The sequence below is a fragment of the Manduca sexta genome, chromosome 28, assembly GCF_014839805.1.
Source record: "Manduca sexta isolate Smith_Timp_Sample1 chromosome 28, JHU_Msex_v1.0, whole genome shotgun sequence".
In the NCBI taxonomy this organism is placed as follows: domain Eukaryota; kingdom Metazoa; phylum Arthropoda; class Insecta; order Lepidoptera; family Sphingidae; genus Manduca; species Manduca sexta.
Window position 1 is genome coordinate 9172831 of NC_051142.1, and position 125173 is coordinate 9298003.

The 125173-nt window shown below is 36.1% G+C and overlaps 4 protein-coding genes, 1 long non-coding RNA gene and 1 other non-coding gene across 11 annotated transcripts; 4 read left to right on the plus strand and 2 right to left on the minus strand.

Annotated features, from left to right (window-relative positions):
- Positions 1-14530: 14530 nt before the first annotated feature.
- On the minus strand, positions 14531-22520 carry LOC115451421 (flap endonuclease GEN). Of its 4 annotated transcripts, none has more exons than XM_030179728.2 (11): positions 22317-22519; positions 21993-22087; positions 21196-21332; positions 20758-20847; positions 19979-20150; positions 17466-17598; positions 16543-16704; positions 16013-16181; positions 15789-15933; positions 15537-15614; positions 14531-15457 (listed from the first exon to the last, which is right to left on the minus strand). In XM_030179728.2, exons 2-11 carry the CDS (start codon positions 22015-22017, stop codon positions 14568-14570), a joined length of 2001 nt encoding a protein of 666 aa, XP_030035588.2. In that variant the 5' UTR covers positions 22018-22087; positions 22317-22519; the 3' UTR covers positions 14531-14567. The 4 variants fall into 4 exon arrangements, with proteins under 4 accessions (XP_030035588.2, XP_030035586.2, XP_030035587.2 ...); XM_030179726.2 differs by having other exon boundaries at positions 21196-21397; positions 22317-22518; XM_030179727.2 differs by having other exon boundaries at positions 19979-20132; positions 21196-21397; positions 22317-22517.
- Positions 22521-28178: 5658 nt separating this feature from the next.
- LOC115451416 (methylcrotonoyl-CoA carboxylase subunit alpha, mitochondrial) lies at positions 28179-37026 on the plus strand. The gene is made up of 14 exons (XM_037444496.1): positions 28179-28661; positions 29424-29628; positions 29752-29969; positions 30246-30393; positions 30876-31013; positions 31237-31332; positions 31639-31822; positions 32129-32319; positions 33679-33810; positions 34056-34226; positions 34418-34541; positions 34698-34891; positions 35396-35533; positions 35796-37026. Exons 1-14 carry the CDS (start codon positions 28630-28632, stop codon positions 35952-35954), a joined length of 2130 nt encoding a protein of 709 aa, XP_037300393.1. The 5' UTR covers positions 28179-28629; the 3' UTR covers positions 35955-37026.
- Positions 37027-38517: 1491 nt separating this feature from the next.
- Trnaa-agc lies at positions 38518-38590 on the plus strand. Its single transcript has one exon. It is a non-coding gene; the product is annotated as a tRNA-Ala (tRNA).
- An 8653-nt stretch (positions 38591-47243) lies between these two features.
- LOC115451422 (zinc finger protein 395) lies at positions 47244-101233 on the plus strand. The gene is made up of 8 exons (XM_030179732.2): positions 47244-48007; positions 61860-62026; positions 69099-69226; positions 72419-72576; positions 92214-92311; positions 94121-94279; positions 94367-94454; positions 94572-101233. Exons 1-8 carry the CDS (start codon positions 47633-47635, stop codon positions 94731-94733), a joined length of 1335 nt encoding a protein of 444 aa, XP_030035592.2. The 5' UTR covers positions 47244-47632; the 3' UTR covers positions 94734-101233.
- Positions 72309-75860, minus strand: LOC119190922. The gene is made up of 2 exons (XR_005113274.1): positions 75551-75860; positions 72309-72545 (listed from the first exon to the last, which is right to left on the minus strand). It is a non-coding gene; the product is annotated as an uncharacterized LOC119190922 (long non-coding RNA).
- A 3743-nt stretch (positions 101234-104976) lies between the features above and the next one.
- LOC115451415 (probable serine incorporator) lies at positions 104977-115307 on the plus strand. 3 transcript variants are annotated; one of them, XM_030179715.2, is made up of 11 exons: positions 104977-105195; positions 106774-106938; positions 107085-107173; positions 107696-107791; positions 107947-108125; positions 108648-108763; positions 109548-109766; positions 111096-111231; positions 111544-111570; positions 113269-113419; positions 114386-115307. In XM_030179715.2, exons 1-11 carry the CDS (start codon positions 105160-105162, stop codon positions 114516-114518), a joined length of 1347 nt encoding a protein of 448 aa, XP_030035575.1. In that variant the 5' UTR covers positions 104977-105159; the 3' UTR covers positions 114519-115307. The 3 variants fall into 3 exon arrangements, with proteins under 3 accessions (XP_030035575.1, XP_030035578.1, XP_030035579.1); XM_030179718.2 differs by lacking the exon at positions 111544-111570 and having other exon boundaries at positions 113254-113419; XM_030179719.2 differs by lacking the exon at positions 111544-111570.
- The last annotated feature ends 9866 nt before the right edge of the window (positions 115308-125173 follow it).

The window sequence follows — 125173 nt, forward strand, 5'->3', positions numbered from 1 at the left end:
CTCTTTCTGTCACTAAGCACTAGTTTGCAAGCATTGTTAAAATTTGAAGGACAATATAACCAATGCAAATGAGCATTTTTTAACCTAAGCCATTATGCGCCATGCCATTGCGGCAGCCGCAGCGTATACGATCTGCCGCAGAATATATTATCGTAACAATATATCAAAATTCCTTTTCGCGAGAGTGCGTAGAGGGAATGAGGCAAGGTGCAACATTCAATCATAGTAGTATAGGGCTAGGAGCAAGACAGTGCGTTGATATTTAGCAGTTTCATATAAAAATGGGTGTAGGGTCAGCCGCAACGGCGCACCGCGTTACGTCCAGCCTCTAATGCGTGGTAGATCTTACAATCTTACACTTGATGTTACAAGGAGACAAGCGCATTGCGGTGTCATGCAGCATTTTACTATTCAGTCCTAGGTGTCGATATTATTTATTGGTTGTATTCAATCAAGCAAGCGACCTGCTTGTAATTCAATCGAGTAAAAAAAAGATACGTGCATAATCAAGGCTAGGCTATGTCCACTTTACGAGTGGGAATGAACCCTACAGTGGCGGTGGTCGTAAACATGCTTAATTTACGAGTGGTGTGTCGACGGGTGTACAAGCACATGAACCCTTCTTATATAATCAAATCTCTGGTACGCGCACACCTTCAAATAATTCTTCATTTATAAGACCCAGCACGAAAGTTAAGTGTTTCGACGTAAAGCTGCAAAACAAACATCATCCCCGAAGACAAACGATCATGAATTTTTTCGTCTCTTTTCCAATGTTTTCTGTAGAAATGTGAAAACCAAATACAACCGTGTTTACTTACAATTCAAACAAATCGAATATCAAAAATACAAACATAATATTGGCCACGTACCAGCGCTATAACAACAAAACTACTTAATGTGATCGAGAGCATTGTATTTTTCCATTTCAGCGGTTGCAGTATTGAAACGGAGTTCCTGTTATTTATCTAACAGTGTAAGTCAATTCCACGGTATTTTCATAGATAACTAAAGAAATACGAATGTCCGATATTATACATCTCGTGGATCCATCTAGTGAAAATAAATTGATGCCACATTGTATTTCGACGTTGTATAAACTGTTAGACGATTAAATAAGTAAATAGAAAAGATACCTCGGCACAACATGCCTTTTGAGTAAACATACGTCACAAAGCCGTACTGCTGTTCACTAAACTGCCGGCAAATCACATATTTTCGCCTGCAAACGCCTTTACTTATTCATGCATGCATAGGACCAAGTTCACAAACAACGTACATATTGCTGGAGTTTTAAACGCTCAACTAAAAATCCGAGGTTTGTTTGTTGTAGTGAGTTTGTATGATGACTTTTTGTCAATATGCCGTGATGATTTTTGTTCTACTTACTGAATTAAACAGATAAAAAGGCATTAAAAATAGGTATTACTAATTCATGATTAGTTCTACAGTATAACAGTGTGCGTCCGTATCGTCTAATACATGTTTCATGTTTTTAAATACAATTTTTATAAATCATGTTAAAATGTTGACTAGAAGGACCGTTAGCATGTGAAGAAACTCCTTACCCCTTGACGGAAGAGTCTCAACTCTCAAGCTAATCGTGACACGGTCGCCAGGTTAGTTTTATTGTTGCAATAATCGTAATATTGCCATTTGTGCGTTTTATTAAATACCCACATATATTTTCTATTAATATTTTCCTATAAAAATCAGTTATGCTAAAATTATAAACGGAAAGGAACTGTGGGGCAACCAACAAAGCGGAATAATTTATGGACATCACATATTTTAATGTTTCAGGATAATTGAGTAACTTTTTGTATTACGCGCCTGTTTAAAGTTGGGTCTACACAGCTACCCGTCAAGAGAGCGTTCTAAACTTTTCAGTAAAGGCAGTTTTGAGGGCCGGTCGAATCCGTGCTTAATTACGCCCAGGACCGTTTCATTAGGAAAATTAATAAGCACTGCGTCCGCACCGGCGATAGACATTAATGAGAAGCGAGTCGAATAAGAAAGAAAAACTCGGCCAAACAACGTGACAAATAAGCGCCGCGATAACAAATGACCTGCCCGCCAACTTGTAACTGGCTATTGTAATTATTTTTCCGTGGCTCGAAATCAACTCGATTTTATGTTTATCAGGCAGCTTCTAAATATTTTGAATTAAACAATTTATTTAAAGAGATCTAATAGCTTGACCCATCACTACATGTTATAAAAAGTGGTTGCGTCTATCTGTCTGTCTGAACGCGATAAACACAAAATCTATAGAACGGTCTTCGACAAAATTTTGGGTAAAGAAAAGCTCTTTTACGCGAGCTAAGCTGCGATTAAATGTCAATAGTGGATAATTCACAATTCAGAAGCAGAATACACATACATGTGTAGTCCTAACTCCTGATCCCACTTTACTACAAATATAAGTGTAAGTAAACAAGACAATTTCGGCATCCACAACCGAAGAACTTCACTGCAGCAAGTCTTCCAAATGCATGCTACTTTTGAACCCGGCTAAGCAGTTACAGTAGTATAAGAGCGGGCCAGTTCACAATAAAATCCGCCTGCATCATGCTCCTTAGTTTCAGTTAGTAATTATTAGCGTTACAAAGACCGTCAAACGCGAAGGCGAATAGATTTTGATTATAAATTTATTTTGACATAGTACGAGGTTGAAATAATAACTGTACAAAACCGTATCTTTATAATTAAAATGCCCATAATTCTTGTGCAAAATTCCCTCACGTGGATTTACGGGACACAAAAGCAATAAATTTTAAATAAAATATGGCATGTCACTCATGGACAGTGTAGTCCTAGATTAGTTAAATAAATGTTGGTTACAGTTTAGCTTTTTTAGACATAGCTCGCAAACCTTTATAATTAACCTGTTACTTACTACGTATTATACCTAAATTAATATTGCAGCAATTGTTATAAAAATTCTACTGAACCTCGAGTTGAGTTAAGGAAAATTTTGTTATAGGTGAATTTTACAATTTAATCAATTAAGTGAACAATATTATCAGTACACTATATAGAGTATTTGCAAGACACGTAAACATACACTGTACGTGCAATTAAACTGTTCTAACGCCATAGAAACTATTTTACAATCAAGAACTTATTACTTATGCAGAGAGTTGGGACCACAATAATTTGTCGCATCGTGAATGAGAAATAAATTATTGAAACAACGAAGTCACTGCTGCTTTATAACAATTCAAATCTATACTATTATATAAAGCTGAAGAGTTTGTTTGTTTGTTTGTTTGTTTGTTTGTTTGTTTGTTTGTTTGTTTGTTTGAACGCGCTAATCTCAGGAACTACCCGTCCAAACTGAAAAATTCTTTTTGCGTTGGATAGCCCTATGTTCGTGGAGTGCTATAGGCTATATATCATCACGCTATACCCAATAGGAGCGGAGCAGTAATGCCTAATCTCAGGAACTACCAGTCCGAACTGAAAAATTCTTTTTGCGTTGGATAGACCTTTGTTCGTGAAGTGCTATAGGCTATATATCATCACGCTATACCCAATAGGAGCGGAGCAGTAATGGCTAATCTCAGGAACTACCGATCCAAACTGAAAAATTCTTTTTGCGTTGAATAGCCTTTTGTTCGTGGAGTACTATAGGCTATATATCATCACGCTATACCCAATAGGAGCGGAGCAGTAATGGCTAATCTCAGGAACTACCGGTCCAAACTGAAAAATTATTTTTGCGTTGGATAGCCCTTTATTCGTGGATTGCTATAGGCTATATATCATCACGCTATACCCAATAGGAGCAGAGCAGTAATGGCTAATCTCAGGAACTACCGGTTCGAACTAAAAAAATAATTTTGTATTGGATAGCCCTTTGTTCGTGAAGTGCTATAGGCTATATATCATCACGCTATGACCAATAGGAGCAGAGCAGTAATGGCTAATCTCAGAAACTAAGAGTTTGAACTGAATAATTATTTTTGTGTTGGATAGCCCTTTGTTCCTGGAATGCTATAGGCTATATATATCATCACGCTATGCCCAATAGGAGCGGAGCAGTAATCGCTAATCTCAGGAACTACCGGTTCGAACTGAAAAAAATATTTTTGTGTTGGATAGCCCTTTGTTCCTGGAGTGCTATAGGTTATATATCGTCACGCTATGACCAATAGGAGCGGAGCAGTAATGAAAGATGATGCAAAAACGGGGACAATTTATTAGTTTTGAGAGCTTCTGTTGCGAGCGCTGCGTAAACGGTTAAAGTTATGCAACAATAATGTATGACGGGATTGTTCCTCTTAAAAAGTTCTACAAAAATATATCATAAAACAAAGTCCCCCGCTGCATCGGTCTGCCCGAACGTGTTAAACTCAAAAACTACCCAACGTATTAGGATAAAATTTGGTATGGAGACAGTTTGAGACCCTGGGAAGAACATAGGCTCCCGGTAAAATATATAGCGTGACTTTAATAACGGAAAACTTTATCCCGAAAAACTTTATAACGCGGGCGGAGCCGCGGGCAAAAGCTATAAATTATATTACATCACTTTATGATTACCATTACAGAATGCTTATTCAGAAAGACATTTTTTCTCCAGTTTTTAACTAAATAAAACTAAGACGTATAAGACAGGTACTATATATAAATGCTTGTATTAAAATAACAATAAAAATATCGACATGTATACTAGGAAATCAGAGGAGATATCGAAAAACCATCACTTGGGCTTTCTTCACCTCTTTGAGGTTCACTTCAGAAAGACAGCAAATATTGACAGAACAAACGAGGTCAATTCGCAAGCGTTCCGTTGATTCAGCCACGCACGCTCCCGATTGTAAGAATAGTACGTCACTTATACAAGATTCGTTTACGTACGAATACCTACAACAATCGAATTCACGGTTAACGATATATTAGAAAATGTTTTGTGTCGACAATAAGACTCACCCATGCTTAACTGGAGCAAGACACGACTTTCGGAAATCATACTTAAAAGTATTATTAAATTATGTTACTATGAAACTTTTATACCATTAATACTACCCAAACACATCCCATGCGACGGAATCGTTGCTTCCATATAAAAGATGATAAAGGAACAACACCTTAGTTTTCCACAACCTACACATCAACACTACATTGTTACTGAAATGATTTTCAATAGAACACAGTATGTGAAAAGAATCGATTGAGACTACACGTGTGCATGTCGATAAAGGCATGAACCTGCTGACACAAATGATCAACAAGATTTCCCCGGGGCAGAGGCGAGACCGAGCCTCTCCGGCTCTTAAATAAGATTGCCACATACCAAATGACTGTTTCCTAGTCTTATGTGCAAAGAGCAGATAGGAGTATTATTATAATCCATGTCCTTGAATAAAAGTGAATGGGTAAATATCTATTTCACGAAAAGTATACGATTACGATACCTATAAGCAAAACGTTGTTCAAAGAAATTGACCTTTAACGCTTACGTACTTCTATGTTTTTTAATTCAAAAAACAAGTGTACATAACTATTATGTCATATTATCTAATAAATAGAAATAGCATTTCAATTTCACACCTACAGTCTACGGAGATAAAAAAAATTACGTACGGTTAATTTTTTTTTATCTATGTAGACTATATTAAACCATAAGGTTTTAATTTATCGTGAGGATCATGGTTGTATAAATCAAGTTAAATTCAGATAAAGAGCCCGGGTCGACCCACATTTAACCTTAAGTTTTGTGGATATAATTCGATATCGGCGACCTTTATAATCAAGTTTGCGAATTAGAGCAATATGTCGTATGTCAAAAGCAACAGCTGTAGTTTCCTATCTTAAATATTGGTTTGACTTCATAAATATAACTATAGTAGTGGTCGGGATATAAACATCCATATTCTATCTAAATGTTAAAGGAAACCTTAGGCCTTCAGTAGCAGTATATCATCATTAAGCATCAAGTAGTTTGAATTACAAAGCACCGCATAGGACTGTAGTGCAGTTATGGGTCAAATATATTTATTGTTTTATCTCATAAATCTCATCAGGTACCAAACAAAACTAATACAAACCAATAATTTTATACGCTTAGATACTTTGCTATATAAAAAAAAAATTCGGACAAGTGCGAATTGAACTCGCGCACCGAGGATACCGCACAAACTTATAGGTTAAATAAATTTCCCCTTCGATTTCCCTAAACACAGTTCTTTCAACAACCAAAAATAATAAGTTCGTAAGAGTAACATCGCTTTTTTGTGATTAAAGTACATATTCATGGTTTTCACATTTTTTCCTTGCTGTAAGACATTGTTTCTTGCTAAATTTCATAGATACGTATTGATTCCCTTGTGAAATCGAAAATTTGCGACATAAACGGTCATAGTTTTTAATCGCGATGACTTACGAGATTGATTTTTTCACTGTTGAAAAAGACTGTAGACTCGAGTATTTAATACAAAAAATCGACTTGATACCTTTACGCGTAACTGAAAATAAAATTCGCAGTAGACAAATAGACGAACAACACTATAAACAAAATATTTTATGTAATTCTCTTTTTGTAAGTGCGGAGAGTATACGACATACGTCACGCCCTACGTTTGCTGGCAAATGGAAGACGGAATGGACGACAATGGCCAAACGAGATGTCTTTACTGACGTCAAACCGCTTGACTAATACTCTATAAATCTCCGCACTAAAATAATTTGAATAAAAGCTGATTGAACAGCCTAACTTAGCGTTTTGTCGCTATGATGTGATCTTTGCAGATTAGGTACATTATTTTCATTCAATGAATTAAAACATCGTTGGCCGCAAACAACAGTAGCTAAACGTCCCTTATTCTCTATCTTTCGGACCTTTGTAATAAATATTTTACTTTAAGGCTGACGAGCTATGATCTCTGTTTTTTTAGATTAACACTTAAGTCATTGGATAGATAATTCAATACTAGAAAACTACACAAATTAGCGGTAAGGGTCTCAGAGCGTCTATAGAAACTTTTCAGTCATGTTTAATTTTTAAACCCAAAATCAACTGTTTGTAAATACCAAACTATGCATTTTACTAAGTACACCACTATATTAGTTATAAAATAAATATAATTACCCGTGAATGTGGCGCTCGTGGTGAAATCGGCTAGGTCGGGGCGGGCCGGCGCGCCGCCGCCCGCATGCTATCAGCTCGCTGGCGCAGCCATCTCCGCCGCGCTCGCTCCCGCTCACCGCCCTTCGCCTGCATATTATACAGAAACGCTTCATTATCACCACCACTATCATCATCATTACGACTTAGTCCTATGCTAAACGCAAAAGCGCTTAAAATCTCACAAATAGCATTACACGTTTTAAGTCAGAGTGTTTAGCCTAGTAAGAAGTTGCGATGAGGATAAATATTAAATACGGTGTTGAAATAAAACTACTAGTCAGTTTAAAATCTATCACTTCTTTACTTTAAAGTACTTACCACGAATTAAACTAAAAATATATATATACTGTAAAATTTTGTTTCGTGCTTAATAAATAATTTATCTACAAGAAATACCCGATAGTTTATTGAGTACAATACTAACAATATCTTATTAATTTGTTATTAGTTGGAGTAAAGCACAACAATAACTACACAAAATAGTGTGGTAAACCGGCGACACTTGATGAAGTGGATCTCGTGAGTAAAGTAACTTTAGACGGAAATGGTCAAAGTTCACATTGTCGAGATGGCGCAGGCGGAATCAGAAACTTGCCCCGTGGATAACTCCTGCAGATACACACCATTTATTACGGAATCCTCTTTAATGTATTTCGAATTTCAGATATCCATAGATTAACTGTTTTTTTTATTTTACTTTATTCATAAAGGTTAACCGGCATTTGCTTACATTTATACAACTAATAACTATCAGGATAAACTGTTAGGTACATATTTCAAACCATTTTACCACTTTTCGTGACAATAACTACATAGACTAGATAATATACACATAAGGCCGCCGTTAAATACCAACAAAACAGAAATTAAAATACCTACGTTGAAAATAAGTACGTAGGTAATTTTGTCAGAGCCTTTACATAAAATGAAATTGTCCAAATGAAGTCGTAGTTTACGATCAGGTTAACAATGCACGGAACAAGATAAAATTCAATAAGACGAAATCTCATGCAGCTTTATTATTTCGAAAAGCAATTCGCATGACGGCTGTCGTAATGCTAACTTCTTAATTGCGAGGATAAAGCGTGAGGAGGATGAGGCGATGTTATTGAAAAATTCTTGAATAATCAAACACCTAAAGAGGAAATAATTCATAACCAACTTTTAAAATAGCTGCATCGGCATATAACCCATGGTTTAGGTATATGCCGAATACACCTCCTAACTTTTATTGAGGTCTTTCTGGAGCTTACTGTTTATGTCCTCTATTTATGTCCGTTTATAACCAAGAAGAGATATTTTTTATGGTCCTTTTGCAAGTAAACTTCTATAAAAGTCTATTTATTTATTACGTATTGAGTACTTAGATAACATTATACATTTTCATTTCGCAGCAGTGGCGCTAAACATGCGCACCTGGAGACTAAACGAGAGGGGATCGCGAACGACATCAAATGGTTCCCGGAAGTAAACTAATATCCGCTTGTACCAGTCGGTACATAGCTACGTGCGTGGGACTTAACTTTAATATGCGATGTTAAAACCTTGCCAGATTATGAGCGAAAAAATTTATTGTTTTATTTGAAAAAGATAGGAGTAATCAAGTGGAATGGTTTGACAAAACCGCCAGTGCAGACGACTAAGGCACTCGTGACGCGGCACGACTCGCGAGGCACGCTACATGCGCCATTTATTTGCAGTCGGCCTACTGCCTGTTCCTGACACACTCATTCTCGAAAATGTTTTCGTTGTTCGAGCAGGGCAGCACGAGAAATGTTCTGATATATGTCACAGTCCGCTGCCAACTCTACTAACTCAACAATTCACGGCACTTTTTCAGCTGTGGGTACTCGCTATGCGCGCCCCAAAAACCTCGTTACACGCTATCAGGCGAGCATTCTCATATTGTGTAATTTTCTTTGAATGTTCGCATAACGCACGCTATTACTTTTAATATGCGTTTACTTTACAAAAAAGTTTTTTTATAGATATCGTTATGGGTATGTTCATTATAAAATTAAATGTTACGTGGATATGCCGAAAATTTACATTAATAATAATATAGTCAAGACCGGTCGTAAAACAATTCATTAAACGTAGTCTGAAATTCCTGCGAGTAAGTACTAATAAATGCAGTTTGAGAAATTTTATTAATAACAGTGGGGTTTGCGCTTCCATTTATATGAACAGCTCATTGTAGTAGAGAAATCTAATACTCAGCGCCGTTCGCCTAAAAGCTTTTGTATAATCAACTGCATTAAATTAAATCTCAACTGTACTATGCAGGTGAACTTATTTGCACTAATTGACCGTTCATATCAGGACCCTAAATACATGAGAGATGATGATGGTCCTTAATTTTCGACACTTGCTATTGTTTGTAATGATTATATTTTAGTAACAATACTTTGTTTAATTTAGATTACCCAAATTAGCATATTATAATAACATAATAAAAACTTATAAATATGTAGCCTCTCCAGCTACCTAACATTTTTTTACATCTATTTATGCGATAATTTAAAAATATTTTTCATTTTATTTTTCATGTTACTGAATTCAACATTTAATAAAATTATTCTTTTTACTGTGGGGCGATAATATACTTACCTAATCTCGATTATAGGCTTAGTAATGTTTGGTAGACAACCATCCGTTGTATATAAACAGAATATATCCAAGATACCTTGATACTCGGAACATGTTCTAAGCCTTAGGTATTTAAAAAAGATCCGCTACATGTCAAAAAGTCTGATAATAACGTTGGCAGAGCATTCTACACCAGTACGGATACAAAAACATGTATAATATGAGTTAAGTAGGATATCTGTAAATACATAAGTTTGTATACACTACCTATTAACTGTTTAGTGTCATATAAAATTTGAATTACGACAAATAAATATCTTGAATTAAACCTACCTACGCAGTTGAATGATTAAAAGGTTTAAAAAACATTTAGTACTCACCTAAAAATGTATAGAAATGAAATGACAATCTTTAAGTCAATATAAAACATAATATTATCATATTCATTAAAATTACCATCGTATTCATTGATATATCATATATCTACAATGTTCAAATGTTTAATGGCAAAATTATTTTCACTATTTATATATTTTATAAAGATATTATGTAAAGGTATATTTTAACCTCATAATCTCATAAAATAAAGTGCACTTCACAAATTAATTATAGACTACGATAATTTATCAAGTAACTGATAGGTATATATAGATAAATAGTGAATATATTATTCGAATTTATCTTCCATAATTTTCTTGAAAAGTTCAAACAAAGGTTTACACTAGCCATTTGTATCTTTGCAAGTTACAGCTCCTTATCTAAATTGATAAAGAATGACTCAATCCTGCTTGAGGTGTAAATAAATACAATATTTCACTTTTTCCGTCAATAATTACTACGCCGTCGACACACACATAGTAAGACATAAATAAAGCACCTCACATAACTATAAAGAATCTTAGTAGCAAAAAAATCATTTAAAAAGTTAAAATAAAATGTTATATTGATTTTGAATAATGTGATTCAAACCTTTTTAATCTTGTATTCAACGACACCTGTTACATTTAAAATAGGTGATTGATAGGAAACTGCCTGAAAACAGCGCGATGGTAATATTAATGAATGTGTAATATTAATTGTCCCTTCAAACGAAGACATTGGCAGGTCGTATTCTTTTGATAAGAAATAAGAGCGCACGTGCGCTACTCTATCCCCGCCGGGTAGAGGTTAAAATACAACGGCTGCTCCCCCGGGGCGAACTGCTTCGTAATTCATTCATTTTTATTCCGAATACCACACGCCGTAGCCGTTAACTTGCGGAAAATCGTTATCGGCAGGCGTCAACCGCCTTACGGAGTAGTGATAACACAGAACGCACCCACTTACACATGGAATCACGGTCGCGGCTTCTTCACATCGCGCCACAATCGCCGGTCCCTGGGAGCGTGGTCACTGAGCTAAAACAAGGGGCACATGCACTGCGCGATACACCGGCCCGGGCCCACCGGCACGGTCGCGTCCGCCGGAGACGCAGCAACAGCACGCACCACGCACCACGGACCTGCGGTCGACGCGAGGGCGTGTTCACGCGGCGCGGCGCTCGGGCGCTCGCGGTACGCGGCTCAGGTGACACACGGTCGCAACGCGGTGCGGTGCGGTGCGGGACAAACGCTCGCACGGGCCAGCGCCGACACACAACAGCCTCCGTCGCAATGACGAAACGGCCGGGTACGCGCGCGCGCCCTGCGACGCAGCCTCCCGAATCTCCCCGACCACCCGCGAAATCTCACGATGCAGGGGTGAACAAACCCGCCACGCTTCTTCTTCTAACACTGTGATGAGGTTAAAAAGGATTTAAATCTCCACGTTACCTCTCATGAACTAAATGACATGAATCTCACGCATTTTTAAATATTTATGTCCCTACACATCACCGTAATGGTCTTAACACAAAGTGAGGTATTCCCGCGAGTGATTTGCCCGGTGCCTGTTTAGTGACAAGTCTGTCCTTCGACCTGAAGTACGTCTCTATCTACCCTAAGGCCGCTGCTCGATCATTGAATGTTAAGGTGGCTGTAATTTCGGGGATAAAGGATCGGTAAAAATAACACAGTCGAAAATTACATTAGTGTAAGTATGAATGCAAAACCATCCCCTTTAAAAAGCATATTCATTTCACTAATTAAAACAAAATATTTGGCAAGAATAAAACTCGATGTATTTAAATGCTGATTGAAAACGATTAAAACGACGCAAATTGATATCCATGAGAAAGCGGCAGCTGTTCCAAAATCATATAAAAACAATGAATTGCGCTAGTACGCGAATTCACCTTTCTTGCTTCCAGTTGTTTTCGTAATGAATAACATAATACGCAAACTTGTACCAACCTACTACTTCTTAAGATGCCATACATTATTTATTGAGGTAAAAGACCTACTTAGTCCAATTCGCTTATGAATGTTTCTTTTGGCTTATAACGTGATGAAATAAATCAGAATAACTTAGTCATGAAATTCAAAGTTAAGGTGCCGACTTGGCCATATCGTTACCGCGTTATTTTCTGGAATCTGTATAGGAATGACAATGGATCGTATTTCTAAGATTCCTAGGATTGTCTCCAGCTCTGTGTAAATTTAAGCACGACGCATATGTATCACCAACATCACCTAACCAAACACATGGAGTACCTATATTGAATGTAAAATCCATTTCTAATACAAATATACAATCAATATGCATAGGGACTTTGAATAATTAGAATCAATACCGTTAAAAGATCTTGTTTATGTTTCAATAAGGTTATTCAAGTTTGATTATAGTCATCATATTGATTAAAAGTCGCCGTGGTGATAGTATTTGGACACGACACACTAAGTTTAAAATAATAACAATACAAACTTCTAATTACATTAGAGAAAATTACGCGTTGTTAAAAACATATAATACTTGAATCTACTATAATATATGTATTTCTCATCTTTGATCCAGTCAACGAAAATATTCATTAATATGCTCATTTCTCCACACATGACTTGCAAACCAACGATCAGCTTCATATCCGTAAAAAATATATTAGGTAAGTACATATGTAATCTATCTTTTGTATATAATTCTACATTAAACATGCTTATCCCCATAAGAATAAAACGAATTAATTCGGGCTTCAACAGAGACGCACTGCCCTGGTTTTGGGTTTTCAGCAATCGGCGTTTCAAATGGATTTACGGCGAACAAAACCACAGTTAAAGGCAACAATAAATAGTAGTTTACATATAAACGACATACATAGAGGTTATTCTGTTAAATATTCAATAGAATTCATATAAGATCTGTCGTTTCCTCCACCAATGGATTTTCATAGTGATTGTTCTTGGACTAATAATTAAATAAGTATTGCATAACAAGAAATTTCTGCCTCCCTCCCTGTGGTTTTGAGGCCTTTGAATAATTCTACTGCGGTATAGCCAACCGCGATTGCGATTGCTAACCAAGCGTATTTCGCCTAAAGAACCCACCTTCATGTCACACGGCCACACGGACCTTAAAGGAGACCCTAAGACTATGTTATAGCTTCCTTCCTAGCCGAATTACGGTCACGGCGGCCAATCACAACGGAAATCAGGCAGTTTACGCAGGAGATATAGTAGTGCATAAGTGTGTGCGCATTACACATATTAAATTTTGCGACCTTCTTTACCAGAATTTGAGCACATATTTGTTTTTTGCTTCTTTCACATTACTAATCCAGGGTTGCAGAATGAAGGGAAAACGGATTACAGTTATAGGCCATATTCACACAAAATGACCGGTAACATAGTTCAAACCAGTCGCACAAGAGTACCCCACTTCGAGCCTTTTTACGAATGCCGTTTATTTAAATGCATTTCTCGACTAAAAATTCGTACTGGATAGCAGAGGTTGGCAAGCAAGCAAGTGGGTCATCTGATGTTAGTCCACGACCCCTTTACACCCACAATTCCTGAAGAATCATTGCCGCGGTGCGTGTCTTAAAGAAAAAGAATAAGAATTACAAAAGGGAGACGATTGTTTATGACTACGTCATGTTACGTAAATTTTTTGTAAAGCCGGCAATATACGTTACCAAGTGGAAGCCAACCAAAATGTAGAGAATACTAAGGTTTTAATACTCTTATAGCTTGGCTTGCTTTCGGTCGGATACGATTGTCTATTTTGTTAAGGTAAGACAAGCACCGAAGTATAACTCATTTGGCATAGTTAGTCACAACTCCCAATCGCTTGCGATCACTTGTCTTAAACAACAGAAACTGACAGCGCAGAACGTGTGAACAGATGCACAAATCTCATACATATTGGCTGTTTGCATTGATGAGATGGCAGCACTTGACTTTCTATCAATTTGCCTACACTCGTGTTAAACTTAGCTCGACCAACATGTACAGGCTTAAGGCGATACCTCAAGGTCCATTTTCATACATTTTGTTTCACCTTTAATCTGGGTAACTAAACAAGTATTGGCAAGTAAAGAATTTAAATTCACGTCTAGTTAGTGATTAGTTCTCGCAGTTGAAAGAAAAACGTAAAAATAATTAATAATCATGGATATTTCTGCCTTTAAAATTTCGTCACATTAAATTTTAAAGGCCGAAATTTACTTGCCAATACTTGTTTAGTTACCCAGATTAAAGGTGAAACAAAATGTATGAAAATGGACCTTGAGGTATCGCCTTAAGACAGCGCTACTACCTCAGTCAAACTCATCTATGTTCTATTCACATACTCCTATAAGAATAACATTAAAACAATCCTCACTTACCTCCAACTTTGTATTACTTAAATATAACGAAACCAATTCTTTGAAATAGGAAAAATAAAACTCATTGATGTGAGATACAGTATTTATTTTTTAACCTTCATATAATCATAATTGCACGTCAGGTAAACTTAAATCTGTCAAATTAGAATCTAAAATTACGGCACTTTTGTGTTTGTATTCAAGAGATATTTCAAAAGCATCTCGATCGTCTGTAATTTTTTCAAAGAAATAACTAGTGTTCACTTTCGAATTTAATGACTTATTGAAACTATTTGTACTGAATCGGAAACTATGCTTCCTAATGGGGCTATCTTTCGGAGTCGAACAATGATTGTTAACTTTATTCAACATCGATTTACGTAGGGTCGACTTTTTTGGTGTTGAATATTTATCGAATACTAACTTAACTAACTTGTTATCCACCTTTGCAGTCTTTGTTATCGGTTGTCTACTGACAATATCATCAATTATAGCGGATAAGTCACTTTCATTAACGTCTCCCCCAGTATCGTTGAGCATGCTCAGTAAGTGTTTATTAACATTATTGTTTTCTTTTTCATCTGTTTGTTGATCAACATCACTGCCTAAGCCCATATTTTTAAAACTACACCTTAAGGAACGTAAGTTACTGGTGGAATGTTTAGATTTTCTTTTCTTACGCGCTATGAAACTATCTATAGTTTTTTGATTACCTTTCTTTTTACTTTTAATTTTTCTTTTTAACTTATTTATGCTGACACTTGTATTAAGCACCGCCGAGTTGTTTCTTAACGATTTATGAGATTTATTTACATTCACAAGTTTACTCGGTTTTTTAGTTTTTCGTTTGGGTTTTCCTTTATTATCTTCATTGGTTTCCTTTTGTTTTCTGGGTCTCTTCTCTTTAACAGGTTTTTTTATAGATTCTTCATAAGCTTCTACTACATCTGGATAATATTGACGCATTAAATCTTGTCTTTCTGTTGTAAACCACGCCATGGATGGGTCTTCATTGTCTAAGAAATAAAACATACAAATACAAGATTTAATCTCCATAATAACGTTATATTTTCTCGTCGCAAAATAAAAACTTACCGTCAAATTGATCATCTGGAATAAGTGCATCGTAGGAACCGTCAATGTCACCCCATAACACCTCATAACTTGGCACTCCTGAAATATAAATACTTCAATACACGTGTGAGTGCCGTCAGTCCAACGGTATGTCAACAGTCAATACTGAAGACGTGGCAGTTGCATCCGTGTTGCTTACGTACGACTCCGCGCACTCACAAACACTAGAACTTACTACAACTATAGTTATGGACTACAATGTTAAAATCGTACCTCTCGGATTTCTCTTTTTCTTAATAGTAATTGGCTTGATTGTTCTAGACGGCACGTTTTCCTGGAGATGCCACTTGGTGAGCACAGGTAGAAACTTCTCCACGCAATATCTCTCCGACCAGTCCAATTTACCTTTCATAAGTTTCTGTAAGAACACATTTCAGACATGCATTCGTTCGCCTTAACACGTCGAATGCTTTAGATAGATTTCTTTTATCAATTACCGTAAATTGAATCAAGCTAGGAACTGGTCTTTTCAAACTATCGATGTCGATTTTTTCCTCGGTTGAATGCAAAAACTCTTTCATAACTTTAGGTTCGGGGAATGGGATGCCGCACGATAAGGCTCGACTGCGAAGCGACAGTTCCCGCTTTACTTCTGCTACTTTTGATCTACAAATGAAACATGCTTTAACGGCGTTTGTATCTTATTACTAATCGAATGCTAAGAATTTGTTATTAAATTGAATAAAACATTTTAGAGAATTATTAGTTTTTAATGATTCTCGGGAATTGGAAATCTTTAAATACGTCTTTTAAATTAACTGGTGCCAAATAAAAACGTGTAAGTACATAATATTCAATCATGAGTTATTATTACAAAAATTAATCGATGAACATTTAGCACTTTCGAATAACATTATGTGGGTTGCATACCACGAATTTCTTAAAACTGCATCCGTCAGACTGTTGGCATCAAGCTAACAGTGGGTGCAAATTAAATAAATAAACAACAATAACACATAATATTCACTTGTGACCGAGATCAGTACAGCCGCGATGTGTGGCGCAGACAGGACATCCGTTCCTGAGATGCGTGCGTCCCACGTGTCCGCAGCGGTCGCAGCGCCCCGGCGCGGACGCCCACCGCGACCGCTCCTCGAACTGCGCGGGATCGAGAACCCACGACAACAGTCTGACAACGTTACAAAGGATTGACGAATATAGGCCAAATTAATCGTTTTTACTCTACATTACACACAGTAGTCTCTAATAAAAGATACGATAATATAGTTAGGACTTCATATTTTCATTTATTAATTTTAAAAGTTTCGGTACAAACAACATTTCGTATTGCACTTTCAAGAATTAAAAGAAAAACAATGCCAAAAATAAAACCAAATTACATTTCAAAGGGAATCACAACGAGATATTACATATTCACAACGCAAACCGAATGTACAAAAATGTCGACCGTTAATCTTTTATGTCCCAAGGATTAGCGATTACTTTCGATATGCTGACCAACATTGCATACGTTTCTCGGGTTCCGTTTTCACAATCAGGTTATTATGTAAGAACCACGAAATCTGTGTATTAGTATTTAAAGACCTAAATCTGTCGAGAATCCATTTAATTATCTTATTATGCTAATCAAATAATTAAATAGAGGATGAACTAAGCAATACCTTCACAAATTTCACCACTCCGTAAAGACAGACGAAGATCAAATAGTAGTAATGTAGGGAACACGTAAATCCACTTGCACCTGATCTAAATTTTAGCATGCGAATTTAATTTTCGTACCAAATAAACTAACGCCTAATCCAACACGGAAAAAATAAAAATTCACGATTTATTATTGTACTTATGATTGGGATATAGGGCATAGAACTGGGTATCAAGTATATACCAGGATTAACGGGTGCCGCAGCTTCTTTATTCCATTATATTTACCTGGGTATTATATCGCTCTCAGGAACTGTGTGCAGGAACTGTACGGCGGTGTTTATAGACGAGCCACATGCCCCCACATTGTAGTCACTGCCGCAGAGCAGCGCCAGGGCTACCATCTTATTTCGACCAAAGCCTATGAAATAATTAGGAGCGTCAACAAATTTAAATCATTTAACATTCATTATACCCAAATTAATGCAAAAAATATAATTACGCAACTGAATTAATCAAGCGAATTGTGGACATAAATTTAGTATAAGAACTGAATCTATTTGATATTTAAGATCAGTAGAGCGAGCTTTCAGAATTTTGTCTTCAGTGTGAATACCACCACTGCTACCTGGCGCGGCTTGGCCGTGATGATGGAACCACATCTTCAACCACCCAAGCAAATCCCTATATTGCGCAAACGTGGATGATTGATGCATGAATATGGTAACTGTGGTATCCAATTCCTCTGCAAACGCGGGTGGTCAAATTAACTTGACATCACATGATTCCACCTACAAGTTTACTTAACTTACCCAAAGTATTAAATAAAAACATCGAGACACAATTACGCACTAAAGAATTCTAAAAATACTTTATTCTTAAGGTAGAATTTCGAATACAGCAGTCTACATGGACAGGCAATGGAGACAGGTGTCAACACTAGCATTTTCTAAAAGAGCTCGCATGCAGTTCGCGCCAAGTGTCGCGTCGGAAATTCTGTCTATACCATAATGCATATGTTGTATATGTTGGCTGCCGACTCGTAAGAAATGCTCTTAAAATTATATTGTTATCATGCTTGAAATGTGTTTTTGTATGACCCTTTTGTAGTGGTATAAGGGCAGGTGGAAGAGATATCCAGAGTAGACCGTGACATTGTGTAAACAAATATATTCACATACTTGTACCACCACCACCACTTTACCTTTCCTAGCATCGTGCCAAAATCCATCAATGAATAATGGAAATGTTCAACATTAATCCCGGTTTTAAGATTCGAATTTTTTAATTTATTTTTTTGACACTGCCGTAGTACCTACCCAGGTGGACTCTATGAGAAATCCACTACCATAAAATGGTTTAATGGGCATTTGGTGTGTGCATGAGTATTTTTGTGACTGTGATGTTGCTGCTAGGATGAATTTTCTGAGAAACCTTAAAATATCTTTTTATTGATATTTATTTTGTTCGAAACTTAATTGTTTTTATATTTTTACAAGCTTTTATTTAACTTGCAATATTTGTATTGCAGTAATGTATGTAATCAGTTATCCCCAATTAATTGAGATTACATTTTGTATATATATTTAGTTTGGATGACTATGGATGGTTAGCTAAGTGATGTCATTCTAAATCCAATATGGCGGACGATCGAAGATGGAAGACTAGCTTTTTTTACTACTTCCCGACTAGACGGTAAAGCTCTGGTTTCCTAGTACAGAGGTACCGTCATAAAGCGGCAGTAATACAGCGGTGAATGACGTCACTAGAACGTTGTTTATATAAACCAAATGTCGTGGTTTCCTAGAGAGCGGTATTTGAAACCGCAACGTCAAAAAGCGGTACCGCCATTTGCATGACGGCCGTCTTGTCGGTGTCGAATAGTTTCTTGAACGTTTTTCTCGATAGCAGTGAAGCCATTTTTGTATTGTTTTGACCGGACGACGAACTAAATAAGTTCCAACTCCAACTGGAGCAGTTAGGACGACAAAATTTTAATAGATTTCGTACATACCCATGAGTGCGAGATGCTTGCGAGTACTACTCTACTAGTGCTGATCCACAAATCGTAACTGTAATCTCATTTAATTACAATGGATGAGCATCCAGGTAGTCGTTTATAGGATGACGCTAATGTCATCATCTAAACGATTGCTTCTAAATGAGCAAGGACAAAATACCTATATAATTAAACTCGCGAACGTATCTTTGTATTATCTGTTAAAAATAAATAGCATACATTAAAATATTATTGTATTGATTTAGGAATCTACTTAATAAGTATACAAAGTTTTTTTTCTTAGCTTATTGGATTTTTGTGCCTGTCGTATGGTTTGTAACTCAAATCATCTTTTATGTGGTTAAGTACGTAATCAAATAATACTGGTATTAGGCGAAACTATTCTCTGAATTTCTCATCATTGCTTTGTAGACGGCGACGTACTAAAATCTCAAATACAACTTCTGTACCAGCTTTGATAAAATCATCTTTCTCCATACAACTATTTTCCTCTTCTGATGATAGCTCACACTCCAAGTAAATTATTAATGCTATATCAAGGTAGTCTTTTGCTCTCATGTATCAGATACGACTTGGTGGCCGTAACGGTGATGGAACTTTCCACATGTCGCCACCGTAAAAACGGCCGTCTTTTTGTGTCCAAATATTGCGTCCGTCACTATGACGTTAAAGCTCTGGTTTCCTAGAATAGCGGTAGCCTTTATTGTCTCAAATAGGTCTAATTTAAGTAGCCATTAGTGATTAGTGTAACAAAGAACGTATACAAAGGATATATTCATACCATTGGACTCGTACATGTAAGCAGCGTCGTAGCAGTCGACGGAGCCCTGCATGGCGCCGGCGCCGGCGGCGGTCGACACGCTGAAGTTGCGGTACACGCGCCGCGCCCCGTACGCGAAACAGTCCGAATCTTGAGATATCACCGCGTCTACCAGCTGCATACAGCACCGACACTATTTACTATTTCATTAAAGGATGAAGATAAAGACATGTATATATATTTACATAATATTAACTCCATTGTTCGCGCTCCCTGAACATGTGAAAGATCTTAAAATACCAGGCATAGTTTATGTTAGACTTAAAAAAAAAACAATTCAATATTTATACGATATACCTCTTCAACTACCGTCAGGCAAGCAGATGATTATATGTAAAGCAAATGAAATGCTTTCTGTAACATATTATTGATATATGCTCATCATGCGTACGCTCATGCTGTCGGATAGTTTAAATTTCAACCTGTGCGCTCAGTTGAACAGCTATGTGGTAGGTCCTTACTTATACTGAAAAATTATGAATCACCTAATTTTTCCATTTTTAACTCCCTACCGAAAAAGAAGTATCATAAGTTAAAGGCATGTATCTGCGTGTTTGTGTATCTGTGCCTGTATATCTGTGTGTGTCATTGTAGCTCCCAAACTAATAGACCGATTTCTATGTGTATATATCATACCTACTTTATCATTATAAAGTTAAAATAAGCATCAGTGTATATATCTTAGTATAATTTATATTATCATTATGAAACAATAAATAAAAATAATGATTAATACATACACCTTGTGAATTCAACATAGCACATGTTGCCTCTGCTTCACCACTGCCTTTGATACACTGAACACCCATAGACTTGAGCAGATTTTCACACTGGAACATACAATAAAAAAATTCAAAGTTGCATACAAAGTATGATGAAATCCATAACCCTTGCAGTTAATATGTAAAGAAATATGTACCTACTCATCAATTGTGTCTATTATATTTTATTTTAACTTATTCACTATTACAATATATTATATCATGATCTGAGATAATTAATTAGGATTGTTTATTGAAATACAGTGTCATTAGAGAAGAATTATCAAAATTGTAAAAAGGAATTGTTTGACTGCCTTGGTGAACCAGGTACTGTTAGAAGTCCTGGGTTCAAATCCCAGAGCAGGCAATATAATTCTAGTATTACATAGTGAATATTATCTCAAGTTAAATACATACTTCTCTAAGAACACCTTTGAACCGATTCCTAGTGACACTTGGTTTATTTGTCCCGCTGCCAGTTTTAGGTGCAGCACCACGGAACTGTATAGCATTCCGTGCCGCCATCACATCTCTTTTCAACTCTGGAGCATCTCCTTCAAGCACAAACACTGGATTTATATCAGCCAGTACCAAGTACACTGTTCGGAAGAATAGATTTCTGTGAAACAATAATTTATAATAATATTAAATTATATAATCATAAGTTGAATAAGGTTTTATATTTTGGTTCATGACACCAGAGATAATCAAATAAAATAAATTATGCAGACAAGCATAAGCCAAAGTTCCATTAAACTGTAAAAATATAATTTCTTCAAAGGAATATTATAATAATAAAATAAACACAATAATGCTACAAATCATACAATATTCACTTTTCTAGTAGTTATCATCATGGTTTCATTGAAAATAAAATATTTACTATTGTTAATCATATTGTGGTATGATTTGTAGGCTACACTCTCGTTCTTTACCAATACCTAATCATTTCCCTCAATACCGGCAGTGCATCATTCATGGTTATTTTGGTAATCTGATTGTTTATGCAAGGTGATATGGACTAAGGAAACCACAAGCTCATATTCCAGCTATTTCTAAAAATATCCAAAAATCAAATGATTTCATTTTAACTAAATAGGGATATAGATACTGCATTAAAAAATATTTCTCTGTTTATATTAAAGTTTTACCTAACACAGAATTGAATGAAAAATAATTAATCCATACAATTAAATATTTAAATCAATCCTTACCTGAGGTATAACTTTGGTTGGACATGATATTCTGTTACATTTTGACTGTCACAAACCCAACCAGACAAATCTATGGCAACAGTTTCTCCTCTAATCTGTGGATATATTATTAATTTATTACTTTTATATAAATCTAAATTTTGGATGTTTGTGATGGATAAAGTCAAAAACTACATACTGAACTGATTTAAAAAAAACTAATAGAAATCTACATTACCCCTAAGTGATATAAACTAATTTTATTCGGGTAATGTACATGAATGCGGACGGAAAGGCAAGCGAAACTAATCGTTTATAAGCCAAATGAAACATTGTAAAACATACTTCGTGTAATGATTTCTTCTCACTATATGGTGATAACACAGTCCATAAACCTTTTATACCCATGTTAAGAGTCCGAAATATTTCATTCGTACGTACTTTATAGATTTTAATACTTTAATTTACATTACATTTACAATATTTATATATAGAAATAATTTACGTTTCCCGGCAAAGAATGTCAACGAAAATTCAAATTTCAAAACGTCAATAATAGGTTTGGGAAATACCGACATAAGACAGAAATATTATCGATATTTAAATAAAATAATAGATGTACAATTTGTTCATGTTAATAGGAATTAATATTACCATACTATTACATTTTAACTATCAAACCAATCAATTGAGTAAAGTGATCAAAACAGACATTTCATAAAAATCTTATATGGTATATTTTAACATTTAAGCCAAAACATTTTAAACGGAGTCAAACACCTTAATTTTCCCAAAGGAGTCCTCGATGTCGCTATTATCTCCTTTACATTATGAATAAATAATTATGTTTACTATTTTTATTAGGAAAATACTTATATTCGTACTTGTACGAGTGTTAGTACACATCATACAGTCTCATCATGCATCGATAGACGAAACTATACAAATTTGACGTGTAGCTAACGAAAAACTTACGTGATTCTTTATTTTTGGATCAATACAAAATAAATTTAATCAAGTTTTTAAAATAATAAAAAGTTACTTTTACATAAACTAATAATACTTATTCCTTTTACATCTATTTTTCAAGCAAGGTTCATGGTTAAAATTAATTTATGCCTAGTAAGTAGGCATCAGCGTAATAGATGTTAACAATTTCGTAAATATATTAAAATCAAAATATTTGTTCAATCATTTTAAATATTTATGAGTATATTTCTATAATTATTACGATATTCTTTTACATATCGAAACTATATTGCATATCGATATATTATGTTTTCAACTGCCACGTCCCTGCTCAATATAATGTGTCATCTGAACGAGAAAGTAAAAAAAACAGTATAATAGGTATGTCAAAGTTTTTAAAAACCAACCACAATAGCGCTAGCGTTGCAAGAGAGTATGACATGAATAAGCAGTTGTAAATTAAGTGAAGTGTGCTGAGTTGAAGAATAAGGTGGTAGCTCAAGGTCCATTTTCATACATTTTGTTTCGGCTTTAATCTGGGTAACTAAACAAGTATTGGCAAGTAAAGAATTTAAATTCACGTCTAGTTAGTGATTAGTTCTCGCAGTTGAAAGAAAAATGTAAAAATAATTAATAATCATGGATATTTCTGCCTTCAAAATTTCGTCATATTAAATTTTAAAGGCCGAAATATCCATGATTAGATTTTAAACTGCGAAAAATGTATGAAAATGGACCTTGAGCTACCACCTTAAGTATACTTGATAACTAATTTAGTTGAGGTACGAAGGCTGATGAAAAGATATAAAACCTTAACTATAACAAAGGAGCCGTTTAAGTATTACGTAAGCACTAAAGGGGATGGGAAGGTCTATTTTCGATGTTATACTTAGGGGACGGGGAAGTCTGAACCAATAGCGTAGCTTGCCATAGAAGGGTCCTATATCTAAATTTGTTGGAGCCCTTCAGGGCAGTGCGAATTTTTGGACGCCTGCTTAGTTTAATATAGGTATGGGTCAAAGGAAGACAAAGCTCGGGGGCACCGAATCACGGAAGCGGCTAATACAGCGGTAGTTACGCCCCTGGTCTAAACAGTGATTACGTCAGCAATATTAACGGTTTTTGATGAAGAAAAATAAAACTAAAGAAATTTAAACAAATTTTATTAACATTACATTTTAACCTATGCTTACGTAAACATGGGAGAATGGGCAAGAAATATGCTTACTTTTGCAAACAAGGGGGATGGGAGGATTAAAAAATACAAAATTCTTCTCAAGTAATACCTGAACAGCCCCGAAGAAAAAGCCTTTTTTCTTGTTTAATTCAGTAAAGTACTTTTAATAACTTGAAGCTATCTTTATAATGTACCACTTGCTACTGTGGCGCTACCATAATTTGACCCTAGTCAACGGACACTTTTCCATGCACAAAATGGATATTGTTGCCTCTATAGTCTATATAAAATATCGATAGGAATACAGTATTTATTACTAGTTATGGTTCATTGATTCGATCCAGTTTCTAAAATAACAATTTTTGATAAATGCCTAAATTAAAAAATATGTTACCGAAGCAATGGCTGTCAGGTATCTATAGCCATGAGCCTAAGACAAAATAGAAAATATAATTAATTACAATCTACGGGTAGAAGTTTCATAGCCAATCGAAATCTAAGAAATACTTACATAATTATATAGATTCTATTCCAACTATTATGCCGGCGCCACACACAGCAAAAATATTTATTTGAACACTTGTTTGAACTCATGTGTGGCACGTGTATTTGCGTATTTGTGCAAAGTTTATTTAAATGTTTGCGTATTTGCCATTCGGTATCGGTTTTTCGACCACACATGAAAGCGTTCAAAGTTATAGAGTTGCTTGAAGGAGAACCGATTATATGGAAACCTAAAAGTAAAAGCCATAAAAAATTAAATTTGGTCAGTGTCTGTAATTGTATTCAAATGTGTGTCAAAGTCTTTGTTCAAATATTTGTCTGTGTGTGGCGCCGGCATTAAACGTGAATAAATACAGCATATAATATAACTTTTAGGTTCTCTATCGTCAATAATAAGTTTAGTACTATTACTTAGTTAAAACGAGTCTTTTCGTAGTCTAATGTGACTTTTATGAATATCGTGCGTAGCTACAAGATCACACATAATAGATATTAGCTAACGAGCTATACTTAATATATATATCTATACTATTATATAAAGCTGAAGAGTTTGTTTGTTTGTTTGAACGCGCTAATCTCAGGAACTACTGGTCCAAACTGAAAAATTCTTTTTGCGTTGGATAGCCCTTTGTTCGTGGAGTGCTCTAGGCTATATATCATCACGCTATACCCAATAGGAGCGGAGCAGTAATGGCCAATCTCAGGAAATACCGGTCCAAATTGAAAAAATATTTTTGCGTTGGATAGCCCTTTGTTTGTGGAGTGCTCTTAGTTATATATCATTACGCTATTACCAATAGGAGCGGAGCAGTAATGAAACATGTTGCAAAAACGGGGACAATTTATTAGTTTTGAGAGCGTCCGTTGCGTGCGCTGCGTAAACGGTTAAAGTTATGCAACAATGATGTATGACGGGATTGTTCCTCTTAAAAAGTTCTAAAAAATATATTATAAAACAACGTCCCCCGCTGCATCCGTCTGCCTAAACGTGTTAAACTCAAAAAGTACCCAACGTATTAAGATGAAATTTGGTATGGAGACAGTTTGAGACCCTGGGAAGAACATAGGCTCCCGGGAAACTACTACTTTTATAACGGAAAACTTTAGCCTGAAAAACTTTATAACGCGGGCGGAGCCGCGGGCAAAAGCTAGTTTTTTATATACGGCGCGTATACGTTAATATAGTCTGGCCAACGAGTCGTGACACAGAAATATGGCGTCAAATTAAAAAAAAAAAACTACGTTTTGTAATCCCCTGAAGATTAAAGAGATTAGTTTATCTTACAGTTATGTTTTTATTTAGAAAATATTTATTACATTAACGATCTCAAATAAAAACATTAGTCATTTCAAGTTTACCCGGGGTAAAAAGGTCTATTTTCTGAATTTACCGCCACAGTTTTTGTACCACAACTCGGCCAGATTCTACACTATATACATCTTGATACAAATATATTCTGAAAAAACGTATACCAATGAAATGGAGGGAAAGATATATTACATTACTTGCTATGTATGATACTTTATAATAATTTAAAGCAAACGTCCCGTAGCATAATATATGTTAATACATATTATAAATGGCACATGTGTCGCCTTTATAAGTATGAGATCATTAATGTAATAATTAATCTAACATTGAAAAAATTTGCATGCTCAAACCAAATGACAGTATTGATGAAATTTGGTCACACGGACAGACTAGTATTTCTTTAATACTTTACCTGTGACGATAAATCCTCAGACCTCGGCCTTCAACTTTCGAGTTATTTTGAATTATGAATGAATTTTTGAATTACGAATTACGATTTACTAATAGGGTAGTAGGTACCTAGCACAATATGGTAGTGGTTATAGATTCTTTGCTAGATAGAGCGTAGATAGTAGATACCAACCCAAAGTTTAAACCAGAGTTCCCCAAATTTTTTTGTGTCGTAGACCCCTTGCCATGTTTTTCCATGTTGGGTAGACCCCCTACTTACCTGATATTGATTTCCTGTAAATTTCTAACTGTATTGAAGTTTAGTGTTAAAAACTAAACTATAAATAAAATAACATAAGCAATAAGTCAATATTTTTAGTGAGAAGGATGAACCTGATGCTTTAATAATAAATTATCAACATTCGGCGTCAATTTTGTAAGGTTAATCTTAAATCTCCACGGCTAATTATGTCCAGTCTGTTTCTTTTTGTCGTTAGGAGATTGGTAACAGCGACGAATTGAACAAGTCAGTGCAAGTTAGCAAAGCTCTGAGACTGCGACTCTCAGGTTTTTACAAGTTCAAAATGTATTGCGACCACAAAGCGAATACCAACATCCTACAACTTAGTTTACACAATTTTATAATCATAAGTATATAATATTTTTTTTCCTTCATAGGTACTTTTATAAATAATATATATGCTTTGATATTATAAGATAGTATTATGTAAGTAAATAGGTACTATCAGTGTATGTGTTGAGATCCACTATCGTGGATCCCCATTTTCATTTAATGGACCCCCAAATTTTTTTTTCGCTGACGTAGACCCCTTGCAAGTTGTCATAGACCCCTAGGAGTCGATATAGACCACTTTGGGAATCACTGGTTTAAACGAACACTACTAACCATAGACTAATATATAATACTGGAAATAGACTGGCAACTCTGTTTGAAATTTCATAACGTTGAGCGACGCCATGCAGGGAAATAAAAGAAATATACCTATGCATGTATATGCATACATAGGTTTCTAACTTTCAAAATATATTAATTCTATTATTAACCCGATCTCGACCCATCGGTAGAAAAAGTCGTAATTGTAAAACACTGATTCATATAACAAATTAGAAATTTATTTTATTATGTGCCAGAATCGGTATTTTGCAGATAAACTTTGTTATACGTATAGGTCGAAATGTAATGGTTTGACCTAATTCAAAGATAAATAATACAATACTAAGTATATTTTGAACGAATTTATTTCTTTTACACATCTATTAATACATTGACTGGTGTTCCGGGACATTATGTAAAATGTCTTACAAACAACACTACACTGATATAAATAGTCCAAATTTCCTATGAAGGGCCTATCTAATGTATGTCACAAACACTTACACAAACACACTCAATAGGTATTTCTTAAATACGGAAGAACTGAAGCTCAATTCAACGTAAATATACAAAAATCACAAGAAAATGCGCACGAGTATACAAATATACCGACAGAAAAATATCTTGTGACGTTTACTAGAAGTTGCTATTGTTTGTTAGCAGTAAACTACTATAAGATACTAAAAATATTTCTATTTGTCCAAATTTATTTTAAAATTATAAGTATTGTAGATATTTTTTATACGAAGTAATAAAATTCATTTTTAAAGCATAACTGCTTGTTTAGTTCTAGCTTAAATAAAAAAAAACAGAATTATCAAAATCTATACGTACTAAAACTACTATATAATGAACTAGTCACACTGACAAAAGATATTAAGAAATTAGTGCCATGTATAGAGGAGAGATGGCGCTTATTCCAAAAAATTTAGTCTGAAGTTACCAGGGCATGACTACTAACAACCCCTAGGTACTGTACTGTTTTCCATGTTCCTTAACTTCCTGCGCTTTATTAAATTTAAAAGTGCATAGTTCAAATGGTTCAAAGAGCATTATAATACTACGGAAAACAGTTGTTTATAAGTAATGAAACTGAAATTTATATTTTATAATGTTCAAATTTACAGTAGGTATTGATCATGAAGTTGTTTGAAGTTTGAACTATGGTAATAATGATAATTTAATTCAGTGACAAAAGTTAATTCGTGTGCATTATGCTCTTTATCAGTTTTTTTTTTGATAACATCCAACGGAGACGCTTGGCAACTGTATCAAACGTAACATTTATGTAGTGATTACATTTTCATTAGCACGTAATCTTTGGATATTTTTAATGTATTAGACCGATAACAACTGAATTGATTTAGTTTACTCTATATCTATAATCAGTTAACACACAAACACCGCAACGATGTCTTATTTAACGCGATTGTATAGAAATAAGTGAGTATTTATTTGAATTATAAATACAAAACTTCTCATATTAACTAATTTTTGCATGTGTATTAGTGTTAATTTTGAATTGTATGTAAAGTACTTAACTTTACATCAAAATTTAATTCATTTCGGAAAAAACACTAATTACTGATGGCGAGATAATAACGACTGTAGGAACTTGACTTAATTTGGTGAACTTTATCGCTTAATGGGTGCTTACTGCTATTCGCATTTATGTTAATTACATTAATATTATTAACTTTTATGTATGGACTAGCATATTAAATACTTATACCATGCATTAAAAATGAAATGACATAACAGAACATAAAATTAACAATAAACTGAAATTTTATTTTCATGGTTACTTCGATTTAAAAAAATAACTATGCATATTTTAAATTGCATTTATGATATAAATACACATATAACGTGTGAAATATGTTCAATATTAAAATAGATTCATCCTAAAATAATTGATTTATGGTATTTAAAAACTGGATATTACTTCAAAAACTGAATTATAATTTCTACAAAACGCACCATCAAACCCATTATTATTTGTTACACCTTGACAAAAAAAATATCTGACATAATTAAACCTTAATGGTCATTTGTTAAGATTTATATTATTAATAATCAGTAAGTGTCAAAAGCTTTACTTTTTATCTATATCCACTTATGCAGAATCAAATAAATTATTGGATTACACACTCTATTAACTATGCAACAAGGATGTATCAAAATATTTGTACAATTTAATTACAGCTATCTAACATATCTCCAACAACAAGTAAGATTCAGCCATGCACGGCAAATCAAGGAGGATTTATTGCGAAGGCCAATCAGTAAGGTGCTCATTGCAAATCGTGGAGAGATAGCATGTCGTGTTATGAGGACAGCAAAGAAACTTGGCATCAGGACAGTGGCTGTTTACTCTGATGCTGATAAACATGCAATGCATGTTGAAATGGTTTGTTTACATCTAGGTCTATTTGTTTACAGTTTAACAAAGTGGGAGTTGTGGGGCAATGCTTTATTGTATCTCAAATATTGAAGAGTTAATATTTAACAAATTTAAAATCTTTAATTTTAGGCTGATGAAGCATACCATATTGGTCCCGCACCATCAACTCAGAGCTATCTCAATGCAGAAAAAATCCTTGAAGTTGCAAAGAAGTCCAACAGCCAAGCTATACACCCTGGTTATGGATTCCTATCAGAGAATGTAGAATTTTGTGAGAAGTGTGCCACTGAGAATGTGATTTTTATTGGACCGCCTCCGTCTGCTATCAGGGATATGGGTATTAAAAGGTAATTAAAATTGCATTCACCTTATCTCATTTTTTTAGTTTATTTGAATTTACAAGATAGAGGCAGAAACCGATAGTCCAAATTATTATGGCAAAAAAGTCATACAGTACATTTATACCTGCTTTCATTTTATTTCCCATAACAGAGTCTCACTACATAGCCACTGGCTTCGGGATCAATGCCTGTTCAAAATCTGGAATTTGACCTAAAATTACGACTGATGATGTAATAATGAAAGACCAAACTTAAATATAAGTGTGTCTTGAAAATTTACAGCACATCAAAAGCTATAATGTCAGCAGCAGGAGTGCCAATAGTTAAAGGCTATCATGGTGAAGATCAAAGCATTGAGAAACTCAAAGAGGAAGCACAGAGAATAGGATTCCCACTTATGATAAAAGCAGTCCGTGGTGGAGGTGGAAAGGTAATTCACAAAATTAAGAACATTTTATTATATTATTTACTTGAATATATTTAAATTTCATAGAAAAAATCTTTTGTTAAAACTAAGTAAAAAAACCTAATTGCTTGTTAGTTAAGAAGACTTGCTTGTTATTTTCATTATTAATATAAATTAATCATGATAAGATAAATGGAAAACACAACATTTTGCTATTTTGATGTGCAACTTAATGATACATAATGTAATGTCATAAGTTCATATGATTCATGAACATGTTTAAACTGCAGTTGAAATGTTTCATGTTAATATGCTATTTATTGTTTTAGGAAACATCCATATTTCAGTGAATAATATTATGTTCATTCAGATTTATAGCCATTATCATGACAGTTAATTTACTTCTACTCACCTATGTTGTACTTTATACGGAAATGTCAAGTAAATAATAATATAATTACATTATAACAGATTATTAAAACTCCATAAATTAATATAAATTTTAGGGTATGAGAATAGCAATGACAGAGGCAGATTTTCTTCCACAATTAGAGTCAGCTAAGAGAGAATCACTGAAGTCATTTGGCGATGACAACATGCTTTTAGAGCAGTACATTACTGACCCCAGACATGTTGAAGTACAGGTAAACTCACTATTTCTATGAACTGACTTTAGTGCAGGCTTTATTTGAAATATTTTCCGAAAAGAAAACACCTAGCATGTATTTTTGGGGTTAAAAGGAACCCGTATGTCACTTTAGGCCTTATAAGTTATTTCATGCATTATACTAAAATAAAAGTTGTTTAAATTTTACTATGATTAATATAAAACAGTTGCACAGAATGACGCAATTATATCTGTTTCAGGTATTTGCCGACATGCACGGCAATGCAGTTCATCTGTTCGAAAGAGACTGTTCAGTGCAGAGAAGGCATCAAAAAATTATAGAAGAAGCACCAGCAGTAAGTTGGAATACAGTTCACTGATTCATTATATCTAGTTTTTTATGTTTAAATGAAATACATGAAAAGAATAAAATAAACATGAAGAATGGTAACCATTCTATATAAAGGCTCATTTACTATCGAATTCTATAAACGATCCTAGATGGGCCGAATCTATAGAGAAATTAACCAATAAGAGAAACGTTTTTTTGATATGGCTACAGAATATGACATATTTTGATTGATTTATTTTTACCAATTATCCGAGGACGTTAATTAAACTCGACCGTAAGTGAGAAAATATTTGTAAAATCCGGCTGTTAGCCAGGACTGTCGGAGGAGACGCGGCAGTCGCTGGGCGCGGCCGCCGTGCGCGCCGCCAAGGCCGTGGGCTACGTCGGCGCCGGCACCGTCGAGTTCATCCTGCACCGCCGCACACACGAGTTCCACTTCATGGAGATGAACACCCGGCTGCAGGTCGAGCATCCCATCACAGAGATGATTACTGGTCGGTCTTGTAAATTTAAGTAGATGGCTTGCCTTATTCATTAGTTTTGCCCCCCGAAAAATAAAATTTATTAAGTGCATAATATAAACAGAAAAACTGTTGTATTACTAGAACATAAAAAAACTCAATTGGGTTTTCATGGACAGTAAAGAAATCCTGGGAAAAATCAGATCAATATCAACTAATTTCTGAATTCCTATAAACTTATATCCGAACTCCTTAGGCTGTGAACCAAATGATGAACTGAATGGATGAATTAATGAATATTAAATGTAAAATGAATGGTAATACTAATACAATTTTCAGGCACGGACCTGGTGGAATGGCAACTTCGCGTGGCGTCAGGAGAGCCGCTGCCGGTAACTCAGGAGGACATAGTCCGACGCGGGCACGCTGTGGAATGCCGCATATACGCAGAGGAGCCCGGCGCAGGGTTCCTGCCGCGCGCCGGCACGCTGCACAGACTTACACAACCCTTGCCTGAAGAGTTTGTTCGAGTCAGTATACAGAGCTATTTAACGATATGATATTTTTTTATTTCTTGCATGGTACATTTTCAGACAGAAATTCAAATATGGTCTAAATATTTTTGTACCATCTTGAATTTATCAGTCATACTCAGTTCATGGACTAAAGCCTCGTTTAGACAGAGTCATAGGGTGTTTGACTGGTGTAACCAAAAAATATTAAAGTGCTCCAGGAGAAATAATAGCGAGCGACAATATTTATCAAATAGATTTTTTGTTTTAAACGTATTGTAAATATTTTATATACGTCATTAAAATTTTGAATTTTTAATCTGTATGACAAATGATTTGAAATTTGATATGACATTTACGATTTAGACCATCGTCAAACCAGGGGTCGCCGAGGTTTAGCATTAGACCATCAAATAGTCCATGGTTTATCGTTAAACCACTTTTTGTTATACCATTTTTATATAAACCGTACTTTGCATAGGTTAAACCAGAGTTTTTAGTTAAACCTCGTTTTGTAATAAGACGGTATTTGTTTAGGTGACAACAACATTTATAACATAATATACAACTATAAACTTACATTGAAATGAACTTCACAAAAATAAATCGTCGATTTATCCGACGTATATTTTGGATCTCGTCATACTAAAGTCCACCACTTTCTTAAATCTTTTGATTTTGGCACATGAATGAACAATTTATCGGGATTATGTGGTGTTGAGTTTTTACGTAAACGCACTGAACACTATTTATATGCTGGCATATTCATTTTTGTGGGAAAAGTAACACATATAAATCGTAAACAATTTGCTTTCTTGTAAGGTGCAGGTTAGGTGTCACAACTGTCACGAATGTTTGTATATGAGCGATGACATCACACAGGAATAACGTCACGTGACAACGCGTTTTAGCGCGAAATTATAAATGACAAAAGAAAATCACGAATATTTAATAAATTTCATATTTTAACAATAAAAATATAATTCATGCTATAGGTGAATAGTCCTCTATCGTAGTACATACATTTAAAAAAATTGTCAAACACCCTATTCGCGTGCCTAACACATGCGATTCTTCAATGGTCATATAAAAGATGCCCTTTTCTGAACATGCCAAAAAGCGAGACAATTCTCGAATAATCGTATACGCGTCTAAGAGATATCCAGAAACGTTATTAGTTTTGCGCCTGCATGAACAATAATGCAATAGTCTCCTGACTATTATTGCTAGCAATAAATGCGAACTATTATTGCTATAATTAATTGCTCAGTGTAAATGTGGTATTGCTTATCATTGTGCTTGGAAATATTATAAAATAAAGACAAGATAATTATGTTATTGTAAAAAAAATCTTTGTTTGATTGTTTTTGTTTGTAGGTAGAAACAGGTGTACGTGAAGGACAAGATGTTTCCGTGCATTACGACCCAATGATCGCAAAGCTAGTGGTGTGGGGCGGCGACAGGACCGAAGCACTGGCTAAAACAAGGGCCAAACTAGCTGAATATCAGGTACACTAGCAAACCACAGTAGGCCCTGCCTGATATGGCACGCAACCACGTCGCCTATGAACACCTATAATGTCCGAAAGTATTATAGGCTACTAATGAATCCATGATTCTTGTGTTATGAATCTTTATGGGGGATGTGATTAATAGCATCACTTGACGCATTTACTTATTTACTGAACAATGCTAAAAAAATGTTTACAAAAAATATTCCTAATAAAAAAAGTCATTAAGCAGTTTTCCTCCAGGTGGCAGGTCTCGAAACGAATGTGAATTTCCTTCTGCGACTGAGTGGCGCGAGTGCGTTCGTGTCGGGCGACGTGCACACCGCCTTCATACCGCAACACGAACAGGAACTGTTCCCCAAGTCCGACTCCGAACTGAACGAAGAACGCGCCATCCAGGCTGCCTTGGGACGGGTGAGTTGTTGTATGATATCAAACACAATTAAATAGGGGGGAACGAGTTACGTATCAAATAGCGGACCCCAACCCCCCCCCCCCCCTCCCCGCCCATGGTAAGATATATTATTTGTACTCTATACAGAAGACAATTATTTAAGATAATTCTGTATATGGATCCACTTACATTTAAGTATTTTGCATTGTAGATTCTCGTAACCCAGCGCGAGAACATTGTCTATGACAATTGGAAGGGAATCTCAGTCCAGCCTACTTCATGGAGACCAAATTATCGACTAGAAAAAAACGTATCACTGAGGTTTGAAGAAAAAGGTAAATATAAATTAATAACTAATTAAATCATATACTAAAATTAATAACATTCTCTTTGAATAAATAATACAAGTCTAGAAGATACATAAATTGTAATTATTGTGGTCAAATTATAATATTACAAAGTCACTACACATACAATATGTACTTTTACAGATTTGACAGTCATTGTTCAATACGAAAACACGCCCAATAAGTTCAAAGTGAAAGTGAATAATGGAGAATGGAAGAGTGTTGAGGCTTCGCTTAGTAACACCGAAACAGGACTGCGTCTGAACGCGCTCATCGGCGACAAGAGAACCAACGTGGGGCTGTTGACACATGAACAGCAAGTGCATGTGTATAGCGAGGTAGGAATGATTTTAATGATATAACAGTAAGATACTATTTTCAATACGCTTAATCCTAAAAAGTTTGGCTGAGGGGCCAAAATTATGTCGAGACGTATAAAAAATTATGCCAACTGTAATTTCTGTAAGTTAAATTCATTTGACTCGCTAAAAAGCCTGCGGGAATTGAGTTTTGCCGATGGAGAGATAATATGATGAAATAAATAACATTAATACCTATTATTGAACCCGTAACATTTCATACATTATTTAGATTTTGGCTTTTGCTTTGTTAACTGTACTGGCAATTCAGAAAGGAATTTCCATGACGCATAAAACTCCAGTGTTAGCCTTTTTAAAAATAACAGTAAATTTACAGCACTTGAGCTGATCTAACGAGTCGTCATAGCACTACCACAGTCCTTCCCTTCTCTTCGCTTAGGATTATTTCTAATACAATTATTGCCAGGTATGTATGATACTTTCTTTTTCGTATAAAAAATGTCCTCGACTTGTTTGTAACAGAGCGGACAGACGGTGTTCGAGACGCCGCGGCCGAGGCACCAGGCGGCGGCGGGCGCGGACGCGGCGGCGGCCGCCAACAGCGCCTCCTCGCCCACACCTGGCGTGCTCGAGAAAATATTAGTCAGCAAGGGAGACAAGGTCTGTATTTATTCTCTAAAATTTTACTTGAATTATGAGTTTACAGTTTAAACTAAAAGATATATTTTCGGTTTTTGCAATGAAAATAAAGAGCAAACAATTATAAAAATTTAATGAATTGAGTCACTTAGTGTCTTTTTGAATGCAATAAAAAAAGATTGTCCAATAAGCATAGCGTGTATATTTTTGTTTGATTTCCATTTATAAAGAGATAAAAAAGAGTCACAAAGCTCTAAAACAAACAAAAAAAAACTTTCCTCAGGTGGTGAAGGGTCAGCCCTTATTCGTAGTGATAGCAATGAAAATGGAATATGTGGTGCGTTCCCCGAGAGACGCCGTTATATCGGCTGTGGCTGCTTTCAAACAGGGCGATGCTGTCGGCAAGGGTACGCAGGTCGTTCTACTCGAGGGCGAAAGCTGATCTACCATATCTAGGTACAAGTTATATAAAGTAAAACAGACTATTAACAAATTACAGCAAAAATGGCCGATCGTAGATAAACAACGAGTCGTTTGACGCCAATCTTATATTCGCATTCGCATACGCTAATACTGGAGTAAAAAATTTGCAATCACGGATATCAGAAATGAAACATTCGTTACATCGCTAGTGCATAATAATAAGTGTTCCTCCAGCTCACTCATAATATGAAGTGTCATATTGCAACAATACAATTTAATCTGTATCCATTTCTAGAGAAATTTTTAATCTCAGTGATAATATTAATAATAATCCTTTCTAATACAAGAGTTTTATGAGGCTTTTCGACTTACTGTGTGATGAATGGTTTAAATGGTCTGTTGTGGGTTTCACTGTTATTGTAGCTATTCAAACGCTTTATTTTATTGTAATGTCTTCTTATGAACCCAAAAATATGTTGTAAAAATATCTTAATTATATTATTATACATATTTGTTCGTTTACTTATCTAGAATTCGGTCCAACTTAATACATCGGCTCTTGTACTGAAATAAATATTTGCTAAAAACACATTCTATACCTATATATTTCGTTTAGTTAGCTGTTAGTTCCGCTAGATGTCGTTAAGTGTCTGGAGACAAAATTTTGCCACTTTCATTTTTAACCAATGCATAAGTTCCGATTTGAGTACAAACAATAAAAGTGAAATATATTACAGAAACCTCTACTACCATAAAACTAACAAAAAACTTAAACAATAACATTATTTTAGATTGTTTAAAAATAAGTAGTTATATACATGGATAATATACAGGGTATATAAATGGTCGTAAGTCGCTTTAATAATATCCATACAAATTCGTATTCATGGAAAAGATTTTTTTTTATGGAAAAGATATTAATTTTTTTACTTGAAAGATGGTAACTGGTATTTTTATATAAAGACGAATCAAGTCAAAAAGTGTTATAATTAGTCAAATTAAAATGTTATTGTTATAAAATTTTGTACTGCCGTTATACATTTACTATTACATTTTATAATTGTTTTACCCGAAATAAATGTTTGATTAAATTTTTGTATTTATTTATATTTAACCATAACCCTTTTATGGCATAATTTTTTTATTCACCTTAAACATCTGGTGGCTCATTCGTTATCTTTACCCTATCAATACTTGATAATGTCATAAATTATTAATAATAAAAGAAGCGAAAAAATTCAGATTTTTCGTAATGTATTGTTAAGTATCAAGATGCTCCAACACTCTAAAATAAACAAATCATGGTGTTAAATTCTATTACAAGAATAGTGTCTACTTGCATTCCATGGTGAAGTAAAAATCGACAAAAATTAATAAATAATAATAATAAACAATTAAAATAAACATGTATAACTATGAGTTCTAAAAGTATATTGAAATGTTTTGTAGGTAAGTAAATTGTGCAGATAACAATTAATACAAACATTTGTGTAAATACCGGATACTGCCACTCATCTAACAACATATTCTGAACACGCTGCCTATCAATAATGATAGTCTCAAACCTATATTTTATAATTTGGCGCATATATATAATATAAAATAACATCAGCCCTGTATTATATACTGTCCCACTGTTGGGCACGGGCCTCCTCTAGTACTGAGAGGGATTAGGCCTCAGTCGACCACGCTGGCCTAGTGCGGATTGGTAGACTTCAGATGTCCTCCAAATTATTATAGAGAACTTCTAAGATATGCAGGTATCCTCATGATCTTTAGCGATAATTATTCACAAAGAAAACACACATCATTTTAGAAAAGTCAGAGATGTATGCCCTTGGGTTTTAAAACTACGGACATTCGTCTCGAGAGTCTTTTCCACAACCAACTAAGCTATCGCCGTTTACCTGACATATATTAAAAATATACTTACAAATTGAAAAAGTTTCAATTTTTATCCACTCTGTGGCTCTTGCATCGGTTTTTTGCTGCCACCTATGCGGCCGTGCTAAACTCCAAAGCGGAATATCAAAAATAACAAAATCTTGATTTTTATGTTGTCGGATAGTTTAAAGAAATACCCATCTAATGAAATTACCGGTATCTTATTTAGAACTTGTTAAAAAAACCTTAAAAGAGTTTCTCTATCTCAGTTTTACATACAAAACTAGAAAACTATATTTACAAAACTTCGATTATCCCGAAATAAGGTTTCCCTGACATACCGCTTTTGTGCTTAGCATGGCAGTATAGTCCGTGCACGTTCCCCATAAGGAGGGCAGGGTATTGTTTATATCGACAGTAATATTATTATATTAGTGACTGACAAAAACCACGTGTTATAACGGGTTTCTGTAATAGTACCAATACAAGCCATCCCGTCGATGCGCACTGTAGACACAACTAGCCACAAAACTACGATATATAACACAGCTGCAGTTATCATAATGAACGAATAAGTAATCAATTCGTTTTATGTAATAGTATGCTCAATAAAATTTGCGTATTGTATACGTAAATGCATTGTTTATTGACGACATAGCTTTAAAAATACTATCTTTAATTTCACCCATTTAGTTACTGGGGGCGTAGCTCAGATGGTAGAGCGCTCGCTTAGCATGCGAGAGGTACCGGGATCGATACCCGGCGCCTCCAAATGTTTTTAAATTTACTATTTTTACTTATTTCTTTTATCAATCAACAATAATTATTATAATAGCATGGTAATAGATAAAACGAGTGCAAAATGTAAAACGGAAACTGATTAATCATTTTATCCGATATTTTCATAATGCATTTCCTTATCCTACACATTTATTTAAAAGTTATACAGTTCTACACCATCTATAATTTCTGTAGAATTCAAACATGTTATGACGCAATAAAATCACACACACATTACGTCATAGCTGCAGAGAAGAATGTTAATAATTACAGTTGAATTAGTTACCCACGTCAGTTGCTTGTCTTGGCAAAACATAAGTTGTCGCTATGACGATTTTGATTTCAGCCAATTTTTTTTAAACATCGTCAATACTTGATTCGCGTCATACTGTATTTAAAATTTACTGATAACTTTAAGTCATAGAAAAACATCGCCTAGAAAACTTGTATATGTGATATCGCACGACGTTCTCGCGATCATTTAAAGATTTATTGGTGAGTTTGTACGTAACCTTCCAAAAAATATAACAGCGAATCCAAGATGTAAACATAACGCGCCTGCAAGGGGTGCACGCTTGACAAATTGAACGAAGGCAATCTTGAGATAAACAGTTCGTGTTGAAAGTATAGTGAGCCCTCACGTCCTTTAGTTTGCTCTACCTACGTAATGTTGTTCCCCAAATGGCGTCCGACTTTGTCGATAGCATGGCCATCAGTAATATGGTTATTGATACTGGTGGCAAACTGACACAAAAAACAGAACAACACACTGAAAAAACACTACTTTTAAATTTCTCTACTTAAAATTGTGATAAAAATGTTAAGATGCCCTTATTATTATGATAAATTTATCTATCATAAGTTAAGTATATTTAAAACATAGCAATCATTGACTACATAACATTTTGATACATTAGGCATTGAAAATAATTATCAAGGAATTGGATACGCGTTTTATCTTTGCGGCAAAATACCAAATTGCGGTCTCAATGTTGAACACACGAAACATGTAAGTACTTGGGGCTTGGGCATTTCCTGTTTTATCAACTGGCGGTTTCCGAAGATACCGTGCGCTAACAGTTATGCTATTTCTATCAAGGCTATTTGTATTTATAATTGCCATTGCCGTTATTATTAAGACACGGATTCATTGTGGTGACACGCACAGCGTTCATTTTGAAATATATTATTCGTTGAATACAGAATTTATATATAAAACGAGATTAAGCGGCTAAAGTATTATTATCTGTTACAAAAGCAAGGAGGACTTGTCACACACCAATTGGTCCTAAATTGAAAATTATCACGAATTACGCTGAATAGCCGCTTATTTACGCATAATGTAGTCTTCTAGCGGGCCATGATTGATGATCACTTATACAGGGCAACTATTTAACCAATATTAATTTTCTGTGTTTATGCGAGCCCTAATTTTTTACTTAATGAGGTTATTATAGTAATGATTTCACTTATAATTATAATCGCATTAATGCTAATAAGCATATTCACGTTGTCGGTCTAATTATCTGTTTCATTGTATTGAGTTCACCTATAAAATACCATTTAATGTGAAGATACCATAAGAGTATTGTACTTACTACTTAAATCTTGGTTTGAAACACTGACCGCGACATGGAATAATTAATAACCAGATATTTTATTTAGTCGTAATAATGGTTTCTTAAGTTTACGCGAATGTTAGACATTTAAATTAAACTATTTTACGAATTTTATCGCGGTTTTAATATTATGCTTTTCTCCCGACGTTTGGAATACTTTGCAGCCTTCATGGTCACGGGGGGGGGGCTGAGGTGTTGTTCATCCGCAAAGTCAGAGTTACAATATCTACCTACATTTTATAAATATACAACTTTTTAATATTTTTTTAGCTGTTGGTGGTCCGATCTACGCAGAATGAGCTCACAGTGTCTTGAAGTCTGGCAGCCGGTCTTTTGGGTTCCGATTTAATTAAATGTAGAACTGGATCCCAAGTAAAATATTAAAATCGCAATAAAATTCGTAAAATAGATTAATTTAAATAATCGTAATAATTTAGGTAATTATAAAAACTTAAAAGATTAAAGAAACCATTATTTTAAAAGAACACTACTTAAAATATAGGTTCCTCATAAGGATTTCTTACAACGAAAGGATATATTTGAATGGTTTACGTCCCATTATAGCCTGTGGTTTATAGCTTTAACAACACATAACAAAGAAACTTTCTTACACTTGTTCAAACGTTCGCGGTAGAAAAAGTAAATTCTATTGAACTATTGTTATTATTACTTGCGATACCGCCGCCCTTTGTTACCTGACAAGAGACCGCTTGTGCCGAGCCTGTTCTTTGACGTTTTTTGTAAACATTCCCGCTCTGGGCTCAGCTGATCGCCACAACAGCCGGTGGAAGATCCAGAACGCTTATTGGCCCGAGTGGTTGCCTGTTTACATTCATAAAACTTATAACATTCACACAAAATATACAAAGGTTTTTTTTAATTATAAGCAATATTAATGCTTATTTCATGTTTGCTTTACTTATAAAAAATATCTACCCGGTGAACATAATTCTATAAACGCTTGCAATAAAATCCTTTCTCTCCCACTGACTAGTAAATCCTTCAGTACATCGGGCAGATGTTGCTATCCACTGAACTTTATCAAACGAATCCTCTCAGTTAAATTCAGATTGCGGAATGCACACATAATGTAAACACATGTAATATAGTATATTTTCTTTTGTAGTTATGATTTTACGATTTTTCCAACTTGAGTTTAATGGCAGGGACTTCATTTCATGAAATTGGTTGTTTTAGATTTCATGTGGACTACAGATTCCTTTTATAAATCAAGAACCACAGCTTATCTCCATAGTGCAGGTAAAGTGCATATAATAGGATTAAAAGCAATTCTTATCACATGAGCGACAGCAATAGCCAATGAAAAATGAAAGATCGTCTCTTTGAGACTCTACCTACTCCTTCGAAGATACAAGCGTGTCTATGTGCTTGTAGAAGAGAAAAGAAATAGATGATTCGATGTTCCGTTAGCGAATGATATATACTACGGATAATGAGTCTATAAACCCATCTACAATAGTGCGAGACTTTAACTTGCGAGCGAGACTTGAGTCGCGTCAAGGCGAGTTGATGGAGCGACGCAAGGGCTTAGGAAAATGGCTTTCTGTGTATGCTGTATTAGATACTTATACGCCAAAACTACTAACGATGTCAGAGAAGACGCATCCATCCAATATACAAGTAATTCGGCACTGTTCCTTTTATCCGACTAATATTACAAAACTAAATGGTTTTTTAACATGATTCGATGTTTGCAAGCACAACACGCATAAACATTCGAATGAATTCTGGCTTATTTAATGCAAAGTAGTGAATAATTACCTAATCTAGGCGTACCCAACATTTTGCAATGAACGTGTCATATAATGACGCAGTTTTGAAGTGCCAGCATATTGTATGAGTATTCCTGTTTACTAATAACTGAGTATTATGAGTCAACATCCTATGGCACGAAACTACTTAACAAATGGTGTTTGTGTGTACGTGTCTATCGATCTAATGTAAAAATTAGATGTTTGATCGTGCATCCTTTTTCGATATGCATTTCGTTTTATTTTGATTTTAAACTTTTTAATTTAATTATGTATCAGCCGCTAAAAACATTTATTAATCTTTAAAATTCGACATTGTTGATTCCATTATCTCCGTTCCCTTCAAATCGTGTTTTTGGTAATTTAAAATAAATTATCCCACTTAATAGTTCCACCTAAAGTACAAGTTTCCAAAAATAATGAACATTCAATGCAAGAATCATTGAACGCCATTTATATCATTGCTTAAATAATAACCTCATTTATGTAAAGAGAGTAAGAAGTGTCGAATAAAATATCGGTAGAAGTGTCGATAACTAAGGTACCTACCGCCTCTGTGTGCCTTCGGTATTTTAGCTCCTTTATTTTTGGGGAGGGGATATACATTTTTAAGAAAGCGCAAATAGGTGCGAACCCATTTTCATATCGAATACAAATCCGAATCTTAACAATTCCCCAAAAGACGAATATAAACTCTGATTTCTGAGTAACCTCCTTTATTATTTTAGTCGTTTTTAAACGTTATATCTAAATCGAAACCATGTCACGAAATCAATGTCTTAACGTGGCCTTAGTATTTACGGCTTATTACATCTCAATGTATGTAGTATAATATATTAGATTCATATTGAGAACACAAAAATTTCAATGCCATGTAAAACACAACTAGATTTTCAAATAATACTGTAACCAGAAGTAATTTTCTATTAAAATAAAAACGTAACGTGTTACGACACCCATATCCCTTTACAATTTAGAAGCATGAACGAAAAATTGTTTTAAATAGGTAAAATTGTTCATGTTATAAAAATAGTGTCACGTAGAGTGCGTTCGGCTAATTTCGGACGGTTTTTGGTGTGTTGCGAGGAGTCTCGAAAATGTTTTTTTTCTCATAAAATATTTAAGCGATACCAATATTTTATATATGAAACTGGTTATTATTAGTACTACTTTATGTGATAATTTAATCATCTTCCAATTCTCTCTGAGTAAGCTTAAAAATAGATAATAATATCTGTATAAAAATTTAAAACCCTTAGAAAAGATCGGACCTTCGCGGGGTAAGTTCGGACTCCGTTCTAATAACGCTTCTAATGCTAGTATGATAAGATCCAAAAAATCAAACAGAAGTCTCAAAAATGTTAAGAAGAGCGAAATCCACATTTTTTTGTTTCAATGCACATAGCGCACCCGTTCTTGGTCGTAGCATCAACTGTGGTATATAGGGTGGGGCAAAAAGAGACAGCGTAGCCGCCTACATAGCTTAAACTTAAAAAATTACCATAGATTCGTGGTATTTTTTCGTTAAACGATCTTACCCCGTATCCGATCTTACCCGAACGCACCTTACTTAGTATATTATTATGTACAATCCAAACATAATATTATTAAAACATAAAATATATAGGCACGTAGAGACTACCCAGTAAAACAACCCAATTATGCGATATATTAGAAGTCACAATTTTAGAACGAAGTTCCTTATCGCGACTTGCGGTAGGTGAAGTAAAGAAAGTATGCAAAATACATGTTTGGAAAGTATAATAATATGATCTATGCAGATTTAGTTTTAATTACAAAATGCGTGAGTAATTTCGTTCCTAACGGGGGTCCTTTGACCGTAACGGTTTTTTAATTTCTTTAGTGACCACTAAGTAAGTATATAGAGACAATAAGGTACGTACTGAATATAACAGTTTTAAAGGAATTAAATAATTATACCAATTTATTTATACAATTCCTTTTGGTAATGCGCTTATATTTGAATATTGGCGATTTTCGAGAAAGTGTCGCATATAACCATGGACCAGATATTTTTCCTGTAACAGAATTTAACTATTGTTTTAACTTGAACTACGACTTCTGTCAAACATTGTAGATCTCAATTGTGGAGTCAATTATAATATTAAGTTAATTTCTTCAATTATTTTTAGATGAATACCTAAAGTACATTTGAGTTGAAAATGTTGATAAAACTAAATTATTGCGTCATTGAATCAATATTAAGCGTTGAAACTTGGTCTGAACGTGATATTATTGCGTTTCACGTGGAAAACGTGACTTATTCCCGCACGTGCTTTCTTTCGACTATGCCAACAAATTACGAAACAATAATTAAATAGCTATCTCTTATCACAACATTACAATATTATCCTAATATGTTATATTATTAAAAGTGTATGATATTTAAAAAATATAATATTATGTAAGTACATACATTAAGTAATATTATTTATAGTGTATTTTCTGTGTACAATTTTCATCACAATACGTAAACAGTACAATAAAAAACAGATAATGATTTCTTATCGGTCACTTTACAGTTTTTTCTGATGTAACTATACATATGCTTACTAGGAATTAATAATTTAAAATTATTAGTTTCATTATATATATTGTTAGTTTTACTTACCTATTACTTAAAAGAAATTAATTTGGAAAAATATTGCGAACTTTCCTCCAAGGCTTGTATATAATGAGGTATTTTTAAGAATAATTACCAGTGGCGAAGGGTCCATATAACTCGATGCTTGCCGGGTTTCGTAACTTATATTAAATCTATTGATCATTAGAACAATTTGCAGACCGCATTCATGCATATTCGTAGTAACTATATGTAGTCACCGTTTCCCTTTCAAAAAATGTCACCCTACGGCACAGAAAAGTGCCGTCTGCCCATCTATTATGGGAGGGGAGCGGGCAAGAATCATAAACATTGAAGTATTCTAAATTCGATGTTACCATGTGCATAGCTTGTGTCCAATAGCAGTAGCTACTACTACTTGTGCTTTATTTTTAACATAACTCGGAAACTATTAGTCTAGCAAAAAAAAATTATTAGATTTTTTTTGTAGAAAATTTAATTCGCTATAAAATTGATCATAAGCTTTTTTTTCATATCTCTCATAGTTTGTGAGTTATTGACAATTAATCGAAAAAAATGTGTAATTTTTGATATAAATCGAAAACTATTGATCTAATTCAAAAATTGCGTGAGAGTTTTTTTTATAGGAAATACAATTTTCTATAAAATTGCTCATGACTATTTTATTCGCATCTCTAACAATTTATGAGTTATCAACGATTAATCATTGATTAAAAAGATCATAGAATCAATTTTTGTCATGATGAATACTGATCTACTTATCAGGAAGTTCTTGGCACGACTTTGCAGATTGATATAATTTCCTTACACAATTGTGCTGAATATGAACCTCAATCATAAGCGATATTTTTATTTTAACTACTTTTTTTATAGTAAGCAATATATGAAAAAATGGTAAAAAAAACATGACTTATTTTAATAGTCCTCTGAAAAATGCAAATTATTTTTTTTTTCAAATTGAGGTTTATATAGAAGACCCACATATAAAAGAAAGTAATTTTTCTGTGCCATTAATTTCGGATAAAAATTATGGCTTCCATTGTGTACACCAACTGCTAAGTCGGATGACAACCTACGATGTGTATCAGCTGATATCTCCGCTACTTTCTAAGTTATATTTTTGTAAAATATGAAAAAGACTCATGAATATATGTATAAAATAACCTAATAGTTTCCATAAATAATACTCATTTTTTATACCTTAAAAAAATAATGAAAATCGGCATGAAAACATCCTTTTACACGTATTTACCCCCTTAACTCAATTCATAGAAGTATGCAATTTTTTCATCAATGTTTTTTTATGACATTATTACGTAAAAATATCGTCCGTAAACCGACTTTCCAGACAACCATTTTTTAAATTCAAATTAACGCCTACAATAGGCGTTTTAGCGGGGTCTGGGGGCCCCTTGTAACCTCGGGGCCCTGGGCTGCAGCCCAAGCAGCCCTTAGGTAGATCCGGCCCTGTCTAAGTAGGTATCTATTTATTATTGATATTTCTGAACCAGTTTATTTCCGATTTTACATTCTTTGTACATCAGACATACACATTAATTATAATATTGTACCTATACATTTAGATTAGGTCAGCCCTTTCGAAAACTGTCCGAAACATTCATCAAAATCCGACTGAAGCCACGTAATTATGCATTCATGGCTTTATAATGAGTTTCACATAGAACAAGTAAATCATCAGTTTAATTGATATGTCCATTATTTCTATTGAAAGAGATTTTTATACAACGGAATGATGACACAATCACGTCGATCGCTTCATGTAAGTACCTAGTACTTCTGCACCTCAACTTTAGAATTCTGCTATTTACTATGTTTCGCCCTAACACTTTTAATCTTATTATGACTTAATATACACGAATACAGTGTCGGGTTAAATATAGTAAACAATATGACGGAAAACTAACAATGCACGAACATGTTTACATTTACTATTAAAGTAAACAGTGGCCATAAACTTGATAAATATACAATCACGGTGTTGATAATGGCTAAAATAATTATCACCTCGTATAAGAGTCGTAATGATTAGTTCTGTCACATGCACGATCTATGAAATCAAAACCAAAAACATTTTTGTACTATAACATCTATTATTAAAGGGTACAATGCTGATACTATCCAACTTTACTATACATATTTAAACTGATAAAACTTATTTTGCGTCTATATGCCTAATTGGGCCATTAAGAACGTTACATAAGTAGATGCATCTGGTTGACATTTGATCGACCCCGAATCCGAATAGAAACTGTGTCACGTATGAAGCAGCAAACGGACACTGATGGCAGCGTCCGTAGCAGTCGGAGAGGTGCGTTGTGCAATCCCGTTAGCGCTCGCCGCTCCACGTGCGAACCGGCCGGCGCGCCTCAATGTCGCCCGTGGGCGGCCGCCCTCGCCCGCCGCCCGCCGCCGCCCGCCGCCCGCCGCCGCCTCGTGCCGCCCGCCCGCTCAAAATAGCGAGTGTCACCGAAACAAGCTCGGGCTCCGAGGGCGCCCGATATTGCGTCCTTGCCGAACGCGCGGCCCTACCTCGCTGCATCCCACTCGCGCGAACAGCTGAGTATCAAAACAAAGAAGCGAGACAGCCGGTGCGCGGTCCCGCTCGCCGGCCGGCCGGTGTCGCCGGCGAACGCCGCATCGCACGCACGCACCGCAGTTCTCGTTCGAACCGCGCTCATTGAGGTCGTTCGCTGTGAATTCACTTGCGAAGTTTAGCCCCGCGAAAGGATTTTTCTTTGTCCCGATCGTCGAGGACCTGCCCTCGTATTATGTTTCCGCGCGAGAGCCGCGACCAGCCCCGGCCTGTTGAGGAGCCGGACCGCGCCCCGCGTGCTGAACAACATCGACTTGTTTTAAATTTCCCCAAATTCTGTGACGGTTATCCCGCGAAACGCGTGCGCCGGGCGATTTGAAATTTTTCCAGTGAACTTGTGTGAAATTAAAAGAAAGCGGACCGTCCGATATCGCGGGCCCCGCCAGTGCAGCATTAGATTCGTGCGCCAGAACTGAGAACACCATGTCAACCGGCAAACGGCTGGCGAAGCGTTCCATCATCGGGACCCGCGTAGCGGCCCTCGGTGACGAAGGACTATACTATTCGGGCATGATTCAGGCAGTGAAGACGCCGGCGCCTTTCCCGGAGAACAACAATTGTATCAACTTGACGCCTAATACGCGTTACACGGTGCGCTTTGACGGTGGAAAGCTCACCCGCGAGTACCGTGACGCGGAGCTCATCGGGCCCGGCTTTCGCGGCATGGCGGGCGTGCGCCTACGGCCAGGCCAAAGAGTCTTCCTCACGTACAACGGGCGCGAGGTACGCGCCGACGTGCTGCATCACGACCATGACACCGACGAGCTGCGCGTCCAGGTGCACGCGCCCGCCGCTGAGGTTTGTCTTGCACTTGCATTATAATTATTTTAAATACTTTATATTCGGTTTCTATGAGTCAAATAACCAACCATCATACTCCTTATTTTGTGCACATAACGTATCACCGGTAATTTCCTCTAGTAAAAGATATCAACGTTTATTAAGTAGAGACAACACTGGCTCTCAATGTAATATATTTTACAAGCGCTGGCTGTCGAAGACAATGCACAGATACAAGGAACTAATCGCAAAATTTGCACAGAATGAATACTTTTGTATAATGTAGATCGAGTGCATTAGGGACAAAAGGTTGTGCGTACGGCGATGAACGCGGGCAGAAGGCGGGAGAGGTGCGTGCACTGAGCTATTGACCCCGACTCCACGTGCAGCACCGATCAGCCACTATGTGACGCATCCGCTGCATATTTCACCGCCGCATTATTGCACCCCAAGTTATGCCACTCGTCTCTCCATAGCTGGGATTCTTTTATATCTGATCCTTAACATAATATGCCAGTTAGTGTGGCGTAGATTATTATTTTATCTCTGTCAGCTTTTTGTAATGTTTTATTATATTATTTTAACGACAGGAATGTCCTATTTTATTCAAATGGTTTTATATTATAATCAGAAGGATCTGACTGAACTAAAACCTCCCCACAAAATTAATCAGTCCAATTACTTAGCCTTCATTATGGGCATGCCTTTGTTATTGACAAATAACTGTATGTTGAAATGCTAAAGCAAATACGCACTTTAAGTAAAATGAAGGACAACGATGTCGTTATCAGTGGGCGTCACATTGGACTGAGATACGAACAATTCATAAAACAATGTCGTTATTATCGGGAGTCGAGGCATTAAAATGTGCATTGAAATCCGTGGTTCAATTCGTAGATTAGATTAAGCACAGCCAGTAATTATAGAAGATAAACAATATGTGACACGTGTTGCAGCTGCACGCCGCATGCAAACAGTAGCGGGCAGCGGCTACCGTGCGCGCTGAGCACAGCATAGTGTAGAGTCGATACTGCGCATGAATTCATTCTCGCCAGTCGCGCCATCAAGATTCACAGCAGATAATGCGCAGCACGTCTTTGGCGTGGCTTAGAACACGCGTGTTCTCGATTCTACAAATCCGGCCGCACCGTTAAACTGCGTACGAATACGCTTGACTAAACACGCATCCAAATATAAGCATCACTGGCGAGTGGCGGCTCTCGGTTGAATATTAGAAGTTATAGTGGAGTTTTCCTTAAGCAATGCGCGCGCGCCGTATTGGCCGAGTGCTGAGTGCCGGTAAAATGGCCGGGTGCCGGCCGACGCCGCGTGCCGGCCGGCTTCGACGCGTCGCAACTCGGCCGTCATGCGTCATCAAAACACATCATCGCTCATCGGTGCGGCGCACTGCGCGCTTTATCGCTGAGCATAATTATTGTAATATCGGGACGTTCCTAAAATTATTTATCGGATAATCACTCACTTGACCCTTCATGAACTTGATATTTACAGACTATATTTTATCGAGATGTTTGTTTTATTCGACGTTTATGTTTAAATAGGATTACGAGTATACCGACTATATAATTTACCGACATGAGACGGATCTCATCATAAAAACACTTTTTTAATCTGTTAATAAAAAATGTTAATATGACAAGCTTTTTAATGAGATGAAAAACAATGAGGAAGACAAGTGCGCGCGCGCAGACCTTGCCCCGCCGTGCGCAAGTGATGACGTAGTACGAAGCGCTCTACCGCCACTTGCCGTAGTCGCGTTGACATGCGCTAGATTTCCAACTTTAACAGCTTTAATATGTATATGTTAAGCATTAAGAATTTAAAGTCTGAAATAAATACTACACACAGTTATAATATATGGCAGAGCCGCACACTAGATGCTTTAACTTTTTTAGATGTAAAGACTAGCGTGACGAGAGATTCTTGGTTTATTGCTTTGAATGATGAGACTAGCTTGCGCCTCGCCTGATGGTAAACGATACGATTGAACATAAACAGTAAAAACACCATCCAACACCTTGAATTATAAAGTATTGTTTGAGAGTGGCGCTACTGTCTCATATATTAAACCTTTGTCCAGTAGCTGTTTTTATGCTGCCTCTCCTTATACATACCAATACAACATTTTTTTTATTAGTAGTATGTGTTGTTTCATGCAAAAAAAATATTTTTGTTTGGAACAATATTTTCCACAATAACAAATATTTACAACAACAGTCAATGCGCAGTTGTTTACCGGCATTTTGTTTGCACCACTTATAAATACCTACAATCCACATCAAACATTTTGCGTCACCGACGTATGCTAGATAGCGACGACAAGCCGACACACTGGCTCAAAACAAGTTCAAGGAAAATAGTAGCATAGAGTAATCTCCCCTTGCATCAGTTTTAAAAACGAAATTTGAAGTAATACGTACGTAAATCCCCTGCCGCAAAATGAACGTTTCACTGAGCCTGTTGAGGTAAGTGTGCGTTTTAGTGGGAAGTTGTTATCAATGCGGTGACGTGCGGCATTCCCCGGCCACCTACCGCTCGTCCGTACGCCAACCGCGTCATACGTTATTTACCCACAGCATTTTGTTCTGTAAATCCGTTTTACGCTACATAGAATCGACTCAATCAAACCAAGCGGACTGACTCACGGCGCACGCGTTCGTAAAGAACCATTATCTATATTTTTGCCGGCAACGTCATCGGGGGAATTACGTAATGCGCAAGTTAAATCCACTAGTGCAGCGTAGACTTAACATAAGGCTAATCATTCGCATGCTAATTACAAATGTATATAACTGTTGTAATAAACATACTTGGAATTTATCAACAAAATAGCTTTTTTTCAATATCCATACACGCGTCGAAGTGCTTGACGCCATAACATATGTTAAATATATACGTATGTGAGGCTACAACAATAAAATGTCAGCCAATAAGATATAAAAATAAAGAGTGTTCGGCCGAGAAATAAGGTCACCGGCAGGCCCGGAACCGCGTAACGGTATACGTTACAAAATCGCGTCAAGAATTATTTTCACGTGCGCCGGCGCCGATCGTCCGCCGTACCGTTAGCCTGTGCGATGGCGGCCCAGCGTCGGATAACCTTACAACAGACTCGTTCCGATTTAAGTGGAACATTTCGCTAACGCCGCCAGCAACGCGTCTTCACCACCGGCCCAACATTACGCGTACTACCTGGTACCTTGCATCGCGAAACAATAAGCATATTAAGTTTATTTTTGTTGAGCGAGGTCAAGAAATTTTATAATATACATCTCTTCCTCAGGATAATACTGCACAGACACCATCCCGTGCGATTTCCCTCCTATTGGTAAGCACCAAGCAAAGCACGTATCCTAATAGGGCGTGACAGAACGTTACGATTCGATACATGCGCGTCGATAGCAAACGTCTGGTACCGTCGCGATGCTTCGTACTTCGTGCCGAGTTGAGCGTGAAAGTACTCCACGCACCTGTGTGTTCTACGCTCGCCGCCTACTGCTCCAACAACAGTTACTAATGCTATTTTGTATTCAACTCATACACATAATGTCTTATTGAAGCAGCTGAAAATAATACTTTTAATAAACAACAATAATGTTGACGAGCGTTCTGGATAGATATTTATGTATAAGTATTGGATCGTTGCGCAGCGCTGCGTATGAGCAGAGATCGCGTTTACAATAACAAAGCTGTTTATTAAAACAGCTGATAATTGCCAAAACGAATCACAAGCACTGACGCTCTACATTCAACCTGTTGTTTCTCGCAAGAAACTTGCCCAATATGAAACATACACACAAATAAATACATAATCATATTCAACAGCATAAATTCATGAAAACACGTAAGGTAGCTTATTGACATTGTAATAAATACCGAAACATCAACCGCCGCATTGCTGGCGAAAGTAGTTATAATACAAAAGCAAATTAAGAGTGCATTTTTAAGATTTTACAGTCCAGTTATTTTTTCTTTTATCATTCTAACAAAGACACTTGCGCTTATGGCAGTTACCGTTGCGTGGAACGGTCGCGTGTATGACGCAAATTTCACTTAAGTATTGTATTATGTTTAATTTTCCTAATGCAACTAAACTGAAATCATTCATAAAGGTAAATGATAGTATGTAATAACAAGCGCTTGATTAATTTATAGCATGCATCTACAAGTAGAGAACATCGAAAAAATTAATAGATTCTTGGAAATAACGCCATAAAATCCACATTTCTTACAGTTGCTGTTAAAACCGTTATTATGATTTATTAGTTCGTTTTGTTGGAATCGTTTACTGTAATTTTTTATTATTCAATAATTTATGAACTAAGTATTTTATAAGAAATAGACAACAATGCAACCTAAATAATTTATTATTGCTCTATTAAAAATAAGAACAATCTGCCGCATTCCTTAATACAAGATTATCTGTACAAAAATTTCAGGAGTAAATTTCAAAATCAACAACCTTGGTTGAGCTATGAGAATGAATGTATTAAGATAAGAACATTAGAAAAATTTATTTGAAATACGCAACGGGCACTTATACAAAACGTTCTACTTAATTCTATAAAAGGAGAACAAAGTCTGTAATAATTGTATTTTCCTCAATATATTTCTCATAAAACGAATGATTCACTGACTACAATACACCATCGATGAAACCGTCTGTAATCTCTTTTAGCGGGAAATATGTACATATATGTCGTACACAGAAAAATACAATACAAGTTACTTTCATATATACTTTTCCGTCCTGACATAGTTTCTATTCAAATCAAGTTTAAAAATATAAGGAAATGTTGATTTTTTTTCTTCATTGAGATTATCATCAACTAATGCAGGAAAGCGACTACGGCAAACAACTACGATACCTTAAAAATAAAGTTATGTTACATATATTGTCGAACTATACTTTTTATTATTCATTTTATATAGTGCCAGTTGTGTCCTTGTTTTTGCATATCGTTTCGGTACAAAAATAATAATGGATACATAAAAAAATATGAATTTATTGGAATAGATTATTAACTTAATACAATAAGAAATTTAAGTGTATTTATTTTAGTTCTATAGAGGTAATATTAACGCCGTCTTAATCCATCTCACAGAAAATCATAATTATCCAATTCTAACTTTAACTGTATGGTTGATTTGTTTTACGAGTTTGCACGAAATGCATGCTTCAATGGGATTGAACGTCTAATTATAATGGGCCTGTACTGATATCAAAATATGTTTTTATGTTCCTTCCACGAACCGTGTAAATCGGAATTCCCCGACATCTTTTATAAATTCCCCGTGTCTACACTGTAATTAGGCCACGTACGAACTGACGTTACAAGTATTTTCTCATAATAACTGTTACCAATAACTGCTTGAAAAAATGAAGTCAAGTTTCGTTTGTTATAAAGAAAGCTTGCTTTTGTGATACATTTTTTTAACTAAAAAACAATGAGTTTATATTTAATCACAGTACTATTTCTATTATATTACGTGATGTACTATCTGCTCGAGGAGAATAACGGTTTACTGAAACAACATTACTTGGACTACAAAGCCCGCAGTTCCCTTGGTTAGTGATAAAATAGTCCGACTAATGTATTCGACCCAAATTCGGCGCTAGAACTGAGATGATTGACCATTTAATGTGGTCTGAAAACCGTTTCAAATTTAAAAACCGTTGTTTCTGACACTTTTTTATTTATCCCTGGCATCGTAACATATTTTAATAAATAATGACGAAAAAACAAAAATAATTACGTTCTAATATAAATATAAAAATGAATTTTTGTTGCGCCTTTTAAATTTGTATTTTTATTGGTAACAATAAACTGAAGTTCTTCATAATTTACTTTTGTTAATCTCTGAACTTTGACTCACATTATTATGTTTAGTACCTACACATGTACTTGGAAATTGTTCTCCTACTCCTGCATCGACTACAAGGTCGACCCTTTGTGAGTGACCTCATTGCATTCGCCTTGGAATAGTTACATGATTAATGTGTTGCTTTTTATCTAAACAGCTGACTCAAAGAGACGTGAATCTTAATAGTTCTAGTTTCAATCGGGACCTATGTATTTTTCATTCAAAATTATTTTGCTAAACTATAAATGCCTACAAACCCATCAATAAAGAAGACACGTAAAGTCTTTGTTCAAATTATGGCATCATCACTGTTTAGGTTTAAACCGCTAGGGTTTCTGCGTGAGACGAGGCGCTGCTCAATAAGGCGAAATAACTAGTTTTCCGTATAGAGTTAACAGTAACACACGGTGACCGTTACTATGTGGGCGAGTGTCACAAGTCAACTCTGCAAACATATTTCTCGTTCTATTCCGCTTACTTATTGATTTTTATGCGTTTAGTCACCGAGAATGTAAAGGTCAATTTCAATTACAAATAATGTTTACGAAATCGTGCAATATGAAAAGTTCATTTCAATTTGTATTTTAAAAATGTATCATGAAATATAACTTCGCATAAAGATTAGACTTATTGAGCTAAATAGAACGTTGGTTGTATTAGTCATATTGTTGACACTTCCCTGAAGTGACCTGAATTAACTCTGACCATATTCGGCGGGGGGGGGGGGGACGCGGCGGTGCGGGTGGAGGGGCGTAGAGCAGTGGTGCACGCGATGTAATGTCTTGGTAGTTTTCACACAAAGAGCAAGTTTAATTGCAAGCGTGGCGTGCGCGGGGAGCGTCGAGCGGCAAGCGACCCACTCCGGCACGGTGACCCACTAACCCAGAATCGCTGATATTGAACCGACGACGACGCACAAGCACGTATTCGAAACCCGACCTCCACTTGCGTTTTCCTTTTATTTTTAGTATTGCACCTAACGATTGTTTTAAATAATTTTAGAACACCATTGTTTAAATACGTTGCATAGCTCGACTTCGTAATAGACCATTAAAACCTCGGACAACAATTTTATGTATTACAATTTCATCATAATAAATATGTAAATCGTACAACACGGCCGATTATACTGTTCGATATTATACACGCACTAACATACACGACTATTTAATGTATAGTAATATTATACAGGGGAAGTTAATAATAGGAACTGGGCATTTTACTTATTATAGGAAGACAAAAGTCAATGGCAAAGGATAGGTAGTTGGGCAAAGTAAATAACGGCTGTTTTGTCAGTGCGTGCAATGCGTGGGTTTGCGTCTGTGTGAGCGGAACGGGATCCCGTGCACGCGGTGGAGTAGCACTCGGGGCGCGGTAGCCGGTAGGACAGATTTTGTTTTTGGGTCAGGTTGGGTCACGACGCCTGCGTGCTAACGGTCCGCCCTCCTGTACAGATTTAGCGCTATTTTGATATCTAAGAATAGAGAGGCGACCACGGTTGCAGGCATCTCAAGGTGAACGCTCAGGTTTCTAAGCGTCGCACGTAAACGATGCGATTATGGCATCACGACGGGCGTCGGCGATAGGCGGTTTCGGTAGTCGCGTTGGTGCGCGCCGCAGCGCAGTGCTGTGTCGAAACACCGACAACGCGTCCTTGTGCAGATTTCACGTTCAATTACGTAATCGCATGTGATTTTATTTACGTGTAGCGCGAATATTACGCGGCCGCTCGCCGCCTACATACGACTCGCGCTCATGCCAACGGGCGGTGGTGGAGCGTAGTATTCTACCCGTGACGTCACCGCCGCGTCGCGCCTACGCCAAATAGCGCTCTCGCCAACGCACGATGACGTAGTATCGACAATAATAGCTCTGCTGCACGTGACGTCATCTCTTTCGAATTAAACTTTATCTAACTTCTCTAGATAAAAATTCGTAACTACTTCGGCTTCTTCTTGCATCACACTGCCAATACTACGCAATATTAATTTCCTGACGACACGATGTCACGCGCTGACCTACTTGTTCTATTGAATTGGTCGTTTATAGAATTTCTTTGTCCCCGTATAAAATTGCCATTTCTATAATAGACGTCAATGAATACCTATGTGTATAGTCCGCTACTCACACACTTAATTCTGAGTACACTGAATGAAACGAATATATAATGTCAACAATTACTATTTTGCTTTTAAACCTTGACTGAGCAATGAGCAAATATATAAGATTGCATGTCGCCAGGTCGTTTCGTAAAGCCGCAACACTAAGAGTATCATCCGTACTTCTGATTGTGATATAAATATAAGTAGCCTCCGTTGACCGTACTAGATCCAGAAATAGAGCACAGTGAGGTTACCCGGGCTACGAATACAGGGCGCCTAGATGGTAGGATCGCGACCCGCCGGCCGCCGCCCGCGCCGGCCCTCGCACTAGCCAACTAGGCCGCCTAGTTCGTCCTGTGCAATCGATGAGCCCGACCTACTTTATATTGCTAACGGCGCTTTACCAATATTTTCATGCACGGGTTATTCTTGCAACTGCGATTGTTGTTTGTCCGAACGACTTTTAATTATAAAATGAAATAAGTGGTAAAATATGTATGTATATCAAGTGACCGAAATGTTTCAAGTTCTCTCTGTTTTACGAGTTTCAATTAAGCGGCGATTAACGACACAGTGAATTGGTATACAAAAGATTAAAAGTAATGAAATAATACCTTGTACATAAGCTGGTTGCATTTTGAGGAGAGAAATGTAGGTCAGAGATTTTTGGGGCAAGGTTGTCTGTTGCAGCGGCGTGTGTGCGGGCGCGGAGGGGGCGCGGCGAGCGCTCGCGTGGCCCGCTTCCACCGCATCCGCTTTGCAACCCGTACTGTTTGTATTCACTAATCATACAAGGCCACCGTGCCAATCGATTGATCAGCCTAACCGTATACATCCGATTGGTATCGCTAATTTTAAAATAACTATCAGTATAGATCTCATCGGCAAACGTGACTTGAAGATTAACTATAATTTAGGCGCTGCACTTCGCAACTGAGAAACATAGGGTATTATAATGTTCTACATTCAAATTATAATCAAGATGCTGATTAAAGAGACGGCCAAAAATTTATGTTTACAAATATTTTAGGTAATCATGAATGAAGATCTAATAAATAGGATATTTTTAATTTACTCTACAAATACATATATATGCATTTAGATTCAGGTTCAAGAACACATAGTAATAGCTTCTTCTAGCTACTAGCATCGAGATTAGTTAAATTGGAATACTACGAACGTAAACAATCTAAATGCGGGTGATAAAGTTTTAAAGTTTAAAAAAGGATTAAAATATTATTATAGTATAAGGCTTATACTATTAAATCAAAAGCATGATTTTAAAAGATCAGCTATTTTCTTGCTGAACACAACACCAGTAGCAAAGATGTGGCTGTGTCGCTAGTCGGTAGTCGCTACTCTACTATTAGAGCTATTGACCTATTTATTGGTGCACGATCGCCCGCGGACAGCCGAATTGCTTATGCATGCGTGTCTACGTGACTCCAACTGCAGCTTCACTGAATATCTAACAAAGGAATAATCGACATTCATGTGTCACGATGTCTTTCGACCCGGTCCGCGATGTCTTGTCCCCACTACACACCATTTAATAAATTCTCTGTTAGATTCTAATAAAACAATACACATCTTAAATATAATTAAATTGTAATAAAATTAAATACTTTTATTTCGTATTACTCAATTCAAACGCTGTCACATAGTATTAATGTCGACATATGTTGGTAAAGATATTTTATCGGTCGTCGTAGCCGCGGTACCATTGTTTTCTTGACAACGAGGTAATGAATTCTAAGTGCATTGTCCCGCCAGTGAATGTCCCGTCCTGTCTATAATGCTCCTGTAATGCGATGTAATGAAACATGACTCCGGCGTTAAACAAAAATATGTGACGCGTAAACAATTTTATGAGTTTTGAATGTGACATTGTCATAATCAGGTAATACTAGTGCATCGAGTGTTATCGGGCAGCACGTCAGTCGGTGCGGCTTGGCTTGCCTGAGCCATTGACTTACGAGTCAATGCCACTTGCAGCCACACATTACGAGGTGCGTGTGCGCTTTCGCTCAAATGAAACTAAACGCAATCGCACCGACATCTTCTCTAATCATATCCGTAATGATGAATCTTCACATTATATTTCTCACTAATTATACTAACAAACGTTATATAACAATAATAATATATTATAACAAAATATGAAAAAATAAATGATTGCAAAAGAAGTATGATTATTTTTATTATTTTCGTTAAAAAAGAGACAAAACGGTATTTCGAAAGAATCAAGGAGTTATTACGAGAATAGATGATCTGTTTTGTGCAGCAATATAGATGGTTATTAGAGCGAGTAGAATTTATCGTAATTTATCGATCAAAACACCAGACTGTGTATAGCGTATTTTATGTACCCTTAATAATACTATCTTAATGCTCCAGTTTATATTTGAATTCTGAAGTAAATTGGTAATAAAACCACATGATAATTTTACTGTGTACCTACTTACATTATTAAGCTTTACAAAATATCTGCTGTCGTGTGGCCCGTTTAAATCTATTGAATAAAAAAAGATTTTTTTTTTATAAATAAGCTAAAACATACGAATTTATTGGTTTAGTTCAACAATTATAATCGAATACTCAGTCGAAACAGGCACTAACCTATAGATTAGTACCCATGAAGGGAGAGAAAATGTTTCGTGTTGGCATGGAAAATGATTACACTTACATTCTAAAATCATCGATTTAAAATGTAAATGTCCTTGGTTTTAACCAAGGTAAAACATCATTTACATCAAATTACTAGGATTCTTTGATATGACTAGGAAAAAACATTTTAACATTCATATTCGTATCTGAAAACAAAGCTGAAATCAAATTGTTGCGACTCTTTGTTTACGTGAAAATTCACACGTTTATTATTATGACGTTGACATTGTATGTTCGTTGTAACGACCGCAAAACATTGTTAATGACCGTGAACCTCAATCCCTCATTATCCATCATTTTTAATACAAATCGTATCCAGTAAATTTATAGTAATAACTATAAATTTACTATAACTTTTAATTTCTGTGGTAATGCAGACTAATAAGTCTGCATTACCACAGAAATTAAAAGAAGTAATTATGCATCATTAGCGACGTCATTTTTACAATTTAATATCCTCAGTTCACAATTAAATCTTTTGTTCTTTTTTTAACTCGCTTAATGTAAGCTAGATCTAAGAAACATAGCTTCACTATCAGTTGATGTATAAACTGATCAGTGTATCTATTTCAATATCTTTCTGTTGGTCGGCTTTATCAGAATATACCAAAGCCACTCGGTGACTTTCACTGGCATTTCAAAGCGACTGTTTCGCCATCGAATAAAGCAATTGTGCAAGAGTTGTCACTTTTTACATAACGTGTTGGCGAGTGCGAGGCGAGAAACGATAGAAGCGGCTAACGGAACCGCCCGCGCCGGTCACCACTACGCTAGCCTCTCATCCGATCGCACCGACTTTCATAAACCTTCCGACCGCATTCGGCACTAATATGTAGTATATTATTAAAATCAAACTACTTTCAGAGTTTATCACGATTTTTATATTTTAATATTCTCCCGACGTTTCGAAGACTTTGCAGCCGTCGTGGTCACAGGGGGACTGACATGTTGGTCATCCGCAAAGTCAAAGTTACAATATATAACTCACAATGTCTTGAAGTCATTGTGAGCTTGTTCTACATAGATCGTACCACCAACAGCTAAAAATTTAAAAAGTTGTATAATTGTAAAATGTAGGTTAAAAGGTGTTATTCCGAATATGTTCAAGCCTAAATTCCGAACATGCCTCAAGAAAATGTGCAAAAATAAATTGGTATAATTTAACATGCTTTTAGAGTCAAAAGAAACAAAATAAAAATGAAGCTTTCTTCGCAATACGTTCGTTAGAGCAACTTTCGTTGTTCCACTGCGAGTGAGGGGCCGTAACGTCAATACACGTCTCCTAGCTCATGGTACGTCTACACTTGCACGAAATCACGTAAAAGTGAAAGTATGATGCGATCAGTGACTCGGCGCTTAATGCGCCTTTCCACATGGCACATGGTGGGTAGCGTCGCGAAATATTGTGATTTGAGAGCCACTAATGTGCGACTATAGCACGTAACCGACGGCCTTAAAACCAAAGTAGCTCAAGACCCAAGCAGAAATTACAATAACTTACTTATAAGGATTCAGTTCTGCTACTTTGTGCAACTTGTTATTCAAAGCATTTCCACTGATTGTTTTGCGTTTCTAAATACTAGTTTCATGTATGATTCCTCGTGTCATTCAGGCATTTTTTTTTCTCAAATATTAAATAAGTAGACCGGAATATCTACAATTCTATGATGTTTATAGATAATATTATATCTGATAATTACATTTACTAAAACCACCTAGTACAGGTTTCAGTAAAAGTACAATTACGAGCAAGTTAATGCGTATGCGATATAGCTATATACGCACAATTATCAATTTGCAAAAATCTTAGAAAATCAGGTTTGTTGCAAATTGACTAATCACGCATCAGGTGAAACGTGGCGGTGAGATGCGGGACGGGACGCAGAGGCCGCGGCGCTGCGGTGTGGCGTCACAACGGAGGCTACACGCGCAACCATCTACTTGCAAATATTCGTCACCTTAAACTAGCGCTAAATAACACAAGGTTACCGGTACACACAGCGCATAAACATAACGTTGTACACGCTCATGACGAACGTAACATGTCAATCACGCGACGGCCGACGCGTATGTAGCGTTCAGTCCACGCAGAAGGAAGTGGCCAACGAAAACACTACCAATGTCAACCAGTCGCAGCTCGTCGTACATAATTGACCGAGAGTGACCGCGATTCGAGCAACTTTACCACCGTGTCGTAGCACGCATACGTCATGAAGTACCACTAGATGGAAGCGACACGTACCCGAAACCTAACGTGGCTGTACCACTCACCTAAACTTTTACTGTAAGGTTAACACTTGGTGTAACTAAATTGCAAATTATATCGTTACTTCCTCTTATTAAATCTCAAACTAATAAAAATTGCCCATTGCAGGACACGGATCTTAAATATTTAAATTTGGTTGGTAATATAAGGTGGAGATTAACTCTACCTACTTACGAAGCCAAGTAATAAATTATTATCGTGATGTGTTGTGGTTATGCTGATTACCGCTGTTATATATGTGATAAACTCGACCAGCTAGGCAACAAGCGCGAACATTATGAAAATAACACGCCGCGCCGTACACGAGAACCCGTTTGCCTCTACACAGGTTTAGCGGTGTGCGTTTCCTGCTCTGAACCGTGCACGTTAGCAATATTAACAATTTATACTTTACGTGTTTGAACAAGTATCTATCTGATCCGCTATATTATTATCAAGGTTTTGAAACTTGCATTTTTTAAATATTCAAATGAAAACCTTGCTTACATGTGTGTATAAAATTAATGCGATGTTATAAAGGTCTCGGGACCGTGACACGGAATGCATCTCGCTCCATTTCCACCCGGTCATGACGTCACGTCCACCCAACCACGGACCGTGCGAAGGTCGCGACTATATTGATCTCCAAGCATTAAACTGAGTATGTGTTTTTGCTTTGTTCAACGATAGCTACATATGAATCGATTACACCAACTATGTTTGATAGAATACAAACATATATTGTACTTATTAAAAATATAATAATAAAGTTTAACCTTACAAGATTAAAGCAACAAATGCAATATAAACTTCATCTCTGAACACGGGTGTACTGATTTAGTTGATCATGTTTAACATTAACATGTTTTGCTTGTTTACCTATAAATGAATTATGATACCAAGATGTAAATATGTATTAATACTACATTTATCAAATTATTTATTCACTGATAAATTATTTTGTACACAGGTGCCAATAGAGCTGAAGAAGAAGTTAGATGAAATTCGTCTACTAGAATCGAGAAAATCAGCAAGGTTGGCAGACGTGGACACAGACTTCGCCCGGCTCGCAGACATGGCCGGCGACCGGCGTCGTGCTTCCGCCACTATTGAGGTGCCGGCGCATCACATGCACGGGTGAGCTCTATTACATTATTTATAAAATTAAGGACAACACATAACCACATAACTAGAATATAAAAAATGTAAATTCCTTCGTAAATAACGTATAACAGGTTCGTACGGTCGTATCAAATTCTTAAAGTGCTGTCGATATTATTTATATAATATATATTAAATTCAATGTCATTCAGCCAATGATCAACTAATCAGGAACAACATAATCACGATTCAATAGATCAAACTCATGAATCTGGAGAGCAGGGTGGTTAATTAACAAATATCAACGTTACTTCGCCTTGAGCTAGTGGCTCACCTCGCCACGAGCTCCGAGGAAGGCCGCAGCATTTCTAATGCCCGCTCGCCGCCTTGCAAAATCTCCTTTATCTATATTTCGCGAACCAGTTTGCCATAAGTACAATAAGTAGGTCATCAATTACAATTCTGCAAGACGACTTGTAACGTTACTCAACGAAATCTTGTTCAGTAATTTCAAAGAAAGAGTTTAACTGTTATTCCTAACTCCATTATATCCGGTATAATAGTAAACGTAATGTCTGAAGTATTCAGAACCGAGGAGCGTTCTTGGAGATCAATCCCGCTTCTAGAAGTATAGAATATATAGCGGTGTGTCACCTTATGGGTGTAATCGCACATGAGCGTGCACTGTGCATCGACTAAGCGGGCGAGCGCGAACAAACGTTGCGAAACGCGCACCGAGCATATTAGAAACTGGATGGAAGTGTTAGCGCAGAGTACGGGCGTGTCCTTGTCACACTTGCCTACATTCTGCGGCCGGAGTCCGCCTCCCGCACACCGAGCCCCTCGCCGCGCCTCTAACAGGGACAGACAATGCAACATTGTGAGAACGATTAAAAAAATTCCACCAGGTTACGTAATTTATACAACTTCGCGTATTATTTTATAAATCATTCACGGTGTTAAGGAAACTTCTTGGCTGATTAGCTCTTGGGTCACCTTAAATAAAATAGTATCGTGCTTTTATTGGGAAACTAAAAAGATTATAATTTACAATAGAGCTGTGCAAACCAACGCGTTACTTTCTTAAACACTAGTGGTAATGTAAGAAACCGTTTACAATGTGGTGCAGTTAGCAATGTAACCGGAACAAACGGCATCAAATGGCTGAGTCGCGGCTTGCGAGCGACGTGACGCGAGTCGACACTGCCGTTTCACTTTTCATCATGACCGCGGTGAGAGGCGAGGCCTCCGCTCACGGTCCAAATTTCACAATAAGCGACGAAATGAACATTCAAAGGAGTTATCAGCTTTCAGGTCACCGTAAACTCAATATTTTTTATACCCACCGGTTTCGCACTTAGAAAACAGGACTAGGTACCAAGCTATATTGTATATTTAAGCGATTATTCACTTATATTTTAACGCAATGACACAAAGTCTCAAATGATTACAATGTAAACAAAATTTTAAGAGGATTGTAGAATAAAAGGAAATGAGTAAAATTGTATAATTATGGATCTGATATTACAGAAAAGCTTAAAAGCCAGTGGTTGGTATTTAGCATAGTGGGAGCTTGTGATTGCATAAAACCTGTTTGAACAACGCCTTAAGAAATTATGAGCTAACATCTAGACTCTAGAGGATAGAGGCTGCAGAATCGTAAAAATCACTTAATTTTATAAACTTTACTTACCTGGTATATGTCAAGGAGATAAAATATCGCACACGTAATATACACCACAAAATGTTTCATAAAAAAAATTATAAATAGATTTATGTTTACAAACTAAAAATAAAAATTAGTTGTAGGAATACCGACACGAGTCACTGCCATAAAAGTGAAAGTTCAAATCATTCTTTTCGCTGCGGCAAATGGTGAAATGTTACATTACACGTATCAAGTGCAAACACTTAACAAATACCAAAGCTGCAGATCATTTGTAATATGAATCAACAAAATTCAAAGATGGCGTAGCATTCGACTGGTACTTGGCGCGGCCGCCATATGACACAGTGACCCAGTTTCGAAATGGAACGGTACAGACACTAGAAAAATACCGCAAACAGTATGGCCGTATGAGCCCACATCTAATTGTAGTAATCTATTGAGGCATTGGTAATAATACATTACTATTTATTTAATCTACAAACCGCAAATTCTTCGATTCATCATTTACGTTGTGCCAAACAATAGTTTACAAAATATAACTATTACCAACATAAGATAACAAGTTTCAAGGGATTGGCAAAGAAGCCATATTAGAAACAAAGTGCCCAAATGTCCTCCAGTTAATAACATCCTTTGTCGGGCAGTAGGGCGGCTATACGACCCGTATCTTGATGTCGCAACCGCACAACTCCGCTCGCCGAGCTCTACACTACAGATCGATGCCAATTCAATGTCACTGTTTATAGATTAAATGAATCTATCTAACTTATTAGTGAGCCTACTTATACTAAGCATGTCAATGAATATGTGTTCATAGAACACCAACTACTATTCCTTACATATTTATTAAATTCCTTTTGTTAGTTACGGTTGTTTATTTTCATTGCGTACCTATGCACTGACTTAACATACGGTTGTTTAACTATTTGGTTTAAACTCACATTAATGACTAGCTTTAGATATTGTTCTCAGAATTTAAACTAACATGTCACAATAAAAGGTGGCTGAACATTATACAGAAGAGGTTTAATAAGGAACTATTATTAGGTCTGGTAATGAATGGGGTCATTGGTATTTCGTCATAAAGCCAGCATATAATAAAGCGAGGCTACCGTACGTGGAACGCAATGGATTGTAGATCGTACGAATTTTTAACACGCTTTCAATGTCTAAAACGGTAGTAGCCTTTGTCGTCCATGATTGTTGTATGCTAATGAAGCGTTCGAGTGTCACGGACAGCGGCTCTAGCCGATCATGTCACATTCCGACCTTTATAATATTATGACTAATGATTAAGATTGAAATCAGGTATGTGTGAACAGCAACACAATATGAATGTGGTTGCGTCTAAAACAAAAGTTAACGATGTCGGTGCGCATTTGGCATGCGTTTGCGCAACATCCAAAGAGAAGGTACGCGCAGCAGTTGGTGTGGACTGTAGAGGGAGGGGCGTGACGAGCGGCGGCGGCGGCACTTTCTCATTGGATACACGTTTACTTTCGTTACTGCTGCGCGGGCCCGTTATCTCATTCGACAGGTGCCGGCTCTACCTTGAGAAAGTATTACAATGATGTATTCAAAATGATGCAACCTACTTAATTAACAAAGTCAAAGCAACTCGTTGTGCTCATCAACAATACTGTTAGTAAAAGTCTTTTATTATTCATTAAGATCTTAAATATTAGTGCCAAAACTGATGTGAGCTGGATTTCGGCCAATACGTCATTTATAAGGAACTCCAATAATCACGCGGATTATCCACCTTACGACGACTTTTGATTGACCTACCTGCAGGTTATTGCACCATATTGAAAATAAAAATTATCCATAATTATTTGTCTGCAATTTAAGTCGACGTGTATACCTATTAATAGCAACTACATTGTTCAAGAGCTAAAACGTCCCACAGGGCTACGACATTACGAAGAATATATTATATTTTTAGTTTCGAAGGTCATTCGGCCCCTGACTTTTCCAGTAAATGTCGTTGGAACAAACAAATTTCTCAGAAACAGTTTATTTGTTAGTAGCACAAAAAGGAATTAGATTTTTGTTTAAAAGAAATTGTGTACTTCATACATCATTTCATAACCGTGAATACATATAATACAAATGGGATATGAAAAAGTTACGGAATATTAACAAACGGATTAAAACTGTATTTATTCTATGTCCAATGATGACCTCATCTACGACTTGTCGGAGGAGGCGTAGAGGTCGGCGAGGAGGAGGGCGGGAGGTCCTGACTACCGGCGCGCTCACAACGAAGCAGTTTTTATAAGCCGAAAAAAGCTAGCCGCGACCTACATCAACGTGGCAAAAAATCTATCAGCTTCGCTTCAACTCATAGACGGACACGGCCACCGAATATTACCTATGCCAAAACGAGAGATTGTGTTAAAAGCATTTTAGCATACGGCATTGGTTCTACCTTAACGTGACTACAGTTATGTAACGTGAGCAACAAGTATCTAGCAACAAACTGGTCTCATGCAACATGTGACGGAGGAAATATAACATTCAATGGAGCACCTAATTATTATGTGGATTTAAAAACTAATGTCCATTAAGGCGGAAATTCCACTTACTAAAGGCTCAATATTAGCAATAAGTTCGAATAAAGAACATACTTACATACGTACTGTTACAATTTGATAAAAAATCGCTATCAGTGGTGTGCGCGTGCTTTAGTCGGCAACAGGCAGCAAGGTCGTTTTCAATGTTACGTGTGTACTACGCCACAGCGCGGCGCGGATCGGTGCGGCGCCGCGTGTAACGAGTGTATGCTCAGCTGCCGATACCACGATGTCGGCCTCGTCGCGCTCGGGGACGTATTGAAATCGCTCTACCAAACGTGTTTTTACAAAATCACATACGCGCGGACGTCACACGAACGTATCACGTTCATGTCATAGCTCTGTGCAAATAATGAGGCATGCCGCACCGAAAATAGCATTCCGATATGCGCGGGCGATCCACTGATGTGCGCTTTGCAAGGCGTTACGTCATAGATAGGAAATTATGTGACGTAAATTACACTGACGCTGACGGAGTGGGCCGGTGCTGCGGTTTGCGGCCGTCCTACTAGGCCACGCCTGACGGCAAACATCCCCATTATGGCTGACAAAAACCAAAGTCACCTCCGCTGGCGAGCAGCAGTGTAGTGCAGCAGCGCGGTCGGCCACGACGGAGGCCGATAACGACCCCGTCGTCCGAAGCTTCACCTAGTCGTTTTATGGATCATACCCACCTACTCATGTAAAATGATCTTTTTCACCTTGTATACTGAAATTATTTTCGTCCGGTTATGCGGACGCCGATCTAAGTATCATGCACGTGGACTGTGAAGAATGCAAAACAAGTAATGAGTATGGTAGATTAAACATTAAAAATAAAAGTGCAATGAACTAAGTGATAGGACAACGTATGATATGTTTCATATATTTATCTTTTCTCGTCTATTTTGGATCGGATAACGAACCTAATAGAAGGTCAAATTGGCGCTGCGTGAGGTTATTACACCTTGTGCGAGTATGTAGGGTGCGTTCGTAGGTCGCGTCAATATCGTTTTTATTTTTTATTTTCAGTTTTCGACACACATTGACTGAGAAATATTGTATTATTAAAAAAATATCCCAAATTGTTTGGTCAACGGCCAAACTGTAGTGATCACATAAAATGTCGACGGATCCTCGTTGACCGACTGCCTACTTAACTGTCTATTTAGAGACGGTTGATGTTGCCTCAGCAAAGACTATTAGATGTCAATATTTATATCTCAAATTGTAATTGTTAATATACTTACATAAATAGTTTTTTTTATTACCAAAGGTGGTATCCATACTTTGCAGTATATCTCGTTAAGATTGGTCTACCATTTCCAGGTGCTCTTATCATAACAACAGATAGGTACATAATCTAATCAAATTTCGATAGCTCCATTGTGTGCCTTTCGTAACACAGTAGCTAATTTATCATCTTCAAATGTATCATAATGTACTTACATTTATCATCTACTATCAAGGAATTGAATGATAATCTATTAAAAGGGATATTTTAATTTCTTCTATAACTCTAATACTGATTAAATATGGAAATTAACACGTGATAAATGTACAAGTAAATGCGTTTAATCAAATATGGGCGAATTATACTATAGCTTAATGGCTTAGGTTGGGAAAGCAAAGGCCGTTGATATCCAAAAACGGGGAATTTTTGGGAGGGCAGGGCGCGACAACGGTCGGCGATCTCGCTGAAGTCAATGTACAGCAGTGGCAGCGCCTACGACCCCGCCGAGCTGCGAAGCCCGGAGCCGCCCGAGCCGCCCCGTCCGGCGCACCCGGCCCGGCGCGACGACTCGCCTGCACAACCGCGCGCCGTATGAGTTATGAATTATGACCCAAGGACGCTTCAACAACCTCTGATGGAGGAGTTAAATCAATTGCATACTTTGTTGAATGTTTGCATATGCGATGGTTCATTCTTTGACTGATTAGAGCTGCATCATTGCAGTCGTTGACATTGAGACACCTTATATTATTTAATGAAACTACGTCACGCACACGGATGTGTTTTGTGTTGTTCTATATTTATTTCAATTTTACCCTAGAGGTCATGTGCATATGTTATTAACTCGTAATACTCGTCGACTCTCAAAATGACTATAAGCTCTGAATTGAAAGTCAGAAAACAGGCGGCTCGTCGGGTTGTTGGGTTTAGAGTTTTCGTCAGTCATTACTCTGCGCACTCCGGAGTTGAATGAACCTCCTTGTGAAGGTGGTGCAGGGTGATCGGTCGGAGCAGAGCCATCGTCCTTACATGACTTGTTTGAATGTCTAGCATTTGTGGGTCGACCCGGTTACGCAACGGCTTCATGCGCCCGGCTCGGCCCGGCTCGCTCCCAGCCTTCTGTCACACAGTTTATCTAGCCGAGTATCGCTCTTTATTTAAATTAAACTAATAAATAGTTTAATTTAAAAAATATGTGTTGTGCTATTATTTTTTATTCATTAAATATAAAATCTAGCCTCTATATTTGTACAAAAGTAACAATGTCTGTCGTCAGCAAACTTTTCTTTATAAATTAAGCGTTCTATTTACAAAACCTAGTTTATGAAATGTGTAATCTATCACGAAGGCATTATTAGTAACTAGTAGCAATTATTAAGACAAACATATACTTAAAATAGTGAATAAATAATTTACTATTTCACTGCGTACAGTAAAACGAAATAATTTAAAAGCAAGCAAATTTTTGTCAGCAGTAATAGGTAGGTGTCCTTAGGATGTTGGAACTTGGAACGGTATTTCAAGGAGCGTAAGTCCAAAACATAAATGTGTCCAAAATGTTAATACCATACATAGGTTTTTGTGTGTGATATATTAAGTAGCATTAGTATATTGTTGTGCATTGGTTGACATGTGTTGTGATTGTTTCAGATCACGCAAGCGAGGCCCGAGTAGCTCGTGCGACCTGGGCTACGGCGAACGCGACGAGCAGATGAACGAGTGTAACGCGGCGCTGGTGCTGATGTCGCTCAGCTGCTCGCCCAACTCACCGCGGCCCAGTAAGTCGTCCACACGGCCACGCGCACACCCCGCTGATACAGACACACACTCCATTACAACCTCCGCTCCCCAGGATCGGTAGTCCGTCAGTTCTTTTTATAAACGTTACCGTTGCATCACTGCGTTGCATCACTGAAGCGACCATGCCACCAGCCACGCGCCTGCATTACTACGCTTAGTGGTGACCATATGTTTACATAATACTATATCAAATAATACTGCAATGTATTGCATTTGCGTTTCTATGTGCTAGTTTAATATTTGTTAACCGAAATATAGATATTTAGAGGATTGCATCGATAATATATTTCCTAACTATGTACAATATACATGTGGCTTAATCAAAGCTTTCGAAAGTATTAGAAGCCTGTATGTATTCATTCAATATAATAATAGTACAATATTCTGACAACTAAGGGTGCGGTTGTCCTGTGTTAAATCTGAAAATGTGGATAGCGTCTAGACTGTAGTCTAGACAGTGTCTAGACAGGTATTCGGTGTAACACAGCTCTCGTGATGAGTTTTGTCCGATCAAATGTTCTCTTACTCGACTAGCATATTTCAAATGAGGCTTTGCATTTTACATTGTTTAGTGTGTCTATCTAAACCTTTGAGCTAGATAGTATTATACAATGAAATATATATTTTAAGTCATTAAGGACGCTCCTTGGCGTTGAATATTTTTTATATATATATTTTATGATAATAATTATGTATTTATAATATTAATTTGAGTAATTGTGTTTGATTTACTAGATTTTTTTTAATCTTGATTAAGTATCACAATATCAACTTGGAATAAATTATATGATATAATAATGATATTACTAAAACGCAAGTAGACTACTAATTAGGGCACATTACACAATATCAATGCATAGCGCTTTTCACTGGCCATAAAAGTTTACGATTCAGCATCACAGTAGCGGCATTTGAATTGCGCCCGCGCATGTATGTATGCCGCAAGAAAATGGCCGTTCTGTAGTGAAAGTGACCGGCTATAGTGCCGTTTCGCAATTTATTACATCTAATTCATTCATGCAGCCACACCGCTTGTAATGTTTAATTTAGAAAATTATTATACTTTTTTTAGACTTACAACATTCGATCTGACGGCCACTGACAGATAATAATAAACATAATTTAGCTAACAGTACCTCGGAACATAATTGGTAATAGTTAAAATAAACTCTATAATGTAAGACTTTTAGATTTGTAATAATTGATAATAAGAAAAAATCTAATGTGACTGAAAAAGAAAGGCGATTGGAATCCTTCTACTTCCGTGTACTTAATAGTGCACGATAGCGTAGTTAGGAATGGAACGGTTCGCCGAGACTGTTGTCCACAGATTCAAACCCAAGGCATATATTTCAGACTTTTCCAAGTTATGTGTGTATTGTTTATCAGTTATCATGTACTTTAACGATGAACAATACCATCGTGACGAAACCTTAATACTTGGGATATCTAAAAGCAAAGTATGCCAACCGACACTAGGCTAGCGTGGGTGAGTGGAGCTTAAACCCACTCACTAGTAGAGGAGGCCCCTCCGCAGCAATGGACAGTATATAATACAGGATTGGTATTATCTATATATTAATACGTGAAGAGAACATGTTTTACCTGTATTTAAGCACATTGTGCACACGGAGTGTGTGAGATTTGGCGTGATTAAAATATATATTGAGAAGGGGGCATAAAATAATATATGTGTTATAAACATTAAATTCGACGGTTAAATTTCGACCAGTGTACAGCTACGACTAGTCATTATTATTCTTTAGTATATTCATCTACTTTATCTAGGGATGTCCAATAAATTAATGATTTTTGTTCAATTAAATTTTAGTTCCAAAGACAACTAACTAGGTCTGAATACTATGATATGTTACGTTCAGTAATAGGTGTTAGACTCCCCGTCGTTTATACATAATTTATAAGAGAAAATACAATATGACTTTAAATCAATACCTTTAAAAGTCGAATTTGGCGAATTTAACTTTTACCAAAACCTGCATTGGGCCCAGATCAATTTGTTTTCGATGCAATACCAAACGGTCTATTTTGCAAACCATCTCAAGGAGCCGTTGTCATGTTCCCACAGGTCGGCAGAACCACCATAGTTGCTCGCCCCAACGAGTCAAGTTCCGAGGTCAACCAGTGTACATCCATTAGAATAGGCCGCCATATTTGTATGAACCTTCAAAGGACGCAACGTCTCACGTTGGTCAACATTTTACTTGGACTACACTGCACTACCATCAAATTCAGTGTAGTGACTTTGCGGAGCCAGAGCAATAGAGGAATCAGCTACACAATATTTAAAGAAACTCTATCGTGTTTAGCTGAAATTTATATTCCATTTGGACTCTATTTGGGACAATCGCAGGTATTACGGCTTTGTCATGGTATTTTCATGCATTTAAGGTATCCCTTATTCAGACGTCTTAGGTTCAGGCGATAATAAAAAATTCTGTCCATATGATGTTTCTTTTTCCTCGGTAAACAGTGTACACGGTGCTTATTCCTTCTGGAGCTCTCAAGTCCCCCTGAAAATATAAACTTATCTAAACCGACCATTAGTTAGAATCTATGCACATTGCTTTTTTTCACTATTACATTTTCTCGATATCTACCAAGTCATCTCCTATAATTACCATATCGTGAGATTTTTCCTGTCTTTACAGTTTTAATTTCTAATGCATCGCGTCGTTCTTCGTAAATTATACCTAACGTTAGGTTTAACGTTAATTTGACTTTAAATTGCCTAAATGCACCCCATCGACAATATAGGAATTAGAAGTGTCAGTACGTTATATTATAAGGTATAAATACTTTTGGAACTAAAAAATGGTTTCAGTCTTAAAAAATTGGATAAAAAATATCCCTACACAAAGTAGATGTAGGTTTTGTCAGAAGAGCTCATTAATTCCATTCTTAGCACACAATATAATTTGAGCTTTGAAATAGAAATAATAAAATGAATAACAATGTAAAATTTTACAAGAGTTTTTGGCGCGGTAGGTACATGAAGGTGTTCTTTATTATCTGTTAGTAAAATAATAATTGTTGAAAAGGTGATCGTTCTAACTAATTATTATTAATGCATAGTCAACTAAGTTTTCTCTTTACAATCCTCAACGAAACACTGTCGGAATATGAAGTCAGAGTAACTTTCCCTTGTTTAGGTGCGTGGGGCGGTCGTTCATCAGTTTCGCCCGGAGCCAGCAGCAGTTCAGGGTCATCATGGCGGTCTGGAACTCCGTCGCCGCCGCCTGCGTCCTCATCGTTCAGCGACGAAGGCATTGCCATGGACTATGAAGACATACAGCCAAGAAAGAAAAGGGTAAGTCAACTATACTTATCTATATTTTATGTTACATAATATGTTACATTTACTAACACTATGGGTGTATACTATCCTGAAATAAATGTATTATTATTATTATTATTATAAACTCGCAATATACGATAACATTATGGATGTGTCCAACCGAGTAATGTCCTGCTATGTTAAATCATATTATGTAGGATAAAAATACGCCACTGAAAATACATCATGATCCAATTGCGTATATTTCTTATGTACAATTTGGCCACCGTCTACGAACTAAAGAAAACTAACGGTCCTGAGTCAAAATTACACAGATATGTCGTGTGGAACGTGCCCAGCCACCAGCGCGAGCTTCAATTAGACCGTGACATACTTTATGCTTGCTTTCGTATTATAAAGTCTGAAATTATCTCTGTCCATCTGTCTACGATTCAAAATAACAACAAAATTATTGCACCCATATGTCTAACCAAAGATGTATTAGAAAGAAATGTTTAACCTAAGATTTGACATTGCTCATTCTTGTATCGACATATCATCGATATATCTCTAAATGAACGTAAATTATGAAAATAAACATTTTACATTATATTGCTAAAATTTGCTGATACTTGAGTTTTGTTATATTACGTTCCAACAACAAATTACGAAAATAAAATGTACGAAAATAACTGTTTCTCATGGCGACTTATATCCGTGACTATTTTAGTTACCAAAACTATCTCTGTTCAACACTTTCACTGAATATGCGCTAGTAACTATGGTCAACGGACATAGCTCCGGCTACAGGCGACAACTGGTACCCTGATTAGTTTCAACGGAATTCAATGTTAAACATTGGCATTTCAATATTTGCTTCCGTAATTATGTCATACTAATTTAATGAGGACTGGTTTTTGTATTAACTGACAGAAGTACATATTTTTACTCGTCGTAATGAAAATAATGTTTGACAGAATTTTGATTCAAAACTTTTGAATGAGTGCTAATATTGGTTAGGGTTTTCATGAAAATTAAATAAAACATTAAATAGAATACAGTAAACACACAGTTAACGAACATGAGCGCGAAGTAGTAAACACCCAATAAAACTATATCTATGAATGTTCCAAAGTCATGTGGCTCGATAAGGAGTCACTGACACATTATGCAGTGTGTTTACACATCAAGTGTACTTGCATGCAGTTGCTGAATACCTACAGCGTGGCGCCGAATACACGTGTATATGATAAAATATTAATATTATATGCATTCATTCTGTTATCAGTTTCACTATTCGGTGAACATTTTCTACTTTTATACCCTCAATAACATTCCATGTGATACTGGACAATTAATATACAAATTAAATATTCCTAATAGATCATTTCGAGTTTCTGGGAAAACCCGCACCTTTTCCACAATACACGGCTAGTTACGTTGCTTATCAACGCTTATCAGTGTGATAACGTTTTTTTTCAACGAGGCATTATATTCGCAGACCAATAATATTCAAGCTAAAATGTAAATTAACGTTATATTATGTTTTATAATGGTTAATTACGATTTTGTCCAGTTTCCACTATCACTGAATGCGTTTTAATTGTAAAAACACTTTTATAGTCATTAATTGCGTATCATGTAGTAATCATATTCCTACATATTATAAAACAATATTTACAAACCAATTACGTATTATATAGAAATAAATACTACGACTATGGTTTTCATGATCCACATTAGCTTAGACAAATAAATACACAGCCAAGTATCGACTAGTTTGGAACTATTATAATAAAGGACGCACAACATGGAGAATCGGCTTTAATTTTAGCTGATCGCTTGTCGTGGGATCATCACCCAAAACTTCAATTTATGTAGATATAAAATGAAATACGCATAAATAATTAACTCGAAACAATTAATTATAATATAACATGACTTTATTTCATAGACAAATAACACACACAATGATATAAATTGATTAGATAATATGGGTGTACGTATATTGTACAGAGTACACGTGCAGTATGCAGTTCGCAGTGCTATATTATGGACATAAAACGTTATGGTTTACGTTACACGTGCTCGGGCAGACGCGGCGCGGCCCGCTGTGCTTTAGTACAATGTCAAGGCGCGGAGCTATGTGGCGTACGTTATGCAATACCATTGTAAAATTGACATAAATATGTTTACGACTGCGCTAACCACTACAAACACACTTTGTACGTAATAGAGATTGTGCGTCTCTAATCGTTGCAAATCATTAGCATTAACGCCATAACACGACTGGATCGGTAAACAAAAACAGAAAGTTGTTAAGTAAGTCCGCGTTAACTATGTATTGTCACTTCTATTATCAGTACCGTGAAATATACGAGCACTGTGTTGTTTGTTAGCAAAAAAATTAATGGATGTGTCGTTGTTTATACTCACAAACCCACCCGCGGATCGCGGCACGCATAATGGCGCGGAAAACAATTGAAACCTTGATATTAATTTAACGCCGCGATGTACCGCGTGCGCGGTTTGCTCAGTTTCTATGTCGACATGTATTATAATTAATTAGCTATTACAATGATTGACCTCGATTCTAAACACTTCCACTTCAGCATTTGTAAAACCATACTAACATCAGCGCGACGACCCTGCTCGTAATTATTTTTTGGAATATGATAATATTATTGCTTATATTGAGAACTAACAGAATTTAAATTAGAAGGTATGTTTTATTTTTCAAATTAAATGTAACAAATATTATTTATAATATTTAATGTAACAACAAAGTAAAATCATTTTTGCAACATACGTGAAGGTGTATCGCGGTGACTGCATTTTCGAGTGAGATAAGATGTGTTAGAATGATATATTAAAATTGGTAGATATTTTTTGTGATATATTTGCATTAAATTTATGTGTAACAATTTGATGTCCTAAACTTATGTTTTTAAGTAATATTATGTAAATAATTTTGAAACCGCAAAAGTTATTCTATGTTGGAACTTACATAGTATTGAGCGTAAACAGTGACACACAATGGGCTTGTGCGTGGTATTGGCTTGAGCTAGCTAGTCTACGCTCTGTTTTTAACCTTGTACATACTGCTGGCGGCCAAATGATGGTCGTGGGCGGGTCGGAGACGCGACGCGCATCTTTCGCTGTTACATATATTAATTACGTAACGGCTATTTACACTCACTCACTCACTACATAAATCTGTTACACTGCTCTAATGACTTGTTCATTGCTAATCATCCTCTTATACTAGATTGAGGTTTTTCCCCAGCGCGCGTCATTCTTACGGACTTTTATTGATAGTTTTTTATTCAAGTCCCATGGACTCCAATTTTGTAATTTAAAATGGATGTATCTATCTATTTATCATGGAGAAAATTTTCACGCGAGCGGAGCCGCGAGCAAGAGCTAGTCAGTAATAAAGGAAGCGATGACAATTCCAAAAAGAGTAATTGTAACTTTAGGGACAACTAATAATAAAGACACAACAATATTTTTCTACAGACTGCACTAATCGAAATATATTAATGTATTAGATATTTATAATGTTACGTACAAAATAGTATAATGACTCATAACTTTGCTTCACATCGTGAGACTATCATATTGTTTAAATTCTTACACGAAAGCATAAAAATACCTGCTTAAAATCATGAGCATATATTTTAATATTATTGGTAAATAGTACAACGGTATTTCTCGTTCAAAATGCACTTTTGACTGTGGATAAAAAAAAATTATTACTATATGAGTAATGCCTTTTCGACAATGGCCATTAACTCGCACTAACCACCAAAAGATCATGAATAATATAGAGCTACCTTTTTCCGTCTGAAAATAAAACAAAGCGTGACAGAAACTGCATTCTCCTTTGTTTGGCTCAGAACCTTTTTCATATGGAACCACAAGTGACTAATCACTTATAATTAGTGATCCGTCCGACAACGTATCGAATGTGCACCACAACATCAGACTAAAATTAGAACCAGAAGTAATATTCCCTTTATTAATGCAAAAATAAATCGATACCGTAACTACCGATTGGCTAACGGTAGATGACTATTCAGTAGAATTGTCGCGATGGCAAAGGGCTAGTGATATTAAATCAGACACACGTCCATGCCAACACTAGATACATTGCATGTTACAGCTGCAGTAAAACAATGGCATCTCGCAGACGTAATGTCGCCGAGCTAAATTATCACATCGGTTGCGTTGCCAACTGCTCTACATAATAATAACTATTACACCCTAAAATCACTGAGGGGCATAATGTAGCTATTGCGACACTTTCAAATTTGTATCTTATACAAAATCCATATTATAAAAGAGTTTGTAATAAAAATTCACCCGATCAAAACATCGATAAATGTTTTTCTCTAACTAGCCACGGTGAACTTTGAAATATAGGCACATTAAGTATCAATGAACAATAACATTTTAATGTTATACTTGTATTACGTGCGTATATAGTAGGACAGCGAAGCGGCGTTTTATTGCATTCCGCGACGGTTATTCCATCGTTTTTTCTCGAGGTGTGAGTGTAGAGCAAGCCGGCCGACATCGTTAGAGCAATGGCGGAGTGGCGGGTAGCGGGCACTCCTCGGATTATCGTCCCTGAGGTCGGTGACCTACCCACATGTGATCCGTGCGGAACCTGTTCCTGCGCACCACTTACGCCAGCCGGGCCACTGTCCACCGTGAGCCATTGCTCTTATCCGAAAAAAACAGATTAAAGTAGCCACGTCAACAATGCCCTCACAACCTTCATATAATTAATATCAAAAGTAATTAAATGATGATTAACATTTTGCATGTCTATGATAATAAACCATTTGTACAGTACCAGTACAAGTAGATGCAAAATCTCTTGTTACCGAGCGTAGGAGCCTGACGTCAGCTGTTAGACCTTGGACGAGGACACAACTATTAGAGCGAAGCGAGGCCTTGCCAGCAGTTTCTGCATGCCTTACAAATATTTATTATATACTACCTATATAGATTTGTGTGCATAAGCTCTAATTTCGTGAATCATTGATACATATAAAATAATTTAATAAAAAAATGCAAATGACAAAATGAAACACTATTTCCTAATAAACAGAGCACGATTTTCAAAATTATGTAATATTAAAATTACTATTCTTAAATGCAGCGAATTATAATGGTAATATAGGTGTGGAAGTTATTAGTATTTCCCAGAGAACCCTTTGTTCGCATGTACGAACACTATTCACCGTATTATTACCGATCTATTTGCCGTATTCTACTATTTACTGCTTTCTCGAAAACCTATAAAACTTATGAAACTTTAAGTCTCGAACTTTGTGGAAAACAGCGAGCATTAGTAATGGCGTTTAAATTATAATATTGAGAGCAAGTTTTAAAAACGCAACGACTTTACATTCTAGCACAAGTTGGTTATCTGTCAAACCACAAATATGCCAGCAGGTCACCAGATGACAGGTGGACATTAAACATTAACATGCGACATTAGATAATGCATTAGAGATACGCAGCGTTATCACTATAATATTTGTCACGCTGCATTCGGTCTATACATCAAGATGACAAAGTTGTTACCAACATAATAAAAGGGCACTGAATCATTTTTTCATTTCGTGGAATAAATAGGTGTGTACACGTACACTTAACACTGCGTAACCTTTAATTGACAATATCCCGACCTTATGACGTTTGTCGGAGAAATACCGCGAGTGTTGACATCCTGTTAAATGTGTAATGTATACGTTCAGTTGCAACCTTGTAGCGGTGCACACGCGGAAATATCACTACATGGTCACCACTGAGGAGTGTCGCATAAAACACACGGTCGATAAGGGAAATAGAGAGTGTAACATTTAAATTCGCATGCGTTTTGTTATCGCTCAGCACACGTGTAACCTCGCATTCATAATTATATGCTCAGTGTGGTAAATCAATACGCGAAATGTTAGTTTTCACTGTGAGCAATTCCATGTTATAATATAACTTAAGTGCATTATAATACCAGGGACCTGCAACAGTTCGTTAGGTAACACAATCAAACAAAATGAGGTTACGTTATCCGCTCGACCCCATACTCTTTAGTGAGATAAACTAGTGGTCCGCGTCAGCTAATCGAATAAAAACTGATGTGTAACGAATGTAACATATTCACGAGTCATTAGAATTTTGATTGAGCCGGGGACTAAACCAGTATCAGAACATACAATACCTATTATACAGGGTCTTTTATTCATTGCGATACTAAATAAAGCCACATGTCTATCTACTTGTAAAGGACACTACAATAAGTTACTCGAACCGTATATGTAAAATAAAAATCAATTCAGTTATATTAATTTTACACGACCTAATGCTACTACCACTACTCTAAGATAATTCATCGCATTTGCCACAATGTTAGCAGAGGTAAAAATGAGTTCCTTTTTGGTTTCATTTTTTAACGCAATGTCGAAATTACTCTGGAGTAAAAACAATGGATAATTCAAACAAATTGGTTGTCGATCGAAATCTCATTTCGAGGAATTCAGCAATACATGCGAAAAAGTAATATAACGCATTTTGATTATTATAATGAGTCGTCGTAATTAATTTATCAATGGAACAATAGTGTTATCAATATCTCTTATAAACATGAATGTTTGGGCGCGCGCCCAATAGTCACTCGTTTATAATATCAAGTTGGGTATTAATTGTATGCCAATGAATAAGTACTTCAGTTTTACGTTATATTTGAATGTCTTATTAATCATACTAATATTTCGCTATAGAATTAATGTGTTCCGCTTACGTACACTGGAACGAAATGGAAGAGAAAATTGTATTTTACACTTTCTATTGTACATTATCCATGGAATAAGTTGCAAAGGAAGCATAATATCTACAATTAATGGAAACTTTGGGGCTTTTGTATAGTAACTATAATATAGTGAGAGGACTACACGTATTCTGGTACACATTGCGGCAGATAAGTACGTGCCTCTATGAAGGCCACTTTATCGCCTACCACTGATAAAGTACGCCAATCGTTATCTGCAAAGGCGCCGAGGTTGACTTCCGCGTACGGCTCACGGCCACTTTAATTAGACACTTGGCAATATACTAATGTAATCGCAATGCGTCTCTATTTAGGCGGTACTAAATAACAGATATTCTATTGGTACCTAACATTTTCTAATGTAAAGCTACATTGTTCAATATAAATTATAACGCTACATTTGTATGTCCAATTTTAGATACACGTACTTACGTAGTGTGCGCGCCCTTGCCAACAACCCAAGATAAATACAGACTGCTTCGATAATATATCATAGAATAGATAAGAAGCATGCGGAAAAATATATAGGTAAGTTGTAAAGTCGCAGCAGGAACAGCTAGCTATGTATCTAAACAAAAGATAGGTAATTAAAAAGAGACAGCGACATAGGTCTGAGCGCGGTGTCTCGTCTCGAAGGCGTCGCTCACATGAGCAGGGAACGCGCGCGCAACGTGACCAAGTACCCATTGATACGACACCAAATTGTTTACTTAGCCTTTGTCAGACCTTGGTAATACACGATATATCTTTATTAAATGATACGAGGGTAATGAGTCTGCAAAAACTTATTCACTGATTCGCTTCGAATCCGTTAGGTGGCAAGTGCTTATACGTACTGATTTCAAGGTTTACGTTGTGCCCGCATTAAAACGATAGCTGTATTTCAACACAAATAATGGCACGACCTTCGGGTTCTATATTTAAAACGCGGAAGACATTGCCGCACTAGAAGCGCACAGATCACTCCCCGCTCGGTAAACAGTTATATTAGGCGTGTAAATGGCAACCGCAGAACTGGTTACGCTTGTACACTCACTGCTCGCTAGTCGCAGCTACAACAATGTCGGTCACGCATTCACACATGCGTGTGCGGCTTCAGTCCATGATATATTCGCGCCTATCTATGTGTATGATAAATTACCTCCAAATTATCTAATAGTCCTTCAATACCCACTTACTTAATCTAGCACACATTAGTTACACGTGGCATTAAGATAAATTTCGCAGGTCTCGTCACGACGTTAAAAAATACTGTGTATTTATTTTTAAGACACGAACTCATTAGATAGCTTTAAAAATATTACTCTTATAGTAAAGTATTAGCTGTGGTAGAAACGTACGCACACTGCGCACGCACGTTTCTTTACCAAGCTGCAACAACGTGGCGTTGCTTTGTCAACCAATTGCGCGTCAATTTAGACCGCATTACGCAATTCCGATATATATAACATCGATAGTGTAATGTCCACGCACTATATATTACCAATATCACGAATCGCAAACGTACATCACTTTACGTTGCGTCACGTGCATGTACGTAGTTGTACGTTGGTAATAAAGATAAGATGGAATTGATTTCCGGAATCATTCCAAGGTGAAAAGACTACTCAGATATAAACAAACAATAGGTGGCAATTCGCAGATGAATAAGTAGTTATTGAATACATAGTAACACTCATGAATCAAGTAAAAAAATAGATTGCGCCTCTCGGCAAACGATTACCTTATCGATATAGGTCGGGAATGTAGGCCGAATTATGCCAACGCCGGCGACACGTATTATGCATTCGACTCGTCAAGTAGGGCACATTTTTTTCATTATTGTGTTTCTAGTCGCCCACTTTACACCAACTGCTCCATATTCCAACTTAATAATACCTCCTTTCGAGATGGATATTTGTATCCTGATAACTGTTTTTTATTTTCATTAGGGACTCTTTTAGTAAATCAGATAACATGTAATAATCACACTATTATACTTTTAGATTTATAATATTAACATCATTTATAAATGGAAGTAGGGTCAGATCGTCCTTCCATGGAATTGTGAATACTATAGCTATATTTTACCGTGCAGTGTTCATTTAAAAATTTCAACGTAAAATAGTATTTTTGTGATCGTCCATTCCACGAACCATTTGGAGCTACTTTTGACGCTTATTATCCAAAAGGCTTAACACCCATTTAGATCTCAATTCTTTTGTTGGCGAAATCAACAATCACGACCATTCTTAATATTAAGTAGGTCCCATATTCACGATTTTATATTTTTAATGGAATTTTGTTTTCTATACATAATTCAATGTGTCTGCGCCGTAAGTTAATAAATAGCACCATAATTGTAGTACAGCACTCACCGGCGCTACAAAAGGTTGTTTTGATTACTCAATATCAAAGTCCTCGCTTACAAACACATACAATAGTGGGACTTAAGAATCATCCTGACAATGAATACAGTGAACCCACTTAATAAATTATTGATCTATAAGCGGAACGTTTACTATAGTGGTCGCGTCAACTGGCGACTGTGAACTTATTTAGGAACGCCTTATGCGTCGACGAAAATGGGCCGTGATAGCGGTGTGCAGGATTCCACTTGCATCGCTTCTGATGTCTATTCTAAAAACGCCCGGTTCTATTGTACTACGTGATCCTCGTAAAACATATCGAATTATGTAGGATATTTTGAGTAAAATGTACATAAATTCTTTTATTTCTAAAATAATCAAATCGAACACAGTTACTAGGTATCTGTCAAAATTTTATAAATATCGCAAAAACCTGTGTTATATTTTTTTTTAAACTAGGAACCCTATTTTAAGTAATATTACTTTTAGATCTAATACTAGGATCTATATGAAGTATTAATACCGTTATAGTATATGGCTGCATCATTGAAATATACTACAAATAAGGTTAGGTTGAAACATGAGTAGACACATTATATATTATGTACATTGGAGCTCAGCAAAATTTCAGTGGGCTCCCTTTGAATGCATAAAAAAGCTTGAAGTTAAGCGCGGTATACAAACCGCGCCGACCGCGCCGCGCCGCCGTGTACGCGCCAACTTCATTGTTGTTGTCGCTCTGTCTCTTTCTCTGCAGGTCATCGCCCTCATACCACACAACTCCCTCGTTCTAATAACCCTGTTCATATCAGTATATGGCATTATCTTTTACGCAAAATTTCAACACGAGTCCTCATTTAAACGCATGTCTAATGAAGCACACTGAAAAAAGTGATTAATTTCGCGCGTAGCCGCCATAGAGTTCGACTACCCCTATCCTGGCGACCTTGGTGCGGTCAAAAACTCCGTCAAACAAGACATTGACCAGTATTCGAGTGGTTCACCAATACCGGCTGCGGTTACGGTCATTATGGGCGTGTAACCATATTGGGCAATTACTTCTACCATCTTGCACAATTAAATACGAACAAAGGAAGTGCTATAGTTACTGTTTTGCGTGTCACACGACAGTCGAGTGCGGAGTGGGTGGCAATTAGTGAGTTGCAACTTTTTAGATCATTACTAATGTTAATTAATAAACATTTTAAATTATACAACTTATTGTTACAGCAATTAATAATTATTGTCAATGAGCGCCTATTTCTATGAGAATTTTTCCAAAAACTAATGTTGATTATTTTAGCGCTGCGTTCTGCACGTCTATGACACATAAAATGTCATTACAAGTGATATGTAATTTGTAAAGAATATAAATAACGATATTGTATTGTAGCAAAGCGATAGAAACCAGATAAAAAAAAATGTTTTATGTTGTCACTTATAAGGTGCGTTGGGGTTAAAACGGACGCTTTTTCAACGTGTTAAACAGTGTTTTCGAAATATTTTTTTACAAGAATTCTATAGAAGTTATCATAATGAATTATTAACTTAGCTATATATTATGAAATTTACTAAATGGTATATATTTTTTAAATTTCTTAAATATAACAGTTAATGTTTTATAATGCTTTGAAAAAGTACCATACTTTTAGAAATGAGTGAGAAAGATAGGACCTTCACTGGTTTAGTTCGGACTACTCTCTAAAATCGTCTATGTTAAAGGTATTCTAAAATCCATATAAAGAGTATATTCTGATCTAGATAGTGATTTATAAACATTCAAAAAATTGATTAAATTTCGTAAGATATTTTTAGAAGCGAAGTTTGTTTTTTTAATAGTTCTAGGCATACGATTTTACCCCTCATGATTGACACTGTAGATATTTTTAAAAATATTCGTATAAATAGTACATACACGTGTACATAAATAACAAATAAACAAAATTGATCATTCACCTGAGCTAATAAAAAATACGTAATTACTAAATTCAGACCTTTTCGTGTATAAATTTTGACACAAACTTGCAATATTTTATAAGTGCTAGATCGAACGATTTTTATCCGCTCTTTAACGACAAATAATTATATGCGTAAAGATCGGATCTCAGGGAATATAGGTATTTCGACAAATTTGAATAACCAAGTCACAAGATTTATTTCGTTTACGACACGGTATAACTTCCAAATTAAATGAAAACAGTAAATACTACATTTAAATTGGGCAAATTCTTGCATGGGGTTAATCCGGATCTGCCATGGAACGACGAAACACCGATATTCTGTTTGTTAGCACCGTAAACATTATTTACTTGACGGAATCATTCATGTGAACTAGTAGACCGTAGGGAACAATATGGGGTCGCAGGTAGTGTTGTCTAGAAACAAAAATTATAACTCAATTGCAAGTTATTTGATTTATACGATGTTACACCTCCTACGATCTTACCCCAACGCGCCTTACCAGCTGTTAATCAAAAGTACATGCACATACCTAGAACCGTAGTCACCTTCTGCCACACTAAACATAATGTGTTTTTATTGAATTCTTCCCTTATTGGGAGACAAGACTTGATCAAGCCATAGTCATGCGTACATAACCTTTTGTTACTACATTAGTGCTTCACAAACGTAAATTGATCACAATAACGCAAGATTAAACGGTGGAAATTCAAAAAAATATTGGCAGCCGTTTATCTCGATATAATCGTGCGTCTAGCGGCTGAACGCGTGTAAGCAGCGGATAGATAGATGGAGGCAATGCGTTTTTTTTAACCGGCATTGGCAGGGCAATGACACGCGGTCGGTTCACTGCCCGTTCTTGACAGTTCAAATGTTTACACTTGTGCTTGAAATCAAAAATGCTCACCTGATGCTCACTTCAAGTTGCTTTAAATTAGGGATGTTGTCGTACATGTGATGTGATACATTGTTAACTACGTAAAAAGTATGAACGTTCCAATTGAAAAGGCAACAAGTATCCGCATGCACTCAGGTGCAGAAGTGAAATGACGCATTTTTATACAGCAGCGAGCCTGTTGCCTGGCTCGTCTGGAACAATAGCGATGACAAGTTCATCAGACGCGATAATGAGTAGTCCCGCGGGTTCAACAAACTCCCCATTTTACAAAATAAAGTTTATTGCAATGTCGCATATCGTAACGACAGATTCCTCGAATGCTTCAGCGTTAAATACAATTTAAATTGTCTTTTCGCAACGTTGAAATGCTGCCAAATCTCTTACAAGAGTATTGTGAAGCAGATTCACCTCTCTTTTCCGCCTACATCACACATCTCACTTTTGTTGCCTGTAGCGATAGGCATAAATGATTTTATAATAAATATAAAGTAAATGAATACAATAAGATATTATAAATACATGAAAGGAAGCCTTGACAGACACAATCCAGAAACTTATAGAAAGAAAAAGTGAAATAGTAACAAGTATGAACCTGCTGAGGTCGGTGACCAAGAGGCGGCCCTCTACCCCGACTCTGCACCGATTGGTGACTGCCCCACTCGAGTGATTCGTCATCTAACCACCTTACAAGAGTGTTGCCGTGAGCCACTTGAATTGAACCAATGACTCATAGAAAAGGAACTCACTGCATGATACTATCACCTTACAGCTTGGGTACCTATAATTTCATTACCTGAGATTTTTTTTAAGTTAACTGAGGTTGTGTTTGATGTTTTCATTCTTTACTTTCGATTACCATATATGTAATGCCATGCGTACAGGTCAAAACGTACTAACATAACCGTACAAATTAATGTCAGATTAATAAGTATATCTGCAAGACAATACATTTGTATAGATTGTAGTGAACTAATTAGCCTAGTTTTCTATTCCAGTTAAATGATGACGCTCAATTTCACGCACAGAACAAGACAAATGACGTTAGTCACCTTTGACACAGTCACGTGTAATCAACGACGCGATGTTTGTTGGCGGTTGGCGTAGTCTTGTTTAGAGATAATCAATATATATATAAATACCAACAAAATAATCGATAATATCACTTTTATGTAAGCAACAGGTGTCAGTGAATAACTAATGCTTCTATTTTTATACCCGCCTACTGTCACTATTTAAACTACGACTATTAAATTTATCTAAAATGTAACGCATAGAATTGACATTTTTAATACCTGAAAATATAATTTTACCACATTTGTTTATTTTAGTTCGTTATAAATATTTACTCGAATGAAATCTAAAAACTTAAGATACCTACCCTATTTTATTGAAAATAATAAGACTAAGATATCGTTGTTCGTTTTTAGGTTGTGGTATGCGTTTTTCTCACATATACGTGTGAGGTAGGCTACGTGAGACACGTCGGGCGGAGAGGGTGGACACCCGCGCCTCGCCACGCCGGGACGCGTGGGGGTGTTAGCCGAGGTGAATTATTTGGACCCGAGTTCAATGTATCCCTGCTACGACACCTGTAGCATACAGAGTATATAACGTATCTTACTAAATATCATCCAACACATGGTTAATACCTATAATATTTTGAACATATCCTAAGTCGGTACCATTTTTTAAAAGCACAACTAATCACTGGATGTATAATTTAGTATCCAACAACGTTTTAAACATATTTATTACAGAATAACTAAGTTAAAAGTATTTTTATGTATACCTTGATACTGCTGGGAGTAAGACAGTATACTGTACATTGTCGTAAGCGTTAGGGGTAAACTATTGACAGTTCAGTGACCCATGATGCTCCCGGTAAAGTCCCTTGACTTCATAGGGTGCTCACCGCACGATGCATTAGGCTCCCTCTCGCTCGGAGATCATGCCGTTTCACATAATTTCTTTGTTTCACAAAACTGATATCTCGACAAGACATGAATGCGAGACTCACCTGATGCTCTTTTGTCCGGAACGCTGGACTGTATTCAATATTAATGCGCTAATAACGCAGCGTTCAGCTCACATTAACTCCAAATGTTACATGCGTTTGTCATGTTAGTATTTATTTCCTTAATTCCTTTGTAAACTGTACTTGATATAAGAGTCATACACGAGGAATTTATGTGTTATACAGCTGATATGGAAATCCCATCTTTGGTCTGGGTAATACACACTATAAGACAATATACATGTTATTATACTATTATTATGAAGTATAGATTAATGTAGGAGAGCTACTAATATTAGCAAACAAATCATAAATTTCAGGTTCTTTTAAAATGTGTAGCTTTTTAGGGTTCTGTACCTCGAAAGCAATCCTTACGGGATTAGTGTTAGTCTGTTTGTAAGTTAAAAGCCTTTTTCTTAGGAAGCGTAAAGGCATCAAAATCGAAAATTATATCAAATACTCGAGTCTATGGTCTCTTTCAGCAGCGAAAATATCAAACTTGTAAGTCAATGCGATCATAAGATATGACGGTTCAAGTCGCATATGTTACGGTTTCACAGTGGAATCAAAATTTGTAAAACTACACGTTGACCTAATCGTGTAAATTGGCAAGAAGCAATGCTTTGCAGCTCACATTACACCGTAATTATATACTTTAAAACAAAAAAGCCAATTAACTTTTACAATTATATTATTTGCATTTAGCGCAATAACCCTATCTAAGGATCGAACGGCAAAGCTAACTTTGGCAAGCGTGAATTTATATATCTATTTAGATATATTTAGATACCTAAGCTACGAATTTGTATAAAACATATACATAGTTATATTTGTGTAAAATCCATTAGTATTATGTTTCGTGAACATGACACAAATTGTAAATCTTGATCAGTGACATCACTATTTACCTTTTAATGTTTAACCGTTTGATGCAATTACTTGAATTCATGTAGAGCACATAGCATAAGCTAATATATACAAGTTATATAAATACATACGTAACAAATTAAGTATGTACATACATTGTCTAAAAGCATAATACCTGGCAACTGTTGATGATTCTGTAATGCAGTAGTGAGTATTTCAAGTGGTAGTTAACGAGTTCTAAAACAACTTCCTCATAGGAGAAGGTTATTTGTAAACATGCAACTCCTTGTATAAAGCATGTTTTGAAACACAGGCTTTCCAGTCAGCCACGTGACATCTGTATTCCTTTAGGCCGCTTTCATAAGCTCCTACGCGTAGACGTGTGAATACTCATATTACAGTGTCCCTGGATAATATTATTATATACTTAATTACATAAAATAAAATAATTGACTTCAAATCGACATTTTATTGCAATGATAAAAGATTTTTTTTTATTACGGGACAGCAATTTAGGAGTGTGGAACGTTATTTAGCACTGGCACACTTTGTCCTATGAACTGTATGATAATGGTAATCACCGAGCACACAACGCATAAAAGTACCGGTCGCTCGACGTCTTCCTCGTTCTAACGCTAGAAGGAGATAACACGAAAACATCTGACAGTGTTAGTGTGCGTGTGTACATGAGGAAGGTCAAACTGCCGCAACGGCATATCGTGTGCCTCCATGAGGAAAAAAGAGATGCAATGAAAACAAATCAATATCATCTCGTGGCTTCTGCCTTAGAACGAGATGGCGCAATAACAAACCGGCATTTTGTGCCGGTATGTCTTGCATTCACCTAGCATAAACGACTCTCGACTCTCGGACGAATAACTAGGGTGTGTTTTAGATTGTCATCAATTTATTTACAGGCTTAACCCAGAACTAAAACTTCTCGAAAACAATGACGCAATTTGTTGATCATTTCAATAGTTCTAATAAAGTCGAGTCATCCAACAAATATATTTACAAAATTTTTCATTGTGTAGGGTAAACTACAGATTTTTATATAAGTACATATAATAAAAAATACTTGACAGGTAGATACGTAAATACTACCTACATCTGTAGCAATGAATGTAATTAAACGGCATAGGGACATAAAACGCAAAGTACGTTCACCTCGTTAAATTAATGGTTTAGAATTAATTAAGGTAAATCATCCTAAGAATCCGATACAATAAGTTCGTTTACCGCAACTTCACAGGTGGATGGGCACACGCGTCTTTGTTTCACGTTTTATTTACGAGAACGAAGTAATGGATATCAATTTAATGCACGTTGCAATTTTACTGCTACATACAAATTACAGTACCTATGTATAACGTTCATGAAAAATAAAATTATAAACTTTATTTGTTATAATTTTATTTTTAATTAAAAGTACCTCTTTTACTAAACACGGTCAATTAACGCGATGTGCGTTGGTCGGAAGACAGTTCTCCGACACTAACATGGATAAATTTCTTGGCAGACCTCATTTGTAATTAAGACTTGAGATAAGTATTATAATTTACGGGTCAAAACTAATCGAAGATATCTTATTTGTTTAAGTCAGTTTAACGTTTTAGACTATCTTAAATACCTTACCGTATTTATTATCATAAATGGGGTTAAGACGGGATAGGTTAATCGACTAGAAAATATAAATTAACAATAAACAGACATAAAATTTTCTACATAGACAATGATAAATAAATATGGCACGTGAGTAAATCTGACAAAAACATGATCACGAAATGCACCACGTGAAGTGAAATATTGGTAGTGTTCTGAATGTGTTTCAGTTCCACAATTACTTTGACAAGGTTGTGTTGACTGGCACGTGCAATGTCCCCCTGCGCAGTGCGCTCGTATTCACCGCCCCAAACATATGTATTTTAATCACAAAGCTACGTTATAATTTCTTAAACAATGTAGAATATTACGAATGTTTTATCTGAGTGCATTCATGGCAATTCTAGCCTCTCTGGTGATCCTAGTATACAGCATAAAATTATTTCAACTAACAAACACTCTCAATCCCAAAATTACTTGAAAATTTTAACATATCATATAATTATAGCAATAAAAATCGTGTTAATTGTATTATGTCCATTTCGTATCGTGTATTTACATAGTAATTCATCCCTGTATAGATAATATAGAAACTGTCTAAATCTCTGTATGACATTAACTTATATTTTAAATCTCGTATGAACTATCAATATCTAAGTTTCTAATAAAAAAATCTACCAAAGTAAGTTTTGGTTTATGAATTCCTGTTGTTCCCTGTTTCCTAAACGAATTGAATCTAAATTGGGTTCCTGAAACCTTCAAAACTATTTGATTGTATGTGGCTACTATATAAAACAGTAGCTATTGCCGAATATAAACCCAGCCATTTTAGAATTACCAAATGCCAGACGAATGCAGTATTCTCTAAACAGCATATCGCTAACAGTGCCAACCGCATTGCACACATGCATGATCCTCGCCACGTGTAAGAGTCGTTACACAACACCTACACACCCACACTGCGATATGACTGTACTTCGTGCATCGTGCCCCTGTGCATTTTATCTCACTACGTTGGGATCATTTTGTAAGAGTCTTCTTTAATAATTAAATTAATTTACTAACATATTTCAATTAATCATGTTTTGGATGTTCTATATCTTAATTTGTCTAAATGTCTATTTTAGCAACAACTTTGGCACTTCCAAACGGTCGCCATGAGAGTTGTCACCATCAGGAGACCCAATTGCATTGGGTCTTGTTCATTGGCCTTTGACTAAGTTCTAAAATATATAAGTAAATAACCTACTATAACTACCTACCAATTTTTTTGATTCGGGTCTCTGGATGTTTCCTACAATTATGATACTCTAAAGATAATCCTGTAAATCTTCTACTCTCAGGTTAATCGCTGTATAAGGAATATTCAGCTTATTATGCAGACTTTCATAAATAATATTTATAATGATATTCAAGCTAACCGAGGGAGTAAAATTGATGTAGAACATTAAATTCATAGGTGTAGTTTTGGTTACAAATTACGAAAACAAAAATAAACACGCTTTTATCCCCTTAAAGGCAGGCAGAGCACCCACTTTTACGCAAAGTGTGTTATGCCCCACGATATTCTAGGGGACAACCTATTGCCATATCGGGCAAGAATTCCACACTCTGGGCTGATACTGAGCAGAAAAATCTAATTACACTTTGCCTGACCCGGCATTTGAAATCCAGAACCTTAGAGCGATGTCGTACTGTACCCACTTACAAATTACAAATAATGTATATGATTTTAGCAAACTAACTATAATCACATCTTATTGTTAGATAGTGAAAATATAAGTAGGTCCTTAGTTGTAGGTATTTATAATCTTTATTAAGCAACTACTGCTATTGTGTTACAAATTAGCTGGGATGAAATAACAAAAACAAGGGAAATTTGTAGTTGGTACGAGTGCCAGTCGACTGCAGTTGTCCTCAACCAAGACAAAAGATCGCAACCTTCGTAGACCACCCTTGGCCGTGGTACTGCGACCTAGTTCGCGACCTTTCGACAATCAGCTCCTCCTCCCGTGCCCGCCCTCGCGCCCCCGCGCCCCACGCTCTCGCACTCCCGCGCCCTCACGCCTCAGCGACCCCCACTCTCCACCACCTCATTTCCTAGTGACCTGACCTACTTCTAAATTGCACTTGATACAGCTAGTTTACAGTACCTAATATTTTTACTTGTGCATGCAGAAGAAAGCGGTTAACCCACGTTTTTATTTACCATCGCCTTGTCGTCGTTCTGAGAATTTACAAGTTGAAAACGATATTAATAGGTTACGAGCAATATTATTACCGCCATACTCTAAATATGAAGTGATTAGTCATTATTATTGATCACATGAATCTTGTTATATTTAGCACTAAACAGCATAGCAACTAAATGATAAACCACCGAAGTACGTAACGGAACACGGGTGGCCGAAATAATGTGGCATTGGACAGAAGGTCGATGCAGAAACTTTGGCAAGCCACGCCAACCGCGGCCCCGCGCGCTTGCCCTTGCCTCACTTCGTTCGCTCTCCTTATAATCAACTAAAACCAATGGCATCTACCGGCTCTACACTCTACAGTGCGATGAAACTACCATTACGATATCTTTTTAGTATGCTTTTTATTTGATTAATATATATAATGCAATGTTCTTAAATGTTATAAACAATTATAATTAATACATATTACATTAGTACTTTTTATTGCAATAAACTATATTATCTCTTTTATAAACAATAAGAAGTAACAAACTAGAGCTTGTTTTTGTTGAATCATCATCGTACAAGCATTGACAATGACTAATATGTCGGTATTAGATGCTCATTAAATTATTATTTTTTTAATATTTCCTCAACATTATTCATTTACAAGACAAAAGTGTTAATACTACTGGGACATCTATGGAGTGGTGCGGACGAGCCGCGTTGTGCTCCGACACAGCGTTAGAAGGCTCGCATAGAAACACAACAGCAAGGTCAGAATGCGACCTAGAAGCGCTTCCGTCTCTACATCGTTACGCGTTTTATTCTTAAAGTATTGTCTAAACAGCAGAAATGCAACCTGTCCTTGATAGCATTGTAATATTTTGTCCAAACTCAAACTCTTTACGGCGCATATTTGTTCAAGTGTAAGATATACCTGTAATTGTATCCTCTATTGTTTCAGGTGAACAGCGTAGTTTATGAATGCACCTGGAGGGGCTGCCGATACACTACCAACACATGTTCCGCCATCGAAGCTCATATCAGACAAACACATTTGGGGTGAGTAACAGCAAAAATTGTCCAAGAACTCGTATGTAGGATAAAAATTCTTTTCATTATAAAATATGCTAAATACGATAAGAGATAAGAGGACTTCCTCGTTTGGTTACTATGCAAGTATTTTCATTTATTTCTAGGCATTGTGTAATCAACTGATATATATTTCCATTAGCCATCAGTATTACGAGTACATGAATAATATAAAAGCCCTAACGCAGTGGTCACGCGTGTCCTGGTCACGTGTTCCTAGATGCATGCACGTGTAGCGCAGTAATTGCGCAATGTCAACAAGCCAGCTGGCAAGGTTGCACTCCACAACGCATTGCAAACAGCTCTTTCCGTGCATCGTGATTTGCAGTATCTGTGCGCTGTAGAATCTTGCTTATCTATATTATAAATGCTGTAGTTCATAATGCAATTGTGTATCATAACGTCAACGAAACTAGCCACCGATTAATAAGAAGTTATTTGCATTAAATGTGTCGAGGTGTCTGTCCTATTATTTTGTTATATATACCATATGTTAATATAATACATCAACATAACAGATCATGATCCAGAACGACCTATCCAACTACATCCCTATTTTATTTTATTTTTAACAGACTTAAAAATAGAGCTGTTATCTATTCATCGTATTATTTTTTAGGTTACGCGATCAATTTGTACCGTGGTCCGATCTAAGTGACTCTTTTTGTATTGGTTTAGTATAGCCTCAATATATTAAAAATATTGTTGTTTGATATTAATAAAATGTTTGATATTCATTATACAAAATAAAATACGACGAGAATAATTCCTTTTGTATTGATTAGATGATTTGAGATCCGCATCCAAAAAAACTAAAATCCAAAAAAAATAAGAACTTTATATACGGATTAATAAGACATTTTTAAATTTGCAGCCAACTTGCAATGTCACGGATACACAGCCCACGTATAATCGGACTATACATTAGATATATTATTATGTTATATTACGTACTTATCATCATAAACAATATTAAACGAATCAAATATGACAATGTTTTGTTCTGAACCCAAATTATAAATTAGATCAGTATACTAAATGTGAAATTCCATAGAAACAACAACCAGCATCTAATCACAATTAAATTTCTTGTGACCTTTGAACTAAACATAGGTATCGCGAATAGTGGCCCACAAGTAACGAATGACTGAAAGGCCGGCCCTTGGCAACCCGGAAATCGCGCGGCTTCGCGACAAGGTTACCTTCACCGCCCGCCACCCGCAGTCCGCCTTGCCGTGGTTTACGTAACCTGTACCCCCTTCCTCCTTGCCCCAACACTTCTATACACACACACACACACACACATATGATTATATCAATGACATATACATGTTTACTAAAGAATACTTGTTTGTGTCATGTTTCTCAATTAATAACTATCTAATCATCTCAAGTCCACAAGCGTTTATATTAAGAAATAAATGCTTAGGTCCTTATCGAATTATTGACAAGGTTAAAAAAATGTTTCATGGTTTTGCTAACAATGCCGCGTAAGACAAAATATTGCATGGTCTTAAAAGGAAAAAGTAATATTCATGACTTGAGGACTATCTTGCTCTAACGGTTTATATAAATGTCGTTCACAACTATAATTTTTTTTATTTAATAATTCCTATAATTTTGGAAAATCTTTGTATTTATGTAAATGAGACAATCTTTTATAATTGTAAAAGCTCTACAAGAATGACTGCGGCTATGGCAGCGTAGGATCAATTTTGAACCCAATTCGTTTGGATTTATTTTTCGTTCTAATTTTATACTTTAATTATTTCATTTCAGGCCAAAGAAAGAAGGCGACAGTGACCGCGAAGAAGAGTTTTATTACACGGAACGTGAAGTAGTAGCTCCTGCCCCGCCGCCCACGCTCTCCCACCGAGACATGTGCCGCCCGCCGCACGAGGACCCGGAGTACCAGCGGCAGCTCGTCGGTTCTTACAGGTACTGCATCACGACTACCATGCAACTAAATATGTAATTATAAATCACAGGTGAATATTACTTAACCAATAATAATTTGCTTTTCAGACAAGGACTGCTCTCTACTATGCAGAATGGGTCAGCGAGGCCTATAAGCATTCCTGTGACGCATTCCTGGTCTACCACACACTCGCCGGTATGTGTCTAGCCTTAAGATGTAGCATAGGCTGCCAAGACTCGCCAATGCTAATCATACACGTAATATGTACAATAAACAGTATTGGGCATGTTAAAACCAGCTTCTATATTGCAGAAGCACATGCGTCTAACGGCGGCCGGCGGCTCGCCGGGCAGTCCCGGGCGGCGACCACGCTCAGACAACAAGAAGTGTCGCAAAGTGTACGGCATGGACCAACGTGACCTGTGGTGTACTCAGTGCAAGTGGAAGAAGGCGTGCACACGCTTTGGAGACTAGCGCGCGCGCCGCTCGCTCGCGTACACGCGCGCTGTGCATCTCAAATGAACGCTGCATCATCAGTAACTTAATAACTAAACGTTATACAATACGCGGACTGAATTTTATAAAACATTCGCATTGTGCGAGAACTATTCCGTGTGCGGGTCGTAAACGTAGACATAAGAGAGTATATTAAGACGAGAGGTTTTTATTTAATATAAGCGAGTGGTGAGTAAATATGTTATATGTATATAATATATTATGTGAAATTTAACGGAGACATATTTTTGCTCTTAACTGTAATCGTATTTTGACTGCATATGGACATTGCCCACGTATTTTTGTAGCGCAGTGGATTCGCCTTTACGACATGCATATTGCATGTGAAGTTCATGTGTCGCTCTCAATCGGAGACTGTCAATATTAGTAAGTAAGCGTAAAAATAAGTTTAGACTGACCACTGGCGGTGTGAAAACTCTTGTTGTCTCACAATTGCAAAGAAAACTCTCTAACCTGTAGAGTCAGTTTTTTAAAGTTATGTTAATAACTATGCGAAGTCCAAACCTATTTACTTATAAACTGCACAGTACTAATAGGTGACTTGAATACGTAAATGTAGTATAAGTAGTTTATATGTATATATCTATAATCTCCGCAAAATATATTGCCATAACCACCACACAGTCATAAATTAAACAGTTAAAAGTCAATTCTATAATTATTTTTTCTAAATTGTTTTTTAATCAGGATACAATACTTATTTACAAATCATAAATCGATCAAACACTCATATTTATATGCAAAAAGCTTATTCCGTCCACATTTTCGAATGTGCTTAGTGTAATAGGGTAGTATGGAACAAGTTTTCACACCGCCATCAACTTGTATGACTTGCGTCATACTACAATAAATTAATTCGATTTGGCATACACTAGGTGTACCACTCGAAAATAATTCGGTGAAGTTTATCACTGGACATACACTGTATATCGACTGAATTACTAGTTAATGATAATAAAAGAAAACCACATAATATATGAATTAGTCTTATAAGTTATCTCAGATTCGACAAAAAGACTACAAAATATGTTAGATTTAAAAAAAATATGAACATATCCGTGTCGTATACAATGGCGGTCCTGTGACGAAAAGTGAGACAATACTCAATGACGACGATTGCGCACCGCACGCTGTCAGCACTGGTCACCAGCGGCGACGTGCCGGCGCCCGCCCGGCGTCCTCACTGTCTACGCGGGGCATCGGTCAGCGGAGGCTAGCAGTTACAACTTGGAGGTAACGCATATTATACGAAATTATCCACAATACATATAAACGCAGATATACGTTATCTACAAAGCTTTCAAACCGCCATTAATAAGACCTGTGAGTAAGTTTTGAGTTGATGATGAAACGAATTTGTCATCGTGTCATATAATGGTAAATCATAGGGTGGCCTCCAAAACACGAAGCGATCGATCAAGACAGAAAGGAGTGTGATAAAAGGAACGTGAAGCTAAGGGAGAGCTGAAGTGATGGGCGTAGGTGATTGCAAACTGCAATATTATATTTTAAGTATTATTTGTTAATCTATAATTTGTAAATATATAATATATATAGTGAATTATATAAAATATATTATCTATGTATTTAAAATTAAAAGCAATGTTCGGATGTGTACATAAAGATATAATTATGAGAATATTATTATTGTTACTTAATGTGATTGTTTTAATCGAAACTTTTGTACGATAATATTAAAGGGAGTTTATAAACGTAGGGTAATTACGTCGTAATAAATTGGAATAAACACGTTTAAGTTTCGCATTGACCATCACAACGCGGTGTTTTTGATCCGATAGTTACCAGGCTTGTTGTTCAAATAAAATTTATAGTCTATCTGTACAATATACTAAATATTTCATAAGTTTGCCATTATATTTGAAACCCGAACTATAAAATATTAAACAGCAATTATAATAAAATCTACTATTTACCTCCTATAACGACGATGGGATTTATCCAAAAGTCCAATATTCCTTTTACGTTTTATGATACAATGTGCCAATTGACTAACTGTTCGCCGCCACAGTCCCAAATATACGGTCGAAACTTTTTTAATACATATTTGTTACGTGTAACAAGCGGCAAACCTCAAAGCCGTAAATGTACCCACAAACTCACTTTGTCACATCAGTTTTGCGGTGCTGATAACGTTTGACAAAATTAACGCACATTACGAATGTCTGTGTTCTACTCATGTGCCTGTACAAATATAATATAATAAATACTCAATCTCGTGATGTACTCGTACACAGGGTGTAACTGGATATTCGCCATCACATTAACGAGGCCAAGTAGATCTGATTAATTAGAAACAATTATTTACATAGAGCATAATATTCACAGGCACGAAAAAGTAGTTCACGTATCTCTTGCCAGTTTTATTTGTCAGGTGCTATGACCACCTTACGATTTGCATCCGCAATCGTAGCATACATTTATAGCGTACCTGTAAATTTTACCAAATATACGTTTTCATTGCAATAATGGTTGTGATAATACATCATGAAGTTGTCATTGAAAATTACATTTTGAAACTATTCATTCAGCGCTCCATGAACCAAATGATTACTATAGTTAATTAAAAATCAACTCAGCTAGCGATTTGACAACTGCCATATTGTAAGGATCTAGATGTAACTGCGACTTAGATTTATAGTGTACCTAGATGTTAGTTATATTATGTTAAGTTGAAGTCATAATAATAGTATTTAATAATGTTAGGTACAATCAGATTGTATTATTGTGTATTCCTGATAACGTACCGTTCGCCTTTCGATGCGGAAACCAGCGTATACATATGATCCTTGTCTTCTTATTTAAGGTGTGAAGCCCCAGCCCATTCTAATTTCAATATTCAGTTCTATTTGAGTCGTTTATGGAGGTGACATGCTACAGAACACATTTTAACTGTTTAAAAATACCTTGTAGAGGCATATATCGTCAAAATATAACTTACAGCTTGTGCTAGAAAAACAACAAATTGATCTCACAAAGTAGATATTATAAAAAAACGTCAAGTTTAGTCTCGAACAACTGAGAAATAATGATTAATACAGACGAATCTCTTCGGCAGCAGATCGGTCTGAAACAAACAGAATATCAAATAATTTCTGTTTACTCCATTTAGAGGTAATGTGCTGCCGGGGTAATAAATTTGCTTTAATCATTAACCCTCATAGTTATAATTTCCAATTTATGTTTAATTACAGAAAACAGCTCACATTCTGTTCTAAACATCACTCAATATGGTACTCTTAATTTGCATAATAATGATTTAAAATATTTTGTTATTTTCACTAAACTTGATAAGTAGATAATTTTGAACAGCTATAAAACATGTGATAGGTAGGTACCTGAACCGGAAGTTAATCTTTTAGGAATTCAGTAGTATCCAGAAACGCCACAGACTAAGCTTCACTCCAGGCATGCTTCGAAACTTCATAATAACACACCCACATAAATACAACACCGATCTCAATTTTATATTTGAAGCTATTAGTAAATAAATTTACACAGAGGTTTTTTCTTATTTTATGTAACTTATATTAGGTTATAGTAGTGTAGAGATTTTTAGGTAAAGACACTTTATTTTTATTATCTTAATAACTTTGTAGATATTTTAAGTAAATTACTAATTTATTTAACTAAATTTTGCTCAATTTTTATATGCACTCAACACCAAAGTCATAATACTAAACATAATCTACATATCAGTACAAAAAGCATAATAGCAACCGGCGTGAGACATCAGTTGGTTGACTGATCATTGCTTACGTTTATTGTGTTGTATATGTTTCTTCCGAATTAAAATTTATGCAGCATTATGTATATATTACTGGGATCTATGATCTACCCATGAAGCAGCATTCAAATAGATTTACTGACTCTTCGCGCAGTAGTGTTAGCGCGATCTGGCACTGACCGCTAGTCGAGCTCTAAGTCTTAATTCTTATAAAAGGGTCCGATGTTGACGTCAACTGAATTTCATGCGTATCGACCTCTTACATAAAATATTGTATGTATTTAATTTAAGGCTATCGAAGAGCAATGCTTATATAGGTTTATATAAGTTTTCCACGTTTTATTTAGTTCAATTCTGATAAATGCATATTTTCGTCGTACTTACGTGCATATTTCTAAGTATGTAATTAGTTAAATATTTTTACTTTAGTTATACCTACTTTATTTCTTTCTGTTACTGTTTATTTTTCATATACCAAATTGCACATTCTACTCTAATGAATGTGATACATATTTCCGGAATGGTTGGTTTTATTCTACATGGTAAATCGCAGTCCGGAAGCACTAAATGATAGGATAGAAAACTCACTGGAGGAAGGAGTAGGTACAAAGTGTTATTGTTTGGCTAAATACCCAGATTTCTCAAAAGTATAGTAAAGTACAATACATTGTAATGTGAAATAATTGGATATGTAAGTGATAGCATAATTTTTCTCAAGCGACTGGAGATTTAGATATGCATTACGATTAATTATGAAAATGTTAAATATCTTTCCTTCTCTGCGATCACATGTTGTGTAGTTTGTAATGTTTGCTTCCGTACCTACAATACTACTGTATTATATTGACCGCGCATGTAAATATTATATTATGGTCCATAATGGTTAGGTTACTGTCAGAGTTGAAGTGCACATACCATCTTAAATAGTTATCCCATGTAATGATATATACGTAAACAATTTTAAATTTATGAATAAATAACATAATTAATAAATATTATATCCAAATGATATCCCTTATAGTTGATTAGCGTAATTTTTACTTAAACATGTATAAAGCCATTGAAGAATATAAGGGCACTTTAGTCCATTATGGTTTAAGTACTACCTGCGTTAAATACTGTTTCATAATATGTGTAATCATATTCTTCTTAACTACTGCATTCACTTGAAAATTGCTTTATCGTGTTTCGAAATAATAAGTGAAGTAAACAACGATGCTAACATAAAGCGACGTTTGAATTCATGTGGGCAATTATGTATCTATATTTAATGAAAATATGTCTCCCGTTTCGTAGTACCTATAAAATATTATGTACCAACTTACCAATGTAAGCTCTTTATTATGTTATAATTTATTTACAGGATCAAGATTGCCAAACCCTTTAAATTATAGGTAATTGTTGTCCAACACTGAGCGTGGCGGAAACCAATTTATTTACAAAACGAAGTTACAAATACGGTCATTTTAATTCAGTATTTTTTACTAATTTACCTATTTGTTTAATTTTGAATTTAAATTAAAGATACATTATTTTAGATCTACTAAATTTAAAATAATGTTGTGCTTTGTTTTCTGTTCCACGGTCAGTGTAAATTTATTTTAATTCTAAATAAGGATTTATTTTATGTAATAAACAAATAATTTTATATACGATCCCTATCTGTAATTATTATACTTACACAGGCATATACCTATTCTGTTATACTTGTTTAAGATGATTTCGCGTTCTTTATGTCTTGTGCGTTATTTTCTTATCCTGACTTATACTATGTGAAGTAACTGTAACGTTATGAGAAATATCATCTGAGTATTGTATTAGAGCCGGATAATTATCGATAATGTCGATTAATATGGTTACCAGTAGTGTTAAGGCTGCAATATGAATGATCAAAATATTATGTTAATTATCGGTCGTATAGTTGTCTAGGTATATCGAATATTTTCTTTTAAGTTGTCAATATCACAGCAGTTTTTGAGAAAACTGTCAGCATATACCTATTATGTTTTTTTAAATAGATAATGAAATTATTTCTTTAACATTATTCCTTATAATATATATACATATGTAATAAAATACAGGTGAGCTGTTAAAATAAATAAAATTAATAGTTCAAGATCGCTGGCAGTTATTCTATTGTGATATTAATAATTGTATTTATTTTATCTAAATTATCATTTACGGCTACGGCATTGAATGTGAGCGAGTTATATTATAATCAAGTTGTCTAAGTTAGACAATATTATGATGTTCTAATATGAAATTGTATGTAACGTGAAAGGTCCATAATGTGTTCTAAATGTGTATTTGATTTAAACGGAGTATAGATATTACATTTTATCAATGACATGTTTTTGTGCAGATGTAAAAAGATAAAACACAAATCGTAATAAACCCATGAGAAATATGAAACAGCAAAATTGTTTATGATCATCACAAAACAAACAGCCTTGTAGCATTGAGCTCTCTATAGTGTACGGACTATTATGTGTTGCATTTCATAGCGAACGAAATTTGTCTGTGAAGCCTAAGTGTGTACTATCTTCCTACTGAATAAAATACTGTTACAGTATAAAATCTTTATGAGAAAAAATGTTATTATTTTATTACGTGCTACTTCAAGTAGACTATTTGCCTGAAATATTATACCTCAATAAGTTTAGTATGAATTTTGTGTGTCTTAAAAAAATATATTTCGATTATTAGAAATGCAGTCACATTATTATTTATCCAAACCTAATCTCGACGATTTATGTATATTTTTAAACCGTTGACCCCTTATCAATGGATAATTACAATAATTAAGTACCATTACAAAGTATATTTCATGCACCTTATCCTTACTCCTCCATAAACCATAACATCGGTTATCGGTACCATTGGTACATACTTATCAGATATTATACCTATCGCACCCGATCATAGGTCTATGAAAAATAAACCAGGATGCGTCAAATACCTATATTATGGTCGCTTCAATGGATGCCCGCAATAGGCCATATCCGGAGGTATTGAAGAACAGCTCTGTTTTACTTTTTTTTAATCAGAAAAGTTTTATAACGGACATAAATATATGACCTATATATAATATGTATGGTATTGATATGAAATAATAGACCTAAATGAAATGCGTACTTACCTCAATTACAACCGGAGATATTGAAAAAACTACGAAAACACATGAAATGGGTTTGGGTGTAACTAGAGAACAGGAAAAGTTATAATATGATTGCTAATGCTTTACATTTTTTATAAACATACATTATACAAAGATCTTTCATAAAAAAATAAATAAACAAATCTTCGTCAAAGTCATAGATTTCATGTTTTTTTTAATATATTGAATAATTTCCTCGCTTCAAAAAGTTTCTGATTTTAAATAATATAAAAAACAGCCATTTCATAAAAAACGTCTCCACTAAAAACTTCTATTCAACAGAAACTGACCTACGCAGACGGAACTGTAGGTAAAAGCTAGCTTTGCTATATAGTTTGTTAACGTAATTGTATGCACATGCTACATATTTATAAAAAATCTTCTCTGAGTCGGAATTCAAATAGGCTAAATGACAAAGAAACGAAAGAAACTTTCAATCCACGGGCCTGGTCACTGAAAGATCCATTCTGTCATAAAAGCATAGGCCTATGTAGTGTCTTAAGTTACAGTATCATACAAAAACGCGCCTTTTATCTCCGAGTGCAGAAGCACAACTAGTGCACCTTCTTTACATCATTCTTATTCCTTCCATGATGTGATTAGGAGCGAGTTTATCTCCATACCCGGCACAATTCACAAAATCTCAATATATATTACCCGACCCGGGGATCGTAGTCGATACCTACGTAGGACAGCCGTAACGATATACAACTACGCCACAGAGGAAGTGAACTCACAGATTTAGCTTGTGTCTTCAATGGTAAGTCTTGAAGAATTTATACGTCATAATATACAACGTAAAAAAAAGTCTTGTCGCTTAACATTAGAACAGAACAGCTTACACACTTCGTCACTCTCGTACATAAAAATACCTCCACAAGCTCGCCGTTATTAAACATGTGCCAAATAGGTACCTACTATGGCTACTTTAAATTGTTAAATAAAATTAAGAGATTTACATATTACCTACTATACCTTTCTTCCTGATTAGAGTTGCATACCTACCGAAAGATTAAAACTTGATATCAATTTTAGAACGTGGGTCATACTTAGCCCAGTCATTCTTCGAATGACAGTTTATTAGGTAAGTACTTAATAATATTTTACCCCTTATTACGTTCTGATGTAGGATCGACGCAGACTTATTAAAAAGCATGGTGCAGAAAGAATTTAGACCAGTACTTTTCTACTAGTGGAACCGCTAGGCTAAGACTGCTGGTTCGGGTCCGTGAAACTCTGCGTGAATTAAACCTAGACGATCATAACGCAGACAACCGGTCAGTGTCGAAGTGAGCGGGTATTCAGTTTGTATCAAAAATAATTAAGTGGAAGTTTTATTAAACATTTCATATTATGATTAAGTATTTACCCAGCTAATATTTGAAATAGGTACGTCATATCTAAATGTTTTTATGTGTTTGAAACCATCCCTCTACTTTGGTTTATTTCTTTTTAATTTCAAATAATGAACGAACGGCCAAAAAAGATGTTTGTAATTACTTTATTTAATTGTTGGAAATCTTGGAATAAAGTTGAATTTTGCTGTTTTTCCTAAATTTTGCTTATCCTAGGTGGTTTATCTTTCTTTATAACATCGAGTTGAATAGTGAAATTTGAGAATATTTCTAAATTTACGAAGGATGTGACTCGATAATCCGTTGTTCAGAATCTAAATTAAGTATGTTTCTGAATTTAGAATAGCATTTCGGGTATACAAGCCCGGCCTCTCCGTTATAAACATAGGTAGGTATTTATTGTATATAAAAACAGAAAAATATAGTGATTTCTTATGTTTACGCGAATGTAAGCCATTGAAATTAAACAAATTTTCAGGATTCTATTGCGGTTTTTTGTATTTTATTTAAATTAAATAAAATTAGTGTAATTTCAGAAAAATATAGTTTATATTGTAACTATTATCAAATCATATTAAATTGTATATTATCCCGTAACCAACTTTTCTAACATATTTTTTCCAAATTCCAAAACTTATTTTCTCCTGTGATATTTTTTCCTAACTTTACTTATAACACAAGTAAAAGAATTCAAAGAAAAAAACGCTGCATGCGTTCGGCTTGACGGGAGTTTTAGTTACTATTCTAGTTTATTGGTCTCTGTTTACTATGTAATAAAATAAAAATAATATTTACGTCGAGCATCCCTTTTCTTTTTTCTGACCAATAGTATAATTTTTTAGGATAAATCATAATTTTGTTTATATAAATTCACAGACATAACTTTGGCACTATGAGCTATCATAATCCAAGTTTTTCCCCACTTCTACCCTGCACAATTTAGGCCGGATTGTCCGACAGTTACTGTCATTCGATGAATCAATTTTTTTATAAGGTTTATAAAGTTTTAGCCGATGCATTTTTAAAGAAATCAATCTAAAATGGCAGTTGGTACTTATGTTGACAGATAGTACAATTGGCATATATATTTTCAGGTCCAAGACTTTTTTTTTATTACCTAATAATATTTAATTAGCATTCAATCATAAAATGATTATTAATATTGCTTTTTACTAATTTATGAATACTGCCTATGAGACGGTCCTTCATCAAGATCATCAAATAGTAGGGGTTCACTCCTCACATTTCTTCATTTTCAACTTACACAAAACTCAACAACAATAACAAACAAGTAGCAATGGATAAATAATAGAAAGTTATAATAAATTCATAACAAAAATCACTGAGCGCCTCAAGACAGCGTCAAAGTAAATCAAGACAGATTATTTTTCTGTCTACGGTACGCGCGTGAGTGAGTATAGACGGCACTAGTGTACAAGCGAGAGAACATGATAAATGCCACCATTTTAGATTCGTTTCTTTAATGAACCAGGTTATCAGTGTTGCCAGAAGGTTACATTTCTTACATTTTTCGTTACTTTTGACCCCCTCGCGTAACATGTAAGTAATTTTTATATTTAAGGCAATTTTCGTAACTTTTGAGAACAACAAGATTTGTAATACAAAATTTTTATTGTAAACAGTTTACCAACGCATTTCAATTCAAGGCATCCAATTTGAACGCATCTAAAACTGGCGGGTCTAAAAGTAATTCACTCCATATCACACTCAGAGATTGCTCACCATGCCAAATGAAACGTATCTTGGATATATTAAAACTTGATTTTGCTTGAGTATGCGCGCGCACGTTTTCTACTTCGCAGGTTCCCGCGGTTCGCGGTTTCGTATCTACAGAAATGCTTGCCCAAAAACACGTAAATTAAAAAAAAAAACAATAATGTAACTTTTGCAGCAAAAATGTAACATTTCAGGAAACAAAACGTAATTTACGACACAAGGGCCCTGGCAACACTGCAGGTTATACTTACATATTTGTTTGTCACTGTTTGTCACTCTAACTCACAATACTTTTATATTTTATTGATTTCTATCCACAAATTAATTAGTTATTGCGAAACAAAAATTACGGATATTAGTTTTGCTCATAAGGTTTAGACTAGGATCATTATGGGTGCTGTGCTAGGACTTTGTTCTGCAGCACAGGTGAGTAAATTGTTTTTATCTTATGGTATTAAGAAGGAACAAAGAAGGAAAATAACAAGGATTGGCTATGACAATACTTCGAAAACATATTTAATGATGATATATTACTACTAAGTATTTTTACGGAATATAACAAAGGTATTACAGGAGGAATATTGAGCTACATTCCGACAATTTAGAATTTTCTGACATCTAAATTATATTGTCTTTCTTTATTTCATTACTTACGCATATTTATACTACATCTCACCTCTATCACTCCCCTTAAAAGTCCCGACATAATTAATGTGAACGTTTACCTCGGCATGGTTGCTCTATAAACATCATTAAAGAAGTTTATATATTGTTATTGACCTACATACTCTTATAAATTTATATTTATATGATTAAAATCTATTTATTAGGAACTATTGATAAAACTTAGAATTGTTCTATTCTTGTGTTTATAAAGTAGCCTTGAAGGTCTCATTGGAATAAAGCAATAATTCAATTTATTAACAACTAGAGCCCATCCTGGCTTCATGTGTGTGCAATTTATATGCATTGTAAAGTTCCTAATATTCAAATATTTTATTTTACGTCTGTTATATAATTTAATTATGACTGCGTTTGTGGCATAGTTGTAATTATACACGGTATGAGTATGACTACCATGCCAGGGTCCAAGGTCGGGCCAAAATAATTGTGACTGTGTTTTTCCATCTTAAAAAAATTTACTGTCACAACTCGATGTCAAAAAGTAGGCAGTGTGATATCCCCATGCCTCAGAAACTGTAAAGCCATTGGGTCCTGAGCCTATTCTCTCTCTGGTCATGTTGGATTGCAGTGTCGCTGGACTACGAGAGTGAAGGAACAGGGAGTGTACCTGTGTATTGTGCACACACTCGTGCAATATAATATGTCTTGTGTACTTGACTGATCTTCATTAAGATTAGCCACCGTGGCCGAAATTTAGTTAGGAAGGAATCAAATATAATTTATTTATTACTATCTGAGGCTACAACTTTGGTTGTGTTGACTTAGATCTACTTCGACCTGTTATATTTCTTGCTACACCTACCTGTACTTTGAGCTACCTATTCCATCCTATGTCCATCTGCCCCTAATTTTCCATCTTTGTTACATAAATTTCAGTTATAAAATTTTGAATCTGAAGATTTATTATGGTGTGATACAGAAACAAACATTTGAGCAAAGAGTTTTTCTTTTACCTACTTTTATGTATTCTATAAATCTCCCAGATTTTAAAAAAAATATGTTCACCCTGAGTTATATATTTTATTCATGTTTATTTAATAATACCTTAAGTTTTACACAGTGTAATGAAAATGTTAGTCCACATCAAATGTCTAGAATAGTCAACATATTTATCTGGTAAATAATTATAAGTAAGTATGTTAAATTTTGAAAAAATGGTTTTGTAACATCAAAATCAATTCTGTGATTTAGAAGGAGTAAGCAGAGGCTGAGAAAGGCAAAAGTAGATAGGGAATCATTTATATTATTTATAATTATCATTGATCAGTATTTTTAATTAAAGTCTTACATTGTAGAACTGGTATAACAATAATTTTGCAGCTGGCATGTTGCTGTGGAAGTGCAGCATGCTCTCTGTGCTGCTCTGCTTGCCCGACGTGCGCAAACTCGACCTCCACACGGCTCATGTACGCCGTAATGCTTCTGCTCGTCATGATCGCCGCCTGCATAACTCTCGCACCAGGATTACATGACGAATTGAAAAAGGTAAACCTACCAAATGTGTTTTACCACTTACTAGTATGAGTCACTTAAATGAACTTGCTATGTTTAATGATTATAGTAACAAGTAGATTTGTTTTATGTGTGCAAAAAAAAAAAACATTTAATACCTTGAATATTGTGTGTTGTAGGTTCCATTTTGTGCAAATTCAACACATTTAATACCAGGAAATCTGAAGGTGGATTGTGATCAAGCTGTTGGCTATCTAGCGGTATACCGGTAAGTTCACAAACTAATTCAAACCAGTACCTTATACTGATCATATAATATTCATAACAATATCAGATGTGTTTTTGCTATTATAAGAACTCAATCAGGAACCAGTAACTTAATGATTGTCCTATATTAATGGGTGAAAAACAATAAATTTAAAATACCTATAGTTTTACTATTTATACTGCCATGCTAAGTGCTAAAGCGGTATGTCAGTGAAACCTTATTTCGAGATGATCGAAGTATTGTAAATAAAGTTTTATTGTTTTGTATGTAAAACTGAGATAGAGTAACACTTTTAAAGTTTCTTCAACAAGTTCTAAACAAGATACTTTTATTTAGGTAAAATCATTGGATGGATATTTCTTGAAGCTATGTAATGACATCAAAATCGTGACTGATTTTTTTTGAGATACCGCTTTTGAGCTTAGCATGGCAGTATAGTGAATCTAAACAATTTTATCTTGGTTTTCATGATGTGCTCAATGCATAGTGTATATATTAACAACACTGCACTGTTTGTTCCAGGATTTGTTTTGCAGCATGTCTCTTCTTCCTACTAATGGCTCTTATAATGATTGGTGTCAAGTCATCTAAGGATCCAAGAGCTGGTGTACAAAATGGGTAATTTTTTACTTTAACCTTTTTAACTTAAATTATTGAAGATAATAATTTATATAAATGACAAAATGATGTTGTTTATAGTGTGCCTAAAAAGTGTTATTTGTCTAATTATGTCTTATTTCTACTGAATCTAATTATTCCATATCTTATTTTAGTTTTTGGGGAATCAAGTATTTGCTGGTGATTGGTGGCATTATTGGTGCTTTCTTCATACCTGAGGGGCAATTTGCATCTACATGGATGGTGTTTGGTATGATTGGGGGCTTCTGTTTCATAATCATACAACTTATTCTGATTATTGACTTTGCACACACTTGGGCCGAGAGATGGGTTTGTAAGTATTTGAGTTATTTCTTTATAATAAAAACAAAACACTTTAAATTTTAATAATTATATTTATATTTTTTTACTTATCTATTTTTGCTTATCTTGGAATAACTTTATTTATCAAATATTGCAAATCGTCGTATAATATTATGAACTGAACTACGTGTGAAAAAAAACGTGATATCGTTTACGCCACTCTATATACAAATAAAAAATTATATATTGCTGCACATATATAAGAGCATCACTAGAGAATGGCTTCAACATTTTAACTAATTCCTTTTTTATTGTGTTAGTAGCTGTCAGGACAAAATTTCTATTAAAGATTTTTTTGAAAACTCAATGGGGGAAGTTAAGAATTTGAATGTTTATCTTTTATGCAAATCTTCTTTCGTACATGCTAATATCCGAAACCGCCTAACCAATTTCAATGAATGTTCACTAGTCCTACATAAACCAGTTTATAAAATTTATAGACTACATTATAATATTATTGTTAAATACACATCGTTGCAATGTTTCTCTTCAGCAAACTACGAAGAATCGCAGTCTCGTGGTTGGTACGCAGCACTGCTGCTCGCGATGCTCACCTGCTTCGCACTGACACTCACAGGCATCGTGCTTCTGTATGTGTACTACACTAAGGTGAGTCAATATGGCCAACTGTATTCAATGACTGTTCATCTTCCAGCTACCCCTACCTAACTACAATATTATATAATCGGATTAACACACTTATCAGTAGTAGAGGAGGCCTGTTCCACAGCCCGGCCCAACAGTGGGAGAGTATATAATACAGGGCTGATACTATATTATACTATTAACACACTTATACTTGCATATAGCAAAAATTATTAGCTCAGTTTTTCTAATAGCCTCCTACGTATCAGTAAAGACTTTGAAATAATCCATACAAAGGAATGTGGGACCCTAATTGCCAGCCTTCGGTTCATATTAAGACAAGATCTACTACTGCCTACTAAAATTACTTATCAATTACAAATATATCATCGTAAAAAACCAGTCGTATTATTCACATAAAGAACACTTTTATTATATAGTATTGACTCAGCAATGAGTCAATTCTAAAATAAATACTCGACATGGTTATCATTCAGATGATAAAGAAATAGTGCAAATAAAGAAAAGAAATAACATCGGTACAAATATGAGAAACCTGCCAAGAGTAAATAAAATAAATAGTTTCTAAAATACTTAATAAATTATGGATAATTTTATAAGGTCATACACCCACTTTAATAGGTGGAACACATTTAGGCACTCTCCTTTAGCGTGCACACAGGCGTTTTAGTTGGTTAAGAAAATAGATCATACTTTTATTCTGCAGTGTCTCTTTTCTTTAAAAAGATTGTATACACGGACGCCGCTGTGACAGACATAACATGTGACTTTCAAATTTCTTCCCCAGCCCAGCGGCTGTGACCTGTCGAAGTTCTTTATATCGTTCAACCTGATCCTGGTGGTGGGTGCGAGTGCGGTCTCGATCCTGCCGTCGGTGCAGGAGCACCAGCCGCGCTCGGGGCTGCTGCAGTCGTCGGTGGTGGCGCTGTACGTCATGTACCTCACCTGGTCCGCGCTCTCCAACGCGCCCGGCGAATGTAACAGCATCACCGGCGGATCCGCCCAGGTCAGATTGAATTTTCTAATTATTGCTTTGGTTAATGATTTCAGCTGCTCTTGAATGTTGAAGAAACATGTGTGTGTTACTGGCCTTATAAGAAATTGCTAGGGATTAGAATTGGGAGGTAGTTATTAGGGTAACTTCGAAGATGTTATTTAGCATATGAAAATATATTTCCATTTTTTTTAAATTATCACAGAATTGGCTGTAGTCTAAATATAGTCTAAATCTGTTTAAACTTGATTGTTACAAGTATTATATGTTGTTGTGTTGTAAATATGCATTCAGGAACCAAATGGAGTAATGTACTGGGTATGTACTGTGGAATAGCTTGAATTGTCCATGTGAAGGTCACTGTGTTTACTATATATTATTCACATACACTACATTATATATCCTCACTATGTTTGTTAATATTGAAAATTTGAAATCTTTATTCATTACCCTACTTTAGTAAATATCAATGGATATCTACATTCTCAAGTAATCCTTATTAGACCTTGTTAATTCTGTCCCACAAATGTGAGAATAAGATCTATATTATGGTGTATCATGCTTGCTGTTCTGTAATTCCATAAAAAGTTTCAGTATTACCCTAAATACTATGAATCTAATCAATATGCAAGTAGATAATTGTTTACATTTCTGAAATAAGGATGTTCACTACCGCTTACTTCCTAGATTCCTGTTTTGGTATCTTCTATTGCTTCTATGTCTCATAATCAATAATCATAATATTTTTTATATAAGTAATGTTTGCAACCATTCATTATTCCGATATTACAGATGTATAATCAAGTTCTTCACTGTACCTAATGAAACTAAAATGGGTTTGCTTTAAAATAGGGTATTTGAATATGTTTCATTTTGTGCATTTTTTAATATGTAACAACGATTAGTACAAAAAAGAAATCCTGTGAAACAGCATTAAAATTCGATAAGAAATGAGGCAGTAATTTAAATTTCAAATATTGCTACGTGCAGGAGTGGGTATGGAGTGGGAATATCGCTCAATCTCTTTCTTTCGCACGCATTATAATGCCCACTAACGTCACATGCAAGTATGTTGTCCCTTTTCTGTTTTTTTACACTCTCCCCTACTACCTAATTTCAATGGCTTATATAACTTGTATACTTTTTACCAGATTTCTTCTCGTCTAGAATTTATACGATGTACATATTTTATAAAAGTTTTAACTAAAAATAAGTCAAACACCCTATTTGTCACCTTAACGAAACTATTTTTATTTAAACATAAGGTGACGTGTAGTTAGCACTCCTATCATGTCCACACATGAGACGACATTCTACTAATAGATTGTTTACGGTCGACAGTCATCCTTCGACAAGCAGTCGATCATTGGGCTGTGCATTTGGGCGTGCAGCGTGTTGTACTCGAGCATCCGTACCGCGTCATCCTCCTCCAAGATAACTATGTCTGAGCACATCCTCGCTAAGGAGGGATCCGCAGGTGATTATTAATATTTTTAACGCTGTATGTCTCAAAGATGACAAAAACACACCAACCCAATTTGAGAATCACTTTAAGTCTGCTAAAATTGTTGCATTAGTTTTTCTTTGAATAAGTAAATGGCTAGGATGTGGCACCTTGTTATATTTGGGACATATGGTTGAGTTTGGCAGAAACATTAACTTTTTTTATATATTTTATGTTATGGTGTCCACTTGCATGATTTGTTAATATATTATATATGACTATAAGATAACTAACGCGTATTGTGCATTCCTTGCGGTGTGACGTGCGGCGGCGGTGCGCTGTAAGGCCAAGGAGGGCTCATTGCTAATGAAGGTAATGTCATACAAAACATTCTTAGACCCTTAGTTACCCATGTCTACACCTCATAGACATTTCATGGTTTGTAGTGTATCTTTGTAAGGTATGTGTGTATGTTTATGTATTGTATGTAGTTAGTAGGTGTAGTATCACTAATTTCATGTAAAATATAGTGTAATCAGCAATAGAGCTGCGTATCGTTAGATGAATCCAGTTGCATACGATCAATATAATTTATTACCTAGTTTCGAAAATTATCGACAGGCGACTAATTGATGTGGTTTCCATGAAATATAACACTGCAAAACTAAGATGTCTTCTGGCTTTCAGTTGGAAAAGAATCGAATTCGACTTTAAAAACTTCTAAGGCAAATTCAGGTTACATTGATTTTTTATTTTATTTTCAAACAGTACCTAGCGTTGCATAAAGTATTCTATTGTACAATGCAGGGGAGTAATTCTTTCAAATTCCATATTCAGTCTAACATACATAATATGTCAAAATTATTATATATGTATATGTAATTAGGACAGCCGCGTGCGAATGTCCGCCCATTCCGTGCCGAAACAAAACCTTCAACAAACAAATAACGTAATGAGCATAAGGAAAAGCTATTTTTATTCAACATCGCCATCTTATTTCGACATAATATTTCTGTTAGACATAAATGTCCAGTTAGCTCGAATAACTCACCAATTAGTAGACATAATAGGAACCTACGTATTTAGATTGTGCCATTGTCGTGTTTATTTCGATCAAAAGTTTACTAGTTCCACAAATCAATGAAAATCTTTTTAAAGTTGTAACGCTGATAATTTTTTATCAATATATGTCAAATACACTGATAGTTTGTGCTGTATGTTTATAAATAATATGCTGTAATTATTATATTCAGCGCAGTAGTCTTTATACTCGAGTTTTAATTTAGCTTGATAACTTTAATGCTGATCCTATCGACAAAACAAAACGGCTTAACATATTTTATTATTAAAAAGGCAATTAGCTAGAATTACATTAATACCTCCAAAACTCTAATTTTTATCTATGTACAATTAATTTTAGTACTACAAATTTCATTCACTCATTCCGTGGAATTAGTTCGTTGTTACGAAAATAAATGCGCGATTTTATTCACTATACGGTGGCACCACAGTGGGTGTATTACATTTTATCAATTTATATATTTGTAATAATTTACAATATATTTGGAAATCACGATATTGAGATATCGATATTTGTCTCAAAACTATTAAAATTCCTGTATCTCTGACACCACTTCATTTGTCAAGTTACTCCATCGAATTAAAAACTCGAGTATAGAGTACCCGCGCAACTTCATTAGTTTTGAGCATTAAGGAAACTAACGAGATCTATTTTCTACATCGCCTAGTGTCCGTGAGCCTTGACGTCTATCGTACGGATATTATAAAGTAAAAAGTTTTTTTTTATTATACAACTATAGATATTGTTAATCATATTAATGCACAAGGCGCGTACTGTATATTTATTATTATTATAATATAGACTAACTTAAGGAGATACGGTAATCCTATTTTTATTAATTCTCGGCCAATTTAAATATTGCTTCTGTATTCATTAGAAATATGGTATATTTAGAATCCACAGCAGTTCGTTTTGCATTAGGGATGTACGTTTAAGATGTTAACTGTGGTGCATGGTATGCTCGCTGAGCGCAGGGTATGATTGTATAGAGGGCGCTGACGGCGGCGAGGCGGGCCGCGGCGAGGAGCCCAAGGTGTTCGACAACGAGGGCGACGGCGTCGCCTACTCCTGGACCTTCTTCCACCTCGTGTTCGCGCTCGCCACGCTCTACATCATGATGACACTCACCAACTGGTATAAGTGAGTATCGCGTCTTTACGGCAATTTATTTTTGACCGGCAGTACTATCTATCTTATGGACCTTGCCAAGACCGGGAGATGGTTATGTCGAATTCACCAGCCTTCGGAACCAAATGTCGCCTAAATGACGTCTAAAAAAATATACACATGCCAGCATACCAAATACAACCATGGTGGCCTACTTCTGTGTGTACTTCAGTCTTTGTGGGACTGTTCCTGAGGTCGTGAATGTATCCGAATTGGCCAGACCCCTCCCTGCACAATGCCGTTGTACTGTACTGTACATCGAACAGGATGTCCTGCCATCGCAGGACGCTGTTCGAGCTTAGATATCCTTGTTTTAGTGCTAGGGTAGTAGTATGATACCGTACCGCCGTGCTTCTTAAAATCGCACCGTTTATCGCATGGAGGCCGCACATTCCCGATTGCTACGCCCAATAGCCTCCTTTTAGTCGCTTTTAACAACAGGCAGGGAAAACCATTACGGCAATATTGAAACGCCTCCCTAACACAGGGCGGGCGGCTCAGATCAATCTGCTAGCGGGAATGGTTTGTTCCTGATCTCGTTCGGCGCTTTCTTCCTACTCCCCAAACGTACGGTGGATAATTCCGCCGCTCTACGTTTTATACGAAACGGCGACTTTCGCCAGCCTCATCCTAATTTTAATACCAGAGCTGGAATGCTATAATTTAAAGATTATCTTGAATCTTGATATTATTTTAAAATACAACAATAACAATTTTGGGGATTATCCGCAATATGCATAAAATAGTTTTATTTTAATGTCTAACATTCGCGTAAACATAAATTATTTATTATAGACGTATCTAATTTAACATCAGTTCCCATTCTTATTTATTTGCGCCCTTTTCTATACAAAATAATTCATTCAAAAAAGTATATACAACATTATGATCTTATATTTCTGAGACAATGACATTTTAATCATTCTATTTATTTTCCAGCCCAAGCTCGCAGCTGTCGAAGGAAAACGTCGCGTCAATGTGGATTAAGATCACGTCCTCGTGGATGTGCGTGGGTCTGTACGTGTGGACCCTGGTCGCCCCCGCCGTCTTCCCTGACAGGGACTTTAACTAAACACTAAGTTTATGTAGTTGCGTATTTGCTTGATATTAATATGTTATCATTTATCATTAAGTCAATATTTGGAAATTCCAATGTAATATCTTTTACCCGCAAATTGATTATTCCTCAAATATTAATTTTATTTTGATATCCTCTCTTTGGAGATTTCGTAATTTTGACACATATTGGACCGAGAGAGTTGCATTATTACTTTTTAATAGTAAAATCCATGTATTGCAAAGCAATTAAGCCTAAAACCTAAGAAACTCTGAATTTACGATGTTCCCCTTATAGGGGGTGTCAGGATATAGAACGTAAAAAAAAACAAAAATATGATCTCTTTATCCATATTATTTTTTCCTTAGATACATAGAAACATGAAAATAATTAAATAGTCAATCATTTAGTGATCGCTCTTTGCTGCTTAAACAACTAAAATATTAGTTAAGGCTAATATACTAAGTAAGACTAGTGAATAATTTCATAAAGTAATCGTTTTATTTAATGTAGGAAGTAAATATTAACTTAGTCCTCTTTCTTATTAAATCTGTTCTTACTCTGTAATCTGTACACTCCTACTATATTACTCAAATCTAATTAGAAATTTCTTAAGTACGCGTCTTCTTTCTAAATTTTCGTAACAGACTGCTTTTTTGTTCTTACGTAAATGGATTTCGTAATTTATTTTAATGTTCTAATACTTATTCTGTTTTTCTTTACAATACTTTGTTATTTGTATGAAAAAAACATTATATCATGTATTTTTTTAATAAAGCACCATTCCTGGTACCTGAGCAGTTATTTGTATTTTACTTATTTAAGAAACATAGACACCACAATTATACAAGATCATTTTGACATTGCGTTAATAAATGAAACCTCATACTCCTCATTGTGTCTTTTAACATCGTACTAAATATCGTCGTTTCTGGTTTTTTTTTGTCATTAGGTAATTTAGAGCGAATATGGCTTATTCGTATTTCTAAATGAAAATGTGATATTGCCTAGACGAAGAATTATCTTAGATGGGTAGTAGTGGCATTAGGGCTCGTAATAATTACTTTGTTTATATTTATTGACTGCCTCGGTGGCGTAGTTGTATTGAATGTCCGGTACAATAGCGCTCTGAGGTCCTGGGTTCGAATCCCGGGTCGGGCAAAGTGATATTTGGGTTTTTCTGCTCAGTATCAGCCCGGAGTCTGGAATTTGTGCCCGATATGGCGATAGGCTCGCCCCTATCACATCATGGGACGGAACATACTTGGCGAAAAGTGGGTGCCCTAGTTGCGCCTCTGCATACCCCTTCGGGGATAAAATGCGTGATGTTATGTATGTATGTATGTATATTTATTTTCTTCGAAACTGTTCATTTTGCATCTATGGTTGGAGTAAATAATTGTTATATATTGTATTTTCAAGAAGATAAGTATGTGATTTGATTGAGTAACACAATCACAATGACCCTGTATTTAATTTGTATGTTGCCACTTAAAGTTTCTGCTTATAATACAAATTTTAGCAGCTGGCAAACACATAAGTATATTGAAATTCTAAACATATTAGGTAAGTATGTAGTACCTAATGTACTTTTAGTTACCCAACCTGTTTAGTTAAATATATATTATAACATTGAGCGTGCATGGAGCATTCTGGGTCCAGAAACGGAATTCCCTGAAATATAATTTGGCCTTATTGACCTTGGCACGGGCAAAACAAGATAGATTTTTAAATAAAAAAATAATTCTATTGTTATAGCATTATTAGCTATTTATATATTTATCAACAAATAATTTTACTTAAATTGACTAATATTTTTTATCCAGTTTACACTTAGACTCGTGTTTTTATAATATACTAGCTTTTGCTCGCGGCTCCGCCCGCGTTATAAAGTTTTTCGGGCTCAAGTTTACCGTTATAAAAGTCACGCTTATATTTTCCCGGGAGCCTATATTCTTCCCAGGGTCTCAAACTGTCTCCATACCAAATTTCATCTGAATACGTTGGGTAGTTTTTGAGTTTAACACGTTCAGGCAGCCAGATGCAGCGGGGGATTTTGTTTTATAATATACTAGCTTTTGCCCGCGGCTCCGCCCGCGTTATAAAGTTTTTCGGGTTTTCCGTTATAAAAGTCACGCTATATATTTTCCCGGGAGCCTATGTTCTTCCCAGGGTGTTAAACTATCTCCATACCAAATTTTATCCTAATACGTTGGGTAGTTTTTGAGTTTAACACGTTCGGGCAGACCGATGCAGCGGGGGACTTTGTTTTATAATATACTAGCTTTTGCCCGCGGCTCCGCCCGCGTTATAAAGTTTTTCGGGCTAAAGTTTTCCGTTATAAAAGTCACGCTATATATTTTCCCGGGAGCCTATGTTCTTCCCAGGGTCTCAAACTGTCTCCATACCAAATTTTATCCTAATACGTTGGGTAGTTTTTGAGTTTAACACGTTCGGGCAGACCGATGCAGCGGGGGACTTTGTTTTATAATATACTAGCTTTTGCCCGCGGCTCCGCCCGCGTTATAAAGTTTTTCGGGCTAAAGTTTTCCGTTATAAAAGTCACGCTATATATTTTCCCGGGAGCCTATGTTCTTCCCAGGGTCTCAAACTGTCTCCATACCAAATTTTATCCTAATACGTTGGGTAGTTTTTGAGTTTAACACGTTCGGGCAGACCGATGCAGCGGGGGACTTTTGTTTTATGATATATTTTTGTAGAACTTTTTAAGAGGAACAATCCCGTCATACATTATTGTTGCATAACTTTAACCGTTTACGCAGCGCACGCAACAGAAGCTCTCAAAACTAATAAATTGTCCCCGTTTTTGCATCATGTTTTATTACTGCTCCGCTCCTATTGGTCATAGCGTGACGATATATATATAACCTATAGCACTCCAGGAACAAAGGGCTATCCAACACAAATTTTTTTTTTCAGTTCGAACCGGTAGTTCCTGAGATTAGCGATTACTGCTCCGCTCCTATTGGGCATAGCGTGATGATATATATAGCCTACAGCATTCCAGGAACAAAGGGCTATCCAACACAAAAAGAATTATTCAGTTCAAACTCCTAGTTTCTGAAATTAGCCATTACTGCTCTGCTCCTATTGGTCATAGCGTGATGATATATAGCCTATAGCACTTCACGAACAAAGGGCTATCAAATACAAAATGAATTTTTAGTTCGAACCGGTAGTTCCTGAGATTAGCCATTACTGCTCTGCTCCTATTGGGTATAGCGTGATGATATATAGCCTATAGCACTCCACGAACATAGGGCTATCCAACGCAAAAAGAATTTTTCAGTTTGGACCGGTAGTTCCTGAGATTAGCGCGTTCAAACAAACAAACAAACAAACTCTTCAGCTTTATATAATAGTATAGATTATTATAGAACTTTTTAAGAGGAACAATCCCGTCATACTCATTCATCATTGTTGTATAACGTTTACGCAGCGAACGCAACGGAAGTTCTCATAACTAATAAATTTTCCCCGTTTTTGTAACATGTTTCATTATTGCTCCGCTCCTATTGGTCATAGCGTGATGATATATAGTCTAAAGCACTCCACGAACAAAGGGCTATCCAACACAAAAAGAATTTTTCAGTTTGAACCGGTAATTCCTGAGATTAGCTATTACTGCTCCGCTCCTATTGGGTATAGCGTGATGATATATAATCTATAGCACTCAACGAACAAAGGGCTATCCAACACAAAAAGATTTTTTCAGATTGACCCGGTAGCTCCTGAGATTAGCCATTACTGCTCTGCTCCTATTGGGTATAGCGTGATGATATATAGCCTATAGCACTCCACGAAGAAAGGGCTATCCAACACAAAAAGTATTTTTAGATTGACCCGGTAGTTCCTGAGATTAGCGCGTTCAAACAAACAAACACATACTCTTCAGCTTTATATAATAGTATAGATTATGAGCGCCGCTCCATACAGAGTTCAGAGTGCAGTCACACGCAATCAATGTTGGAACCATACCTAAAGTCAAGTGAGGTCAAGTGTACATATTGCGGTTCAGACGCACATAGGGAGTGTTCGGAATGCCAAATCTAAAAGTAAACACTTGGCAGCATGGTCTCTGAGCTTTTTCCGGCGCGTTGAAAAACCGGGAAGCTCGTCCTGCTGAAGAAGGAAGGGAGACCCGCAGAGTCGCCGTCGGCCTACCGGCCCATCGTGTTGCTCGACGAGGTCGCCAAACTTTTTGAGCGCATTTTACACGCGCGCCTCGTCGAGCACCTCGAGAGGGTCGGTCCCAACTTGGCCGACAATCAGTTTGGTTTTCGGGGTGGACGCTCTACCGTCCACGCCATTCTGCGGGTCAAGTCGCAGGCGGAGGAAGCAGTGGCCAGGGGTAAAATAGTTATTGCAGTTTCCCTTGACATCTCTAATGCGTTCAATACGCTCCCCTGGCCATACATTAACGAGGCACTGCGGTACCACGTGGTGCCGCCCTATCTCAGGCGTCTGGTGCACGCGTACCTTTGGCACCTTCGGTGGCACCGAAGGGCGATGTCGTGCGGTGTCCCAAAGGGGTCGGTTCTAGGCCCTCTCTCGTGGAACATCGGGTATGACTGGGTGCTCTGTGGTGCCAATCTCTGGGGCGTCGGCGTGATGTGCTATGCGGATGACACGCTGGTCACGGCCATGTCCAAGACATTCCAGGACGCCGCGATCCTGGCGGCGGTGGGCACCGGTCACGTAGTGAGCCAATCAGGCGTTTAGGTTTGAAGGTGGCCCTCGAGAAGACCGAGGCTATTTGTTTCCACGGGCCTCGCCGGGGCCACCGGCCGGTGCCCACATCGTGGTTGACGGGGTGCGGATTCCCATCGGCAAAACGATGAAGTATCTAGGTTTAATTTTGGATAGCCGATGGGACTTCCGCGCCCATTTCGAAAAGTTGAGGACGAAGTTGTCCAGGGCGGCGGGCGCTCTTTCTAGCCTGCTGCCCAACCTGGAAGGTCCTAGTATCCCCTGTCGAAGGTTGTACCACGGGGTCGTGCGGTCCATGGCGTTGTACGGCAGCCCGGTCTGGGCTGACGCCCTGGGAAAGCGTTCTGCTGCTCTCCTGCGGGGCCCGCAGCGGGTCGTAGCGCAGCGGGCCATACGGGCGTACCGCACGGTCTCGTACGAGGCGGCTTGTCTTTTTGCCGGATTCCTGCCCTGGGATCTGATTTCATTGGAGGGAGGAGGCGTTCAGGAGCGGGCAGCGTCCGGCCCTGAAGGAGGTGGAGGCCAAAAGGACCTCCTCCTATCTTTGCACAGTGGCTGGACAGGCGCCACGGCGCGGCAATTTTTAGATTGACACATGTGCTCACCGGGCATGGGTGCTTCGGTGAGTACCTGTGTCAGATAACAGGGACGGAGGTTAGCGCCGTGTGTCACCATTATGTGTCACCGACAACTGCCTAGTCGGCAGCCAGGAGGCCTGGCGTGCGGTGGCCCACTTCTGCGAATGAAACATAAAAGAAACAACATAAAGATGAAATGTAAAATATATTTTTACAATTGGTGGTCTAATGTTTCAAGCAACCTTTGCATGCACGGAAATCTATACTATTATATAAAGCTGAAGAGTTTGTTTGTTTGTTTGTTTGTTTGAACGCGCTAATCTCAGGAACTACCAATCCAAATTGAAAAATTCTTTTTGCGTTGGATAGCCCTTTGTTCGTGGAGTGCTATAGGCTATATATCATCACGCTATACCCAATAGGAGCGGGGCAGTAATGGCTAATCTCAGGAACTACCGGTTCAAACTGAAAAAATCTTTTTGTGTTGGATAGCCCTTTATTCGTGGAGTGCTATAGGCTATATATCATCACGCTATGACCAATAGGAGCGGAGCAGTAATGACTAATCTCAGGAACTACCGGTTCAAACTGAAAAAATATTTTTGTGTTGGATAGGTCTTTATTAGTGTAGTGCTATAGGCTATATATCATCACGCTATGGCCAATAGGAGCGGAGCAGTAATGGCTAATCTCAGGAACTACCGGTTCAAACTGAAAAAATATTTTTGTGTTGGATAGTTCTTTGTTCGTGGAGTACTATGGGGTATATATCATCACGCTATGACCAATAGGAGCGGAGCAGTAATGGCTAATCTCAGGAACTATCAGATCGATCTGAAAAAAATATTTTTGTGTTGGATAGCACTTTGTTCCTGGAGTTCTATAGGCTATATATCATCACGCTATGACTAAAAGGAGCGGAGCAGTAATGGCTAATCTCAGGAACTACCGTGTTTGAACTGAAAAAATCTTTTTGTGTTGGATAGCCCTTTGTTCCTGGAGTGCTATAGGCTATATATCATCACGCTATGACCAATCGGAGCGGAGCAGTAATGAAACATGTTGCAAAAACGGGGAAAAATTATTAGTTTTGAGAGCTTCCGTTGCGTGCGCTGCGTAAACGGTTAAAGTTATGCAACAATGATGTATGACGGGATTATTCCTCTTAAAAAGTTCTAAAAAATATATTATAAAAACAAAAGTCCCCCGCTGCATCTGTCTGCCTGAACGTGTTAAACTCAAAAACTACCCAACGTATTAAGATGAAATTTGGTATGGAGACAGTTTGAGAGGCTCCCGGGAAACTACTACTTTTATAACGGAAAACTTTAGCCTGAAAAACTGTATAACGCGGGCGGAGCCGCGGACAAAAGCTAGTAGATACATAATCATATTGTTGTTATTGCAAATAATTATTATAATTGATTATCTTAACCACCATCTTTACGCTCATTGATTTTAGTTTTCTAAGACATAGTTATGTTTCTCGATCGAAGAGCATAATAACTAATTATAAAATAATACCAACCAAATAATTGCTACGCTATCTTATTACACATCACTTAAAGCATCGGAATGTTTGCCGGCAAACATGACAGCTACATGACATTACGCGTGTCACCTTATTATGTAGTATACAGGGTCATTTCGACATTGCGTTACTAAATGAAACCACAGGTTCGTGGTGACCTCTGCTAACACCGTGCAAAAGATTATTCATAAGTAACGTATATTTACGTCAATAATCCCGATTTTAGATTTATGGTTTTTGATCACGCTGTCTCTTAACGCGCTTAACTGAAGTGAATGAACTACGTCACAGCTGATGATATTATTACCGAACCTATAGGGTTCAGAAGGTCAGGTCACAAATGAACTCCCAATACGTTCACTGACTTGGTTGCAACAGTTCATTGAGTCAATAATTAATTACTACAAAAATATTTCGTCAATTATAAACGTTATTTTCGTTAATAAAATAGTTTTCTTACCAAAAAAGTTACCTACATAATTCCTAAAGTTACAAGATTTAAATCTATTGGTATCGTAATTTTTTAAAATTCGACATGATATTCCGACATTTATTTTAATTCCAACATTAATATTTCGGTTTGTCATAATATCTAAAAGAAGACTACGTACACATTACCGAACGTCATATTATGCTTTCTGTACCATTTCTTTGCTATGGCAATACGTCCGAGTCTTTGACCGAGTGAAAAGAGCGCGCGATTATTCAATACAATAGTCGTACTCTTTCTCGCCTAAACTAGCAATGTTGTCAGTATAAACCTTTTTACCAAAAAAGCTTGCTAAAACGACACAGCATTTCAAAAATTCTGATATTAGATTTTTTTTATTACATGATGTTCTAACAGATTTAACACACAATTGTATTACAAAATAAAATAAGTAATGATTTATGATGAAATGATTAATGAAAAGTAATAAAGTATAATAGAGATTTTGGATTCAGTCACTCATTTTCAATAGGCATACGGGGTATAAAATAAACAAGATATTGCACAATAAGTTAATAATAAAAAAAGTTTGGTAACACTGCGAAGGCACGTGTTAGTTGTAAAACTCTGGCTCGTCAAATATCGTGTACCTCCAGACTAGTGTTGCCAGGGTCAATTTGTTTAAAATCAAGACGGTAAAACAAATCGAGATTTAGTATTGTAGATCGGGACATAAAAAAAAGCAAGTATTTTTTTTTAAATTTAAGTTTTATGTATTGCGTTTTACAAAAAATATCACTGCAAGTCATGCTAAAGTTGCGTTTTATTTGGATTTCTGTTTTAACATCGAAGCACAGATCGCCGGGTAGTCGCATCTCTAAGCAAAAGAATAAAACAAAACTGTACCTTCAGCGCTAGTGAGATGATACTTGCTATTTTGATTGCATTGTCGCACTCAACACAGTGATGAATTCGTAGTTTATTTTTTCATAATACTTAATGGTTTTAATAATTTTATTGGTGCAAAACGGGTCACGTCCCCAGAACCCTAAAAATCGGGACATCCCGCGCAAATCGGGACATCAGGCAACACTACTCCAGACTACTACATTTGGGGAATTCGCTAACCTCGTGTGTCGCGTGTTGGTCGGTAAGGCACAAAGATATTTAAAGTGGTCCCCTAAATGCGACCTTAACACGTATAAAATAGAGTCTATTTTTAGAAATATTTTTGTCATTTTGAATATTTTACGATCGCGAAGTTGCATCGTTGACGCGTACGCGAAACTGAACTAATCACAATCTATTGATTATGTTTCTAGCGGGGGCTGTCATTACGATTTTAATGTGGATTTATGAATTTGCGATAGGTACTGAATGGAAAAATCCAATATCATTTTGTCCGACCCGGGATTCGATCCCGTGACCTTAGCAAAGCATCCGTACTATAATACAACTGCGGCACCGAGGTAGTCACAAATTAACTCTATTAAAAATACTTGAAAGTATGAAACAACTTTTAAAGGAACAAGCAATCTACAAATCATTAGGTATTGGTAAAAGCATTTACTATTTTGAAAACATGTTAAGATACCTATTGGGACGTCGCGCCGTGACGCATCCCGTCGCTCGACATTTTTACCTAAAACTATCACATTACCTAATTATTATCAAGATTGTAACTTCGTTATTAATTGTTCGTGTGAATTGCCAGACTTGCAGAATGATATTTTATTGTTATGAGTGTTATAAATCTAACCGTTGAACATATTTATTATAACTACTTATCTACTAAAATGGATGAACTACCTACATTAGAATGTGTGTGTTTTGATTTAAAAGAATGAAACCACTTTAAAATTACGGAAATCATGTTTTATGTGTACCTAACATATGCAGTTGTGGTTATTTGATTAGTGTCGTTTGCTTATGATGATAGTTTGAGCATAGAAAATATTGTAATGAAATGTGATGATTAATGCGTGATGTTTATGTTGGCGTTGGATGTCCACCTGCAAGGTGGACAGACGACTTGATAAACGTATACGATAAACGATGCAGGCAGCTTTCGACAGGTCCGTCTGGAAATATTTAGGGGAGGCCTATGTTCAACAGTGGACTTTATGTGGCTGATGATGATAATGATGTTTAGGTATGTGGCTTTTTGTAACGTCGGCGTAGCGTCATCGCTGCTGGTCTAATTGTTGATTGAGTGATGTGGCACGACACAAAACCCTAGGTAGTTAAAGCGCCGACATCAGCTGTTCGGTTGCGGGGCGGCGCGCGCGGTGCGACGAACTACCCTTGCGCTCCGAGTGTGCATCACTTGTTCGTGAGCGTGAGCATAATATTATCAATGAATTTGTGCGATGTTGCCGCTCCGACGAATTCTAGTATAGTAGTAGTGGCAAAAGGGTGTGTAAAAATAAAATGACTATTTGAATATTTATTTTGTTTGAAAATTTTACTTTTTTGTTTTTGACCTTAGGTTAGAGTAACTTATAGTAAACTGCTTCTTTCAAGATGACTTTCTCGCAGTTAAATTTAAGTCTAGGGTTACAAAATGACCCTGTATAAGGCAATGATTAAAGAGTATAGAGGATGGGTAATATGGTCACGTGACATGCGGCACATTTAATGCATAAAATGGCGCCGACTCCGCCCCTTACAATAGTGATATGCTAGTACCGAAAATTTTGTATCGACATCGAAGAATTAAAAGAGAGACAAACAAGCCCAAAAAGATCAAATACGAAAAGGGTTAGGTTCTACCATAATATAAATATAACAAACCATAATATAAACAAACAAACTGAAACTGATTTATAAGTAACAATTGTTAAAGAAAGCAGTACCTGTTGTGACAAACATCCAGTTGTGTTTGATCTATATTTGTATGTTGCACTATTCCTTGCTAAAAATTTAAGTTACAGATTAACATATTTACTTAATACATGATAAATGGAATAAGATAGCGTAGTCAGCAATTATTTGGTTGGTTTTAATTTATTCTATTATTATGCTCTTTGATCGAGAAACATAACCATGTTTCAGCAAACTAAAATCAATGAGCGTAAAGATGGTGGTTAAGATAATCTATATATATAAAAATCAATTGCTGTTCGTTAGTCTCGCTAAAACTCGAGAACGGCTGAACGGATTTATCTTATCTTGGTCTTGAATTATTCGTGGAGGTCTAGGGAAGATTTAAAAGGTGAGAAAAATTCGAATAATTGCCGGGAAAATCCTCAAAACAGCATTTTTCTATTTCCCATACAAACGTTTTCTAAATAAAATGGAGAGTCAATTTGTAATTTATTACCGCTGCATAAAGTTCAAATTCGCGTGCGCGTTGGAGGATCTAATATCGCGTTCTGAAACTCAACAAAAGTGAAAGTGA

Coding starts and splice junctions, on each gene's coding strand:
- LOC115451421 (XM_030179726.2), bottom strand. CDS start 22,379: ATGGGTATAAAAGGTTTATGGACTGTGTTATCACCATATAGTGAGAAG. Junction 21,398..21,992: donor CAACCAAAGTTATACCTCAG/GTAAGGATTGAT, acceptor ATTGTTTCACAG/AAATCTATTCTTCCGAACAG. Junction 15,458..15,536: donor TCCAGATGATCAATTTGACG/GTAAGTTTTTAT, acceptor TTTATTTCTTAG/ACAATGAAGACCCATCCATG.
- LOC115451416 (XM_037444496.1), top strand. CDS start 28,630: ATGTCTTATTTAACGCGATTGTATAGAAATAA. Junction 31,014..31,236: donor CCAGACATGTTGAAGTACAG/GTAAACTCACTA, acceptor TATCTGTTTCAG/GTATTTGCCGACATGCACGG. Junction 34,227..34,417: donor TCCAGGCTGCCTTGGGACGG/GTGAGTTGTTGT, acceptor TTTGCATTGTAG/ATTCTCGTAACCCAGCGCGA.
- LOC115451422 (XM_030179732.2), top strand. CDS start 47,633: ATGTCAACCGGCAAACGGCTGGCGAAGCGTTCCATCATCGGGACCCGC. Junction 92,312..94,120: donor ATCAGACAAACACATTTGGG/GTGAGTAACAGC, acceptor ATTTCATTTCAG/GCCAAAGAAAGAAGGCGACA. Junction 94,280..94,366: donor CAGCTCGTCGGTTCTTACAG/GTACTGCATCAC, acceptor TTTGCTTTTCAG/ACAAGGACTGCTCTCTACTA.
- LOC115451415 (XM_030179715.2), top strand. CDS start 105,160: ATGGGTGCTGTGCTAGGACTTTGTTCTGCAGCACAG. Junction 108,764..109,547: donor TGTATGTGTACTACACTAAG/GTGAGTCAATAT, acceptor TTTCTTCCCCAG/CCCAGCGGCTGTGACCTGTC. Junction 111,571..113,268: donor AGGGCTCATTGCTAATGAAG/GTAATGTCATAC, acceptor ATGATTGTATAG/AGGGCGCTGACGGCGGCGAG.